Raw genomic sequence first — 144,179 nt, forward strand, 5'->3', positions numbered from 1 at the left:
CATATCAATAGTATTATTAATGATATTTCTACTGGGATATAGTTTTTCATTTGTAAAAATGTATGAGACCTCTTGGTAAAAAAAAAAGAAGAAAATGCAATCAATTAATTGACTTATTAATCAAATCAGTTTTAAAATACTATCACTTTATAACAAACTTATTAGGTAATTGTGCTTTATTACTTAATGCTACAAAAAAATATTTTATTCATTTCACTGTGACCTGTTCACTAGGAGCAAAAACATATTGTAACAGATTTTTTTAGAAAATAAGGCTGCATATATATGCTTTATAATGCTGAACATTTTGGTATCTAGAGAGATTCCTTCACTAGGAGAGAGATTTTGTCATTTTTTAGACAAAATCATTCATTTTAGGTCTTCTTAACACTAGAATCTTCTTAACACTGTTACTTTTCTCCCTTGAAACTGCCCCCAAATTTTACTGGGGGGGGGGGGGGGAGCGCTGATGTTATCCGAATACACAAGCTGCACAATGAAGACAACAAATATTGGTCTTGTCTTCTAAAACTTTAATCGAACCCAATTTAAACGTGAAATCATCACCAATTTCCATTGACTCGACTTTTTGAATTTCGTCGAATATGGTCCTCGGGCAAAGTTATATTCTGGGATCCCTATTTAGCTGAAAATACAGCGCCAGATGACGCTAATAACTTTTTTAGAGATTTTTAGAGACATATATACGGTACACAGTGTTCGCCTATGCGCATATACCTATATGCGTAAAAAAAAACACGCATAAAAATTCAGTTGTACTCTATATCCCGTTGAGGAATGAAACTACCCCTTCAAATTTTAGGGAAGAGTGAAATTACTCTTCAAAATTATACTTTCGAATAACACTGACGGCACATACAGTACTATATCAGTTCTTTCAATCATTTCCAGTGAAATTTTTTTTCGTTATGGCACTTTACTTGCTTACGGTGATTCCCAAACAATGGATTCCAGCCATGTTTACTCCTTTACAATGGTTTGTCAATTCTTCAATGCTTTCAGTTCAACTCTTTCGGACCCTCTCTCGTTACGTGCCCTCTATTCTTTCTTTCTTTCAAACCAAGCACAACTGAAGTCTATCGTCATGAGCAATTTACTACCAAGTGAGGTGTGCCGGAGGTGTAAGTATGTGCACCTAACAGTCTGAGTGCGCATCTAGTGTTGTGTCTGATTTTTCAATGCTGCCATCTATATTTCAGAAGTGAGTGAAGTGTAATGATTGAATATTTGTACTGTTTGTAGGCCTGTTGCTCTCTGTGGCGAGACTTTTTAACGGGGAGATCGGCTCTCATTCGTGCCTCAAAGTTGGGAATCACAGAAAACCAACTTCAGCCGACCACTACTGTGGCACCGGTGGAGACCTCGCGATGCGAGTCCGTCATTATGACCACTCGACCACCACAGTGGCGTGCTCTTTATTCACCAACATATCCTAAAAAAAAGGATTTGCCCAGGTAAAGTATGGAGAAAGATTTGATCGCTCAGGGCACACGACGATAGCCATCTTGGCCGCACAGGGCACAGGACATCCAGACCCTACTTGCACAAATGGGCGAGTTGCTTTTTCTCACTGTAGATTTTTTTTTTTTTCACTCAGGAAGTTAAGCCATGACTTGAAGGATTCTGTAAGTTTTCAGTTAGGAATATGGTGAATATGAACTTTAGGGGCTTTCATCAGAGGGCAGCACTTAAATTCTAACTTTCAAAGGTGCTTTCAAAGATGGCTTTCAGGAGAAAGGGTCTCTTGAAAAAGTGGGATTTATATTACATAAAATTAAGCAATAAAATTCTGGGAAAAAAACTATAATGAAAATGAATAAACCCTGCACATCATCTTGGCTGAAACAATTTGAACGAAGTGAATTATTTCTTAACCGAAAAAAAAAAGAAAAAAGAATATAGATTTGCCAAAATTTGTTAAAAAATGTTAGGCACGGTAGCCAAGGTCGTCTAGATACTCACCTAAAGTACCAATGATGTTTAGAGCTGTCACGAGTTCACTACCCGATTCGTCCTTTCTGACGCGGAGGTACAACAGTAGTGTGCGAGTCCCACATCGAGCCCATGAACTTCTCGGCGAACATAACAAAAACAGAAGAAAAGAGAAAACTGCCGTTTGTGGAATAGGCGATAAATTATAGGTCCCGGTCTAATTGCCTCTTGTGCGCAGAAATGACCCCCCCCCCTGCCCTCTTCTACTTGCGGCACCGCCTACAACTGCACAAGTATTCAAGCATTACACTTCGTCGTAATTCGAAACATAGATGGCAGCACTGGCTTCACACACAACACTAGAAACGCACGCAGACGGTTGGGTATATTATGCATCAGTTAGGTATACTCACACTTTCGGCACAAATAATTCACCTCTGAAAGGAGTGGGGGGGGGGGTTGTAAATTGCCGAATGATGGTAGACTGGAGTTGTGCTCCATTTAAGAGAAGAAGGATCGATGGTACCACTGTATCTTATTTTGTGAAATACGTGCAATTTGCAACAAAAAAACCCGATTTAATACGAGGCAATATTGCAATTCAGTTTCAGAAACAATCAACGAGAATGCAGAAACTAGACTTCTGGTAAGCCTATGTTCAAATATTGCACCATCTGGCAATTTTTTCGAATTTGTAGAACCTTTGGAAAGTAGTTTCTTCAAATTTTCCTTAGTATTCATTGTATCATTACGAAATTTTAATATGGTATTTTGCTGTATATTTTTGAGGTTATGAATGAAAATCTAAGGTCTATCACATATTTTCTTGAATTACTGTGTTTTATAGACAAAATGTAGGATGAAATTTTAAAAAATTCACACGTACATTAACGTATTTGGGTGTAACTTATGAGCATATCATCAGCGCCGTCTTAACGCATGGGCCAACCCAGGCACGGCCCGGAGCCTCACAAAAATGAGAAGTGGTTGAAAATTTCGAGAATTATACAGGTAGGGCCTCAGAAACATCACTTGGCTCGGGGGCCCATGATACTCTTAAGACGGCCCTGGCAGTCCTTCAAATTTCGGTCCATAACCTGCAACATCACTAACTGAATGAACTGAGAAAATCAGAAAACATTTCATTTAAAAATTTTTTTGCAATCGTGTTTCGAATATTACGTGAATTTTGCCTAAAATTTTACACAAAAATGACTTTTTCATAGAAAATGACATAGGTACACCAAATTTGTTACGGTTCTCACTATTTCGAGACACTTCATATCACAAAAAATACTATTAAAGTTCACTCCAGTACCATTTTATAGGAAAGTGCTCTCGAACGTAGCCGGATACCTTAATAAGATAAAAAGCAACATTGAATAAGAGATGAAATAATAAGATAATTATAAAGTCATATTCCAATGTTTTTAGGGCATAAATGCTTGCGTATTTTAAAGATATTTTTGGCTATAAAAATCGGAGCCTTAAATATAAACCGTTCAAAGAAGTTTCACGTTGGAAACCCCTGCTCAAGAACGTCGTATAAACGAGGTTCCACTGTATAACGCTTCTTCTCTATAATACGTCCAGTATATCCCATCTCTTCTCTTCTTATATATTTTCTTATTTTATTCATGTTTTTATTTCAACCCTTTCCATTTTCTTTTTCTAACTTCTTCGCCATTTTCTTTTTTATTATATTTTTGGTGTAGAGTAAAATGTAGAACACCTGCGGGTTTACCAGCTAACCTACAAGGCGACCTTCTGTCAAAGAATGAAAGGGCTTAGAAATAGGCGGGAAAATATGTGCTATAAAGTAAAAAAAAAAAAGTAAATAAACAAGAAAAGGACGTATAAATCGGAAGATCATCATTTGCACGTATTTATTTTTATTTCATTTCTTATAATGCGGTAATTATTCTTTTTTTTTGTGACATTTTTGAGTTCTTAAATTTTTCGAAAATCTACCTGGTTTTTCAGTTTTTGATTTTTGTGGAATTTTTTTACCAAATTTACTGAGTCGCCCTTAGGGGTATGTGACAGGTGCGGTCATACCGGGGCTCGGACTCATGGTAATGGAAGTGAAAAAATATATATCATTAAAAATCGCCGAATTAACCTGTTTCTATTTGAAATCATAGAGGGTTCATAAAAATAGATGTTCGCTATCAGGTGACGAAATGCAATTTTGTTTCTAGTTGTGAGCTGAAGGAATCCAGAGCCTTGATAAGAGGGAGCCCAAATTTTTGAAGGCATGTAACACAAATCTGCAACTATATTTCTTACATTAACTCTGAATTTCCATCGATTATAGAATTATTTCTTTCACGAATTTTGAATTTTTATCTCTCTTAGAACTATTTCTTTCATTAATTCCGAATTTCCATTAGTTCTGGAACTTTTTTCAATTCTGAATTTCCATTCATTCTGGAACTTTTTTCAATTCTGAATTTCCATCGATTATAGAATCATTCTATAATCGATTAAATTCTGAATTTTCATTCATTCAGGAAGTTTTTTTTCACGAATTCTGAATTTTCATCTCTCTTAGAACTATTTTTTTCATTGATTCTAAATTTTCATTAATTATTTCTTTCATTAGGTTGTAATTTTTATTAGTTTTGGAGAATTATCTCTTTCACAAATTTAAAATTTCTTTCAGTTCTGAATTTTGATCAATTCGAAATTTTCATTAACTTTTGGATCAACTCACATTAAATTGTGTGTTTTTTTTCATGTTATTTTCCAGTATTCCTGTATGCTCTGAAATAATAGACTAAATTGAGAATCATCAATTTATATATATATATATATATATAACTGGATTTTTTCGTAGCTGAATACCGTATTCTCACCATGACGAGTGGTCTTGAAATTTGCGGCATACTGGAAAAAATCGAAGCGAGCGAGAGAGAGAGAGAAGGTGGGGGAGGGGAATTAGTTGAACTTTTCTACTTTTTGAGAAATTTGAATTTTTTTTTGTTAACTAACTGTTGCAAATATTAAATTTCATGAATGTGGCTGATTGAAGACGTAGAAGCTTAGCAGTGATTTTTATTCTTCAAATGAATGGTTGTGTTGAAAAGTTTCTTAAAATTATCATGTAAATTGAGCTGCCAGCCAGCTCTCTGGGGCCGTTCAAGTATTACGTCAGCAAATGTTTTGCCATTTTTGACCCCCCCCCCCCTTGTCAGCAAAATTTCGTCAGCACTGTCCCCTACCTTCTAACACGTACTGGTACGATTAGAAACGTACTCTGGAGGGGGCATAGGGGGCTCGTGCTCCCCCCCCCCGCCAGAAAAAAAAATAATTTAATGTAAAAAAAATTAAACAAAAATTAAAATTTTTCGAAAGAAAATACCTTTATATGTTATTTTAATAAATTTCTGTTAATTTCAATGCTTGAATTTGAAGGGCAAGAATTTCTTTTTAAGAAATTCATTGCGAACCAACCCTTGACCCGCGGACCAAATGTGGTCCAGAAAGTTATCTGATATGGTTTGCCGCCTCCCAAACCCAATTTTGTAAAAATGAACCAAGCGGCACATTTACCGATCGCTTAAATGACTCGTGGCACAATTCCAGAGCATTTAAGTGGCCCGTGGCACATTCAAAGATGACTTAAGTAACCCATGACACAGTTCCAGAAACTTAAATGATCCGCGGCACATTTAGAGATCCCTTGAGTGACATGTGGCGCAATTTTAGAGCATTTCAACGGCCCTCAGTGCGGTTCTACATTACCCGCAGAACATTCCCTGATTGCCGTGGCACGTGCCATGGCACACAAATTTTCAGGGCCCCAAAATTGGCAGCATTTTGCATTTCAGTCATTTTTCGCTCCCTTTCCATACAGTACTGTCAAAAGTGGAATCGTAAGTACTTTTCTGTAATCCCACCGTAAAGATATCACCAAATTTGTTTAAATCTGTAGAGGTATAGCATACATGCTCCCCTCATGGTCCACGGCCAAATGTTGCTCACGGATTTATATGATGTGGCCCGTGACCTCAAACCTAATTTCAATAATTTTTGTCGCACCACGGTCATTTTTTGCACACGAGGGCTAATTAGACCAGGACCAACAATTTATTGCCGATTCCGAACGACAGGCTTGTTTTTTAATACTCATCGAGAGGTTGGTGCGCTAACCCCTCGATGGGGGACTCCCTGCTGTAGCAATTTTTTCTGCGGTCATGTCGTCGTTTCTGTTGTACCGCCTGGTATCGAACTTCTGACACCTCTAAACATTCTTTGGTACTTTAGGCGAGTATCTTATCGACCTGGGCTATCGCGCCCTAATTTTGTAAAAATGAACTAAATGCCACATCCAACCGCATCTAGTTGTGGCAATGACCCTTCCACTTTGGTTCCTGCATGTAGACATTGTAGAATGCAGAGCAGTGGTCCTGTGACACACTTGTAATGTTTTTGCTGGGCAGCGGTCATTATTATTCATATTTATTGCCCAAATTCAACCGCCGTAGCGGGAATCGAACCCACAGCCTCTCACTTGCCGGGCGAACACCCCCCCAGAGCCCATATGCGCTGAACGGGACCGAACATGGACGGTCGGACCTAACAAAGACCAGAGCTCACAATACTGACACTGCCACCAGATGGCGACTTATCCAATCACTTTTCGTAGTCAATATTGGGAGCTCTGGTCTGAGTAAGCTCCAACCGTCCATGTACAGTCCCGTTCAGTGCAGACGAGCTCTGAGTAAAGCTCGATGTTCGTTCCCATGTTGTAGTCTAGTGGTCTAGGGCGCTCACCCGGCAAGTGAGAAAGAGGGAAAATTCATCTTCGCACCAGCCAACTGTTGAAAAACCTTCACAAAAATGCTTGTTTAGGTGTCTTATATTACTTTTTAAAGTTTCTTCCATGTATTTAGAATCAACCTGTATAGCAGAGGTCTTCAACCTTTTTCCAAGTCGCGAGCACTTCTTGTACCCATCATCAAAAGAAGAGCACCCTTACGGCAAGTTCAACAAACGATTGCACGAAATCAGGATGATTTCAATCCTTGAATGTAGTTTTCACAAATTGGAATGTTCATCAAGTGCTCGCGAGCAAGAAATCGGACACGAGCATCGAGCAGTCTGGGGACTTGAGGGGAGCACCGTGGTGCTCGCGAGCAACAGGTTGAAGAAGCCTGCTGTATAGTCATTCTGCGGAGTACGCCAAAGGGCCCACGGGCGCTGGAGGAATGGGAAAACTATTTTTAGAGAGCCACAAAATACTTAGGCCCTTCCGTGATTTCATTCAATCATACAGTAAGGATCCCAGAGAATTACTGACCCATAGAAAAAACCCAAAACCCAAACCCTGTTATGATCACCCAAAAAAAGTGTTAACCCAATTCGTGGCAGTATATAACTACCGAAATTATTATTATTATCATCATCATCATCATTTTTTCTTAAAAAGAAAAAAACCCCCCATCCTTTTCCTTTTTCAGTTATAACGTATAAAAGTATTTTCTGCATACTACATCTTAACCATTTTCTTACTCTCTCGTATATACGTATATGTATGCATTTTCTTCTCTCAATGTTGACAGGCGAGTTCAGACAAATAACCCCGAGGGCCGAAATAGTGAAGGCTGAAGAAGGAGGGGTGGCATCCCACTTTCCCCCACGTGCGAAATTTTCTTAAGACGTCGGTCGTAAGAATGGGGCAAAGGAGGGCCCGAAGAAGGTTGTTATTTGAGGGGGAAAGAGAAGAAGAAGAAGAAAGAGATGGCCATACGCACGCAGGGCCCCGTCCTCGCTCGGCAACAAGAGAAGAGAGAGAGAGAGCTTTTAGCGTACGATCGCCAGCTATCAGTTAAACATGCGTACGGCTCGACACCGGTTCGCTACCAAATTTCGACAGTGCCGTAAAAGACAGTTATAGTTATCATTTTTTTGCGTGGTTTTTTTATTTTTGACGTGATCTGTGTTTATTTTTAGTTCATTTGTTTTTCCTTGTGAGAAATATTTTGATGCTGGGGAAGGTTTTTTTTTGTTTTTTGGAGGACACCATAGCATTGACTTTCCACCCGTGATGGTCAAGGTACATCGAATTCATCATTAGGAGAAATTTTTTGGTTTTTTTTTCCATGATGTGAAGTGTTTCGTGAGAGAGAACACGAGGAAAAGTAGAAAAAAGTGCGCACGCGGTTGTTATCGATCAACTTTTCTTTGTGAGTTATCAAATTCTGATGTCAGAAAAATAACAAAAAAATTGACTGATTATTCATCGATTATGAACAGCTGGACGAGGGTGAAAAAGGGATTGTCAATGAATAATTGATGATATTCAAATTCTGTTTGTCCTTGATATTATTATTATTATTATTATAATAACATCTGCTTCTTGGAGAAGAAAAGTGAAATTTTACTAATTTTACGGATTGTATTTATGACTATAATATTGAGGCGGTGACAAACGGCAATGGATTTTATTTGGTATTAATACTGTGACAGCTGATAATTAATCGAGTTATCAGTTATCGAACATCTGCGGGATCCAAAAAAAAAGTGACTTTCAGTTGGATTTGTTTCTTTTTCAGTTAAAGAAAGAGCAGCTTCGGCTAATCATTCGGACAAGTTCACTTGAGATTTTTATGAGTTCAGTTTGTGGTTTTTTAGAATTTTTATGAGTCAACGATCAACTTGCGAACTGGAGGATTTTTTCTCTCTTCGTACAGATTCTCACGGATGTTTTAAATAACCACAGCTGTCAAGTCAAGTAAGTTTATAATCAATATTTTGAATTATTTCTAAAGATTTGTAATTTGTATGAAATATTTTTGAATTCGGGATCATTTCATTTCTTGGTTTAAGGAAAAGGTATTGCAGTATGACAGTATTGCCTATAAAATCGATTATTATTATCATGAGTTTTTAAGAAAATTACACAAAATGTTGGTTTGAAAATTCAAGTACGAGTATTTTTTCCAGATGATGACAAGTTGAAAAGGTTTGTAATATAATTAATATTTTAGAAATTAGGTATTATTTATTTAAATTAATTAATTATTTGTTTCAGTATATTTTATTTACCATTATATCGTCGTGATATAAATTATAAAGTTAAGTAGTTCTACATCAGCTGAAAATCCCAGGTCGTGATTATTGAACATCATTCTAAAATATTCTAAATTAGATGTAGACGGATTAACTCATCATTATCAGATCATATTCACACTTTTTTCAATTAATGATATTCAGAAATGTATGAATTATAATTTGAAATATTCGTGAAAGAGATTTGAAATGAGTGTGAAATTATTATACCAATGAAAATTTAATACCAAATTAATATCAACGCGCGCGTTAAATTTTCTCGGGGAAATTTAATATTGATCGGAAACTTCACGTGCTCAAATGTCGATGAAAATTATTCTGATTATTATATCTTGTTATACATAATTAATGTCGTATCGTTCTAACATGAAATTATGAACTAGTGAAGTATATATTTTTTCGTATCTGCTTTTATGATATAAGTTTCTACACTTTAATAACATTTTAAAACTTATGTTTAGTATTTAAAAAAAATTGCAAAGCTTTTAAAACATTTATACTTTACTTTAAGTTTCAGGGCAAAAATTATGTCATATATACTATTTCTCCTCTGCCATTTTTAAACGTTGTACTGTATTGCATTACACACACACACCTTGGATCATAATAAAACCAGTGATCCGTGGGATTTAGTGAATCTAACAGAAAAAAGTTATATTCATTTATCTTTGGTGAAAAATTCACCAAGGTATCACACATTGAACCATTTAACATGCAAGGAATGTTAATATAAAAAAAGTAGTAAAATGATACAATAAAAATACCATATTTCTATTGTATCTCTGGCTCATTTGGATTCATTTTCCGCTGAAACATGTGCTAAAGATTTTCAAAATTGAATATCTCTGCGATTACTTAGTTTGGAAAAAGGAAACGTATTTTGATTGACTCATTAAAATGGTGAAAAAAAGTTTAGGCTATAACTTATAGTCGATAGGAACTGTATAAGATAAGATAAAATGCATATAACAGTCGCTTATAAAATAAATGTCATGTCTAAGATCTATATGCCTTGAAATATTATTTCTAAATGAAGTGATTTCTTTTATGATCAACGGATTAAAAGTTATAGCTAGTATAAAGACTTTAGTTTGCATTCTGTGTATTCAAATTACTGTACATAGAAAGTTATTAATGACCCATATTTTGAGTAGATAAATTCGTATATAATGGAAGAACATCAATTCATGCTTAGTGTAGAGATTTGATACATGACAGGGTATCACAATATTAGCCACAAATAACTTTTTAATGAAGAATTACAGACTTTAATTAATATGATTTTTTTGCCACCTCCCTCTTTAGCGAGAAATTTCTGACCACTTATTTTCGGTTATATACGGATGGGACGAATATTCGGCTACTATTCGGTATTCGGTTTGACCGAATAATGCTCAGGTATTCAGCCGAATATATGTGTGAATCAAAATACATCAAACTAATATTTAAAAAAATTACATTAATCCGAAGTTTTCCCATAAATTAAAAACTTGCTAATTATATTTTATTTTGTGGAGTATATTACTTTCTGTGAAAGAGGTTATGCCAGGGTGAATTTCTAGGATAAGGAAAACATGATACTGAAAATAGAGTCCTACTGCAATAAGGGTGAAGTGAGCAGGAATATATTTCACAAGTTCACTAACTGAAGGTTGAACCTAGACAATATATGTATTGAGCTACTGAAAGGGAGACAAAGAACATCTTAAGAGAAAAAACAAGAAAATAAGTCGTAAATTTTATGATGCATTGCTAGTTGGGATTAAACAATGGTTGAGACATTCTCTTAATTAGATGTAAAATTGTGACAAGTGTTGGAAAAAAAATAGTTTCTGTATATAAATAATATTAAAATACAATTATATCATGTTAGACAAACAAATTAATATTTTACAAGCCGAATTTGGATTTGAATTTGTTTTAGTAATTTTGTCCTTTTATTTTCCCTTCTGATCCTTTAGTTTGGAGATATCAATCATAAGATTCATAAAAAAACTTTCTCTTGTACGTTTTTTCTGGACTTACCCATGTCCATAGATGAAACATTAAAATTAAAAACAAAAAAAAATTAAATTTTATTCTTTCTCAAAAATAGGTGATGTGAACAAAATTAAATTTGTGGCATACGTGCTAAAATGAATGAAATTTTGCTTTTGTAAATTAAATTTTGAATCTCACCCTGTCAGGAACAAAAAAAAAAAGCAAGTGAAGATGAATGGAAAATATTTTTTACTAACTTATAAAACCGATGTTTCTCAATTGGGAACGATAACCATTAAAAATATGGCCAACGTTAAAGGGTTGAGCAACGTATTAATACATTTTCAAGATAAAATGCATTTCAATTGTAAAATGTATTATTTCAGGATCGTTGGTGCACGCAAATTTCCTAAAAAACACATTTTGGAATGTTTCAATTTTCAAATAGATTAAAATTTTCTGCGTCTAACTGCGTTAGATTTTTTGTTCTACCCTGTGTGCACTAGAAGTATTTTTAACATATTTTAATATAAACTGCTGGCAAGCATTATATATGCTAATGCTCACCATTATAAAATGCTGTTTTCTAAAAACTGAGTTTTTAGTCAGATAAGGAACATTTTTCTCAACACCACTTGTTCAAATGCCTTGAAACTTGGTGTGTCTCTCAACGTTAAAGTGATACATATTATGACGAGAGAATTTCTGATTAAAATGATTCAAATAAATTCTATTGCGCAAAGTAGGAGTAAATTTCAGTGATTTTTGAAAAAGCCGCATGTTGTCGAAGTTAAAATTCAAGAAAAAATAACCAAGAACTAAAATCATAAATGCTCTTGTTAAATTGTATAAAAATACGTAAGCATTCGAGAAAAAAATTGAATACCTAAAAGTAAATGGAAAATTTTCAAACGTTCCTTAAAGGAGATTTTTTCCCATAAGAAAGCATGGGAAGCCAAGATCGTGCACCAATCCCCTTGATTTCCGTATCTTATACGCTTATATTATCTATAACTCATTTCTAGAGCCGGTATTACATTATGAAAGTTTGGTAAAAGTCCTTTCATAAAACTTGAAAAATGCAACCAATAAGATCACCGGTTGCATTTTCTAGAATTTAACCAATAACCTTATCGGTTAGATTTTTCAAGTTTTATAAAAGGGATTTTATCAAACTTTTATAGTATAATCCCGGCCTAAGAGAGAGAAGCTGTTTTTTAATTCTTTCTCATGGTGGAATAAAAATCTTATCACACAATACAGGCTTTTAAAATAACGTAATATTTCAGGGACAATTTGCAACTAAACGACATCAGCGTCCTGTGGAATTTACGACCCCCTTGGATATATATATTACGTGTCCGCCATTGACATGCATTAAAGTGAAACCGGTAACCGATCACAAAACCAAGAATACACAAAAAAATTTAATAGTTGTAGGTCAAGGCAACCCTATAATACACTGTCAACGAGATGGCCCTCCTGCGGCGAATATGTATTTCTTCATCCCCCTACTAGCTTCTTTCTGCGTTCGGACAGCTTGTCCGAGAACTACTACAGGTCATCCAGTCAAAGACCCTGTCCAACGAGAATTCTCTCCTCAGACAATCTGATATTGGTCAAATACGAGAGAATCCCCCCCCCCAAAAAAGCCATTATTATATTTATATAACTGTAAATAATCTGGCATAACAATTAAAACAACAGAAATAGGAACGCGGAAGTACCGATTTTTAACATTTAATTTTTGACACCTTATTTTATAAGTGATTTAAAAATACTGTCGATGTTCTCGCTTTAACGACCCGTATCGTCCCACTAGAACGGACGTTATATCGAGCGTTTGGAAAAAAAATATTAATTTCTTAAGACAAATTCATATTTGCACGGGATAAAAACATTATATATACTTTTAATGTAAGCCAAGGGTGCTCAACCTTTTCACTTCATTGATTTGGAAAGTGTGGGTCACATCGTTGGTTTGGAAACGTGTCGTGGGCCACTCGAGTTAAATGAAAATGCGCCGCGATTCACTCAGAAGATCTGGAAGTGTGTCGTGGGGTGCTTGAGTGATCTGAAAGTGAGCCGCGGGCCATTTAGGTGATCTGAAAATGTGCTGCGGGTCACTAAGGTGATCTGACAGTGTGCCGCGGATAGTTTGAGCTGTGTGTAAATGTGTCGTGGGTAAATTAAGTGATCTGGAAATAGGCCAAGAACCACTCTGGTAATCTGAAAATGTGGCTAGAATCACTGAGGTGATCCGAAAAATGTGTCGCGGACCACTTGAGTCAACTAGAAATGTGCCGGGAATCACTTAGAAGATCTCAAAGTGTGTCGCTGGCTGCTTGAGTGATTAGGAAATTTGTCGTGGGAAATTTATGTAATCTGGAAATGTACCAAGAGCCATTTAAGGATTTATAAAAATGCAAGGGCTGCTTAAAAGATCTGCGCGTGTACTGCTAACCACTCAAATGTTCTCGAAGCATGCTTCTATCTACTCGAGTGATCTGGAAATGTGCCAGGCCAGCCACTTAAGTAATCCGCAAAAGTACCACAGGCCGCTAAGTGAACTAGAGGAGCACCGCGGGCCTCTCAAGTGATTTGGATGTGTGCTTGGGGTCTCTTAAGTGATCTGGATATGCGCTGTTGGCGGTTTAAATAATCTGCAAATATGCCGCGAGCCACTGAAGTAGTTTAGAAATGTGCCACAGGTCACTAAAGTGATTTATGTCCTTGGTGGCCCCTTGCGGGGGTAGTTTGGTTATCTGCCACTGAATACGTCAGATTACTCCGAGGGCCACATTTGGCTCGCGGTCCATGGGTTGAGCATATATGATGTAAGCTGTTGATTAATTTCATTTAATTTTCCAATGAAAACTGTATCCACTTGTAAAACAATAGTGAAAGTTGCCAGAATTGGCAATGTCCGCGCGTGTTTATGATTCTAATTTTCCATATTTTTCGTCGATAAAGTATGGTCACAATAACCACATTGAAATTTTGTGCGACATATATATGTGAGATGAATATATTTTTATGACTGTAATTAATTAATTATGACAATTATCAAAGTATTTAAAGGTTGTGAAAATAGTGTCAATCCTTGATTTCTCTCTCAGTAATGAATAAAAATTCAAGTAAGCCTCGCTATAAATACTGGGAAAAACGGGACATTTTAAAAAATAAATTAAGGACTGGCGACCAAAGTTTTCTATATGTTGTTCCTAAATTAGCCAGGACAATAGAAAATTTTTGGAATTCACTGCAGAAAAATTGATTGGAATTCACTGCAGAAGAATTGATTGGAATTCACTGCATAAGAATTGATTGGAATTCACTGCATAAGAATTGATTGGAATTCACTGCATAAGAATTGATTGGAATTCACTGCATAAGAATTGATTGGAATTCACTGCATAAGAATTGATTGGAATTCACTGCATAAGAATTGACTGGACCTCTTCTGCAGTGAAGATGTGAAGATAGATTGGGAATTGATATTCGCAATGCGTAATCAACACGGTAGGGCCACAACTAGAAATGATAACTTACTCTGTCACTCTTAACTACCCATTTAGGTGCCCCCATCCACCGCAATTTTGAACGGGAAAAGGAGTAAACGTAGTGCCTGGGGCATCAGACCTTCCCCCCCCCCCGATGGAAGAGGGTTGCTATGTCCTGGAAAAGTTGAAAGAAGTATTGTATTAATTTAGGACTTATTTCTCTTTGAATATTTGGCTCCTAAAAATTTTTTCCCCCGATGCCTAGATTTTTTTTGTGATTTGTTAAAGCCTGGATCTTGGATCCAATCAGCAGTTTTTGGTCTCAAATCAGCTATTTCTTGTTTGGCAATGGGAGGTGATTTGTCGTTTTTGATGATTGATTGTCGAAATGTCCTCCTTTGGTTTCACTGAAATATGATAATCTTTAGGGATGCATGATTTGTGAGGTCAATAACTAACAACCCTAGGGATGCATTTTCGTAGTACTCCCTTACAACTCACATCTCATTCTGCTTTTTAACTGCAAAATAACAAAAATTCGTTTTCTTAAGTTCAAAAGCAAAGTTTAAACTAAAGTGAAACCTCAATATAACGATACTCTGCGAACCAAGAAAAACCAAGTAGAGTGATTACCTTTTTATCGAGAGAGAGGCAACGTTATCACCAAATCTTATCAAATTCATGCTGTCTCTGTCAGCTTTTCTAAATCGGCATTATTAATACCACGAGAAAATGCGCTCTTATGTACGATTTATTCGCTGCAAAAAAAAAATTGTAATTGATTAGTTAGTTAACAAAATTCAGTTAGATGCATTGCCCCGTAAAGTTTTTTACTGCATTGCACTTTGTCTTGTCATACACAGGAAGTAGCGATACCAATTACTTAGCGTTTTCGGTGATCTTGTCAGTGCAAAATACCGATGTAATCAGGCGCATTCAGAAGAACGAAAGCAAGGGACGAGGTTAAAATCAATTTCGAAACGATTTTGAGCAAATGAAAAATATCGTTGCAGCGGTATTTAAATATCTCAAAAAATATCTTTATATAGATGGGGGTTCATAGTATAGCAAAAGATATAGTTGTATCGAGAGGAGTTTAACATTACACTACAGGCAATTCCAAACAAGGTTTTTAAAAAATATCGTTGTAGAGGGATTTATCGGTACATGGAGTATCGTTGTAGCGAGGTTTCCCTGTATAAAATTACCATTTTCTGCCTGTTTTAGTCTAAGGCCGGTATTACACCATAAAAGTATGATAAAATCCCTCTTATGAAACTTAAAAATCCAACGACTAAAGCTCATAGGTTACATTCAAGCAAATGCAACCAATAAGCTTATTGGTTGAATTTTTCATGTTTTATAAAAGGACTTTTATCAAATTTTTATAGTGTTATAGAGATCACCGTATAAATGTTTTGTAAAAGCCCTTTGATAAAACTTGAAAAATGCAACTAATAATCGTATCATTTACAATGAAGGAAATGTAACCAATAAGCTTGTTAGCTGTATTTTTTTCCAACTTTTGTAAAAACACTTTTATTAAACTTTTATAGTGTAATCCCGGTATCATTGGAAAATGAACTGGTTACCCAGGAACAAAAATCGTGTTACATGGTGTTATTGACGTTATAACGTTATAATCAACGCGTCGTTACAACTGAGGTAACTTTAATCAAGGTATCGTTACAATTGAGGTAACTATAATCCAGGTGTCGTTACAACTGAGGTCGTTATAACCAAGGTGTCGTTAAAACTGAGGTCGTTATAACCAAGGTGTCGTTATAACCAAGATGTTATAAACTGAGGTCGTTATAACCTAGTTCAATTTTGTAATTAAAGAAAATATGCTTCTATTCTATGGTTTATATATAACAAAAGATTTCCATCTAAATACCGCGAAACAAAAATAAATGGAACGCGATTTCATATTTTATTTATTTTTATTGCTTCAGACACAAGAGAAGTTCATGGGCACGTTCCAGAACAATATCTCTAGATACGTGCGTAAAACGTTTGACTGGACAAGGTTATGTTTTTTAGGGTGTGGTTTTGAATGGTTATGTCCAAGCTGTCAGTTGCCCGCTGGCTTATATTCTTCTCCTCTTATTTCATTTTTTATTTTTATTTTTTGAGTCACAATTCATCTCTTTTCGCTCTTTTTTTTTTCTTCTTCTTTTCTTATGATTTTTTCTCATCCTTTCCATTTTTTGCTGCTGTTGTTGCTTAATATTCGGTATTATTTGTGCGTGTTCTTCGATGGTGTTGAACTACATACATACATACGTGTGATGCACTTTGGGAGGGCAAAGTTTGATGAATTCGCTTTGAATGCGGATATGATGCGTTTAACCCTTTTTAGACGTCACGTGAACTGGATGAAATAAATATAATAAAAAATGAGTCTTTAAAGTAGAAAAGAGTAAAAATAATCCTTATATATACTCGCTCTTTTGTTGTTGTTGTTTTTAAATATTTATTGAATATAATATTCAGAGTATCTTATACAACTAGGGCGTTCAACGAATGGCCCGAGGGCCCAATATGGCTCTCGAAGCTCTTTTTTTCGTGGCCCGCCGACGAGCGTGCATAATTACGAAAATACTAAGAATTATCTTGATGGAATAAGTAATTTAAGAATTATAGAAAGAGAGAGAAATTGTTTCAAAAATTAATGAAAATTCATGTTTTTTAAAGAAAAAATAATAATTCAGGAATTCATAAAAGAAACCATTTCATCATTGATTTTAGGAAAAAAAGGAGAAAATTCATGGAGAATGTTCATGAATTCTAGAAAAAAAATCACAGTTGATGGGAGAAATAGTTTCAGAATTAATGAGAGAAATAGTTTCAGAATTAATGAGAGAAATAGTTTCAGAATTAATGAGAGAAATAGTTTCAGAATTAATGAGAGAAATAGTTTCAGAATTAATGAGAGAAATAGTTTCAGAATTAATGAGAGAAATAGTTTCAGAATTAATGAGAGAAATAGTTTCAGAATTAATGAGAGAAAGAATTTTCGAATTAATGAGAGAAAGAATTTTCGAATTAATGAGAGAAAGAATTTTCGAATTAATGAGAGAAAGAATTTTCGAATTAATGAGAGAAAGAATTTTCGAATTAACGAAAAATCATAATGAAAAAATTGCTCAAAGAATTGTTTAAAGAAATTTTCTAATTAATTTTAGAAAACATTTCAGAATCAAAGAAAAAAATAATTCCAGAAATAGTGAGAGAAATAATTTTAAAATTGATAAAAATTCATATTTCATGAAGAGAAAGTTATAGAAAATAAAATTAGTTAATAATTCGGGGAGGGGACCGTTTGACATCAAGTCCTTGTGAATCTATTGGTACCATCTTAAAATTCTAAATAGCGCAGCATAACTTGTTGACCCGTGGGCTTTATGGAGGAGAACTATTTCGCCCACAATGTCTGAAACGTTGATTATACAGTCAAACTCGGTTACACTTATTTTGGTTGTAACGAAACTTCGTCTATAACGTGAATGACTATCGACACTTTTAAAGACGATTTTGCTTCCGTTTTTCCACGAAATTTTCCCAACTAGACCTCATCATATTTTGGAAATATTCGTTTGTTGTCCTATTCTCAAATGTGTGCATGACGTTATCACTGTTGAATCTCGTCTTAACGAATACTGATATAGCGAAAATCTTGTTTTAACGAACATTTTTCTTGTCTCCCAGATAAGTTTACATAGGAACAATGCATATATCTGGAATTCCTTCACAACGAAATTTCGTTGTAACTAAGTGATTTCTCCGGTTTCTTGGAGTTCGTTGTAACGGGATTTGACTGTATATGTGTAAAAATGTCGTTGTCGTATGTAAGCTATTCCGGCCTCGTCTGCAATGGGCTGGAAATCTGCAAATGGGGATCGGCCCAAGGGCGATCCTTCTCTATCTCAACAATGAAGCGGCGTAACTTAACAATTTAAGCGGCAATTAGAAATCACTAAACCCCTTCTTCAAAATGTGATATATTTTTTTAATGAAAAGTAGGCTTTCTTACAATTATCAGCAGGTGCAAACTAAGGGGTAAAGAAAAAATTTTCCACTGAGGAATCGACTTTTTACAAAATATCTAGGCTTGTCAGTGCTAAAAAAAAGAAGCGTTGAAGACGAGATATTTCGTCAACGTCGCTTAGAGGGTTAAACTTAAGGGAAAAATTATTACCCGTTCGACTCTCTTATTGGTATAACCCGTATACGGGACATTCCTATATTTTGCCATTCGTGTTTTTTCCCCCATGAAAATGTTCCGTTTCTTAATGAAAACAATTTCAATTCAATCTTTACAAAAATTAGGGATGTCATTAAAAACATTAAGTGCCCTGCCCCTGAGGGCATTCGACGAGTTTCTGAATGTCTAAAATAAACTTACAAATGTTGCATTTTTGTGACTATTCACCTACCTGGTGATTTGAATAAAAACAACCCCCAACTCCTAAATAATCCCACTCGTTCTTCTATACCGTTGGGGATGTAGAAAATTTGCATAATTTATCAATTAGATTAATTTTTATTAAAATTTATCGTAATAAAAATATTCGTCTCACATATTTTTCCCAAGCAATACGTTTTATTCACTGCAGACTTACGGTATCACTTTATTTCCAGCCATAAGTTACTTATACGCAATTGACAATTTTAACGACAATTGGTTAAACGTTCAAAGCAAAATATTTCATATTTATGATCACAATTTCACCTTTTCTTGTCCATCATAGTGCATTGATAATGCTCATAACTTCGCATTTGATTGAATCTAATTACATCCCTCATACTTAGAAGGTATTAAAAACATCGACCTCGGTGTGGAAGGCACCGGTTTTGAGGACAAATTTTTGCGGAATCTTCAATGCCTCTCTTCATATTTTTGTCGAGTTTGGGAGTAGTTAATAGTCGTCTCAGTGCGATAGGGGAAGAGGCCGCAGACCCATTAATTTTTTGGAGCCTTCTTCAGCTTAATATAACGAACAAAAAAAAATCCTTTAGACATGCACACATTCAATGATGAAAAATATATCTTATATACGAGGTAGTTTCGTTTTCATCGACGTTATCAGTAAGGTTCATTAATATTATTGCCCATGGGAATCAGCTGAGGTCACAAATTATGGAAGTTTTAGCCGAAGTGTCGTTATAACCGAGTTCGACTGCAATTTGAATTAAGTATTTAAATTCAAATTATGTGTAGTATGTCTCTCAATTCAGTTACGTAAAAATTTCAATTGCAAATTAATTTACTGCTTAGTGTTACTCTCGGATCATCTTAAAAAGCGATGTGAGACTTATTTTTGATTGAGTTTTTGTGTTTCTCTTTTATCGAGAAAAGACGTTAATGAAGTTGGATACGTAATAAGTATCCTGTCTTGAAGAAGCGCTCGTTTTTAAAGCATTTGTGGGCGTTCGTGAACATCAATTTCTCTCAACATATCTTATAATCTCTTTTGTTGAATCCATTAATGAACTCGCAAATCTCAATTAATGTTTCATTCAACTCGAATATCTATAGATATAGACTTGAAACATTTTTTCTCTCTCCTTCGAATATCTTCTTTATATTTTCCTTAAAATGATTCATGACTTCACCACTTAGAGGTTTTTTCTTCATTTTCTAAGAATTTCCAACTTTTCGGTTTAGTTTCCGTATTTATATGAAATTTGGTTCATTTCAGCGTCATTTTTCTAGCTTTATTTTTGTCGTTCGTATTCCCGTGCTAGTTTATTTCTAGGAAAAAGAGATCGTTGCCCCCTTCTGGGAATAATTTATAAAGTAATTTTTTACGGCAGAAAAAGGATGCGCTTCCTTTCCCATGGCGTTGTTCTCGCTTGTCCACTATAGTAACAGACCTCGACTAGTTTCGTCATTTCGCCACAATTTCATATTAACTGAATGTAGGCTTCATATCAGCTTACAGGTTCTCTTTTTTCTTCATTTCCGAGTTACATCCTCCCATCAATGAATCGGATGACTGTGTCTGGAAATTTACCGTGAACGCACCTGCTGCTACCTTTTTTTTGCTCCTCCATCTAGTTCATGTCAACTTATTCAAGGTGACCATATGGCTATTCGAAGTAAAGAAGTTGCATGGCCTTTTTTTTTTCCGTGGATTAACATGATGTTGTGCAACCATGGAGAATCGAAGAGAATAAAATACAACTCGTATTCCGAAGCAAACTTTTCTATGTGAAATTATGATCTTTTTATTTTTCGTTCCCATTCCAAGCAAAAGTAGCACTCGTATAAAATTAAATTATCACGATATAGTATGATGTATTATTCTTTGTAGAATGAAAGTAATTTTGTTTATATGAAGCCAATGTAATATGGTCACAATATAATTCCGAAAAATTGTCAGTTTCGATTTACTCGAAACACCAGAGCTTCCGTACGTCGAATGAGATTTTTCTCCCACGTATTGTATATTTTAGTCGAATATTTTCTAACTAGCAATCATAAATTAGCTATTATAGATTTTTCTCGTACGTTTGTTAGTCGGATATTTGCTTGCGTTCTTGAAAATTTTTGCCTAATATTTTCAGCTGACGCGCTCTCTCATTGAGTAACTACCTATCCTAGATGAGTATTATGATAGTTTACAATATCCTAGATACAGTATATGTAATAAGTTCTGTTTAACACGAGGGCGATGAAATTTGTTTTAATTTTATACCAAGATATGAACCCTTTAACCCCTTAATTGGAAACCATTGAGGTACCCAGAGGAAAATTTTAAAGGGTTATATATTAAGCAAATGGGGTGCCCTGAGTGCTATTAAATGACAAAACAAATTATTGACAATATTGAACAAAATATAAGATGTTGCACTTTAGGGTTAACACGCTGTATTTATATGATTAATATAGATTTAAATAGTTTAGAAATGTCATTTATGTTGTTCGCGAACTCACTTTTCTATCATTGGTGAAGAATGCAAGAAATATGCCTCCCCCGCGCACATAGTATTTCCCTTCAAAATGCAAAGGTCAAAAATTGTTCTTGCTTGATTGCCAAGAAATAGGAGACGAAATCAGGCCACAGGAGTGCCTTCAGGTATTTAAAAATTTAATCGCATTCACAAGTGTGCCATAAACTTTGAAATTGGCAATCTCTGGTCTATAGGAATCAACAAGGAACATTAAAATAAAATGCATCGTTCATGAAATCATTTTTTGATCTGAAAAGATACTGTATCTCTCTCGGGTATCCTATACTCAACCCATGGCTCGAAAGCTAAATGTGGGCCCTCGGAGTCATCTGATGTGGCCCGCGATCTCATATCTAATTTTGTAAAAATAACCTATAAGCGACACATTGTCAGATACCTTGAATATCCCGCGGCATATTCCTAGATCACGTAAGTGACCTGCGGCACATTTCCCGATACCCGAAACTGTATTTACAGATCACCGTGGCACAGTTCCAGAGCGTTTAAGATATTTGCGGTGCATTTCCAAATCATTTCGCAGATGGGCCGTTCAAGTATTACGTCAGCAAATTTTTAGCCATTTTGACCCCCCCCCCTGTCAGCAAAACTCTGACGACCCCCCCCCCCCTGTTCCAATATCAATGAAATGGCCCGTATGCTCCCCTAACTCTCCGAAAGGAGAGTTCAATACTCTTTGCTTCAACGAAATTTTCGATGTTAATTCGATTACACACACAGCCTCATTAAGCAAATAATAATAAAAAATCGATGACATATGTTCGGGCTCTTTTAAAGCTATTTTATTCATTTCAAGAGAAAAAGATGTTTACTTATAGCAACATGTCGTAAATAAGCACATACAGTCGAATCCCGTTATAACGAACTCCAAGAGACCGGAAGAATGACTTCGTTAAAACGAAATTTCGTTATAAAGGAATTCCAGGTCTTTGCATTGTTCCTATGCAAATTATCTCGGTGATTAGAAAAGGGTTCGTTAAAACGAGATTTTCGCTATAACGGTATTCGTTAAAACGGGATTCGACTGTATTATTCTTGGAAAACACGATTAGAAATTGTCTTTGTATGAATTCACACAACAGAAATAATTTATAGTATAATACAAAAATAAATCTAGTTATTATAGAATAAATCTATCACGTAACACGATAAACCATTTCAAAAATAAATATATACGGTGCAACTATGAAACTAAAAACCATCAGCATGGATGAGAAATACATATCGAAATTCCGAACATGCGGAAATAGTTCTTAGAATGATAACCGGATCCAATCAATATCTCGGACTTATCCTAACCAGTCTAGAAATTGGATCCTCGTTTTCGCGGATATATTGCCAATAAGATATTCTATTAAAATAGCTGAAATACCTCGGACCATTCAATTATAGATCAATATTTAGAATTCCAAGAATTTTTGACGCATGGCTGTATTTAATATTGAAATAAAAAGAAATTGTGATCAAACTTTTATAAATTCCAAAAACTGCATATATTTATTGCACTATCGAAATTATTATTATTTTTTTTTTTCATTCATCAGATGTTTATGGTGTTGAGAAAGGTAGTTGCTAAAAATGTTAGGAAAACATGATACATAACGTTTCAGTAAAATCGTCATTGGGCTTGTCTGTTAACCGGATCTTTTATTAGCGATGGAATTTTTTAGAATTACTTGCAGTACTCCATATGCCAAGATCACTCAGCCTTTGGGAGAGCGCAGGCCACTTCATTGGTTTGAAAACGTGTCGCGGGCCACTTGAATGATCTGCAGCAACATCGCTAGTGGCTTACGTGAACTGTGAATGCGCCACAGAACACTTACGTAAATGGTCTGGAGTCGCTTAAATTATCTATAACAGTGTCGCGAGTTACTCAAATGATCTGCAAGTGTGTCGTCAGCTGCTTGAGTGATCTGTATTGTAAACAGTGTGAAGACAAGTGGTTTGTAAATATGCCGCTGGTCCCTTACGTCGGTATTTCTCAAAGTGTGCGCCGTGTTTCTTAGGGGAATCGCCTATTTTTGTCAAGAGCGTCACGGTGAGCTGGAGATATTGATTTGTGTGCTTATTTATGTTTTCAAGTGGTGTTTTCTTATTAATAAGTATGTGTGTGTGTGAATATATCTACTAAATTATTTTAGGGAGCCGCATATGAACCATGAATAGGGCAAGGGAACCACGGATGGCGAAAGTTTGACAACCACTGCCTTACGTGATCTGAAACTGCACCACGGGTCACTCAAAGCCATCTGTAGATGTGCCGCTCAAATTATTTTTACAGAATTAGGATTAAGGTCGCGGGCCACATCAGATTATTCCGAGGACCATGGGTTGAGAATGCGCGACAAATGCTGCATATGTCGTAGGCTAACTGGAAAATCCGGCTTTATATATTGCAAAGAGCTTTAACACATTTTGCAATTCCCCTAGTTAATGTGAAGATTATCTAGAACATTCTAATCACCCAGATCCTTTTCAGGGTTATTGTAATGATCCCATACAACTTTAGGCCAATAGAAAAGATTGCAATTTATGCTGAAAAGTATAGCTTAGTTTCATCTAGGCCAAATAATAATAATTAATTAATTATTGAACCAAATATCAATTTCTTAGAACTCAAGCATGATTCAGTTCTCGGGTAAAGCGATCCTAAATAATGGTTTTTCGACTTTATATCACCCTCCTATATCGGGGTGGACAAAACCTAGGTGCCAGGTTGTTGGCCATGGCGACTAGAAAATCGGCATAAAATCTTAACTAAATATGGTTGCTAAATTGGAGTCTAAGGGCGACACAATCATTTTCTGATTTCATTACGCTGCATTTTTTAATATAAAAAGTAAAAGAAAACATTATTTAGGACACCGTTCTACTTGAGCAAAGCACCATGATTGGCTCTTAACAAATCAGGCTGGTGCCTAAATATTTTTCCGATTTGTCAAGCCCTTCCTATGTTAAAAGACATGCTGCCATGAAATCAGAAAACTTTGTGTCATTCATAGATTTCGCAATGATAAGAAAATTTTGGGCTCATTATCGATTTTCTAGTCGCTTTGGCGAGCTGGGCACCAGGGATTTGCCAAGCCCTCATCTAGTCTTTTTTGCAATAAAAGCCGGATTTTCCAATATTTTCATGTGCAACATGAAGTTTCCAGGAGACTGAGTGGAAAATAAAAAAATTCTACTTTTGATATATATCCAAAGTTTAAGTAAAATACGGAAAACGATCAGTTGAAATAAGTTCCATCCGAGAAAGTTCCATTCCTATTTATTAAGGGAAATATAAAATTAAATATTCGGAAGAAATTGTGAATTGTGTCAAAATTCACGCCTCTTTCTATTTATACTGATAGCAATTCACTCCGTAACATTTGATGAAAAGTTACTTCGGATATCCATGAGTGAAATTTCCAATATTTTTCAACTACGAATCTTCGTATTTGTTAGACTAAGTAATTTTGATCTTAAGAAGCACCAGAAATAAAAAAAATAAATCGGCTCAAAACTGTTACTACAACTTAACCGCATACGCATTTCATAAACATTACTCTGGGAAATTTCTAACGGATTGGGACATGCTGGAACGCGTTGTGTGTGCATATGCGTGATTCTAACGCAATTTATGTTGCCAGAGTTATGCTTGTTTTGCGCTGTAGCTTGTTTTGCACTGCTTGCTTGTGCTTCTTTGTGCTGCTATTGGCATCTGTCTTCCATATCTTGAAGTTAAAATGGCAAATGTCTGAATTTTTTTCGTGTTATTTAAGTAACCTATCTAAATGTGTAAGTCCTGTCTGTGGAGAAATTCTTCCCAATGGGAAGAATTTCTCCACAGACAGGACCGACAGGTATTCACACCATAAAATAAGAAAATTTCTGAATTTATAGACAGGACTTATTTTCCAAAATTTTTTCTTTTGAAGGCGGTACAAAAATTTAATTTTTGTATATCCCCCATTATTATTTTATGAGGGTGAAAATATCACACAATCACAGCCTGATTGTACTTCTATATTTGCTGATCATTAAATTTTTTTTTAAATTACACTAATACAAAGATATGTACGTACATCAACATCTAAACAATATACAAACATATAATACACACACTATCGACCTCAAGGGACTTGAATGTTCTTCCAGCAGGTCTCTATAAGGTTTACTCAGTGATATTAGTTCAGCAACAGCCTTATTATTGTTGGTACGTGTACAGGTTGGTCATTGTTTGATATAAAATATATATATTTCTAAATTCTTGTATTACAGAAACAAAGAAAATATAAATGCAAATGAGTTGTTATATAATATTGTTAGATAAATTTAAATAAATTTTTCATGTTTTATAAATTTTTGAATCTTTTTGACTAACGACTGGTGCGATAAGACCCGAATGTTTTCCTATCTACCCTATGCTATTTTCCATCCGATATAAAAACGCACAAAAATCGTTCAGAGAACTCGGCTCTGGGCCACTTCTACTTTTGCAAATAAATGGACGAAAACTTTGTTTATGTAAATAAAGTTGGAGAATTCGGTTTTCGGTATAATCTGTTTGAAATAGTCAATGGAATGTCAATGGAATGATGGAATGTCTGATAAATACCTGTTATGTGACTACAGTGAAACCTCGCAATAAGGATAATTCCCGTTGGCAGACACCTTCCGTTATCGGACACTTTTTTTAAATTACGACAACGGGCTTCAATGTATTTTACCTATTAGCGGACATTTTTGGTCCCAAGGGTGTCCGTCATCGGAGAGAGAGGTTCTACTTTACTATTGCTATCTTCTACATTACCGCCCGCTAACTCTGGTCATATCGCAAACTTATCCTTGAAATTTTTGTTTTTAATCCTTTTATTATTACTAAATCCTGAAATTTTCAATTCCTAATTTTAATCCCTAAAATGTGTTGTGAATTTGTGGTAGCCTATGTTGGTCAGTGCGCTTGGCTGCGTGTGACTGTTGAATGACCTGACCCTAGGGGCGGTTCGAGAAAAAAATCTTTATCCTTGCGGAACCTATTTTGGCAAATCCTGATTACGTTTTATTATTTGGAAAAGCTTTTTTCGCCCGTTCAACTTGGATCTGTCCCCCTCCATCCCCCTTATTAGAGTGGCGTCCCGTGTGGCCAAGAGCCGCCCCCTCCATTTCATTCTAGTCTGGATTTTTCAGAATATTTATTGAGGACGAAGGAGGCAAAATGTTCTGGCAACGATATAAAATCATTCCATCCAAAAGCCATTCATTAGTACCGGTGGAATTCTCTTAACACGCAAATTTTCTTTCAAACTTCCGATGTAACGCCCTCTCAACATAACGTCAGTTTTCCGTGCAACGATGTGGGGGGGGGGGGGGTCGTTATAACCATCGTCGACTGTATTATTCGTTTCGGCCGATCTTCGTGAAACACTCTGTATAATGGGAAACAGATAAGAAGCAACCAGTAGGTTTCTTTCTAGACTGGTTTCTTTCAACAACGCATTCCAACAATTACATTAAATTTTTCTCTTATTTTCAGCCTAGTTTCGGGCAACACTTCATTCTATTTACCCGGATTATTGAACGATATGGTACCAAATAATTTTCTATTGACACTTGATATGGGAAGGTCGAACATATTTCCTTCCATTAACTTATAATTTAAATCTACAACTGTGTGACCACAATTATTATAATCTCGATCAACCAGTTTTTCTTTTCAAATCATCCTGGATCCAAGGTAAACGAATGTATAGAGTTTCCATCTCCATGTGGTTATTTGATAGGTATTTAATTTTTTTAAAGAAAAGAAAAGGCCTATTGATTTGCATTTTATGGGTTTTTAGGACAGAAATCTGAATATATATTTGTTTTTTTGTACATTTTTATAAATCAGTTAAACTTTTTTATTTGGTTTAATGGGTAGAAATTCAAAATCAAACGTAAGTAGTTCAACGTATTGAAATGCAAATCGTTTATAAATTATAGCCTTCTGGGATCACCTTTAAATTAATGTTTAGAAAGTTTTGAATTGTCGAATGTTAAATTGAAGTCTGAAAAAAAAAATCAGGACCATTTAAGATGAATGTAATCAATTTATATTAAGTTCATGAACACAATCAAATCAGTTTAAATACATCCACGGGGGACTCGTATTTAATATATCAGCTGTTAAATTCAAAGTATATTAAATCAGAGCTTGTGACAAATTCCAGGTACCAGGGATTATTACATATATTCGCGTCTTTGACAACCAAGGCCATCTTAATAGATATGCCCCAATTCCCCCCCCCCTCTTCTCGTAAATACTTATGTTGAAAAAAATTGTAGGCTCTTACTGCCTTTTCTACCTTTAAAATTGGCTCCGCCTGATTGAATAAAATTCTGATTCCGATTCCAACTGCCGGTTAAGAGTAGGGGAGCTCCCTAGAACATTTTTTCTGGCGGCGCATAATGTTGCTCCCTCTCTCTCTCTCAGACCCACACTATTTACCATTTCTACATATTGAATTGACTCTTGGAGTAAATTTATAGTAAACTAAAAATTTCACAAATAAGATCGATTTACAGACCCCGAGTTCAGTGAGCTTTCCTTTTGCGAGATTCTACGCAGGACCTTCTCAACGTCATGGATCATTCGGGAAAAATTATTTTATTATGAGTTTTTTTTTTTTTTAAATACTTGGCCGAAGTAATAGCTGACATATCTGCATACTTAATCTCGGAAACCATGGTAGAAAATCTCATCATGTAGATCATCTTAGGGCATCAGGCCCCAGGCCATGTAGTAAGACAGTGCAAGTTTTATGGACGGTTCCTCCTATTGAATTCTGAAAAATCCATCAGATTTCACACTTAAAGTTTTATTTCTCACACTAGAATGTTTTTTCCACCTATCTCGGTGGCCCTCTTAAACTCATGAACACAATCAAATCGGTTTAAATACATCCACGAGGGACTCGTATATTTTATACGAGCTGTTAAATTCATGGCTTCCCTAGCAAATCAATTTCCATGCATGATCTATGATTCCAGGTTGAAAACCTCCAGCTTAGACGAACCTATGAATAACATAATATTTCTGAAAGTTATTTCAGCGTGTTCACCAGCATAGAAAAGTCTTATTAGAATCAAATAAACATTTTTTTGGACCATTTGTGTGGAGCACCACCAGGGAGGGGGGTTGAAAATAATTGCCAGGATGGTTAAGTTATCAATGATAGGTGGTTAAGGGGTGCCACAGAGAGAAAGAGGTGGAAAAAAAATTCTGGTGCGACAAAATAAAACTTGAAGTGAAATGTGATGGGAAAAGGAACTATTTTCGAAATCTAGTAGACCTGTCCAAAAAACTAGGACTCTCTTAGTACATGCCCAGGGGCCATGTTCATGGGAGGCGTACATGACGGGATTCAGTGAAGTTGTAAAGTTATTTCTCTGGGTGATTGAAAGAGATGTGTTTCGTCCATCCGGTAATATCAATGGAAATTTTCCTGATTTTCTAATAGATCACATTTTGCTAACACATACCAAGCATATCACACGACATTAGCATTTTATTTTTTCATGAAAAAATATCAATGCCTTATCCCGAAGTAGAACACTCGAACATATTTTATGTAAAAGCTGTTCTCGATACCGTCTGACATCTCAATATCATTCGTTAGGTTCCAACTTATCGATAGAAAATGTCAAGAATTCGTCGTTGAGGCTTCAATCAAAATCAATTCCTGGTATGAGACTTTAAAACGCCTAACAAAAATAATACATGTGTATGCATATTTAATCAGGTTAGAAAGGCACTCCTTAGTGAATGTTGAAGCACATTTACATTCTTTTAAGTCGTTTCCTGTTGTTCGTATTTCACAATTTTGATTGGGCTTCGCGTGTGATTTCTCCATGAATAAAATTAACGAACAAGATGCCAATCATCTCTCACCACGTTGAGATCTGTCAGTACATTAAATTCTTATTTTAAAACGAATCATTTTGATGGCTTATTTTGAAGAAATCGATTTGATACTCGAAGTTTTTTAAAGAGAAGATGCAAATATTTTTCGGGTCAAAGAATCTAATCAAAATTTTTTAGATTTTCTTTCTCTCAAATCTTTTCTGAGAAACGTGCCATTAGACAACCTTCCTCTTCATATCGAATAGAAATGAATGAATTTTATTGCTATTATTATTATTATTGTACTCAAGTGCTTGTCATTAAGGTGACAGTGCAATGAAGTTTGTCCGCACCATTTACTTCGCCTTTAAACAAAGGAACCTTTTCCAAGAGATGGATGTCCCAGCCATTCATGTGTGGAAAAAAGAGAATGGGAAAAACCTCATGTTCTCTTACATATATTCCTCTCAATAAACATTCCTCGTCCTCCATTGATGAAATTCTGATCCTTATCGCTGAATCGACAAATAGTTGCCATGTGTGGAATGCGAAAATCGAGCACTCTAAATCGGAGTTATTAACATTCTTCGTAACGCGGTGCTCGATGATAATAACTTGGTCAAAAGTGTCTCAAATATTTTATTGTTGCTTTATTTATTTTCTTGGGCCAGTGAATCGTTAAGGAAGAGCAAATGAGGAAATAGCCGTTACGTGATGAATAAAAAATTAACCATTTCCCCCCCTAATCTTTATTACTTATACAGCGTCGATCCGAAATAACAAAACCACCTACCTAATATGTATGGTGTTAGTTCCCTTCTTAGTAGACTCAAATTAAACTGAGTATTGTAGATGAGAGTTTGTAGACCATGATGGGGAGGGGGGGGGGGTTCATTCAATCCCTCAGACATTGCTGGCTAAAATAAAATTCCATGAAGCCCGAGGGCCAAAAGTAATACTGCTGTATCTAGATTCACACATTGGTGTTTTAATAGGAGGGGTCTAACTGGGACAAAGAAGCTTCGAGTCAAAAAAAGGGGAGCATATTTAGGAATTTTCATCAATTTTGAGATTGAATAAAATTTTTCATTATTTTATTTATTTATTTATTTATGAAATATGTTGGCCTTTCAAAGGCATATGTAAAAGGATGCGGTGAATTTACACATAGATGTTTTGTAACATTTGACAAGAAATCGGAGATCGTGGGGGAATTAACAAGAGCGGAGTGGAGCTTGCTCCATTCAACTATGGTATTAGGAAAGAAACTGTATTTAAAACAGTCTGTAGAGGCAAAAATAGGTTTTACATTTTTTTGGGTAGTCAAGTCTATTGAAAACATAAGAAGGCTTTGTCAGAATACCGGATGTATAGAAATTTAAATGACCAATAATAGTCTTATGAAGCAGCGGTTCTCAACCGGTGCTCCGTGTGGACTCCCAGAGGTAATTTTGGAAAAATTATCCCTCTCAACAATTCTGAAATGGATTTCTTCATTGAGGTTTTTTTTCTTGTCACCTGTTTTAGAGGTAACTATATAACTAACTCTAACTATGTAAGAGTTTTTGTAGGCGTAATATTTGAAGTAATTCCACGTCATTCGAAAACTTTTTTGCAATTAAAAGTACAGTATGTTTCTAAACTCAACGGTCACCAAGAACGGTCTACTGTGCAAACAATTTGGGACAGCCTGTATGTTTGGAACGTGAAACGCGCATTCTTACATCGTACAAGTGATTTTAATTTCCAATGTACCTACAAAACCTCTATTTGGCATGGCTGAAAATTGCAGGCTTAAAATTTGTATTTATGTGGATATAGGACCCCCTAACTCTTCTCAACAGACCGAATAACCATAGCAATCGTAAAAAAAAAAAAACCACCCTAAATGATGGTCAATCATGCCAACCATGTGTGTCTGTGTGCAGGGGGTCAATCGCAGAGTGTTTACGCGTAATTTTCGGAAGCACTTCCCGTAACAGAGGAGCACCCACGAAGATCTCTTCCGATACCAGTAATATTTTCTTTTATTTAGGGTCATTGATTCCAGATTTCTAGGAAAAAGGAAGTGGTTGAAATGATAAATAAAATTCCAGCCTTTGGCATGTTTGTGCTCAAAACCACGTGGAAATGATTACCGTGGAAACAAAAAATAGAAAAGAAGAGCGACAGGGAAGAGGGAAAAAGATGGATGTGTCCATCATTAATAATTTAATTTAGTCCATCATTTCCATTTAATTCAGTTCGGTTTTATTTATTTCTTCAACATTTCTAACACGCAAATACGTATGAGTAAAGGGTTAGTAACCCTTTACGTTTAAGGATCTCTCCATTGAAGTTAATCAGTTGAGGTCAAAGCCGGATCGGTGACTTAATTTAATTAAGGTCGGATAATCGTCTTTTATGACGTTTTGAACTGTTCAAAAGAGGAGGAGGAGGATCGAGATGATGATGAAACTGTCTTAAGGGATAATGAAGGTTAATTTCCAATCTCTTCTTTCCTTCTTCTTATCAATAAAAAGAGAAGTTTATTAGAGGAAAGTAAGATAATTAATAACGGAGAAGGAAACGTTTCTTTTTTTCTGTCGAATTTATTGTACACTTGGTCAAACATGATAATAATAACGGCATCGAAGATTCCGCGGAGTTTTGTCGTTATAACCGAGGTGTCATTGGAACCGAAATTGATGTTTAAAACACCTTAAAAATATAATCAGATGCAATCAAATTCATCATGATTGGAGTGGACATATTTCATCGAGGAAAATATCGAAAAATGGGATTATATAAACAAGTGCATGCTTAATTCTAGCCAAAAGTGTTGTCAATTGTCAGCGAAATTGCTAATTATTGCTTACAAACAGCACTTGGCGGTACATAAACCACAGTGAATGTCTTCACGAAATGAAAAAAGTTAAACACACGGCACGTTGTGATGAATATTCATATTTATAAATAGTCATGTGTATTATAATATATACACATAATATAATTTCTAAACAGTGCAAATTATATTCGAATCAAATTCCGATAAAAATTATAAATAAAATTGATTACGTTTAATTATGAATAAAAATAAGCTTCGTTGAGATAAAACACAGAAAAATGGGACATTTTTACCAGTTTTGTAATAAAAGCCAGAAAAATTACAAAGTTCGGAAAGAAACAAAATTATGGGAAAATACGGGAATTTCCCGTTTACGTGACACATATGCTTGAATATCCATCGTCAGGTAACAATAGAATATAACAGACAAACATTCGCTGTTTCCGAACTCTCCAAAAATTAGCTCTCATCCTAACATTCTAATTTTTTTGGGAAAACGCTTTACACAATCTTGGCTTCTCAAGCGCTTTCCTATGGGAAAAATCTCCTTTCTTTAAGGAACATTAGAAAATTTTCTGTTTTACTTTAGACACTTAATTTTTTTTCTCAAATTCCATAAATATTTTTGTACAATTTAACGAGAGCATTTAGCATTTTAGTTCTTGGTTATTTTTTTCCTGGAATTTTAACTTCATCCTCAAGCAGCTTTTTCAAAAATCACTGAAAGTTGCTCTTACTTTGTGCCATAAAATTTCTTTGAATCATTTCAAGCAAGAAATCGTCTCTTTAAAGTATGGAACTCTTTAGCGTTGAGAGACGCGCAAAGTTTCAAGACAATTTGAACAATTTTCAATTTAAACAAGTGGTGTTTGAAATTTTTTTATATTTTTATGACAAGTAACTCAGTTTTGAGAAAAGAGCACTTCAATGAAAAACATTAGCATAAACAGGGTGTGAAGCAAACGAGGATATGACATTTCACTGGCGAACCGTTGATCCTAGAGGTATGCTTCCACTTTGGAAAAAGTTTCCAAATAACATGTAGCACTCAGACATTTCATTCATGTTTTAAGGCGTTGTATAGTTATTAAAACAAAAAAGTTAACTTTTTATACAGTTCCCGTGTGCCCCAAAACCCAGTTAGAAAGTTGTTGTCTCTCCTGATCCAAAAAAGAATTATGTTTTTAAGTGAAATATTCATTGAGATATTTGAATTCGAAAAATGGAGGAATTTCGGGGGACAGCTCTAAATGCGGGAAAACCGTTTTACCCACATTTAGAACTGTTTTTTTTCCAAAAATTCGCTCCGTTTTTGGAATTCGACTATCTCAGTGAATATTGCACTGAGAAAAAATATTTTTTTTTGTTTAGGCATCAAGAGAGATAGAGCAACAACTTTCTAACAGGGTTTTGATGCACACGAGAACTGTATAAGAAGTTAATTTTTTATTTTAATAGAGACCCCTTGAAATACGAATGACAAATCTGAATACTACACGTTAGGGGTCATTCAAGTATTACGTGAGCATCGAGGCGGGGTTTCGGATTTGTTGACTTTTGATGACAAGGGGGGGGGCGACGAGGGGACACCAATTATTACCGTTATAACCAAGATATCGTTTCAACGAAGATCGTTATTACTGAGTTTGATATTGTATGATATTGAATCAGATCTGTACGTGTTATTTCAGGTCATAGTACTGACAGTTGTCCTCAAAGTGTAGGTCGCGGCTGTCAGGAGTATCGCGCAGAGCAGCGGACACCGGTGTGTGTTTATACATTATTTAGAATCAAGCTTTACTCATCTATTTGCACAACTGCTATTGCTATAAGATTGTCGGAGACATATAATCGTTATTAAGATGAGGAAGATATAGATAAATGACCACTAAGGTGAAGGAACTCTGGTTAGATTATCACTAGGGCAAGGGACGAATGTATGACTGATTGCTAAGGCAAGGGAGCCTCGGATAAATGATCACATGGGGGGAAGGAATCTGTGAATAAGTGATCACATGGGGGGGGGGGAAGGAATCTGTGGGTAAGTGATCACATGGGGAAGGAAGCCTCGGATAAATGATGGAAGGGAAAGGATGCTTCGAATACGTAATCATAGAGGTAAGAATATTCCGGATAAGTGACCGCAAGGACAAGGAAGCCTTGGATAAATGATCCCCACAGGTAAGAGATTCCCGGAGAAGTGATCACAAAGGGTGGAAATAAGCTGCAAATAAGTTATCTCAAAAACAAAGAAGCCTCAGATAAGTAATTTCTAGGGCAAGAACGTTTCGGATACATTATCACAGGGGTAAGAATACCTCAGATAAATGATTGCAAGGACAAGGAAGCAAAGGACAAGGAATAAATGATCACCAGGGTAAAAGATTCTCGGATAAGTGATCAAAAGGGGGGAAAGGAAGCTTTGGATTAGTGATCGCAGGACAAAAAAGCTTCGGATAGGTTATCGCAACGACAAGGAAACCTCGGATAGGTGATCGCAAAGACAAGGGAACCTCGGATAGGTGATAACAGATCAAAGACGCCTCAGAGGTTTCAGATAATGTGATGGCTAAGGCGAGGAGTCTTTGAATAAGTGATACGGAGGCAATAAAGTTTCGAGTAAATGATTACTAAGACAAGTAATGATAATCGTATGAGTGATCATCGGGGCAAGGAAGGTACGAGTAAATGAGCGCTAGGGCAAGGAGGACGCGCATAAATGAAAGCTAGTTTAACGGAATGGCCTTTGACAGAAGTTTAAAAATCATTGTAAAGACGGAATTACACAATAAAAGTTTGATAAAAGATCTTTTACAAAACTTTAAAAAAAAAAACATCTAATAAGGTTATTGTGGTAGCATTAGTCCAAAAATAACTTTTCTGAAACTTTTATAGTGTAATCCCGGCCTTACACGTGTTATAGTAAAGTTATATTACAGTTATTACACTTTATAGTAAACTATAACATGTAAACTTGAAATATCATGGAATGAGTTTTCGGTCAAGATTTTTCCCCAAACAAGAAACGTGCTTAAATCCGGGTTTACAAGTCTGTCTATCAAACAAAAAAAAAGAAAAAAGGTAGAAGAGACGACAACGACGTGTCCGTCTTGCATTAGGACATGACGAATATGAGTTACTACTTTGCAAGGAAGATCTTAGCGCGTGGGTTTTCGGGTTCATGGGCAGATAGATGACGATGATGCTGTACGAAGCTAATGGTGGGTGGTGTCCGTGGGGCCCCTCATATTAAGATTCTTAAACAGGCGCCATCAAGCAGCACACACGCACACTTTTTTTTATAACCCACTCGTTCAACTTGTGTATACATAGTGAAATCCTATGGAGATTAATAGATGCTTTAAATGCTCCGGGTCCTCCTCCTATGTAATTATGCTGCTGCTGCTCTGACAGCGTTCGTTTTGGAAGCGTGGGTTTCGGCCGAGGTGAGGGCAGCGATGGGAATAACGTGCTGGCATTCGAGAAACACATCGTCCTTATACGTTTTTTTTAACCCTTCCTCCTCTTTTATCATTTCTTTATGGCTATCTGACGTCGTCAACTTTTTAATATAAATTTATTTAAAAAAATAATTTTGTGCGCAATATTTTGCATTTTCTACCCTGCTTTTACCCAATAAGGTACGATAGCAGCGTAAGATATTTTTTTAAATTCACGAATATACATTCGGAACGAATATACAACTCGGTTATAATGACAGCTCTGCTATAACGTCAATAATTGGTGGCTCCGACTTATTTCCCATAGAGCAGGGTTTCTCAACTTTTCTTAAAACAAAGGACCGGTAAAATACAAATACATTTGTATCGTTTTTTCAACGATAATTATTCGAATTTGAGATGTTTCAAGTCGTGTATACACAGCGTCTTCATAATATAAATTATATTATAAGTATGGTAAAAGTTATAAATATTCATCTCACATGTTTGAGCAATTTTTTCAGCATTTTTAATTATGATTGCCGATTGTTCCTGACAATGCTTTTGATGACAATTGCCGGCGTTCAGTACTTAACCGATTATAATTATTTGAGATCCCAGTTTACCGAATTCTATTATTCTCAGTGAAATATGTATGTGGTCATCAGATCACCTGAATATTTTCTTCGTGAAAAACATTTTTGTTTAGTGGGATTTGTGGCAGCCCTTTATTTCCACATTCTTCGGCAATTTTAGCAATAATTAGCAAAGTTGCACTTAAAGCAATAAATATCAATTTTTGGCAAAATTTAGTAATATTCCGTATTTAGGATCGCGATTTCCTGCATTCTCCTCGATGATGTATTGTGAACCTAAGCATGAGAAGGTATAATTTTATTGGAGCTCATATGGATGTTATCATCAGTTTCAGCGTGTGAATAATTTTATTAAGTCTGTCTCCGGACCACCTATGCCATCGTCACGGACTGCCTAGAGAATAATGTTTATCAACCATGCTTATAACGTCGATGGAAGAGCAACGACCTCGCATATAACGACATTTTTAGAATCTTTCGCTTCTGTTTTTATAGCGTTTTTCTAAAAATTTCTTAGAACTCATCACAATGAGGGAATGTTTGTCTAATATTCTATTATATCAAGATACCTGACAAAAAAAATTTATTAATTATTACATGTTTGACGCTATGATTTGCTTAATGACATTAACCATATACATTCCCGTATTTTCACGTAATTTTCAAATTTTTAATAAAAATCTCCTGATCTCTTCAATGAAACTTACTTCAATTCAAATCTTTGCACTAAAATCAGAGAGAGAGATAATTTACATAATTTACAAATTATATCATAAAGAATGTAATTGTAAATATTTATCTCACATATTTTTCATGATTTTTTTCATGAAATTTTTTTCATGAAATACATTTTTCTTCTCTAAAATCACGATGCAGCACTTTATTTTCCGCACAAGGCTATTTATGCACAATATTCAACGATTTCTATGCCAATTGGCAACATTTTTGGTGAAATGGCAATATCCCGAGATGATCCCGCTGTCCGTATTTTTCTCGCTAAAATATGGAGGGTGTTACTGTTTTCATGCATATTACTTGAGATTCAATCTCATTATATATTTCAAGTTTAAAAGGCCTTGAAAAGTCAGCCCCGGTAGTAACGACACCTCAAATATAACGACAAATTTTCGTAGAATTTACGATGTCGTTACCAAGTTTGTCGTATAATGACATTGATGATTCTGCGAAAATTTGTCTCCATCACCAAGGTTGACGTTAGTAAGACATCTTTTCGGCGGAAAATACAATCCGATGCAATCAAATATTACGTATGTTGTTGATTTTTTCCGATTAGGGGTGACCATGATTGATCGAGCAAAATACAGGAAATTGGATCATAAAAGCGGGACATTGATAATTATGACCAAAAAAATCGACAAAATTGTCTATTACTGCGTATTGTAAACCCTTGTGAACAATAAAGTGCTACATCAAGCCTGCAGTGATTTAAAATGTATTTTACGTTGAAAAAGGTGAACATTTCAAATATGTGAAATGAATATTTATCGTTATAACTATCATAATTCATAAATTATGCAAATTACACAGTAATACCTCGATCTAACGGTACTCTGCAGAGCCAGGAAAATATATCGTTGTAGAGGGATTATCGTTATTTCTAGAAGCAGCAGTTTAAACATTAGAGTATAGACAGTTTTGAACAAGACTTAGAAAAAATACCGTTGTAGAGGGATTTATCATTGTATCGTTGTGGTTTGGTTTCACTGTATCTTTTCATTCCTGATTTTAGTGAATTTTATGAATTGAAGTAGGCCTAAGCTCGGTTGGAAAGGAGGGATGTTTTTACAAAAAAAGTGAAAAGTTTAAAATGCTTAGCAAATATGGGAAGGTCCCGTACACGGGTAATTTTAATGAACAAGTTGAAACGTAAAAAAAGTAATAATATATATATTTTTTCAATGTCAGGTTTTAATACAACAACAAACGTTCATTCTCTTAATATTCTGGACTGGAATTTCCTGGGAGAACGCCACGAAATCGAAAGCAAAAGCGACCAACAAAATGTGTCGTTATATCCGAACTTTTTTTGTGGTATTTTCGTAGACGTTATAAACAAGATTCATCAAAATTATTCTCTATCGGAATCGTTCCAGACCACCAATTAATGACGCTATAGCCAAGGTGTCGTTATAACTGAGTTTGGCTGTATTTGCCTTCTTTTAAGTGTGCTTTATTCTCCACCGTTATTAATAGATTCTTGTTTTTGTTTACAGAAAATATTTTCTAATGGGATGAACTTAATCGCTTGGAGTGAATACTGATGTACGCCGTCTTTGAGGAAGTGGTTGGCCATCATGTTCCGTCCTACAGTGATGTCCGAGAATGTAGCCAAAAAGGGGACGGACCACTGGCAAAGATTCCGGTGACTCTGGAGGACAAACAGCGGGACAGTGAAGCGATATACTCTCACTATGCGCCTTGCGGAGCGTCGCCAGCATTCACGAGGAAAGGGTTGAAGCGGAGTAAATTATACTACCAGCGGAACCATTCTACTGAGAAACTGGACTCATCCTGTGGTGGAAAGACTGGGGATAGCAACATGTCCGCCGTCGATCATCCGACGAACCCGTTGCTGGAAACCATCAGCTCCCTTACGTACGATCCGTGTGATGATTCGGATGATTACTGTGACCTGGCTGGTCCCGGCGACGACAGTGTCTACGGTGAAAGTTGTGATTCTGCAGAGAAGAAAGATAGGAAGCCGGAGAATCCTGACCACCATCACCGGCATGGCGATGGGGAATCGATCGGTTACGCTGGCTCCAATTCGATCGACAGCGGATACAAAAGCTTCTGTCCGACTCCGGAGATGCCGGATCCATCAGTATACAGTCCGAATTCACCCAGCAGACAAACCGAATCTAGCAATTCGTACTCCAGCTACGAGCTTCAGACCTCCAATGCAGTTGATGGCGATGGCGAAAAAAGCAAAACTTCCACATCAGGTAAAAACTCTCCATCTTCCAGGCCAGCATCATCCACCCTCCCACGTAAACATAGTATTAGAAGGCAAGAGTCAAATCTATACGAGGTGAATTTAGATCACCTTATGTACTTGAGACAGTCGCTCTTGAGTGCTATACAGAAATGTGAGGCCTCCAGTTCGCTGACTTCCTCCGAGAAGGATATCGAAGGGTCAATGAAAGATTCGGCAAAGTTAAGCAGGAAAGGATCCTACCTCCAGCTGAAAAAATCGAAAGATTGCATGAGAGCAGGTTCAAGCGCAACGTTGGACAAGAACCACAAGTCATCTTCGCCGCAATCCCCGTCTTCCAATGTCTATACGTATCAGAAAACTGTCAGGTTCGATACGGACGTAAAGGTATCTAATTTGAACAGTGATAATGGCAAGAACAGAAGCGATTCAGAAAACGGTGCGAGTACGAACCTTCCGGCAAGCAATACTGCTTCCAAGAAAAAAGAGAAAGAGCCCCCTTCCCCGAGCGTTAGGTCGCAATCAAAGTCAATACTCAAGGATCCCCTGTGCGAGAACCTGAGGTCGAAACTACAATCTGGGAACGCCGATTGCACTCTCGAAGAAGAGATTGATTCTCTGTTGTATGGCAGGGCTGAATTCTATGACTTGGAGAGCGTCAACGACTTTCCGTGTAGTTACGTCACCATGATCGAAGAAAAGTACAGGAGTGGCAAGCCGAGTATCGCCAAAGTTCGGAAACTCAAAGGTCAGTTTCTATTGCTTCCCCCTATTTTCTGTGCATGAATTGAAATATATTTCACTGAAACACATAGACAAACTTGTATTGGACCCATAGGTTCAACTTCCCTAATATATTTGCCGTTATCTCCATAATACCTATGGCACCCTTTCCCAATAACCTTACGCCCTTGTTTTGAGCTGTAACTACATTCCCTAATACATTGACATTTCATGCTAATAAGTAATACTATCTTTGATAATGCCTATTAATTCAGGGTGTCCCAGGAATCGACCTCTAAAATGGAAAAAGTGATAATACACGTCAAGACAAACAATTTTTGCAAAAGAAGAGTCACAATCCACTTATTCGAGGAGTACGTGAGTCACCTCTCTTCGGAAGTTGCCAAAATATGGCAACCTTCCCCACTCTTAGGGTTACTATAGGACCTCTTTTAGGGACGATGTATATAGTACCTCTCTTCTATACTTATTTTACGTTTTTTTTCTCTCTCTCTTTTTGGAGGCAGTGGCTTAAATTTCATGTCAACGAACGATATAAAAAGGCATTTGTGGCTCCAAGTTCCATCGGAAAAATTGTACTATCTCACCTCATTTTAAGGGAAGGGTTCTAGGAGAACCTCTATATATATATATATCTCTCTACCGATTTCAAATAAAAAATGGGTAACTTTAAATGGTTATGAAATTATGAGGTACATACGTATAGGTATTTGACACAATACGTAAGACGGGCAATACAGACACACATAAATACTCCAAGAAAACTACTTTTACTGAATGTCCCATTTCTTGAACTGCAAGCTATGTGGAAAAGTTTTTTATCACCCATTCAAACTTATCAAGGGCTTAACAAAGTGAAAAACAGTTCAGGTGTGAACCAAATTTGTGTTAGAAGATAAGAACAGCCTTTTTCCGTCTTTTACGAGTGTTAGCGACCTTTTTTTTTCGGTGTTGGCATCTAACGTAGTTTTAAAAAAAATTATGTGTTTTTCCTCAGACCCTAATTTAATTACCACATGCGTAAAATTTGGGCGCTAATGCCAATGGTACAACTTCGAGGCGCAAATGCGAGCCGATCTCCCCGTTAAAAAGTCTCGCCACAGACAGCAACAAACCTACAACGGTGCAATTATTAAATCATTACACTTCACTCGTAGCTAGAAAAATTGATGGCAGATGGCAGCACTACACATAAAAAGCATTAAGCAGAAACAAACCTCTCGTTAGGATCACAACACGTGCACGCACATTCAGGGATGTACAAATTCGTTGAAAATTCTGTAGAGGAATTTGTACAAAGTGTATGTACGGTTAAGAAGTAGTCTCTATGATACCTAGGAAATCATTGAGCATTGAAAAAATCCTCTTCTTCAGGTCATACCAGAGGATACCGGCCAGAGCTGTTAAATATGAAAAGAGGAATGCTCAAGTGAAGTCACCACATGATTAATGCAGTACCTTCTATACGCACACTCATTTCGACTGGGTTGCCAACTCAAATTAGTAAAGCTATGCAAATGATCCTATCTAACAACATCCTCCTAACCCGAACACGGTCGGCCGCTCTGTGTCAACGAAGAGACATAAGCGCAAGGCAGTAGCGGGGAGGGGGGGAGGGGACTTCGGGGTGTGGTTCGCCCCCCCCCTCAAAATGACCGAAAAAGGGAAAAATATGGCCAAATCTATTGCTTTATCACTTTGGTCCCCCCCGCCCCGAACGAAATTTGTGGCAACGGACCTGTATAAGCGGGTGTTTCAATAGCACGAAAAAGCAGGTAAATTTTGCCCAATAATACTCAGAAAAATCCCCAATTAAAAAGGCAAATACAAGGGAAATATAAAATTTTTCCTGCATTTTCCTTGGATTTGCCTTTTTTGTTGGTGTTTTTCTAGGTGTTACAATAACACTCGGAAATATTCTGAAAAAAATTACGCGGTAGGAATTGATAACTATATGCGACATATTTGTGCTTGAAATAACATCCCATGCTACGAAGTTTATCTCCACTATAATGGATTTTTGCGTTTTTCCATTTGTTATGTGTGAAAAAATAAAAATTATTTTTATTATCTTTACTTATCTTTAAAAAACAACACATTACACACACATACACAGTTATATGAAAAACACCATAAACCACGTTGGTGTTGGGCTAATCCTATCGTTGATGTTCATTTTTTTGGGGACCAAATATTTTTCAGTGGAATTATTATCCAGGTTCATTTGGTTCCGAGTAAAAACATCATTAAAATGAATTTTTGTTATTTTTGGTTTAAAACTTCTCGTTTACTTTCTTGTTCATACTTACACACACACGGCTCTCTTCTTTCAAGTATACGGTTCGATAGCCTTTGGCCCTAACTTCCCTTAACCAGAACTAGCACTCAGTGGGGTAATTCTATGCCATTAGAACAGCAGTCTGTCTGATATGGACTAGGTACTTTTTTGTGGGGTGGAGGAAAGGAAAAGACACATACTCTATATCTCTCTCTTACAGGCTAAATTTTTTTTTTTTTAGTTTTTCCTTTTTTAGTCTCTGGCCGAGCTCGGTATTGTTTACAGACGTTCAGCAAATATTTACTTTGGAGGAGTCATCGGCCTCAGTCAGAATTTCGAAGGCCCTATTTAGACAGACCAGAATGTTATGCTAAAAACTAGGCACGCAGAGATAAATACAGACGAATTCCTCGATTCCTTGAACTTGGAAAGTGTTGTCATTGCCATGATCAATTTTTTTATATCTTTCTATCTCTCGTAAGGTTGAAGAATTGTGTTGATTATTATTTTGAACTTTAAAATTTTACTTACATACGGGAAACTGCTCTACTCTCTCTTTAAGCAGGTGAGGGTGGTCAATGATTATCGAATGTTTGGGCTCGCAAGTCCCATGGAGAGGTTTTTGTGACTAAACATCCTCCACAGTGAAGGTCGTGGCCGGCATTGTTCTCAGACACAGATCTGCAACAATTGCGAACACATAAACACAGGAATCGCCTTCAATAGACCCGGGGCCTGGTATAAAATTAATAGCGGAGGCTCCCGTCGGGGGAGTTTTCATGTTTTATCGTGGTGTCTGTCAATGGGGCCCAGAATTAAACAGGCGCACTCAAATTATTGAAGGCTTTCACTGCTTTTGAAATTCTTTCAAAAATCCTGAATAGTCATCAATTCCAGAATGATTTCTCTCATTAATTTTGGGATTATTTCTCTCATTCAATTATTTTTTTGTCAATTTCTGAATTTTCATTAGTGTTCAAATTATTTCTTCTATTAATCGAAATTTTCATTATTTTTCTGGAATTATTTCATTAATTTCTAGTGTTCACTACTTCTGGAATTATTTTATTTCATTTCAAATTTTCATTACTTCTGGAATTATTTTCTTACGTTAGTTAAAAAAAATTTCATCCATTTGAGATTTTAATTGATTTTTGTGACATTTTCATCTAGTTGTGAGTTAATTTTTTGGTACGGACATTTTTCAGCGTTTCTTTTCACCATTCTATAATAATGGAGGTGCGGGGGGGGGGGGTACTCCCTTCACATACTTAGCAGTGTTTACGTATTTGATTACTTACTCGCGAAGAACATAGCACCAGATCTCATCACGTAAGCCTCCTATGGACACGAGACTCATATGTCATTAATATTTTGGCCTATTCGTTAAGATGGTCCGGGTTATGTAGGCAGCTGTGCTGGATTCTGAAAGTACTAGTCTCATTCCTTCTCACCACACTTCACTTGGAAACTATTTTTTTCAGATCTTTCTGTGTACTCCCTTAATCACCAGTCGTGGCTACCCTTAATCACCAGTCGTGGCTACCCTTGCACATGATTTTCGCCTGTGCTTTCCCCCCACCCCCCGGGACTCCAAGACAACTCTGGTTTTGAAAACAATTAATTTATAGGACCCGAGAAACCCAGGAAAATGTAAATTCTATAAAAATATAGGAGGGGGAGAGAGAGCCTTTTTTTTTCTCACTTGAACAGCGTCTAGGATGATGGATGACGGTATTCAAAACTAATTTTTTAATTGGAAGTAACCTCTTCTGAAGTACATAGAAATCTGCCAGGGTACCGCAAAATTTAAAAAATTCTAATCTCGTTTCCAAGAATGCCTAAAAACGTAAAAATGTTCAAGAATTTCCGGTGTAAAGATTCAACCAAAGGGAGAATAAAACGTTTCATGCAGCAGCTCGTACACAAATACAAACAAACGCAACTCCCGCGTCTCTAGCACGTCGAAAGAATCAGTAATTATTGTTTGTGCATTTTCTATCTTAATATTTTAATGACCATTATCATTATTATTGCGATAATTATAATAATAAGCTTGAAACCTCTCGCTTCTGTTTAAAAGGGGGAAGGATATACAAAAGAAAAAAAAAACTGCTCTAGTAATTTCTATTCACTGCCAGGGGTTGCGCGAGACGTGTTACGCCGCTGCATCGGAATGCGTTCGCTCCATTGTATGTTGTGCCAATGAAAACCAATGCTTTAATTAGAGTGGAATGCGTTTGTTCGTCGAAAATGTAAAGAGGGAGGGCGCCCTCTTATTTATTTTGACCTTCGAGGGATGGTTGAGAAGACGCATTCCTACCACGAATGAACTATAACGACAATTAACAAACATCATTAATAATTACGTTCGGGGTCACACTGAATAACTTTGGTGTCCGGATGTCAATGAAATGCATGAACACCGACCGACACTCTCCCTCTCGCACGATGGATATCGACATGTTATAACTTAGATGTCCTCGGGGTTAGATAAGGAAACGCGAAGCCATTTAATGCCATCTCCATGCCCTCGAGTTCTTTTTTATCCCCACTGAATACTTACTTGACCATCGTGTATCGTGACGGATGGACACGTTAATTTTTTGGAGCAGAAGGTGACGGACACTGACTCGTTTCAGTAGCTCCAAATCTGGTATACGAAGCATTTAAAGAATTTCACCTTCCTCGAGCATTCGTGTTATGGTTATTCATGACATAATATTTCTTTTTAATGCTGTGAAATCTCGATAGAAACTATATTCAGTGGACCAATGAAAAAATATTGTGGAGGGGTTATCGTTATATCGAGATCGAGAGGTTTCCTCATCATTACGCAACACGAGAACGACACCCTTTGGAGGACTGAGGCTTCTTAATTAATAATTTCAGGGCTCCTCAACTCCCGTTTTATATATTTTATGGGGAGAGGAATCGGCGCATCCATAGATTCATATATTGTTTCAGAATGTATAGGAATGTTGAGAAATATCCACTTAAAAAAAAATGAAAGAAAAGATTCTAGAATTGATGAAAGAAAAAATTCTATAACTGAGAAAATTCAGAATTAATGAAAAAAAATCCATATTAGTGGTAATTTATAATTCATGCAAGAAAAATCCCAGAATTGATGAAAACAAAAATTCAGAATTGATTCAGAATTGAAAGAAAAGATTCCAGAACTTATGAAAGAAAAGATTCCAGAACTTATGAAAGAAAAGATTCCAGAACTTATGAAAGAAAAGATTCCAGAATTGATGAAAATTTTCAAAATTCCAGAGTTGGCAAAAAATTTATGATCAATAAATGAAGAAATAAAATTGCCCTACAAAGGAGTTTATCATACTACACATTTTGTGTAATATACAGAAATTAACCGTAGTATATTATCCATTCATATCAAGGGCCTGCAACCTTTCCGACATTGTGGGCCGAATTGAAACTTCACGAAGCCAGTGGGCCAGCAGCTTATACTGAGATATTTAGAATCGTGAAATGGAACCCAGATTTATACAAGGGCAGTAAATCCTGCCATGTGCAGTAAAATATCGAGAGAAGGATCGAAAACATGTAATTTTCTAATGCGGATCATATGCCGCTGCGTTTTATATGTATAATTTTTTTTTTACTGTGAACCTGCTGGAAAAAGGAATAAATAAACACATAGATGTGAAGGAAAAAAGACATTTTTACTTTAATCTTTAACCACCAGAAATCATTAAACCCCCGTATTTTTTAAGCAAAACCCGTAAGTGGTATAGGGAAAAGTCCACTGAGAAATCGGCTTTACAAAATATCTGGGATTGTTATTGCTAAAATAAAAGACTTTTAAAAAGGCGAAATATCTCGTCAATGCTGCTGAGAGTGTTGAAAAAACTGGACAAAGAACCGAATCCTCAAGATTTCATTATTTATGAATGAAGTTTCGCATACGGATGGAAACGCTACTGTGGACTAAACGATGATATTTTTTGCCGAGTAGGAAAATATGCATATATGAGTATACACAGAAAATTATGATACCTAATAATAACCCATACTTTTCTAACCTTATGGTAGTGTCTTATTATGTACATCCGTTTCCTGTGTGAAAGGATGCCGAAACAGGAAACTATAACAAGCACAGACCACTTAAAATTTTTCCTTTGACTAGAAAAATCCGACTTGTGTTTCTTTTTTCGGGGAGGACATGCATCGGTTGTACCTTTAATGACACAGCTCCTCACGAGAACTCTAATTGAAGGAATGGCTTACATAGCCACAGTACATATCGAATTTCTCGGTGGCGAGGGGGCTCTAAAAGAGATTTTATTTTTAACATGAACCAAAATATACTGCACACAACTCCTATACTCTTTCCCATTCGATGCGACTAGGTGATGTTCAGTTTTGTCGGTGCGTACGAAAATTCTCACTCGGAGTGTTAAATTGGCGTTTCATTTGCGTAGAACTTGGTTTAAATTTTTTTTAAATTAGTTTTTATTCAAATTTTGGTATGAAATTCATATTGCTAAAATGAAAGACTTTTAAAAAGGCGATATATCTCGTCAGTGCCGCCGAGAGGGTTGAAGAACCAAATTTTCAAGATTTTATTATTTCTGAATGAAATTTCACATCGGGATGGAAATACTACATGGCGATGTTTTTTGCCTAGTAGGAAAATATTAGAATTTTTTTGGAAATTAAAAGGCTTAATGAGTGGCGCTATTTTTTGAAATTTGTTCACAAAGAAATTTAATTTTTTTATGGCTTTTCAAAAATGAGATTTTTGGAAACTTTATTCTGATTTTTGATCTTGAACTTTTTCTTTTCATGACCATGAACAGAAATAAATTTTTTAAAAATAAAAAAAATATTTTTTTCTCAAATTGCTTTTGTCACATGAATGCCATGATACATGAGGTTTCCCAATATCATAAACACTATTTATTTTAATTAAATCAAGTTAATTCATTTATATTAATTAAAAGTTTATTGATTGTAAATGTAGATTAATTACAAAGAAAAACATGCTAAATTGATATCCAATTCTTTTAAACTTCTCAAATATGTTATTTAAGTAACCAGTTATCATATGTAAAAAAAGTGGGCAATTCGGTCATGAATTTGAGAAGCTGTCAAGAATGGGTTAAGAACATACGAAGGTGCATGGAGAAAACCTCTCATTTGTTAGCCCTGGGGTTCTTTACCTGAGAGGAGGGGGCTGCTTGGAGAGAGATTTCAAGGGCCCGTGAGCATTGATGAGAAAATGAGAAAACAATGAATTATACCATACATGCTCAACCCATAGCAGGCGGCCTCAAACATAATTTTGTAAAAATGCGGCACATTACAACGTCACTTAAGTCAGTGATGGCAAACTACGGCCCGTGGTCCAGGTGTGGCTCAATTAATGGTTCTATCCGGCCGGCCGCAGATTTTAAAATAATATCATGGAAATGTTTTATAATAAATAGGGGTTGTTTAATAATTATATTGGAACGCCAATTTTTAATTTTTTTGGCGATATCCTAAAAAAATCTGCGCATTGCTGACTTAAGTCACCCGCGATGCATTTCCAGATACTTACTTCAGTGAACCGGGGCACATTCTTACTTTAATTAAGTAGTCCTTGTCACATTTGCATATCACTTAAATGGCCGCGACACTTTACATATTCCCAGTGCACTGGGAATCCAAAATTATAAATTTAGTGATTTTTGTTGAGCCGGTAAAAAGTTTAAAGCGAATTTGGATTTTATAGGCGATATAATATTGACGGCATGTAAGATGTATTATTTTCAATGTGCGGTGTGTTCTTCAAATTTTTTACATCTGTGACCAGGAGGAAATGGGAGAAATAATTCGAGAACCGGAAAAAAATAAATAAATATATAGTAGAAATAATTAAAATGTGTAGGAGAAATAATTAATAAGTAGGAGGGTAGAATAAGGTAAATTGAAAAATGGAAGAAATAATTTGTTGACCGGGAAAAAATAAAAATAAAATAAATAGAAGAAATAATATTTTCGGGCTTGCGAAAATTGAATAAATAGAATAAATAATAAATAAGTAGAAGAAAAAATTTGTGAGCCCGCAAAAAATTTGAAAAATGTGGGAAAGTAATTTCAGGTTTGGCAAAAAGTAAATAAATGAAGCCAGTAATAAATGGAAGAAACAATTTACAGATCGGTAAAAAATGAATAGGTTAAACAATTTGTGGGCTAGCAAAAAATTAATAAGTGAGAGAAATAACATGCGCATAGGCAAAAAAAATATAAAATAGGAGAAGTAATTTGAGTACGTACTAGCAAAAAAGATAAATATGAGAAATAATTCATTCGCCTGCTGACGGCTGAGATAAAAATAAAAAGGAATGCATAGAGACGGTATGATATTTGAATAAATCTAAAATTATATAGCGGCTCTATGAATTGGTCAAAATGTTTTGCGGACTGGCAGAAAATTCTCACGGACGGGCACCGGTCCGTGGACCAGCGGACTTGTAGAACACTGCGGTAGAGGTAAAAGGAACAGTTTCCAAGCCAAGAAAAAATATGTAACCACACGTATCCTTTCACAAACCTATACTTTATGAAGGACCAAGGAGATCAGGTCAAACTTACAGGTCATTCCTCGTCGAAAATGCACGGAAAAAAAAAAGTGCAATTATACAAAAGCCTAATGTAATAATGAAGTCAGAGAACATTATTAAGGTCACAAGGAACCATTGATTTTTTTTTTTTTTTACCTGTAATCAGATCAGAGCTTGAGAAGATACGTAAGAATAATGAAAAGTAGTAGTAATAATAATGATGATGAATAAGAGGAAGACCAGTTGCGATGGACAGTGAGAAGGGCGTAAAAATATGGGGTGATGGAGCCGGTTTAAAGGTAGCAAGGGAGCAAAAAAAAAAGTAAAAAGACAAAAAAATAATCACAAATAAAAATGAAGAACTGTTTAGTACATCTTCTGTGAAACGGCATTCCCTCCTAATTGAGGAGTACGTGCCCTGTCGAAGGTCGCCTCAATATGGCTAGAGGAACGTACAGCGTACCACAAGAAATGACCTTTTTTTTGACTCATCATATACTATTTACTAGCAGTATAAAAACAAAAATGGGAGAGAGAGAGAGAACATCTTTTCTTTAACGTCATTTCCACAAGAAGAACGCATATATATATATATATATATATATACTACCTGGATATTTTTCGCCCCATTATTTGGTCCACTTCATCATCATCTTGCCATGAATCGCAAAACAATTCGGAAGCCAAGAAGGAGGCGGTACCAAACCCTAACGAAAACTGATAGTCAGTTATATGGCATGGGTATATTATTCGCACTTTGTGTTTCCTTTTTCCTCTCCGGACGTGGTTCGAATTCCTCCACGAACACATTCCTTTCAAAATAGGACGTTTCGCAAGTTTTCATTTATTTATTTTTTTTCTACAATTATTGCGTGACATTTCCCGAGATTTTTGTTTTTTTCTTTTTAAACGACGGAACTAAAGAAATGTATACATGCATATGTGTTCGGGGTATATACGTACAAGGAGAAATCTTTTCTGAAAGAGAGTTCAAGAAAAATGAGAAAAATTAACTGTACATTTATGGAGAAGATACTTGAGAGAACAGGTTGTATACATGCATTCTTATGGGAATAACGCTAAAGAAAATATGTTCCCATTTATATACAGTGTGTCGGCCTCGCTCAAACGCATATCAGCGGTTAAATCACATAATACCCGAATAAACGGAATATTCGAATTATGAGGGGGAAACAATTCAATTGCCGTTTCACACCGTCAGTATAATTTGTGAAATGGCTTGTATAGTTTGTAGTATCTAAAACTGAAAAAAAATTAGAGGGTTCCTTTGCTGCCATTGTGTAACTATTCTCTTGAAACAGAAAAATTTCCATAGTTTTGGAAAATCTTTGTCGATTTCCTCTGCTTTGATTTGTGCCTAATCATAGCGCCATTGATTAATATACATTTATTTATTTTTATTTATCTATTTATTTATTTTTTATTTATTTTTTTATTTTTTTGCTTTTTCAGCATGAAACTATTGTAATACAGATTGGTCGACAGTGTGTAAATTAGATTTTTCTCTTCCGTTTTTATGATCATGCTTTGAAATTTCATCCAAATTTTTCTTAATTCTCAGCACCTAAGCTTGAGAAATGCTCACACTCCATACTTTTTTGGGAATTTCAATTTCAGAGGTTTTATAATTGCACCCAAAACTTTCAATTTGTAGCAGAAACTCAAATTTAGTCTTTTCACTAGCTTTCTTTCACGTAATTTATATTATATATAAATTAAATTAAATATTACATATATGCATAGTGGTTAACATAAATATATTTACATTTGTCGTTTGATTTGGAAAATTGTGGGGAAAAGTTTTTTTTTTAATTATTCCATATTAAACCACCGGGGAGTCTAACATTGTCTCCATGGGAGGAATTTCAGTTCCAGAGGATTTAATCCGTATAAAAGTGGGATATCCGTGTTTATCTGTTACCCGATCAAGTGGGTCTGACTGCATTTATTTTCTCGGATTATGAGGTCTTTAGTCGCTCTCAACAGAATCTTCCTCTCACAGTTCCAGTTCAGGATTTCCCTTTAACTGACATAGAAAAAATCACTAAACCCCTTCTATTAAGTGTCTTATCTTTTTTTGTGAAGTAGGCGTTCTTCGCGCCTTTTATAAAAAAACAACTTTTATATAACTTTTCACAACTTTTTATAAAAGTGAAAATCAAAGTTTTTCTGTAGAAAATAGAAGGCTTTTAAGTAGGCGAAGTAACTCATCAATGTCAGTGAGAGGTTTATGCATTTATCCAGTGTGACTTTGAGGATAATATGGACTCGACGTGATTACTGTTACTAAACCGTGCATACATCTCGTATACATTCCTCTGCATAGTTTCTAATGAATCGATACGTGTCATAAGGATAGTCCACTTGTGAGGAATGTAAGGGGACCAGAGTTCGATTCCCGCAAGAGACAGTTGACGTTTAAGACCAGTGGTTGTCTGTGTTTCTTTCGTCTCTCTTCACCAACGTGTAGCTTTATAGTGACCCTATTATCTGCAGAAGTTGATTTTTCATTCCCTCCTTTCTACACTCCTGTTAATTATTTTTCCCCCATACATGTAATGTATCTTTCCACTATATACATGTAAGAGCGAAAAAGAATACGTAGGGTGAGAGTGAAAAGAGGACTAAAAAAGAAACTGTTATATATTAGACTTTTTTAATTTAAATTTGTTTCTTTCCCCCTCTTCCTTTTTCTAACGTGCAATCAGGTTAGGACAAGGTTACTAGATTTACCGCCGATTCATCAAACAGAATTAATCTAAATTTCTTGCCAAAACCTTGTACGTGAAGTGGTTAAAAAAAAATTAACAAGATATGATAGAAACGAATAGATGATATGTATCACGAAGCTTATTTTTCTATATGTTACAGGAACGAAAAGCTCGGACACCTCGAAAACGACAACGACTAACGAAATCGAGGAGACGACACGTGAAGGGGAAGCTATCGATGACCAAGGTACTCAGGGATCCTGCCCAGCCCCAACCACTGCCAAAGACACTTCGGCGATGAGATCTTTGGCTTCGGCAAAGTGCAGGTTCACAGAAGTCGCCAGATGCATGATAGAGATTATAGAAGACATCCAGCTGAAGAAGATGCAGTCTGACTCCGTCGTCAAACCTACCAAAGAAGCTACTACGCAACTGTGCCAACGGACTCATAGTCACTCCGACGATAAAAACAAATCCGAACTCGAAGCAGCGACGACGACGACAACGACGTACAGAGGAGCGACAAACAATTCGAAAGAACGAAGCGGTCGATTCGCAGAAAGCAACTGCCCGTACACGTCGGCCGCCGACTACCACGTCTACGAAGAAATCGCGTACGATTTCGTCAAGAACAAAAAAGGTGGAAGTGATCCAGGTAGTTGTTGTGCCGTCGAAATTCCACCTCCTCTGCCAGCTAGGCCGACGTGTATGTTCCACCACCACAAGATGGATGACTATCATCAACAGCAGCAGCAACAATGCAGCAGTAGCAGCAGCAGGTCGAGCAGCCTGTCAGACTCTTCCCTCGCCAGTCAGCCTTCGGACAGTACAGAAAACAGCAGCAATAACGCTATCATCAAGAGAGGCAGGTGTCTAAGGAAATTCCGCGAGGACAGGTCGGTCAGAAACAGGCCGAAGCAGAGAAGTAATCTGTATTCGTTGTTTTCTGACCAGAGAGAAAGGCGTAATATATCTCGGTCGCTCGAGAGGGAATGGCGTGTCTCAGGCCGCGAAGAGCCTGATGACGAATACGGGTTCAGGAAAACATTCCCTTCGATTTAGACTCTGTATGTATTTGCTTGCCGAATCACAACAAATTATTTCAGGAAGAAGCCCTACGTTCTTCTGAACGGATTACCATCGAATCAAAGCTTTCGGGAAATGTGACAGATTCTAAAAGAGAAGGTTCCATACATGATTATAATAAAGTAGAAAGTTTAAGACAGGGAATGCAACATACCCTCTGGCTGATTGGCCAAATGCGTTCTGTCAAGGGGTTCCATCCGGCCCTAGAAAGTTGCTCCAGTAGAAAAGTATCTATGAACACAATACGCTAAATACCTGGACTCAGGGCCGTAATTAGGATTTTTGCTGCCGGGCCAAACATGATTTTGCCGCCGCCTCCCCCCCACAACTTTTAAATTCGACAATTTTATGGCTGTTTTCTTTGTAAAATTTCCGCCCCCCCCTAAATTTTGCCACCCGGGGCAGTCACCTTTGCCCCTCCTCCCTAGTTACGGCCCTGCTTTGAATGACCATATTTGTTTCATAAAAATACGTGATATCGGCAGAAAAGTTTACAAGGCATGTAAAGTTGTCAATTACAGCCAAAAAAAAATTTCGAGCGTGAGACAAGTAAAGTTGACACTTAGAGCCAAAACAATTTTCGTCAAAGACAAGTAAAGTTGCCAATTATCGTAAAATTGCTAAAAAATTGCCAATTGTTGAAAATGATGGGTGCTGCAAGTGAAAATGTAATAGACCGTACGTGTTTGAGAAATATGGGAGATGGATTCGTTTTTATATGATTTAAATTAATTATGAGATAATTTTAGAGTCATGATTTATGAGTCATGAAAATAATCTTAATTCTTAATTTATAAAATTAAACTTGTTGAAAATGGGGCGGTGGGGGGGGGGGAAAGAAACGGGACGTTTTATTAAGAAGAAGTGGGGTGGTCAAAATTACTGGTATATCCCGTAAAACACGAGCCATTTGGCTATTCTGTATCAAGTTTATGGGCACAGCGAGCGATAGAAACACCGCATTTTTGACCCGCGAACTGAAAAGATTGTGCACCCCTGGTTTAAGAGATATGGATACAGGGTATATCAAATGAATTGAGTTGATATTTATACAGAAATTTTCCGACACAGTTTTCACGGCCATTTTGACGCATGTCATGATCGACTGTTTTGCCATATTGGAAGAAGTCTTGTTCGTACTACTGCATTAATATAGTGACAGCTAGAATCACCTGGAATTGATTAGAATAGAATCAGGTGCCAGATAAATTTGAGGAGAAACAAAACAAATTCTAGGAGCCGAATCCATACTTAGATGACGTTACATGCCCACTTGAATCATTGGATAAATTGCTGTGCGCAAGAAACAGCAAATCCTCACTCCAGTCTGAGATCACTTTTTTAACCTCCTATGGCTCATCCGCATATAAACGTATCGAATTTTTTTGCATTTTCATTTATTCTCAAATAACTTCCTTTCATAATTAATTAATTCATGAATTGATTATTTTTAATTAATTATTTCTTTTATTGAATCTGAAAATTTCCCTATAATTCTGAAATTACGTTTTCGTTAATTTTAAATTTTTATAATTATGAAATTATTTCTTTCAAAAATTCTTAATTTTTTCATGAATTATTACTCTCAACAATTCTGAAATTACTCTCAATAGTTCTGAAATTATTTCTTTCAGTAATTCTGTAGTTAATTTTTCATTAATTATAGATTTCCGTCAATTATGAAATAATTACTTTTTCCAATAAATATGAAATAATTACTTTTTCCAATAAATATGAAATAATTACTTTTTCCAATAAATATGAAATAATTACTTTTTCCAATAAATATGAAATAATTACTTTTTCCAATAAATATGAAATAATTACTTTTTCCAATAAATATGAAATAATTACTTTTTCCAATAAATATGAAATAATTACTTTTTCCAATAAATATGAAATTATTTCTTTCATTAAGGCGTTTTTCAGCATTTCTGTAAATTCTGTAATTATGTTTACCTTTTGGATGCCGAATTCGGTCTTTCGAAATTTGTAACCTATATGAAAGCATCGGCCTCAAAAACTGTTTTGCCTCCGTGCCCTGGAATTCATTATGACGGCCCATGCGCGACATTACCATTGAATTTGGAAAGCAACTCACAGTTTTAAATACAGCAGTACAGATTCCACCGACGCCGCAGTGGTGGTCGGCTGAAGTTGGTTTTCTGGGGTTCCCAACTTCGAGGCGCGAATGCGAACGATCTCCCCGTTAAAAAGTCTCACCGGAGAGAGCAACAGGCCTACAACGTTACAACTATTCATTCATTACACTTCACTCACTAAGAGTTGAGAAAAAACCCGTAGTTTAAAAAATTCATTGCAGATGGCAGCACATAACAAACATTACATAGAAACAAACTTCATGGGAGGTTCGCTATGCATACACACACACACATTCCAACATGTGCCAATTCGTTAGAAGTTCCGCAGAGGAATATGGACGAGGTGCATGTCTGGTTTAGTAGTACAGATTTCAATGGCCAGAGCTCTTAAACGATTTTTTTTCTAATTTAATCGTTTTTCTATGCAATGTAGCCATTTTCTGGAAATGGTTGGCTGGCCACTGCAAAAAGTTCGGAGAACCATGGATTGAAGAACCCTGCTCTACTTGCATAAATGATTACCGTATTTTTAATCAGTACTCTGGAAATATAGCCGAATATATAAGCTTCATGTACGTTTACCCAATCAAATGTTATGTTTAAGAAAACAAGTTTATAAAATTCTTATGTAAATGTTATCTTTGTATTTAATTATCGAGTGCATGAAAACAACCCATCAAATAGTTTTTCTTATTTGAAAATCAAGGGCAGGGTTTCGTCCCAGTGGTTATCAGCCGATAGAATTATTTCAAACTGCTGAGACCAGCAGATCCGTTTCCATAAGCACTGCTGACGTTTCTAAGTTGGCATATGCTGAGTCAGCATTGTTAGAAACGTTATCTCAGGACGTGGTAAACTAAATGATTCTTATCTAAAATAAAAAATAAAAATCTTTATCGAATATAAACCCATTAATTTAGTCTCGCGGTAGTCATTAATTAAATCGTGAGCCTGATGATCGAAGATCCGGAACGAATTCCCAAAAACATACTCTTCCTTCAACTAATATTTGAATGAATGATAGCACATGCAACTTACGAGAATTTCGGAATTCGTCGTCAATTGAAAAAAAAATAAAACCACCGAGTTATATTTTCTTCTTAACGATTCCTCAACCCTAGTTGTCAGCATCATCAGGTGTCCAACAGTAATGCGAACTCCCCTCCACCTGTGTGATGATGATGCCAACCATTACCGTTGAGCCAGTTGATGGAAAAAATTGACTCGGTCCGGCGACAGCCCTCTCGAGAAACTTCTCTTCCAATGTTTGACTATGAGTAATTTTCTTACAGTATAGCCTCACCTTATCTGACATAAAATGGACGAAATTCATTTCGAATACGACTGGATATCCCCGTAGAGCAGGGGTTCTTAACCTGGGTTACAACAAAAATTTAGGTCGCAGGAGCTTCCGAGATATGCCGTTCAAATCCACTGACAGCCAGGGATCTATGGGTCACGATCCAAACTTGATTCGCAGGGGCTTCCTAGATGAGCTGTACAAATTCACTTACAGTAGCAGGTGTAAAGGCACTCATTGCGTCATTGGTTTAACTAAATATGGAAAAACATTCAGTCCTATGGGCCGTCAAATTGATCTTGTTATTCATTTTGGGTCGCAACTAAAAAAGTTAAGAACACCTGTATAGAGCATGCCCCCCCCCAAAGGGGGGGGGGAATGACAGGGCCTCCAGTCAAGCCGGAACGATTCTTTTCATTTTTTATTTTTTTATTTTTTTTTTGTACTTTTGCTCTATAAGTTCACTATAGACGGGAACGGGGATCCGTGAAAAATCTGGTCAAAGGGACCCGCCAATGATCCCATCTTAGGGGCCCCACTGAAAGATGTGGGATCCATGCCATAGAGTGCTAAAATAAGACAAGATACGTAATAAAGGAGTAAACACACTGAAGAAATTAACACAACTTTACATACATCTAACAACATCAGTTAATGAATTTTTTGCATTATTTCTTTTTTCACTGACCATACGTATACCCCTAAAGTGAACATTACAAATGAAAATATTTTTGTTGTTTTTAATATATGAATTTTTTAGTGAATATCGATTACTTTCGATCCAATTGACAAAACCAGAAATCTGTTCGTAATGATTGATACCCGTAGATATAGAAGAATTAAAATGAAAGAAAAGTGTTTGTGTTAGAACGGGCCATATAAAATAAAGAGACGGAAAATTTAAGTACATCTACAGAATTTCTTACAGAAAATTCAGATAGCATGTGCTCACTGGAAAGATAGAAACGCTTTGAAAAAAATTATGAAAAGCTCCAAGAAGACTAAAATATAACATATGCGTCTTTTCGAAAGGAAAGGTAAAGACACGATATTGAATAGCTTTCAATACAGCGTTTCATCGACACTCGCGTCTATGAACACTTGTCACGTCAGCAATGTTATAGGACAAGTAGAGTGTTTAGCGTAACGTAGGTGCACAATTTCTTGCCCATGCGAGATAATATGGTCCGTAAAGCAATGTTTAACGAAACATTTATTTTGAAATACGATAACAGGACGTAAAGTACGTAAATTCATTCGTCAATTATGCATAAAACTATGCAAATTCAAAAAAGTTCGTTTAAATTGATTTCATTATTGTTTTTTTATCCATATTTGCTACTTGACTAACTAATTTAGCGTGTGTTTTTATGTTAAAAGCAATCGAATATGAAAGTAATTAAGTAAGAAGAAAATTGTCCCGCAAGTTCGATAGTTGCGCACCCATAATCTATAGCAGCGTTTCTCAATCTTCCTGGACTCGAGAACAAATGAAATATCTGAAATAGTTTAACGTACTCACGTCTAACTCATAGATTCCCAAAGTTTTAGTTTGTTTGGAATCTTCGAAGGTTACGAGAGGTCCTGGAACCAAAAAAGAACATGGATATTTCTACAATGTAGATATTTTTATTAAACCGCCAAGAGAGAGAGAGAGAGAGAGAAATTGCGGTTGTATAAAATTTAACTTTGATACTGTGGGATTCAAAAAAATAAAAAAAATCCCACGGAACCCCAAAGTTCTTCGGGAAGTATATGAATTTGAAATTCTATGCTCTAAGTCAGTGTTCTTTAACTTATTTTACTCCTGCGGAACGGTGAAAACAATAAAACAATCTCGGCGGACCGATGGAAATGAGAGGAAACAATTTGCAGACAGGCAAAAAATAAATAAATAAGAAAAATAATTTGGAGGCCTTCTAATAATAAGTGAATATGAAAAATAATTTGCGGACACAAGCAAAAGATAAATAAATAGGAGAAACAGTTTAGGACAGGCAAATGATAAATAAAGGAAGATGAATAATTTGAGGACCAGCAAAATAGATAAATGAATAAGAATAATTTGATTACCGGCAAACATAAATAAAGATGAGGAATAATTTGCGGACCATCCAAAAGATAAGTAAATGGGAGGAATAAGTTGTGGACCGGCTGATAATAAGTGAATAGGAAAAATAATTTGCGGACCAGCAAACGATAAATAGAAGGAACAATTTAGGACAGGTAAAAGATAAATATAGGGTGAGGAGTAATTTTTGAGGAACGGCGCGAGATAAATAAATAGGAGGAAACTTGGACCGCCAAAAAATAAGCAAATACGAAAAATAATTTGCGGATCACCAAAAATAAATAGGATATATGAATGGGAAGAATAATGTCTCTCTTTCTTTTGAGGACTACCATAAGATAAATACTGTAAATATGAGAATGGTTCGGACTGGCAAAATGATAAGTAAATAGAAAAAAAAATAATTTGTGAACCCGTAAATATATAAATGAGTGGAATAATTTGTGGACTGACAAAAAGATAAATAGCAGGAATTATCTGCTGACTGGTTATAAACTGATTATACTGGTTATAAGATAAATAGGAGGAACAAAAAGCGGACTCATTGGGCAAAACATTTTGCAGACCGATGGTTGAAGAATACTGCTCCAACGAGTATGAGAATATGTGAGTGTAATCTTTTATTTTGAACATATGTGAATGTTCCTAATATTTGCGACAAAAAATCCTTTCATTTGATTTCATTTCAGTCAGGATTAAGCTTTCCAGTCTGCCGGCGGACCATAGGTTGAGAAACGCTGTTATATAGCTTCTGCGATTTTCATTAGTTGGATCATTTTTGTGGTAATTGAAAGGCGGTCTCAATGTGCCGTCGGAACCAAGGATTCCGAAACAGTGTGACGAAATATTTTGTTGCAGAGATAAAATCAACGGGATCGGGATTTCGTGTTCTGGTTTGGTAGAGATAAAATCAAATTAAACAATGTGATAAGTATGCGATGTATATTCAGCGTGTCACAGCAATTCAGGGGTTCTATTGAACAACCTTAAGATCGGGCAGGGATGCCGCTAGATATCCCAAAGGGTGCCGTTGGTATAGAATGTATGGCAATCCTTTGCATAGATTTCTACGTGCGTTTTCGAAAGCATCGAATTACCTCATTTGTTTCCCCCCCTCAGAGATATAATTACAAATACACAAAGAAAATCCTTCATGTATTAATTAATACGAAAATTTTTATTGTCCTTTGAATATATAATATGAACTCTCGTAACTAATATGTTATATACATCAGGAAATTATATGTATCAAATGATGACTATTTAATAATATTCCAAGAATTACTTCTACGATACACACAATATGTATTTTATCCAAAATTACATTTATGGACGTTAAAAAAATGTGATTTAAACTCGTGGAAAATTTTATAAACGCTACTTATATGTATTGTATATACTTATTGGAATGCCCCTTTATATACCTCTACGTGATGTACACGATGTACATATAAACACGATAAGAATTGTAAATATAGTTTTCTTTTTACCTCGAGCCTAATACATGTATTTACTCTTTAGATGTAGGTGTTATATTCCGAGAGAAAAACAAACATTTTTCATAATTTTTTTTTTCGTATATAGTATATAAATGTATTTAGTCTAGAGGTCATCGTAAAAAGTTATTGATACCGGTTGGTAATGACCGACACATGATAGATTTTTTTTTGTAAATTGAACCTAAATTGATTTCTTTTTCTCCCACCCGTAAAGGAAATAATAAGTTCCGTGAGTGTTATAAGCGAGTAAATGCGTTATATTCGAGTATATATTTTTTTATTTTTTTTGTATGCGCTTTGTTCATATATTATCTGCGAAAAAATAAATTTCTTTTATCCGAATGGCTCTATATTCATTATTATTGTTGCTGTGTTATATTTATCGTTGATATGTAGTATTAAAATACAGGGTGTCCGAAAAATTCGTAAATAGTTCAAAAATTCATAAAACTTGTAGGAATTGGTATATTTGAATGCGGTTTGTGGAAAAAGTTATTCTAATGAATGGGAATTTTTTTTTCTTTTTTGTATAGAAAAAAAATTAATAGACGTTTTGTCGATAAAGGGGGCTGTATGCTAGTCCGGCAGGAAGGATTGGTCCTGAACCTTTCTACAATCTCTTCTTCGTCCGAAACATTCGTAAAGCTTCGGATGCGATTCGTGACTGAGGTAAAACCACTTCATCAATAGTGAAGACATCACGATGAGAATCAAAATAAAATAAGCGCCAGTAACAGGAAAATTCAGAAATAAGCTATTAATATTATCCTGCATTTTATGGAGCTATGATTTGCATATTTCCGGTGAATTACTTTAGCATAGCGCCTTCTATCGACAAAAGCTGATGAATTTCAACCTGTATCAGGAAAAATTTATTTTCGTGAGAATAACTTTTCAAGGAGACTACATATATCAATTCAATTGATCTCTATAAATTTTTGAACTATTTACGAATTTATTTGACACCCTGGATTTTAGAAGAGACATACTGTTAAGGTACAAAAATATTATATATAAGGTGTTCGATATTTTGTATAACAAGCACCAAGCTGAAATAATTTGCAAGAATTTCGTGTTCAAGTCTGGACGTATATGATAATGTGGGATTAAGTTTGTTCAATGATGCTCTCTTGAGAGTTAATGTACTTCAATTAACTACTGCCCTTCAATGCCCTCTTTTAAAGATTTCTTTTTTTTCAACTGGCTGTGAGTTCGTAATACAATTGATAAAGCCAATAGAAGTAGGCACGGGTCTGATTAGAGAAATCCGTAAGGTTCGATTTGCCCGCCCCCACAGTAACATGGAGAAAAAAAAAAGTGTAACTCTCCTAATATTCCTACTTTACTTAAAGAAATATCGTAATTATATAAAATGACAAGAAACTAAAAACTTGACCCCGAAGTATCGATACTAGGACAATTTGCACTTTTAGAAATAGTTGAAATGCAAAAAGCAAAACAAGTAGGGCAATGCGATCACAAACCTACCCCCTCCCCCAACCCTTCAAATGAAATCGCCTTTACAACTTCTAAGAGCGGCTGGCGCACCAAGCACATTTTTACTGAAATATAAAGGGTTAGCACAAACATGTATAAAACGGTTTTAGTGATTCATATTTTTCGAAATTTATTATTAATTCATACAGTCGGACCCGCTTATAACGAAGTTAGAAAAAAAACAGCGAAACTATTCGTTATACGCAAACTTCGTCATATCCATACTGGCTTGAAAAATGAAGAGTTGAATCAGAATAAAACATTTCACATGCACGACACTCATTTTTCAGTAGTCTGAATATTCTTAAAAATGAGTAGATTAAAATAAAGTAGTTTCACAAAGATTAAAAAATATATAATTAAAATCTTACGTAAGTAATAAATAAAAATATTTGTCAATCATTGTTTTTTTTCCTCGATGTTTTTATGGACTTTGAAATTTTTGCGTTTTAGTCATTTTTGCAAAGCCGATTTTTTTTTTTGATACTTCACTTTTTTCTTCGCATTTTTATCTTCCAACCACAATTTCTCTTTATCCATTGCCACAATTTTTGAAGTAATGAGTAGCGTTTTGCCCATGTACATTTTAAAAATCATTTGCACACGATGAAACCATTACAACCAACGTCCGAATCTGGCTTTAGAATAGTAAATGTGGTGTGAAAGTTCGATTCTTGGGAACAAATAACCTCAATCCTTTTTCCTTCGACTTTTTCTCAAAATTCTTTTTCCTGGCTTTTTTTTTAAAATTCAAATCAATTTTCTTCAATTTTGAAAAAATATGTGAATAGAACATTCTGTATCAAACTAGCAGTAATACCTTCTCACTGCCCGGATTTTCTTCTTTGGGAGCTTTTAAAAAGGTGACAAAACATTGTTTGGGCATTTGCCCAACTTCGAACTTTTCAAGTAACCTATCGTTCAAATTGGGGGTCTGTTTGGTACACATACAAAATATGGCAAAGATTGTTATGAAATTGATGAGGATAATCTCATCATGTTTTGATGATTTTTACACACACACACACCCGCACTTTTTTTCATGTCAGTTGGTTGATTTGTTATTAATTTTATATTTATTCTTGGTTTGATGTTAATTCTTTGGAGATGCGGTCTTTTCGTGACGTCATTTTGTACTCGATAGGATAATAGAATTCGAAGCAATCCCTGAACAATATAAGTTGCTAAAAAAGAAACCAAATTTCCGTAGTTTCCCACGATTCGCCGTAGTTCCGTATTTTTATTAGGAATTAAGATAGGAATTTCTTACAACATAATATCAGAAAAACTTTCGATTCCATTATCACGAATCCATGATGATTGAAGATGATAATAATAACTGAATCGATCAAAGAGGAAACAATTTATCCTCTTTACAGTATGTAATAATCTGTTTTAAAACTACGTACATATCAAAAAAAAAAAAAAATCACGTCATCTTCAAATACAATTTAAAAGGAAAGTGTATTTATTGTTGCTGGTGATATGGGTCACGGGGGTGTTGTTGCTGCTGCTGTTGCTTTATAGTGGCAGTAACTACTGTTTGTGGGTCCACCCTTCTAAACTGTAATTGCCGTTGAAAAACGATAGAAAAGAAAAAGGCACGAACAAGGGCCCCCGCCGAGGTTGGCTCCTGCAACAGATCCGGCATCCATTATAAATGTATAACCGAGTACGGTAGCACAATACCAGTTATTGTTGTGTTCAGTGGTTAGATTTTTTTAGCTGATACCTTTTTTACCTTATTAATCTTTTTTTCTTTCGTGTTGAAGGTGGGCTTATATATGTATAAGGTGCACCCTCACTTGTGTTACTTGGTGCGGACCGACCCTCCTTCCACCGAGTCACGTTTTCTTTGCTTGGAACAGGTTGATGATATATGGCTGAAGATCTTCAGCAAAACGTGTAGTCATTTTTTTCATTATTATTTCGGGAGGTAGCAATTTGTAATGACTGGTGTTTTTTTTTAGTTCTTCCGGTGTTTAGAAAAATATTTAGAAGTACATCCGGTACAAATAACTAATGATTTTTTTTCTTGTTATGTTGTTAGAAGAATTATCCTTTACTTACAAAGATGGTAACGACTCATTTCTAGGAATTCCGACACATCTGACGTATACTGTACTACCTGGAAGGGAAAAACATTGCCCTAAAAGAATGCTTGAAATACCACGAAATTTAAAACAAAGATTTAAACGTGTTTTGATCATGCGATATTTATTTTGAAATCTCACGCGCTGAATATACAAGGTGGTGGTGGTACACTCGGAATTATTGCGAGCAATAACAAGTCGAGCGTATGAGCAAGACTGCTATAGTACTATTGGGCATACACGGGACTTGTTCCGTGATTTGTTATCGCTCTTGGTAGATTCCAATGGACGACCAGCTAAGACAGAAGAAACTTCGTATTAACTGACATTTCACTGTGTCCGATTATTTTATAAGTGAGCCCCACTTATCAAAATAATCAAGTATTTTGTAAGTTATTGAGAAATTGCTTTTTCGGATTAAAAACAAGACGATAGAAAGTGATAAAATGTGAGCAAAATTGATGTTTGTAAATTGAGCTGGGACAAAATTTCTTTAATAAAAAAAATAAAATAAAATTATGTTAACCGATACAGTTATCTACCTCAAATTTCTCTATAATTGAACTTAATTGTAATAAATTTCAGTAGAATAATAGTAATAGTAAAAATAATTTAGTGTAGAAAATAATATACAGTTTTACACCAAATTTATCCAAAAGAACAGACAAGTTGCTAGCAAATGCATCAGTTCAGAAATTGGTGTTTCTAATTAACAGCAGATGACGCTAGCAATTTTTTTTGTATCCCATTGATCGAAACCGAAAAGGGTTTAAGCTGGGAGAGTCCATTGTGTATGCATTTGGGGGTTACAGGCAGTGCCGTCATAACAGCACCATGGGCCCTCGGGTAAAGTAACGTTCTAGGGCCCCTAGCATAAAGTACCTCCTTATACATTTCTATTCTTTCTATCGAAAATCATAGCACCAAATCTCATTATCACTAGGCCCCTTATGCAGTCGAGATCTCCGGTAGGGCCTATGTAATAAGACGGTGCCGGGTACAGGTCTGTCCCGCAAGGGTAAAAGGCTTATATCCCGGGAGGGACAGAGCCTGGGTCGTGACTGGTCTGTCGGGTACAGGTCTGTCAATAAGAGACATATACGGTACACTATACACACGTATGCGGAATTTCCTTTCGTTGTGGTACTTCGCTCGCTGGATTAGTCGAAAAAGTTTAAAAAATAATTTTCTTTTTCCTATTATTTTCAAAGGAATACTGTACGAATAAGCAAAAAGTTAATGTTCTGCCAATTTTATTTCTCCAAGCGATTGAAAATGTGATTTTGAAATTCATTTGTTTCCTCTTTAAATATGATTGCAATAGTTTTTTTATAACAGCAAGTGGGGATATAATTATCTTTTACCGGACGAATTCCGATTTAGATTGATTTTTATAATTTTTTCCCTTTATTTCAGCTTTTGATCCTTCAGTTTTAGACAATCGAAAAATTCATGAAAGAAAATTTCCCTGCATGTTAGTATGACTTGCTCATGTCCATAGAAACACAATTAAAATTAAAAACAAAAAAAATTAAATTTTATTCTTCCTTAAAAATACGTGATTTAAATTATATATATTTTAATGTGCTGAAATTATTATTATTATTATTGTTATTACTTTGCTTTGTAAATTAAGTTTGGAATCTCACACGTTCAGGGGAAAAAAACCAAATGCTGTTATGGACAAAATTTATTATTTTTTTTTCTGATTAATAAAGCCGATATGTTCCGAATTGGGAACATTGGCTGTTAAAAGGTCACATTGAATTTCATTATATTTTGTATGTCTGTTGGGGATGGGGGGGGGGGGGAGGGGTAATTTTTTTTTTTTAAATGGAGCCAGTTGTGCGATATTCGCATTGCCACGACGTTTTGACTCGGCTTCTTGAAAGTCGTTTGAACGGGGTGTAGCCTACTATATGTTTGGAAGAAAATCTGGGATCAAACCCCATTGCAAGATGTGTATTTGCCACAAAATTTACTTAGTGGTTCGGGGTTGCAGTTCATAAAATTAACGGACATAAAATTGTGTGTGCGTGCAAGAAAATACTTTACCCAAGTACACCGATCGTAAAAGACAGTATAGCACACAGTGTCTCTCTCTCTCTCTCTCCATTTAAGAACATTTTCTGATATTATTGATGATAGAACGACTTCTCCTGCACTGTTAAAAACATGTGTAAAGCAATACATAAAGGAATCGTTTGTAACTAAATTATTGTTCAGAGAGTGGGTGGCCTACCTTTGGTACTGGTATGCGTTATTTCATAGCCCACGGATACAAGTACTTTGCAGTGCAACTTTGAATAGGACTCGCTCTCACCTCTCATTCAGACATATATTTCAAACAAAGAACATACTCTGGTGGGTACTATTCAAAAGAGTCACTATGGGAGGTCTGTTTGGTATGAGTGCTTTTTTCTGTCGCCCCTTTCTTTCCGCACCTGAAGGGGCAGATCACTTCGGTGGTCCCTTGAATGAAAGAAATGTTGATGAGTTATAGGCATTTGCACTGCTATTTCCATTCACAAAGTTCTTAGCATGTATAATGAAAGAAACAGACATGTTCTCACTTGTTTCCCATATTTTGGATCACCTGAAGCTACGGTTTCTCGGCCGTGGGACAAAAAAAAATCACAAGTTTCAAATCATGAATGCTCTAAAATGAGCAATTTTTGCACATGATTAATGTTCGTTTGAACTCAGGAAATCTAGCTTTCATGGCATTATACAGAAATTTATAATACTGAAAAAAAAATTGATATTTTTCCGTGAAAAAATTTAAATATCGAAAGCAAATGTGTGTGTGTATATGCCTTTTATATAGTATTTTAACCAATTTCTGCTAATTTAAATGCTTTTATAGGGTGGTAATTCCAAATTTCTCGGGAAGGTAATTTTTGTGCCCCCCCCCCCCCGAAGCCTTTATGCTCTCACCCAAGGTCAATCCGGTTCACGGACAGCCACTGATCACGCCACTGACCAAAGGGCAGTGGCGCAAACAGAGCAGATGTTTCTGTAGGCCCGTGCAATCCATGCTGCCGCACGGGGTGCCTATATGGTCCCCACAAGGGTGGGGAGGCTGACAGGGCTCAACCACGGAATGACTCAGCATTTTTTTTTTGCACACTATAAATTCACTATAGAGAGGCCCGTTAAAAATGTGTCCTGGAGTTTGACAAAGATCGCTCACTGGAGGCGGTGGGCGCCGAATCTGGTTTTTAAAAATAATTGCGGAAAAGTTTGAAAAAAAAAAATTGTCTTTAAAGTTCAGATTATAAATTGGACCGAAAAAAATTTAAGACATGTCTGTATATTTAGAGGGTGGATATCTACGGCATCCCCCCATCAGGTTTTTTCAGGTGAGATTTATACGCCAAAAGGGCATCGGAAAGATGTTGTGCACTGATGAAAACTTACTCTCGGGCCGTCCCAGCCAAGAGGCATGGCTTTGAGAAGGGCTTCCAGTCCAAGAATTTAGTGTGAAAGGGCATAAACAAAAATTTAGGTGAGATCTCTGAGCACCTAGAAAAGAGTCTCTTTTTGTAAGAACATGATATTGGGTTCGTGGTTATCTCAGTGTTTCACCAAGCGTTCTTCTGGGAAGTTCAAATTGAAGCACATTGTTTAAGTAAATTAATATAATAATATAAAAATTTGTAATTTTGATACCTTTTTCGTAACTTTTTTCAGTGTATAAATTAATCCTTAAATGCTTAGCTTTGCATGTATGCAAAGTGGTTTTTTAAACGTTCATTACTGCAGTCAGTTTGAAGATAAAAATTCAGAATAGCTTTCGCACATATTGCAAGGTCATATTCTTTCCATTTTATGTTTCGAATTTGCTGGTTTCAATTAACAAAAATTTTTATTTTTGCAGGGCATGTGTGGCAGTGATTTCGCTAATTTGTTAAAGCGTTTGTTTACATTTCTTTTCTTTATCTTGAAGTTTGCTATCCAAATTTTTTTCTTACTATAGTTTGAATCGCAAAAAAGGTAGTTTCGTATTTGGAAAGCAATATGGATTATTTCAATACATTAATTTTATGTGCGATTTTTGAGGTTTGGCACGTCTTCAATTAGGCTATGTATAAGCAGTGCAATTCGAAATAGATTTTTTGAATGATTTTTCTGGCTTTAAATACGTGCCATTCATTATAAAAAATAATAAAAGCTTCAAAAGCAATTGAGCATTTAAAAAATTAATCCGTAAGTTTTAAGTTCGCATAAAAATTACGAACTCAGAAACAAAGAAAAATTTATAACTTGGTTTTTATTTTTATAGACTTTATACTAAAAAACTTTCATCAAAAATTTTTCTTAAGAAACATCATCTCCGAATTTACACTGCATCTGTATCAATTTACACCCCTGTAACATAAACGTCTTGAATTCATTCTCATTCTTTTCGTAAAAACTCTCAAAATATTCATAATTGATAAAACATACAAAAAAAATTTCTTTTCAAAATATTTAGCAACAAATCAATAGCAGAAAAAGAAATCTTCAACACGGAATAATTCCATTCGAAAAATTTATTTAAACCCGATCTTTTTCAAATCAATTTCACTAATACAGTCAAAAAACTAACAAATCATCCATCACACACACGTCATTCTCGCATCTACACTCATTATCGAAAATTAATCATGTTTGTCAGTATAAAACCTCCTTAATCGAAGCTAATAATCACACTACTAGACGTCAATAATCGTTGTTATCCATCAAGATTTTACATTTCGATTCCAAACGAAGATAATGTCAATAAAAATAAACGTACGTACGTACGTACGTACAACATAGAAAACGAGAAGCAAAAGAACGTTAGGATAGGTCAACCAACTCTTCTCCAGATATTTAGCCCCATGTTTACAGAATCCAATAGTTGTTTAATGAGACGAAATATTGCATTAATAAGGGTTAGAAGTAAAAGAGAGGAAAACTAAAACCAGGTAGATATAGACATAGGAAAAAGACCCAAACCGGAAGGAGACTGGTGTCTACCAGAACCGGGAGGAACTTCAAATACTAAAACAGTCTTTTCTTGCAGTAAAAGAAAAAGGGCCACCATCGGAAGAACGCTAAGAATGTGCACACAAAACTACTACTACCACTACTACTACTACGTCCACCAGCAGCAAAAAGCAGTAAGTACTGTATATCCGTGGTCTGCATCTAGTCCATTTTTCAACTACACGGCAAACCTCTAATCAACATTTTCTTCAAACCTCCTCACGCTACGATGATGATAACGCTTTCCTTATGATATATACGTGTAAGAACCTCTCTCTGTAGTTGAGAGAGGGTAGAGGGACAGCAATTAAGGAACCTCCGGGGGGGACAAGCAATGAAGACAAGATTAGGTGGGACCCCTCCTTCTTCCCCCCCCCCCGGGTCGCTTATTATTATTATTATTAATAACCCCGGGCTAGATTTTTGGTTGTTTTTTGTCATTGCGCGTGCATCACCCGTAAAAAAAGACTCTTGCTAAGGTAGGTAGCAAAAAAAAAAAAAAAGCGCTAATGTTCCATTTTTAAGACCATTAAAAGCATGATCTTTTCTTGAGTGATGAGCCTCCAAGATGAATATTATAGCTTGACTTTTTTTTCCTTTTTCAAGATTACTTCGTTTTTTATGATAGTGAACACGTGATTTTTTTAGTGCCGTTGTGTGAGAGATCACTCACTCTCAACTTTTTACTGAACCCTCGATTTCATATACAGGTATACCTCGGTTTACGCGATTTCACTATAACGTGATTTTGAAAAGTTAATTTTAGAAATTGCGACCCGCAAAATTTGGTCTGTAGATGAAAATGAGCACGCAAATTAGAGGTATGACGTAATTAAAATGACAAAATTCATTTTATTCCTTTATGTAGATAAGACAAATAAAAAGAAAAACCCCGCTCAAATCTATCGCACTAGATCTCACTAACGAGCATCTTTTGGTAACACGTCGACAATACCATCAGAATTGCAATCAAGAAAACGATTCTAATGAATTGTTATATTTGTGAGGGATATGCAGAATTCTCTGGAATTGCTCCTAATGTTTCTATAAAAAGATGAAGAATACTTATTGTAAGCTGAATCTCGCTGTTTTCATTAAAAAGAAAATGATCAGCCTCTCCCTATCCAGGCTCTTCAAGGAACAAAACATCCACACTCACACTAGAATCAATCAGAAGTAACGAACACAGAAGTAAAACGTAATAATTAAATTTATTCACATAGCTAAAATTGTTGGATTGTATTAAAAATTTTAATAATTAATTCGTTGGAAAAACAATCATTTTGCAGATGGAAGTTTGGGTTAATTTTAGAGTAGCTATAGTGGTTGAGTGGTCATATTGACTGACCCGCATCGCGAGAACCCGGCTTTTAACCCCCACTGTTGCCACAGTGGTCGGCTGAAGTTGGTTTTCAGTGGGTTTTCAACTTCAAGGTAAGAATGCCAGCCGATCTTCACATTGAAAAGTCTCGCAACAGAGAGCCACAGACTTTTTCAACGATAACTATTCACTCATTGCGCTTCACTCATAGTTAGAAAAATTGATGGCAGACGGCAGCACTGTAACAAGCGTTACACAGAATCAGACCACGTTTTAGATTCACAACACATACGTGTACATTTTACAGCCTGGCCCAGGTCTTCTTCGACCATCTCTCTTCATTGAAACAGAGCGGCGGGACATGATCAGGTTAAGAGGAGGTGGTTTAATTCCTGTCATCCTTGTGATGAAACCCCCTATCCCTATCTGAACCATGTTAAATTCAACTCAATTTGCGCGATTATTTCATGAAACCAATTAATTGCGTAAAGCGAGGTACACCTTTATAGTGAAAAACCTCGATATAACAATACTCTGCAGATAAAAACAATGTTCTAGAGGGGCTATCTTAATATCAGGAGGTTGCATTATATCATCACGTGCCACCAAATTTATGCTGCTGTTGGCATCTCTTCTCGATTGCCATTGTTAGTGGCATCACCATAAAATGCATTTATAAGTATACACATATTTGATGTGAACTTTGTGGTCTCCGCCGGATCTGATGACTTTTCTTTCCGAATTCACCTCAGTATAATATCCAGCAAATATCTGTTTCCTTGATATCTTGGGCTGAGAAAGAAAAGCCGTCTACTCTTTATAAGTATTTATTCGCAGCAAAAACTCTTGATCGAAAAAAAAAAAATTGATCAGTTTATGAATAAAAGTTTCAATTGTTACAATTTGTAAAAAAATGGCTCATTGCGTAATATTTTTGCTTACTACACAAAAAATAGCTTCATTGACACTTGCGGAGGGTAAAGAATGCAAAATGCTTGATACCGGTACTAGTGAACATATGCGGAGAAACAAAAACTACGGAGAGACCGATTGATACACGTGGCGGGATATATGCGGAAGGAAGAGGATTTTCTTCTCTCTAAGGAAAAAACAAACGAAGACTCGAAGTGAAATAATTCCACACGAAGAGACAGTTCTAGTTTATAAAAATGAAATCCATCATATAATAATGATAAGTGAAGGCAAAAAGAAATGAATCTCCAGCGAGCACGAGTCGCTCTTTAACGTCAAAAAATGCTGTCTTCATTTGATTGATCGCTTCCATTTTTAATTTTATTTCTTTTGGCTCTCACTTTGGTATGAACTAATGAAAATCTTATTAGAAGAACGCAATAACTACTTTTAATGTTGATCAAGAAGGATGTGTGTGTGTGTTTGTATTTGTTTTCTTCACTTCTTTATATAGATTATTGTTATTATAGAAAAAAAATGAAACTACCCATGACAAATCGGAAATCTGTTCAAATATTAATCACCGTGGTTATGAATATATTAACATCATGTTAGGTCTAAAAAAATAAAAATGGTAAGTAAAACCGCATTCCTTGAATTCCTCTGCTATACTTAGTTTTTCTCTCTCTCCATTATATTTTATTTTGATTTCTGAATGCAGATCCTGAAAGAATAAAATTTTTCGCGTATTTAGGGTGTGGCGGTCATTCAACAATTTTGTGAACGAAATCGGTGAGTGAAATTGTGTCGGTATGATTGAGTTTGACTGTTATTGATAATTATAACCGAACATATATTTTTGAATTTTACGCAGTTTCTATCTGGAGATAATTCAATATTATTTTTGTTTAAGTTAATTCCTCTATTCTTTACTTCACGAACCGGAAACAACCGGCGATGTCCGGTGAAACACGAGTCGCATGTAGGTCAGGCCGTATTTTAAGGAGGAAAAATACGGGAATAAAAATTCTAAAAAGCAAGGTTAGCATAAATGGATGACACGGTTTTGAAAATTCATGTTTTCAAAACTATTACACATAATACAGGGTGTCCTGTAAGTGTAATGCGGCCTTTATCTCATCAACCGCCCGTCGTAGAGGTATGGTTTTAATTTGAAAATGCTCAAAAGGCATTCAAAATTTACCTTGCACCAGTTTTCAGAGTGAAAATAAGAAACCTACAATTTTTATACAGTCCCCCCCCCCCCTGTTCTCTAACTTCCAATTAGAAAGAGTTGTTGCCCTGTGTCTCTTGATGCTAACCAAAAAATGAACCATGGCTGAAGCTTTACGAACGTTTCGGACACAGAAGAGAAGGAAGAAAGACTCATGTCCAGAATTCTGTGATTTGCTTTCGTGCATCGCTCTCTACCGACAAAAATTTCAACTTTTTTTTTGCACCAAAAAAAAAAAAAAAATCTCCCTTTGTGAGAATTTTTTCGCAAGCGTACCGATTTCTCCAATTTTAATGAATTTTAAAACTATTTAAGAATTTATGGACACAACCTATTTTGTATTTTACTGGACTTTGCCCGCAATCTTTGTCCACCCGACTTTTTTACGGTTGTTTTCGGTGCTGTTGGGTGTTTGACATCTTCCCGTCATCGAGAGACATCTGCCAATCAAGTATTTGACAAATGGTATATAGATACATTATAGTCCTTTATCTATTGGGTATCAGTGTTCACGTGATTTTTTTTTACACACTAACAATCTGTCAATTTTTCTAAATGAGGTACGAATGTTACGTGTGGGTTGCCGATAGCCCACTCCATCAACTAGTGAACTTAATCTTCATCACCAGATCGATCAGAAATAATTTATCAGATTGAGATTTCAGTTCGACGTCCTTCTCTGGAGGAGAGAAGGTCATTTTGCTTTTCCTCCTCCTCTACCATTTCGGCATATCGTTCCGATCTGAGTCGCACCATCATTTCGAGATTCATAATCACATTCAGGAGAGGATTGACTCTACTTCTACCTGTGTAGAATGAAATCCTGTATCGATGCCTGTAATCATGTGGCTATTTCCGCACCCGCCTTTATAAAATAAATATTAGGAAGTTGAACAGTTTTTTCCAAAGTCTAGACAGCTTAATGAGTTACTTGTGTTTTTATATTGTTACTATTATTATATATTTATGTATATATGTATTTCTTGTCTCAAACTCTGTATGCGAGAAACGCGAATTCTAATAGACTTCTTTCTTTTTAAATTAAGAATATGTTCGAAATGACTGAATCGAATGCAGTGCGATCGACGACAACAACAGCAGCAGCAACGTGAGGTGCATCGAAGAAAAGGGTTTAGAACATTAGGGTGTAAAAACTCGAGGAAGAGACACAAGGCAATGAACGCTCACAAACACCTCTTATATAATTACTGTGTTCTTTTACGTTGACCCTGTCCATTAGTTTTTAAGCTGTAAACAAACTTGATCTCGGCTTTTTTTTTTACCTTATCTGTGATGTTGATGATGAAAAGCCATGATATACTGTATATGTACTTACTGAAGACATGAAGTCAACACTTTCAGAGCACATCTATCTTTAAACATTCAGCTATAATTATTGTTGCAACGCATGAGAATAATTAATGACTAATGCGAATGCTGCGCTTAAATGTTGGAAATCTATTTTAATCACGAGGAGTATAGTAAAGCTAGTTTAAGTACCCCAAATACTGGACAAAAAAGTGGCATATCACTCACAAAAGTATGGAATATTTCCACCAAAAATAACCACCACAAGACGGTCATGCCATTTGCTACACGAGGTCATGCAAATTGACATTAACTAGATGTATGTCTTTATAAACGCAAGAACAAAATCGTAGTTTTATTCCCTGGTTTTTCGCTAGGAAGTACCTGAAATCAAAGAACTGAGTGAAAAAAGTAGACAATTAATTGTAAAAGCAATATTATGTTTTTTTTTGAGGAAAGCAAAATGAAATTGATTTAATGGATGAGTTCCATATTTTTCAAGAAAATTGATCATAAATAATGATTGCGTATCTCATTATGGTAATGTATAAAATTTGCATTAATTAAGAATGCATGCAGTATCCTACCTTTTTCCCATTTTCCCCTGCGTTTAATCCGGGGATTATAGATTAAAAATCATCAGAGTTTCTCAGTGCACATTATATGTTTGTGCATCCTATCTGCAGATCATTTTTTTTCTCTTCTTTTGAGAGGTTGGATAGAAATAAATCTGTGAATCTGTATATATTTTTAAAAATTCCTATGTAGAAAATTTTTGATAGTAAGTGTCTTGAAATGGTGAAAACAATGATAAATTTTGGTCTACGTATGTCATTTTTAATGGAATCATTTTTATGTCACATCTTGAGCAAAATTCCTGTAATATTTGAAATACGATTATAAAAAAATTCTATGAATCGGCTTTGTTTGTATGCTTTGTTTCATACATTTTCACAATACATTCAGTTAGTAATGATACAGGTTATGTGAATAAAAATTTAAAGGATTGTATGGTATGCTCAAAAGTTACACCAAAATCTGTTGAATTAAACAACTGATTACCAACACACCCAGATACGTGCATTTTTTAAAACAATTTTTTTTAGACAAATACATGTGATAGATTTTTATATTTTTGTTCATAATCTTATTGAAATATGACAAAATATTATATTGAAATTTTGTAATGATACAATCAATAGATTTTTATAAATCCTGTTTGAAACTCAAGTACGATTTTAAAATAATTTCTCGTGAAATACGTTTAAAGTTTTTATTCGCATATTACTTAGTTTGTAAAAATGCAATGCTAAAACGTGGGTGAAGCATTGGCTCCAAGTGCGATATGAACAAAACAAAGTCTGTTTTGAAATCTCAAGAAATGTGGCTTTCATGAAAAAAAAGAAAAAAAAACACCTATATTTTCTTTCAAAATGACATTTTAAATGTAGGCGAATACCATGAAGAGAGAGAATAATTTATCGCTATTGAGATAAATAATATCGAAATGCCCCAGCGAGATCGAAATTGCTTCGTAGAAATCGAGCAAAACTAATTTGTTCATAACCTTAATAACATTTGACAAAATATATATATAAATCATATAATTCAAATATAATATCATATTTAAATTTTGTTATTTCAGCAGTTATGAAATATAAGCAGTTATATCTGCAGTTATGAAATCATTTTCATATCCATTGATTTAGTTTGAGAAATAATTCTCATCAATTCATTCATAAGCTTTCGTCAAATGAAATTTTTCCCGACAGTAATTCAGTATAACATCATCTCTTCATAAACAAAATTTAAATCCCCATTAAACATAAATTTTCGTTAATTCATTTTCATAGCCACTTAGTTATTCATATTTTTATGTAACAGTAATGCGCTCAAATAAATTTTATTTCGCTCAATACCAACTGAATTTTTTGCAGTGGTACCGAGTTATATACGCGAAGTATAATTAACTTCAGATAAAATTTTGGAGAACTTCAAAATTAGCCAAAAAAATAACAATTTCCCAGTATTTTCTATTCCACTCAACACATAACAGTAATACGTCCACAACTAAAAAAAAAACAAGTATCAGATAATAGTGATAATAATGAACCACACTCACATAATATATATATTTCCGACCGAAGTGATAACAGAAAACTTCATCAGGATGAGCAATAAAATAAATTCACATATGTAAATACGTAGCCGTAATAAATTCTAAATGCCGACAAATTCCGAGCTCCTTGAATGTAAATAACCCATTTTTAATGCGTTGACCCCGTAAATTACGGGTGTGAAAGCCTCGATAAAGCGATTAAAGAGGGAGAACACGCGTTGGAAATTATCTGCGATTTTCATTTCAATAAGTTCTCGTCGTATCGAATGTTTTCATCTCGAATCTGAACAGGAATCAGGAAAAATAATAAAAAAAAACATTCTGTATATGTATAAATTTTCCGATAATCCTGCGCAAACAAGACATTCTTTTTCTTATTATAATTTCCATCGGTTTAGACAAGTCAAGATCCTGGATAAGGGTTGATGGGTGGCATTTTATAGAGCCTTGCCTTAACAATTATCTTGACCACGATAGAGGCTATTTCATACGTACACCTGTGCCCAGTAATCTAGTCACTTTTCCACACAATGCGCTAGAAATATAGTGAATTCAAATTTTGGATAATTCGAATTTTTACGCACTCTCCTTGAGTTTTTCTTTCTAATTTAATGTTAAAATTTCTGGTATAATTAGAATTTTTTTTCGAACTTTCTGGATAATTCGAAGTTGGAGGGAAGAAATCATGATTTTTGTACGAGCGAAAAGTTAGTTTATAAAAATTCTCCCTGGAGCAAGACTTTAAGCGACGATTAAGCTGCTAAACAAAAAATTTTTAAAGACTAATAAAAGCTTAAAAAAATTCTGTTTTTGGCTATTATTTTTTATTTTATAGTTTAATGCCCATTATAACATTGTTCAGCTGGAGTGCATTAAAAAATGTGTACCACTTAATACATTATGCTTCTCAACGTATAGATCAAGGTTTAACATTCAAAATGTGAATCTTTTTGTCGTCATTAAGAGTATGAAAGTATAGGAAAGTTCAGATTGTAATACGTTCATGAAAGCATGTTTCGTCGATAGCATAAGAATGGTGAGTAAAGTTTCATAACGGACGATCATGAACTGTTTCCGTAAATCAGGCTTTGAACATGGTCAAGAAATTCTGCAGTGATGCTGGGGTTCTTGAACAGTGGAATGATGTAGCAGCTAAAATCAATTATTATAATTATAAATTATTAAAATTTGGGAAAAAGGTTCGTAACCGATGGTAAAATTTTAATGAATGGTAATTATTCATAATAATAATAATCATCATCATCAACCATTTTCAATTCACTGCTGGATGAGGAGGTCTCTAAATTTTTCCATTTTGCTAAGTCTGATGCTTAAGCCGTCCACTTGACTCCAGCCACTTTTCTGATCTCGTCGATCCATCTCTCGTGAAGACACCTTCTTGGACGTTTAACACCACGGGGGTACCACCAATCTAGAATACTTGTGGTTCATCTGTTGTCCTGTCTTCTTGCAATATGTCCAGCCTATTTCCATTTCAAACGTTTAATTCTTTCCATGATATCATATAACTTTGTGTGGTTCCTTATCCAAGTGATCGTTTTCAGTCTCTCCTTGTGATGCCTAGCATACATCTTTCCACGCTCCTTTGTGTTGTCTGTAGCATTTGTATCGTCTTGCTTGTGAGTGTCCATGTTTCAGCTCCATAAGTCAGTGCTGGTAGCACACACTGGTTAAACACTTTTATTTTCAGTCATATTGGCATGTGACTCTTCAGAATTACAGTTTTTGCCAAAATTGCTCCATCTAATCCTGATCCTTCTGTTTATTTCATTAATGATTCCCTCGTTCATGGTAAGTTCTTGTCCCAGGTATACATAACTTTCTACTTCTTCTATCTCTGTGTCGTTGAGCAAGATCGTCTTCTTCAACGCAAAGGGGTTGAACATAACATTTGTCTCTCGCAGATTCATTTTCAAACCCACCTGAATACTTGATTTCGCAAGTTCTGGTATCATTTCTGCTAGTTCGTCTGGATTACTACTGATAATAACAATGTCGTCGGCAAAACGCAAATGGTTGAGAAATTCTGAATTTATTTTAATTCCTTTCTCATCCAAATCCAGTTTTAGTAATTATTATCCTATGTGGATGTTGATGATTAAGTTGCAATTCGTAGTCATTTCACAGATCCAGGATAGATAGATTGGATAATTCGAACTTTTTCCTGTGACTTTGGACGGACTTGCATCGTGAGGATGCGGATTCGAACCTCCCCGTCGCTGCAGTGGTGGTCGACTGAAGTTAGGTTTTCTGTAGTTCCCAACTTTGAGGCGGCAATGCGTGCCGAACTTCCCGTCGAAAAGTCTCGCCACAGAAAGCAACAGGCCTGCAACGATACGATTATTCAATCATTACACTTCACTCATAGTTCGGAAGATTGATGGCAGATGGCAGTACAGTCGAATCCCATTTTAACGAATACCGTTATAGCGAAAATCTCGTTTTAACGTACACTTTTCAAATCCCCCAAATAAGTTTACATAGAAACAATGCAAAGACCTGGAATTCCTTTATAACGAAATTTCATTTTAGCGAAGGAATTTCTCCGGTCTCTTGGAGTTCGTTATAACGGGATTCGACTGTACTATAACAAGCATTACACAAAAACAAACCACGTTAGGTCCACGACACGGGGACACTCACATTCCCACATGTACCAATTCGTTAAACGTTGCGCAAAGAAATATGGATGAGGTGCAAGTATAGTTTAGTAGTCGTAGTGACTTTGGACTTCGAATTAACCAAGTTCGACTGTAGTATGATACGTATCAAAATTAACAGAATTTTGTACGAATCGGAAAACAAAAAGTACTGTATTAAAAAGCCAATAACTCTTCTGTACACGGGTGGTTGTAACACGCTAGATTTTTTGTATTTGAAATTCCTGTAGGGGACATTTTATAGAAAATTCGAATTTGTGGGCCACTTTGGAGCCACATTACTGTGGAAGTCATACTCCCTGACTACTGCTACTACTACTACTACTTTGGAATTTGTGCAAAGTAATAGTAGTAACGTATTTATGCTGTCAGAGTTGAGCTTGTTTTGTGTCTTTGCTGGTGCTGTCATTCGTTTTCCAATTTTAGTTTTTGATTCACCGGTTATAAAAATCAGTCACTCAATAAAATCAAAATCGTTCGGATAAAAGTGAATTTAATAAGCAATGGGCACTATAATCACGAATTACTTGAATTTCAGAACCAACCACAGAATTTTTAATCCTTTCGGACGCTGTGTTCGTGGAACGTCTAGAATTTGTTTGCGTACAGAAAATAGAAAGTGAAACGTTATCACGGTAACCACGTGAACTCGATCCAAGATTATGCAATGGAGAGAAGAAAAAAAAAACCGCATCAAGGCTATAATCATATGCAAAAGAGAGCGAGAGAGAAAACTCAGCTATCACAGCATCATACCACATTACGGCAGAAGCTAACTCAACTATCTAGCTCTTGTGTGTGAGAGAGAGAGCTATTTCAGAGCTAGAACCTGTTGTTGAAGTGTGATAAGACCGTATAACTCAGTTTAGTTGTTCGACCATCAAACTATTGAAGATCAGCAGCAGCGTGATCTAAAAAAGGAAGTCCAGGATAGGCTTTTAATGGCTCTAAATGGTGGTTAGCTATTATTCGCCCATAACATGTCGATAGCAATCTGATGATGATGATGTGTGTGTGCAAGAAGTTGCTTACATTATAAGGTCAAACGGGTTACCGTGTAAAGAAAGTCGTGACACTTCGTAGACTTTGCGTTATAATCTGAAAATGAAAGGCTTCTTCTCTTTTCGTAGTTTTTCAAGGGCGAAATGGCCATTTTTTTTTTTTTCAGTTCGTTATCCTTATTGTTCGCATGATGAGTCTCTACATTGATGAGTTCAAGTCGAGCAAACCATCTGCTCCGGTAATGTCTTTTTTTTTTTCTGTTCATGGCTCAATTCCGTGATTTGGCGATATAAATCCAGTTGAAAATGACTTATTGGATCACCGTGTGGATGTTGATAACATGACTGATCAATAGTATCTTCAGCTCCATCTATAGCTTTTGGAATACGCTGTATTTTGGAAAATGCTGTTTCTAAACCAAATAAAATTGTTTAAAAATATGATGTCTATTTTCAGATGCAATGAACATTTTTTAGAATTTAAAATTTCATTTATTTGATTTGATTACCTTGATTTCCAGTAGTGAAGCCGAGGCTTTCCTAGCGTCCACAGTTAATTTTTAACTCTTTTGGCTAATTTAAAAACCCGCGGTCCATCCAAAAATTATTTTTTCTTGACATTCTGACTTTGAAAGATTCTAGTTAGATCTTGTATAAATTTTTTTATAGTGTATTTTTTTTAATCTACCACCACAAGTTAAGGCGACTGCCCTCCTTCAAATGATAAATTTCGTCGAAATTTTCGAAATTGTTTTTATCTGTTCATTCGAAAAGAGAAGTTATTCTAAATTCCAAAACTGTTTCATTTTCTGATCTCCACAATAACACAATAACTAGAAACAAAGTTATTGCCAATTAAGTGAAACGAATTCTGTGCTCTTAGTCTGAAAATAATATCTTTAATTGTGTTATTCAGCTTGTATATCTTCAATTGTGTTATTCAGCTTGCATATCTTTAATTGTGTTATTCAGCTTGTATATCTTTAATTGTGTTATTCAGCTTGTATATCTTTAATTGTGTTATTCAGCTTGTATATCTTCAATTGTGTTATTCAGCTTGTATATCTTTAATTGTGTTATTCAGCTTGTATATCTTTAATTGTGTTATTCAGCTTGCATATCTTTAATTGTGTTATTCAGCTTTTATATCTTTAATTGTGTTATTCAGCTTGTATATCTTTAATTGTGTTATTCAGCTTTTATATCTTTAATTGTGTTATTCAGCTTGTATATCTTTAATTGTGTTATTCAGCTTTTATATCTTTAATTGTGTTATTCAGCTTGTATATCTTTAATTGTGTTATTCAGCTAAAATTTGTGGGGGTTTTTTTTTTGCTTTTTCGCTTCACGAAAAACCATTTCTCAAGTATTTTTCACAGTATCTCTATGAAACTTTCCCACTTCTTTTTAAATAGCTCTGCCTGTGTAACGAACTAAAAACTACGCAATGGGTTCAAAAACTTTTGATTTACATGATTTTTCAAGTATTTTTTACGAGACATGTATTTTTTTCGCATATACAATCATATCTCCAAAAGTTTTCATACTATTCTAAAATTTTCAGTTCGTTGTTTAACAAAATGCCATAGCAATAATGTGTGCGACGAACATATTCATACAAGCAGTATTTTTTAGTGTAAAACGTCTAGCAGAAGTCTGAAAAATATGGTAATTTTATTTATTTTTACTTATTAGAAAAACATCATACACAAGACAGAATGACAAAAAAAAAAACGACAAAACAACGCTATTATACATTTTAACATATATAATTAGCAATATAATTTTTTTGCTCAAAAATTCATGAAATGACATTTATTTTCTTAATTTTATACTATATCCAAAATGACGTTTTTTTGGAAAAAAGTAATGCAACCTACCGAAGGAGAGTGGTCACCATAAAAAATAATAATAATGAAAAACACTTACACAACATGAAGATTCAAGAATTTACGAGAAGTCAGATGGCAGCACCAATAGTACACGAAACAAGCATAACTCTAACAACACAAATCGTAGAGGCTCACTGACAATCAGAACAAACGTTCCGGCACTTACTAATTTGTTAAAAATTCCCAAGAAGACTATTTACGAAGCGCATATACGGTTGAGTAGTAGTTAAAAAATGAAATTGCCACTCTAGAATAGTAATTAATGTCTAATGCCGCGTAATATTGTGAAATTCTTGAAGAAAACTTAAACACACACAAAAAATGCACAACATTTGATTTTATTTCGATCTTAATGGTTTTTTTTTAGTTCTTGAATGAAAATGACGTGCGGCTCTCAAGAAGCTTTTCTAATAAAACTATTTTCCTTTCGGTCATATTTTATAGTTTATACGTACATCCCAGTGGCATATTTACTAGAAATAACGATACGCTGTATATATTAATGAAATTTAAACACCTTAATTTAAAATAATAATAAATGAAAAAAAAATCAGAATTTAAAATTTGCCATGTTCAAATTAACTATGGATTTCAACGAATTAGAACACGCAAAATTAATTTAAATTTTTCTTCTGATGTGGGACTATGAGCACCCACAACATATTCAGCTTTGAAACCAACACTTATGTCCATACTTATTTGAATTTGCATTCAAATGAATCAAACTTTTAACGTGCTAAAAGTATACTAGAATCAAAAAGGATTCGAAAAAAAATCAAGTATTTCAATCATCGATACGTCGGTGAAATTTTTATAAAAAAATACAATCGACGCTCGTTACAACGGCCATGCGTTATTGGGAGTGATCTATTATGTCGGTAGATAAGTCCAGAAATTTTTTCGTATTCATCCTATCTTATTTTTCACCTAAATATAACAACTTACAATGACAATTTAATCCAATACAACGTCCGAACTCAGCTCTACTGTTTCTTTTCTTTGCAAAGAAATTTACAAAATCCGTGTTTTTCGTGCTTTACTGCAAATTATTTCTTCTATTTCAGCCGATCCGCGAAATTGTTCAACTGCTTTTTTCACTGGTTCCAGCTATAAAAAGGTTGAAGAACATTGATATAAAACAAAGCTGGAAACCAAAACCACAAGAATATCTAGTTAAATTTTTTCGTCCGGATAGTTTTTGAGTTCAGAGATGTTTTGAGTTTTAAAGCTAATAAAACTTTGGTTTTTAGGGATAATAGTATCCTAAGCGATAAGTGAACTCGTGAAAATGATAAACAGGAAATTCCAACAAGTATAATGTACATAAAAAGTGGGAAACATTGGATGTGAATGTAAAAATATTTTCATATCTACGGATAAACATAAGCAACAAAAACGAAGCATGTTTCTCTTCCCCAACGTGCTTCTGTTATCTTTATATAACTCTTTTCTCTTCAGAGAGATTGTTATGATGCTTCTTGTGAACTTGGTTTACATAGCTTCTGGCCTTGAAAATTCCTCACGTGATTAGAGGAAACTCATGGCATAACCTTTTCTTATTTTCTTTTCTACATCAGCAGGTCCCCTTCGTCATTGCATGCCATGTATAACATCTCGTTGGAGCAGGGAATAAGTATTTATAGGAACGTCCAGAGCGTCAAAAAAAAAAAAAAGAAAAAAAGTGGCCGCTATAGGCAAGTTGTTCGAAGAAGGGAATGAAGGGGAGGTCGAAGGGAGTTTTGCTGGTAGGCAGGGAGGATCCGATCACATAACCTATAATTAAGGTCCATTATTAACTTGGGATCACTGAATCGCAAGAAAACAATTTGTCATTCGTTGTCAGCGAGCGCAGAGCCGAGAGGGTCAACCTCCGGTATTCATGTGATTTTTCCAAAAGGAGTATCGAGAGAGTAAAAAAAAAAAAAAACAAGAAGACGTTAAAAACCAACAACTCACGTGATGTTTTGACTAAAACTTATGTCCACTCTTGTAAGACTATTATAATCTACTTTTTCATTTTTTATATCGCAAACTAGTCAATAAATTCCGTGAAAAAACACATCATTTCACAATAACCCCACTTCCTTTTTGTTGCAGTAAAGCGCAGTTTGGACGGGATATCAACAATATGAAAAAGTGAATTCCAAGCAAATGCATATTTTCATGATCATGAAAAAACACGCATAATGCAGAAAGATCGATAGAAATTAAATAATCGGAGACACACAAATAGTTACACGCCGGTACAACGACACCCCTGGGAACCAAATAAAAATTAACTGAAATTTTAGTAACATCGCTTAAAACGGAAGTTCTTTCTAGTGCTCTAACGCGCTTGTTGAAAATTGACGTTATAGATGATGACTGACTGCGCTTGGAACTCAGCTGTCAAGGAACAAAATCAGTTCGGCATGATTGGCTTCTGAAGCTCATAGTAGAAATGAAAGCAACTTCTGAACAATCTCAAACCCATGTTCAAATACAGTGTGAATCTAAATTCATGGGACAAACTTTAAGATGTGATGTAAGACACATAAACAAGTGTTTTTCATCATAGAATGTGTGGTCGAATGGCAATAACAAAGGCATTAGAGATGCTTTTAGAGTGTACAACAGCGCTTCAAAAGTGTCAAATATTATGTTTTCCAGTGGATTTATAGTGATATGTGCTTCAACCATACAAGGGTTCAGATGGTTATAATGTGGTAAGCTTCCTTGTAGTTCACCGTGGGGAAAGCGAAATCTACCACAAGTCATTGTACCGCTTGTCACTGTTTGACACAGCATAACCTTGATGGTCCTCGAGCCAATATCATATCTGAGGTGAGATGTGGTTCCAACATAATGAAATAGGCTCATTTTTGCAGGGAAACTCTAAATTACTCAAACACTGCATTCTTGCTATAATGGATTAGATACGGTGAGCCCATGACTTTTACTCATCTCTCACGGTCTCTCTTCTCTCTCGATTTCTTATTGTTGGCCCATCTCCTGAGCATTGTATATGCGATTCCCATTGAAACCTTTGGGATGTGTCATCGCCAAAGTTAGTGTCATTAATGTGTCACCAATCTGTTTTATTACAGGGTTTGTACCTCAACCTTTCATATTCAACCGCATAATCCAGGACGAAAAATGTTTGTTTAGGAATGTTGTAAACCCCAAAGTTTGGCCCAGAACCTTTCCTTCCCCCCGTTTGGAGAATGGCTTCCAAGTCAGGCTAACTCACGAGACTAGTAAATTTATAGTGTAAAAACAAGGGCTGGGTAAATCGAATTTGAATTCACAAACCTAGTAACTACATAATATTACAGTAAAAACCCTCTTAACGAGACACCCCTCAGATGCGGTCACCCGCTTTTACGGCGAAATAATAATTTTGTTTTGTATAATAAAAGTATGCATTTCAAACCCATGATTAACGGTCAGCCCTCTTTTTACGGACGAATTTTTTTGTCCGACCGGTGTCCGCAAAAGAGAGGTTTTATTTAACTGATGTGATAAAAATATATTCTATTCATTTCACGAACCCATTCATTCATTAGCTGTAAACGAATGCAGGAATAGATTAAGAAATTAAGGCCGTCATTTCATATGTTGAATATGTTTGTTAAGGCCGGGATTACACTATAAAAGTGTTGTAAAAGTGCATTTATAAAACGGAAAACACAGCCAATAAGCTGATCGATTGCATTTGCTCGAATACAACCGATCAGTTTATTGGTTGTGTTTTTCAAGTTTTATGAAAGCACTTTTACCAAACTTTTATAGTGTAATGCCGGTCTAAGTCCTATAATTTGAACTTGTTTTCTTCAGAAATCAGACAATAAATTGAAACAATAAATTTGGGTTTTGTCTTACAAAACTCACATCAAATAGTCTTTGGAACTGAAATCACCATTTTTTGTTGAATCGACTCGTATCTCTCAATATCGAAATATTTGATCAAAATATTGATTCAAATATATTTAAATTCAGTAACTTATTTATGCGAAATATTATGAATAGGGACATAATTGAAGACACCTCTATAATTAGTTCTTTTTTATAGACACACGCGCATAAGACAAAAGTAAAAAAAAAACACCGTGAATAACAATATACAAAACAAAAGAAAATAGAATAGACTGGAAATTGAATTTTCTGGGCGTTATGCCGAAACTAATATTTGGAAAGAAAAACGATTTGTCTCCTCCGGGAATCAATTCAGCACCTCCTAGAGATAGAAGGTCTCTGCACTGTTTGTCATAAACGTCATTCAGACTGCCTAGTAGCAAGTTTGCCACATTTTTGAACACAGCATCCTATTTCGTTTCTTCTTATTTTGGCGTAGAATCTTCCTGATTGGCTCACGAATACCGCATAGTGATTGGATGTAGGGCATAGAAGTCGCCAATTCTGAGCCCGATCATATCTTTTCCTCACAACGATGATACTGGCACGAGCAGGGGAATTTTCTTTCCCTGAATATTCTGGGGGAAAATGAACTAATTACTGACGTCACACGCAGACTGCGGAGGCCTTCTATCTCTAGGAGGTGCTGATCGATTCCGGTCCCCTTGCATACCGGGCACGTGCACTAACCAATACACCAGAGACGCACTTTCCCGGAGAAGATAAATAACTTTTCTTTCCAAATATTAGTTTCGGCATAACATCCAGAAAATTCAGTTTCTCAGTATATTTCGGGCCAAAAAAACAGTAAATACGAAAAACCGAATCTAGAATATCTACACGAAAAACAGAAATAAAGAAAAATAAACATAAAATTTTGTAACCAGTAGAGATTTTACAAAATCTTTTCGTCAAATAAATCAAATTGATTTAGGCCGGTATTACACTATAAAAGTTTGATAAAATTCCCTTTCATAAAACTTGAAAAATCTAACCAATAAGGTTATCGGTTACGTTCTAGAAAATGCAACCGGCCACCTTATTGGCTGCATTTTTCAAGTTTTCGAAAAGGACTTTTACCATACTTTTATAGTGTAATACCGGCCTTAGAAACTTTTAGTTCAAATGGAAATTCTAATGGAATTGTGGGATGCATCCTAACCAGTGATTTACAAGAAGTCTGGCGCGGGGTGCTCTAACCGTATATGCACCTCGCAAACATTCCTCTGAGGAATTTTTAACGATCCCAGTGCAAGAAGGAACGTATTGTGTGTGTGTATATTGTCAGAATTACGAGTTTTAAATGAGTTCTAATTCTGCCATCTGTCTTGAATAGAAGTGAAAGTGGCAGATGCTTGTAGTCGTATATAGTGTTGAAGGCCTGCATGTTATCATTTTTCTGGAAAACCGCAGAAAAAACAAATTTAGCAGTTCGTCAATATCAGTTTTGAATTACGCAAATTTCTCTTAAAAATAGATCTGAAATTATTTCACATGCTGTGATAGTAAATCAAAAGTGAATACAGTAGACTCTAGACCAGTGTTTCTCAAAGTGGGCAATATCACCCCCTGATGGGAGATGGAATTGTCAGGGGGGGGGGCGATGGAAGCTACGGGTATAACATAGGATTCTATGGGTTAAATCGCGTTGGGGGCGATGGGAGGGAAAATATTTCTGAAGAAGGGGCCGATGGAACAAAAAGTGGGAAACTATGCTCTATAGAGTCTAGAGTTCTAGATCAAAGTTTCCCAACCTTTTTGTCCCGTCGCCCCCTTCTTCAGGAAATTTTTCTCCCAACGCGATCTAACCCATAGAATCCTATGTTAAATCCGAGCTTCTACCGCCTCCAGGGGGCGTTAACTCCCAAGTTGAGAATCACTGCTCTGGACCAATGTTTAGCAACCTTTTTGTCCCATCGCTATGGTCTATATATATATAATCACGGAGAATTATTATTATTTAACTTGACCGGATAGTCGAGAGTGTACTGTAATTTAAATTTTAAAAGCACAGAAAACACAAATTTTTTCTGAAATGTAATACAATATATAGTCAGAAGCGGATTTATGGTTTCATCTCCTATGGGCTACACGAATTTTGCCGACCCTCTCCCACCCTAGTCTAATTCACATGACTACTCATTCTTCAAATTCGTCGCCTTGGGTCTATGGCTCCTCTAAATAGGGTCCCCTCCTGTTTCGAAATCACTCATTGGGTCACTCATCTCATGCTTCCACACTTTCATGGTCACACGGTCACTCTTTTGGTTATCACTGATCTCGTTTCTCGCTTTGTATGTCACTCTTCCGGTCACACTTCCCTCTCTGCATAGGTGTACGCAGGATTTTCTCAAAGGATGGAGGTTCGATTTTTACTGCAAAAAAAAAAAAAAAATCTGTAAAATCTCCAACCTTGATAATTCCTTCCCGATTCTCCTCCATATTTACACGCTCCCCAGGTCACTCTTTTGGTCATCCACATGCTTGCACACGCTCTAAGTAACTCTTCACTCTTTTGGTCTCCCAACGTCCTGGTCCCTTTCATTTTAGGTCACTATTCTTGTTCACTTATGTACTTTCAAATTATCTAGGTCATCCTTTTAGTCACTCACTGACTTAATCTCTTGCTCTCTGGGTATGGGCCCCTACAAGGTGGGGGGGGGGTGACATGGCTCCAGCCACGGGCCCCTTATTAACAAAATTATTTTCTTACTGTCCAGAGGTCCGTGAAAAATCTGAGCTGGGGTGGGTCATGCCTTAAAGTCCATCTTTTGGTCACTCACAGACGTAGTTCTTCGATCTTTAGACTGGCAAATCTTGGATCTTTTGCAGTGGCAGATCTATGGTTTCGTCACCCTTCTCTCATTCTAGTCTAATATTTGTCCACTTCATTTTCAAAACTACCACCCCCCTCAAAAATTCCCAACCTTGGGCTGTAGCACGCTACGCCCCCTGTAAATACGCCACCGTATATAGCCTCAAAATAATTGAGGAATTGAGTTCTTTCTCGAAGAGGAATAATATCGTGTGTGTCATCACACATATCTGATCAGAAAAAACATACACGTCCATGTCCCACATACTTTTCCCATGGCCAAGTGGAGTTAAATAAGTGAGAAAAATTGTGATTTATCGAGTAAAAAACATCGAAGTCGAGAAAGACACTAATTTGAAGGATAACCTCGTAGCAAAGACAAGACCATTGATTAGTTAATTACATCTAGGTTATTATGAGGGGAGGAATCACATCTTCGATCATTTTTACCGTACTCGAGGAAAAGTTGCGCAAGATAATCAATCGAGTGCATGGATACATTAGGGCCCCCCCCCCCCAACGTTATCCTTGCACAAGAGGCAAAATGAATTGATCTTCAAACACCAAAAGAAGAGAGAGAGAGAGGGGTCTTGGGTTTCGTGTCATCGATCAACTAATCTCTCGATTGATTAGATATCTGAAATAAACACCTTTATATTTGTAAATAGACTCATTTCGCGGCTAGAAAATAGACTATTAGATCCAATTCAGTATTAAATTCAGTGATTGTTTATATTCGATCATCTTTTAACGTCTCTTTCTTGCGGGAAAAAGTTATTTCTGATTATTTTTGATTTATTTTCGTACGAGATTATTTTTGAGTCAAAAAATTTATTTTATAAACCATGATTTTGAAAAATTTTTAACGCATTTTTGAAGAATATATAGATATGATACATCGGCGTTTCGCAATGTATGGTCCGCAGGCGGACTTGATAATTCGATTCTAACTCTGAATGAGAAATTATTCAATTTTTTTTAAATTGATGTCAATAGTATCCACATGGGTTTGAATAAAAATTATGCTTTCTTAGGTTCACCATACCTCATCAAGGAAAATGTGAGACATTGCGATCCTAAATATATCCCAGGATAGGGATAATATATAAATATATACCAATATATAAGCCTAAATATATACCAATATATAAGCCTAAATATATACCAATATATAAGCCTAAATATATACCAATATATAAGCCTAAATATATACCAATATATAAGCCTAAATATATACCAATATATAAGCCTAAATATATACCAATTGTAGCCGAAAAATGCATTTACGGAAAAATTTGCTGATTACTGCTAAAATGGTTGAAAGGTGGGGAGGGAGGATTAAATGACTGATACAAACTGCAGTTCACAGAAATGTAATTGTCGAAAAAATGCATTCAGATGTCAGAATGACCATATTTCATTGAGAAAAATCAGGGGAACTGGGATCTTAGGGGCCGTTCAAGTATTACGTCAGTGAACTTTCAGCCATTTTTCACCCCCCCCCTCCCTCTCCCTGTCAGGAAAATTTCGTCACTTCTGCTCTCTATCTCCTAACGCATATTGGTGAGATCAGAACCGTACGCGGGGGAGGGGGGAGGTTCGTGGGCTCCCCCACCCCCTCCCTTGACAGACGATCAAAAATTTATTTTTTAATGCAAAAAATATTTTTCAAAAAATTAAAATTTCGAAAGAAGATAACTTTACATGTTATTATTATCAATTTCAGTTCACTTCAATGCTATTCGAAGGCTAAGAACTCAAAATTTCTTTCTAAGAAATTCATTGCGACCCGCTCTCTAAGCCATATATGGTAAACTCTTGGCCCGCGGACCAAATTTTGCCCTGGGGGGTTACGATACGGCCTGTTCCCCCTCAAACCTAATTTCGTAAAAATGAACTAAGCTGCATATTTTTTACAGATCACTTAAGTCACACGTGGCATAATTCCAGATCATTTACACGGCGCGTGGAGTATTTTCAGATCAATCAAGTAGGCACGTGGCACATTCACAGATCAGTTAAGTGACCCGCAACACAGTTCTAGATCATTTAAGCGATCCGTGACACATTTAGAGATGCCTTGAGTAACATGTGGCACGGTTTTAGAGCACTGGTGCGGTCCCAGTGCGGTTCTACATCACTAAAGTTACCCCACGGCACATTCTCAGATTACTTTAAGTGATCCGCGACATAATCACGGATCACTTGAGTGATGCGTTGCACAGTTCTAGTTCACTTAAGCGGCCCGGACACATTTCCAGGTCACTTGGATCCACGAAACATTTAGAGTTCACTAAAGTGGCTGTGTAGGAGACTTATCAATAGGGAGAATGTTAGTTCAGAGATGCCCACCTACTAGTGAAAGGTTTTTCGAGTTTTTGGCGCACCTAGTAAGATGCCGTTAAGAATATTTCATTTTTGTAAAGGGTGGTTGATGACGTAAGCATCATCTAAACCCCACCTTTCCCTTGTCATCATCGGCAAATCGGAAACCTTCTCCCCCATCGACGCTGACGGAATACTTGAATGGCCCCTTAAATACTGTGAAATACGGGACTTCGCCATAAGTCAGCAAAATCCCCAGTTGTAGTAAAAATCACTGAAAAATTGAAAGAAAAAAAACAAGAAACTAATGAATAATGTGTACGTATTTGTATCTATAGCTACAATTATCATAATAAGTTATGAAAATTACAGCTATAAATACAATACAGTCGAATCCCGTTTTAACGAATACAGTTACAGCGAAAATCTCGCTTTAACAAACAATTTTCTAATTCATCAGATAAGTTTACATAGGAACAATGGAAAACCTTGGAATTCCTTTATAACGAAATTTCGTTGTAACGAAGCGATTTCTCCGGTCTATTGGAGTTCGCTATAACGGGATTCGACTGTATACAGTATTTAGTTTATTCGTGATATTTCAGTAAACATTGCAAATTCAAATAATCATCGTTGGAAAAATGAGACAAACGTATAAAACAATTCGGGACAACTAAAAATACAGGAATCCCCTGGGGCAAGCCGCTGTGGTGGTCGAGTGGTTATAGTGACAGACTCGCGATGCGAGGATCCGGGTTCGAACCCCACAGTGGTGGTCGGCTGAAGTTGGTTTTCTGTGGTTCCCAACTTCAAGGCGCAAATGCGAGCCGATCTCCCCGTTAAAAAGTCTCGCCACAGAGAGCAACAGTCCTACAACGATAAATCATTCAATCATAACACTTCACTCATAGTTAGAATAACTGGTGGCAGATGGCAGCACTACACATAACAAGCATTACAGAGAAACAAAAAACTTCACGTCAACTTTCACTACACGTACACGCACATTCCCGCATGTACCGATTCGTTGGGGGTTCCGCGGGAGGTTCCATGTGTGGTGTAGCAGCAGTAGGTTGGGCCTCCAAAAAATGGCTCGGGGATCCATGATGTTCTTAAGTCAGCCACCTCGTTGGGCGGTTTACCTGTTGGGGCGTTGTATTTGTATTTGTAATACGGGATACAAGAGGTCCGTCGAATCGTTTCAGACATTTCACTCGTCCTTGGATTCAGAAAGGTTGAGAAACTCTGCAATATATTATAGTGAGAATTTTTTTGTAAAAATTCAAGGCTTTTTTTCTGAACGTGATAGTAGACATCCATGCCCGAACCGGAATTTGAACCCAGGCCCACATGGTCAGAGGCTTGTTCCCTAACCATTTGAGATCATAAAATATATTAATGTGACCCGTGGGGAAGCACAACCTCCATCCAGCTGATCAAATGCGGCCCGCTTAGGAATTTCATCGGGTCCGCGAAAGTTGTCTAGGTAGAAACGTATCAATACACACAAAAAATACGGTAAATATACAGTCGAATCCCGTTTTACCGAATACCGTTACATCGAAAATATCGCTTTAACAAACACTTTCCTAATCTCCCAGATAAGTTCACATAGGAACAATGTAAAAACCAGAAATTGCTTTATAACCAAATTCCGTTGTAACGAAGCGATTTCTCCGGTCTGTTGGAGTTCGTTATAACGGGATTCGACTGTATAGTGTATATACCTAGGACCACCGTATTTCTTTAACAAAAATATGGGATATCGTCAAGAAAGTTGTCAAGGCAAGTAAAGTTTCAATTTACAGGCTAAAAAATTGTCAAAAGCAAACAAAGTTGCCAGTTACAATCAAAATAATTGTCAAACGCGAATAAAATTCCCATTTAAAGCCGAAAAAATTGTCAAAGCCGGGTAAAGTTTTGAATTACAGCCGAAATAATTGGCAAAGATAAGCAAAGTTGCAATTTACAGCATAAAAAAATTGTCAAAGGCCAGTAATGTCAATACCAGCTAAAAAAAAAATTCAAAGGCAAGTGAAGTTGCCACCTATCCCCGAAATTAATGAAAAATCGCCAATCGGGAAAAAAGACAGGGTACTGCGAGTCAAAATTTAATACTAATGTTTTTTGAAATTAAGGGTAATGAAGGAACATTTTATTTTATGAAAAATTTGGGACAGCCAAACTTATGAGAATATCCCTTAAACTACGGTCAAATGACCACTTTTTATATACACAGTCGAATCCCGTTTTAATGATTACCGCTATAGCAAAAATCTCGTTTTAACGAACACTTTTCTAACCCCCCAGATAAGTTTACATAGGAATATTACCAGATAAGTTACAATATGAATGGGAATGCTAAAAATTTTAATGTGATATATGCGGAAAATATGAATGTAATATATGCGGAAAATATGAATGTGATATATGCGGAAAATATGAATGTAATATATGCGGAAAATATGAATGTGATATATGCGGAAAATATGAATGTGATATATGCGGAAAATATGAATGTGATATATGCGGAAAATATGAATGTGATATATGCGGAAAATATGAATGTGATATATGCGGAAAATATGAATGTGATATATGCGGAAAATATGAATGTGATATATGCGGAAAATATGAATGTGATATATGCGGAAAATATGAATGTGATATATGCGGAAAATATGAATGTGATATATGCGGAAAATATGAATGTGATACGCTCCGTAAATGCTCGTAGAACAAATCACATTTCATTTGTATTACAAATGCAATGTTTTACACTAGTGAAATAAATTAAGAGAATTTGCATATTTCATCGAATTTCATGAAAAGAACTGAACTGAATGTAAAACCACTGCTTCTAGACAAAAATGCAAATCTTGTACGTCAAATACGTAAGCGTACACGTGTGTGTAGGCGGAGCCAGTAGAAAAACCAGGCTTTATAAGCGCGCGTAAGTTAAGACGCATTTCGTTCGCTAGCACACCTCGGCGAATTTCTTGGTGTTATTTTGCAGCAATCGGTTAATTTCAAATTGTAACAGTAAAAATGAGTAACCACCAACGTTTAGATGATGGAATGAGGTGGCGAATTGTAGGGAGGCTAGAAGCAGGCCAATCTCAAGTCCAGATTTGTAGAGAGTTCAATTTAACGCCCAGCGTCGTGTGTAACTTATGGAAACAGTTCCAGGATACCGGATCCATTGAAAGAAAGCCTGGGCAAGGTCGTCCAAGAGCCACGACGGCCAGAGAAGATCGCCATTTGTCGATTATAGCGAGGCGTAACAGGAGTGCTACAGCTTCTCAGCTCTCTCGTGATTTGTATGCAGCCACAGGAACTCGTGTATCAAGGGTAACTGTTTCCAAAAGACTTCATGAGAGAGGGTTGTTTGCAAGAAGGCCTGCTGTTTGCGTCCCGCTCACTTCTACGGACAGGAGAATCAGTTTATCATGGTGCAGAGAGCATAGAGATTGGAGTATGGATCAATGGGTGACCGTTCTCTTCACTGATGAGTCCCGGTTCAGCCTAAGCATCGATTTTCGCCGTACGTTCATATGGGGAGAACCAGGGACCCACTACCTACCCTCCAATGTCCGCGAAATCGACCATTATGGCGGAGGAGGTTTAATGGACTTTGCAGGCTTCATGTTGGATGGCCGCACACCTCTCCATGTCGTTGAAAGAGGCACTGTGACTGGTGTGAGGTATAGGGATGAGGTCTTGGAGCCCTATGTTCGCCTTTTCAGGGGTGCAGTTGGCCGAGTTCATTTTAATGGACGATAACGCGAGGCCACATAGAGCTCTTCTGCTCGGCGATTTTCTAGAGAGTGAGGATATTCGCCGGATGGATTGACCAGCCAGATTTCCAGACCTTAACCCTATAGAGCATGTCTGGGACGCTCTGGGGAGGGCAATTGCAACTCGCAACCCCCCTCCGGGAACCATCGGGTTAATGAAAACAGCGTTGCTGAACGAGTGGGGCCAATTGCCACCGGAAATGATAAACTGCCTTATTTCAAGTACGAAATCACGCTGCGAGACCTGTATATCTGTAAGAGGGGAACCATACCCTCCTATTAACCCATTTTTTTTGTTTATTCTGCAACCGCTGTTTCATACCTTCCAACTCCAACGAGTGTTACTCACGATCATGCGTGTGTATTACACAATTATTGAATGGTTATTTGTTTTGTATTGCATCAATGTATGTACATATCAAATTTCATTAAAATCGATACAGTAGTTCTAGAGATAATCGACCAAGTCTGCAAATTCTCTTAATTTCTTACACCAGTGTATAAGGTTTCCCGTTTTATGATACGAGCAGTACAAATGTGTAAGTTTTATACTGTACGAATAATAATCTATATGCTTCATAGTCGTATCTTGCTTTTATATTCACGTAGGAATTCATGTCTGCGAATTAAAGTTTGAATTCATATGCTTCCGCATCACTAAAGGAAAAAAAAATCTTAAATTGTTCCACAGATTTTTCATAACTAGTTCAGAAATAATACGTTACACATTGACGTCTTCCGCGAATTCTTTAGAAGATTAGTGAAATCGATGTACAAAATTTCTCTTCAACTTTTCTTTGAAATTTACTTTTCTTTGTAGATGCGATATAAACTTCTTTTGGATGCTAGAAATATCTTTTTCTTACCACCTGCACCATGGTGGCATGGAAGTCACGTTCGACTCATCCCATATGTTGTCGTCTTACGAAACTGTACGAACCTTGAAAACTCATTGATATATTATTCCATCTCATGACCTTGTACGCTCTATATATTTTGTCGTTGTCCGAAAAAAAATCCGAACCAAGGGGATGAAAATAAAATATCATTCCAACTTCTATTCCCGTGACGCATGTTGCCTATGGGGGATCACGAAATAATGCGTAATAAATATCCATATACTTGTAATTATATACTCGTAAAAGTGTCACGAAGATCTAGGGCGAGGCATCTAAATAATATTATGGTCCATTCGATGTGCGGGGACCCCAATAATGTACAAGTGTTAGGAAGAGTCTTAATGGCGATAAATGCATCGTTAAACTTTTTATCGATGTACAGTTCTAAGATATTTTTACAAATGGACTTTAGCTTTAGAAATAAACAGAAGAAAATAAGATGATTTTGGAAATTAGATTGAGAAGGCCGTTTGAACTAGTTCTAGAGGACGGGGTTGAAACATTTTCCAGTGCCCCCCCCCCCTTTTAGCAACGATTTTATATTGTGGGAGGGAATAGAGGGGTCCCGTCCTTTCCCCCAGAATGTTCGAAAATGACTGATTTTTATGGAATTTCGTAGATAAATCTATTTTTCTATTATTTTGGTTCCCTTTTCCCGAAAATACGAATATTTCTCTTCCGAAATAAATTTCTGGCTACAGCCAGAGGCATACGCAGGGGGGGGGGGGAGGTGATGCTCAGAGGACCCGTGCCCCCGCCCCCAAGCCGACCAAAACTTAGAAGAAAAATGAATATTTCGGTGAAAAAATTGAAATATCGAAAGAAAATATACCCTTTATATGCTATATTAACCACCTTCTGTAATTTAAATGTTTATTGAAGGTTAAAAACATTATATAAAATGTTGTTTGCGGGTAAAACGGTTTACTCGCATTTAATGCTGTTTTTTCCCAACCTTCTTTCGTTTTTCGAATTCGAATATATCAGTGAATATTTCACTTAGAAACGTGGAATTTTTGTTGTTGTTGTTGGCATCAGGAAAGACCGGACAACAACTTCCTAATTGGGTTTTTGAGCACAGGGTGCCCGTATAAAAAGTTAACATTTTTATTTTAATGTCTATACAGAGCCTCCTTGCAATATATGCCTCTATGCACCCTGTATGTTATTCAAAAATATCGATGTGATGTTTTACTACATTGACCTCCTTTTTGATGAAAATTCACGGTATTCCCCAATTTCATTTTCGAAAACCTTAATTAGTGTGTGCTGTGTACACTTTTACCAATAACGACCCATCTTCTTTGAATTACTCTAATACAACGTACACATGTACCTCGTAAACATTCTTCTAAGGAATTTCTGACGGATTGGTGCATTGTGTTAACCGCTAACATGCAGAAATCAGTTATCCTACAGATTACCTAGGTATCAAATTATTTAGGTTTTCTGTGGTTTCCAACTTCAAGGTGCGAATGCGAGTCGATCTCCCCTTTAAAAAAGTCTCGCCACAGAGAGTAACAGACCTACAAACAGTACAAATGTAATTCAATCATAACACATTACTCACTTCACTTCTGAAATATAGATGGCGGCACTGAAAAATCAAACACAACACAACATATGCGCTCAGACTGTTAGGTACGCACACAGTTACATTTCCGGCACAACTCACTAGGTAGTAAATCGCCCATAGATGGTGATAGATCTGATTTGTGCTCGGTTTGAAAGAAAGGCATCAAATCAGTTAATCTGCAGATTAGCTAGGTAATGTGCACATTAATGGCTTTCGAGCTTTAGCGGTATCATATGCATCAACAAATCATATGCGGGACACTAACGTATATTTATGTTGTCAGAGTTATATGCATTTTTCGTGTTACACCGATGTTGCCATCTGGCTTCCATATTTTGACAAAAACTTACAGGTTTTTTTTCAAATATATATATATCGGTGTAAATTACTATATATATATGTACCGGTTAATTAAACATCAGTTTAATTACTCAGCTGATTTCATTGTACTGGAGCAAGCACCTTCAATCCGTTGCTCGCGAAGAAGAACCCGCAGTGCTCGATGCTTGTGTCTGATTCTAGGCGAAGATAGACTTGAAAGTCTGGGAGGGGGCATGAGATGATGCCAATTCAGTAGGCATTGCCCGTACCTCCACCCATGGACTGATTTGGTGCCCACGAGCAACTGTTCAACGTTTAACTTATTATGCGAACACGGTTGTATAATATTTAAATACAACATTTAATAGTAATTAATAATTACTTCAATTTATTAATTATAATTGCCATATATAAATAAAAAAAATATATATAGCAATTCAACCTACAGATTTTTTAGTTTTATTTCATAAATGAAATGATTTATACTTTTAATGTATGGCTGTTCAAAAAACAGTAATAACCAATATAGTTTTAAATTTTGGTGATAGATGGCGACACTACAGTGACTATGTAATATTTGTGATTCAGTTATTTATGACGTCATATTTCCTCGTTGAATATATTTTTCCCAATTTCCATATTTTCCCCCAAATGTCAGAAATGTCAATCGATGCAGGGGCAGCTTAAGCGGGGTGCAAGGTGTGCGGTGCACCCGGGTGGCAGGTTGTAAGGGGCGGCGGCTGGGGCTTTAGTTAGAAACTAAAGATTTTTAAACATTCCCAAAATATTAAAAACCCACATGCAGGGCCGCAAATAAGGGGTAGCATAGCAGGCGGGCCGAAGGGGCGCAAATTTTATTCTGAAACCTCTCGTTCAACTTACAAGACGGCGTCAAAATGCGCGCTTACCCCGGGTGACCAAGCATCTAGTGCGGCCCTGCGCGCATGACATAACGCTTTTCAACCATAGTTTGTTGATGAAGATATTGAGAAACTTGAGGGACAGAGAGGAACTGGGATCAGCGCCGTCTTAACGTATGGGCCAACGCAGGCATGGTCCCGTTTCCTCGCAAAAATGAGATCTGGTTGAAATTGTAAGAACTTGACAAGTAAATTTGTCTGGTACAGTCTTAGAAAAATCAAACATCAGATGAAACACATCAGAAACAATGATGTACTCTTTCAAGGGGGCAAGTGTGAATTTTTATGTGTGTGTGCGCCCCCCCCCCTTCCCGAGTAATTTTGCTGGAACGGTCAAATAAAGGAAAAGGATCTCTTTACGGGATAAGTGTAAGTAATGATTACGACACTCACCAGATCGGGGCTAACAGGGCTCCAGCCCGGGAGGGTTCTCGTCATTTTTTGCTTTTTTTTTCACGCTATGAATTCACTATGGAGGCCCGCCAAAAGTCATCGCTAAGGGGCAAGGCCGCAAGTGGGGGGGGAGGCAGGTGGGTCTCGTGCCCCGGGCGCTGGACCAAAGTGGGCGCAAATTTCATTCTCAAACCTCACCTTCAACATTACCAGGGGGCACCAAAATGCGCACTTGCCCCGGATGACCAAGAATCTAGTTGCGGCACTGCTTAGGGGGGCTGTTGCTGGTTGTGAGAGGCCTCCCACAACCTGAATTAATGGTAACCCCGCATTATAGTAATAATGACATATTAGTAAGAGGTGCAATGTGTATCATGTGATCTGGCGTAATCGAGAAGCAGTAAAATAATGTTAGACCAGAACGCGAATCTCTTTAAAAGCGGGACGTATGGTAACAAGCATTTTGTTCGTTTAATAATGATATATGACTTTGTACTTGAAAAAAAAAACCAATTTGGCCAGGGTCACCTAGGCTGAAGCCCTGTCAGCGTCCCGCCAGAGTCATCTTTAGTGGTGGCACATGAGGCTTTGCACTCGAACGGCCGGTAAGCTTGAGCCGCCACTGATACAAACATGTTACAAACACATAGCACGCACAATAACACAATACACACAAACACACAAGGGCGTAGCGGGCGGGGGGGGGGGGACTTGGGGGGTCTGGTCGTCGTCGTCCCCCGAAATGTGAAAAAATGACCGAAAAAAGGGAAAAAGATGGCCAAATCCATTGTTCTGGCACTTTGCCCCCCCCCCCCGAACGAAATTTCTGGCTACGCCCCTGCAAACACAAAATACAAATTTACGTTATTCACCCACGTGATTGCCCAAGAGATTATCGTACAGGGAAAACTGAAATTTATACATATTCATACACTAAAAATAAATAGGATTGCAGTTAATCAAACGGCACTTGATGCTGATTCCTACGAAGAAATCGCCTCTGGCAAACATGCAAGGCTCCCGAAAAAAAATATCCTTCTGAGGGTAGGGCCGTCTTAAGAACATCATAGGACCCCGAGCAAAGTGATTTTTCTGAGAACTTTAACCTGGCTAGAAATACCTTATTACCAATTTATTACCCAACTTACTCGAAAATTGTAACCGAATTCCATTATCAAGGATTTGAGACTTCTGGATTTGAGACTTCCGAGGTGTGTCCGGATGTACTTATGCGTTAAGACATGACATTGTCTGAGGGCAGGAAAAAAACCTTGGCCTCACATCCGGCAAAGTAATAAAACTGATCATATACTGTGTACAATTCACTGTATGTGTGTGAGGAGAGACGTATCAATATCATTTCTTTTATTTGTTTCTTTTTTTTAAATTTAGAAAGGCAGCCTGGTCACATTTTCTGGAGTGAAATTTAGATTCAAAATACAGGAAAATACGGGACATCGCCAAAAAATGATGCCAAAGATAGACAAAGTTGCCAAATACTGCATAAATCACTGCAAAAATCGTCGTGGTGGGAAATGAAGCATTACTGCCAATCACTGAGCTGTAAGGGAAGTTTAAGAACAAATTTACTTATTGCTCAGTGCTGCCAATTGCAATGGATTAAAATGAATTTCGCGAAATAAAACGTTTTCCATGACTAGTTTGACCATATTTGCTCGACAAAAATACTGGAAATTCAGCTTCGAAATACGGTAAAATACGGGACATTGCCAATTATTGCCAAAAGTAAGCAAAAGTTGCCAGCTGAGAGAAAAGTTGCCAATCACAGGAAATGAAGCAACACTTCAAATTGCAGTGCATTAAAAAGAAAGATAAATGTCTGAGATGAATTTTCTCTTTTGTGTGTTCGTTATTTATACAATTTTCAACTTTTTTCGTTTCTTTCACGATATAAATTCAATATCAAACTGCCCATGAAAAATCTGGTGTGGGGGGGCCACCAAAGATCCTAGCCTAGGGGGCACCCTGCTTTTTTTCAACTCTTTCGAATCGGGTAATCTTACTGTATATCAGCAATCTAAATTTTGTTAAAATTTGAATTCGTGTCATATAATTAGTGTTGAAATTTCCAACAAAAATTTCTCAGAGATTTCCCCCCCCCCCCCCGATTTTTCTTTTCATAAATTTATTTGTTTTAATTCAGGATACAATCAATACAATCATTTACAAAAATTATTTTTATCCATTTATTTATAAGATTTTTATTAATACAGGATCATTGCTAGCAGAGACGGATTTAACGGCGGGAGCACCCCGGGGCCACGACTTCTAAAGGGCCCCGAAAAACCCGAACTTCGCAGTTTCAAATTTTAAATCATCAATTCAGTGCTGCCATCTACTGGATAAAGTATAAAATATAAGAAAAATTATTACTTTTTTTCATATGGTTTTCATCATTTCTAGTATAAATGAGCGAGATTTTACACGTGAGCAATATGTAATTATGTATAGAATCGACAAAAATTTAATCTTTGTTAAAATGTGTTTCAAGTTATCTATCACCGTGTGTTGTACTTTTTTTTAATCATAAATATCTTATTTCTTATTTTGCAAGGTAAACAACATCTACAGTAACATCTACACACATCATCATCTACAGTTCGTGTCATTTCCATCGATTGACGCCATATCATTCAAGAATAGGGTGAAACGAAGTATTTCTCGGGTGCATGGTTGGGAAAGGAGCATGTGAACGTATGCATCTTGATTTGTTGGATGATGGATTTGTAGAATATTGGTGCAGTTAGTTTACTTGTGTTTTTGGTCTTTGAAGCCTTTGATCAGAAACTTTTTAGTCTTTAAATGAGTGCACGATGGCGACCCGTGATAGCAAAAAAAGGAAAGTTGAAGAAAAAGTGGGATTTTTTCACGGAAAGTGGTCATCCCTTTATTTTTTCGTCGAACACAAGGCTAAAGCAGTTTGTCTCATTTGCAATGAGAGCATAGCCATGATGAAAGAATACAATATTACGATATCAAGCATATCGGATTGGAGGGACATTTTCAAAAAATTCAATCAACTGAAATTGAAGCTGAACTGTCAACGGTCATTATTCTTCGGCAGATTTGAACATTGTGAAAATTGTGTGCGTGTTAGTTATATAATAGCAGAAAAAAAAATTGCGAAACGTGGGAAGCCCTTCGTTGATGGAGAATTCGTTAAAGAATGCCTTCAGTCTGCAGTTGATGTGCTTTGCCCATCACAGGCTCAAGCTATTTCGAGCATTAGTTTGTCTGGTGTGACAGTAGCAAGACGCGTGAAGAATCTGTCAGCAGATGTATTCAAGACCTTCAAATCCAAATGTGAGGAATTTTTGTTTTACTCAGTAGCTATGGATGAATCGACGGATGCAACACAAGCAGCCATTTTCATTTGTAGTATAGACAAAATCTTCAAAATTGTTGAGTTGGCTAGTGTCGTTGCACTAACGGATACCATACGAAGTTTGACTTATATTCAAATTTGGCAGAAACATTGGCCAAATGTGAGTTAGACTTTTGTCTTATGGGAGTTGAGCAACATATCTGCCATGACTACAGATGGTGATCCAAAGGACTTAACCATAGACAGTGTCAAAAATTCTTAGAGGATTTGTTAGCTGAGCATGGTGAAGTTATTTATTAAACCGAAGTACGCTGGTTGAGCCGGGGAAAGATGCTTCGGCGCCTGTTTTTCTTGAATGAGGAAGTTTGATGAATTCATGAAATCCAACGGAAAACTTATTTGGAGAGTTTCAAGATAAAAAGTGGGTGAGAGATTTCGCATTTCTTGTCGATATCACTAGTCATCTGAATGATCTAAACTACCGCTTACTGGGAAAAGATCTACTTGTCCATAATCTTTATGACAACGTGAAAGCGTTCAAAACTCCTTTGGAAACGTCAATAATTCACGTTTACAATGAATAATTCCAACAATTGACGTTCGAAATTATTGCAAATAAAAACTGCCTACATTTTCCTAAATTATTGGAGATGGTAAATAGATCTACAACTTGGAAATCGGACGATTATGTACAGTGCATTCCAAATCTGAGAATGGAATTCAGAAGCAGATTTTCCGACTTCCGCGAGAACGAAACTTCTATGAAAATGTTTTCCTCACCATTTTCGGTCGATATTGAAAGTGCTCCACCAGAGCTACAATTAGAATTTGCAGATTTGCAATGTGACTGCAGTTAAATGCAAGTTTTTTGTCCTTCATTCCATTGATTCAATTCCTTCATTAATTGATTTTTATTCTAAGTATGTGTCCTAAGAAAAGTATCCAGAAATACGCAAATATGCATTGTTTATGTCTTCCATATTTGGCAGCACTTACATATGTGAACAGTTGTTTAGTCGAATGAAGAATACGAAATCAATAACTAGAACACGTCTGACTCATCGACATTTGGAGGATACTTCACGAATAGCAACAACACAAATTTTACCTAACATTGAAGCTTTAGTCAAGCAAGTTTCGCATTAATTTAGAAATTACATTCACTCACATTCGTAATGTGCATAAGTAACGAAATACTTTTCTTTTTATTTGGAATGTAATTAATTCAACATTATACATGTATAAACAAAAATCATCCATTTTTCATTCTGTTCCCATACAATATAAAAAAATACCTAAAATAATTGTTTTTTTACCCCAATTCAGCTCAATTTTCTAAAACGAAAATGTTACATGATGGAGTCATGAAATACGTAGTATGCGTCGCATTTTAATTTGTGGGATCTGAGCGTACGTAGGATTAACCTTTGGTGGGTGGGTGGGACACACTGAGAGATTGATTGGAGGTGCAAGGAATCTCAGAAAAATTTAGATTTGCCAACTTTCAAAAGTATTTTCAAGTAACAGAAATGTATTAATATAGCAAAAAAGGCATTTTTGACACAATAATTTGAAATATATTTTTTGAAATCATTAAAAATTAATATTTGTTAAAATTATGTTTAAATGTTTTTAAATATTTTGAAAAATATTTAGTTTGTGATTGTCTTTTTTTTTGGAGGGGGGGGGGCGCTGTTAATGAGTGGCCCGCGGAAAGCGACACATTTTTTATGTGGCCCTCGAGCGTAAAACGTTGAAGCCCCCTAATCTAGAGCCTGTGTTTCCCAAAGTGGGCAATACCGGTGCCGTCTTAACACATAGGTGCGGCCCGGGGGACCCTCAAGAGAAGAGGGGCCTCACAAAAATGAGATCTGGTTGAAATATTTATACATTTTACCAGGTAGGGCTTTAGAAAAAACAAGTTGGCCCGGGGCCCATGATGTTCTTAAGACGGCTCTGGGCAATATGGAATGGCCCGGGGGGAGAGGGTTGATAGAAATCAAGCGTATAAACATAGGATCCTGTGAGTTCACTTGAATCGGGGCGATGGAACAAAAAGTTTGGGAAACTGTTCCAGAACAGTGGTTCTCAACCGATGCTCCGCGGAGCCTTTGGGGCTCCGTGTGTACTCTGAGGGGCTCCACTGCCGCTCGAGGAAAATAAAAAAAACAGTAAATTTGAAAAAATAAATAAATATTTTGAATAATATAAATAAATCTCAGTAACTTTGATGAATAAATAAAAAAAGTGGATTACAGAGCTCCGCTATAGAAATTATTGACCAGAAAGGGCTCCGCGAGTGAAAAAAGGGTTGAGAACCGCTGTTCTAGACTGTTATTACTCATGGGCTTTGGAGCCCGAGTGTACTCTTATCACTTATTGTTTTTTCACGCTATAAATTCACTATACGGGGGCCGCCATCAAATATTCCAGTTTCGAGCAGTAGCGTATTTACGGGGCGGGGATTTAGCGGATGATAGCCCAAGGCGCAATCTCAGGGGGCGGCAAATTTGACGAATGAGTGGCCAAGAAAATTAGTAGAATGGGAGAAAAGTGGCAAAATTGTACAAATATGTGAGTGACCAAAATAGTGTACAAGCATGTGAGTGACCAAAATAGTGTACAAGCATGTGAGTGACCAAAATAGTGTACAAGCATGTGAGTGACCAAAATAGTTTACAAGCATGTGAGTGACCAAAATAGTGTACAAGCATGTGAGTGACCAAAATAGTGTACAAGCATGTGAGTGACCAAAATAGTGTACAAGCATGTGAGTGACCAAAGCAGTATGAGACGAAAAGACTGACTGAGAGACACAGCTGTACCTGGACGAGTTGGGGTTGGGGGGGGGGGAAGGGGCCCAAACAGGTTACAGAAGGGTGGCGAATTCGAGGAAAGAGTAGTCAAGAAAATTAAAATGGGACAAGGACAGCAAAATTCGTGTAGCCTACAGGGGTGGCAAAACAATAAATGTGTCTGGTTTCAACGCCCGGCTACAGGATGTCATGATAATAACATTTGGTACAGTAAAACTCCTCTTATAATGGACAACCCTCAGATGCGGTCACCCCTCTTTTTTTAAGGCCAAATAATATAATTTACCCTTTTACAATAAAAGTATGCATTTCAACTCTTGATTTACGGCCCCTTTTCTCTTTTACGGACGAATTTTTTTATTGTTTAGAATCTAGACCAGACATTAGCACGAAAGAGCCCGATGGGCGTGGTGATAAGATGCTCGTCTACCACCGCGAAGGTTGCCGTCAGGTCCCAGGTTCGAGCAGGGGGGGGGGGAAATATGAAACAAGATATTTTTTCCCCTAACGATCTTGACCACCGATAGATGGCGTCTTCATTTCCAACCCAACTCGTTAATGGCAGTAAATTGCGATGGCCAGAGTTGGTGTGCGTGGTACATCAGCACTGTATGCTGGTCATCGAAGAATCCGAAAGCGCCCAATGATTATTATAGATCTAGATTATGTCTCATCGAATTGACATTAAAATTTCAAACCAGTGACCCAAGTACGATTTTCACTTATAGGATCCTTGGACAAAGCAAACATTAGTGGATATCCCAAAAGTGTTAAATTCTTATCTTCTTCTTCATCTGTCCGAATCAAGCACAACTCGAGTCTATCTCCATGACAATTAACTTTTTAAATTCAAAGCTAAGGTGTTAATCAGATACTTTTGTACGTTGTTTGAATGCCAGGCTTTCCTAAACAAATAATCAAATTGCGTGCGGAAATCAGGCAAAACCAATGGCCTTGGAGCGTTACGGGATTACGCAAGATCTAAATTCAAGGGGCTACACAGGGTTTAGGGAAGGACAAGGAATATCTTCTAGAGCAGCGGTTCTCAACCTTTTTTGACTCGCGGAGCCCTTTTTAGTAAAAAAATTCTATTGCGGAGCCCCATAGTCCCATTTCTTAATTATTCATCAAAAGATTTCTTTTTACTATTTAAAAATATTTATATTGGAGAATGCACAAGTAACGGTTGAGAACCGCTGTTCAAGAGAAATTTTTTGAGTTAACAATCTTCAAAAAGCATTTTAAATTAACAGAAATTTATTAAAATAGAATATAGTATTTTTATACTTTTGTACAAAAAAAATTAATATTTTTAATTTTTGATCCTCTTGTGGGGGATGGGCCTTCTATCCACTTAAGTCTCTCGGCTAATAGTTATAATTTCAACGTGAAATCGCAATCGTTAACTATTGCAGCAAATTAATTTTTCCCAGCATTATAATTACTCTGGACATACTTTCAGTAACGATATAAAAAATCTTGGGCTGGGAATATATATATAGATTAAAATTTTTAACTGGTTAATCAGAAAATTTTAATAGATTAATCGAATATTTTCAACTGCTATTCATTCATAGCAAACGTAGTGTTGTTAGCTACCATATATATAATATTAATTTATTCTTTAAAAATATATTCTCTGTTCATTTCACGCATCTATCTCCCAAATGGATGTAAACAAATAAGAAATAAAGGCCATCCGCTTGAAGCTATTTTAATATCTTCCCCCTTGATAGAAACATGAATGTGAAAATCTCTAGAACTTAGAAAACGACTTTTTAATGTTACTCTATGAAAGTAGTTCTAAAACGTTTTGTAAAATGTGTTTCAATAGGGGATACACATTTACGTTTCTGTGAAAACTTAGATAGCAAAATAAGTGATCCAACCAGTTGATAAACTTAAAAGTGAAAATTTGCACATTCGTGTCTCTGGCATAAGGGAAACGATATGCTGGACATGCATGCTAAAACCTGGAATTTCTTAACTTGGATCTTGTGGGTTTTTTTAATCGGTAAATTTTAGAAATTATCATTAGTTATTCGTTGAATCGACTCTTGTGTTTCCTCAATGTCTAAAAATTTGATCAAAATGTTGATTTTAATATCTTTAAATATAGTCACTTATCTGAAATGTTATGTATAGGAACATAATTTAAGACATTTAATCAGTTTAGTCAAATGAATAAAGTTAAATTATAAACTTTTAATAAAAATTTTAATCGAATTGATCGAGTCGATTAACTTAACTAAAAATTTTTAACTGCGATTGACACAATCGATCGAATAACCGACCCGATAAATAGATTAATCGGACCAGCCCTAAAAAAACAATAAAAAAAATCACCGCAAACACTCCTCTTTTTTACAATAATTACTGCATACAGTATTGGGAATTGAAATTTTCGAAAAATTAACCCTATTTCATAATTGTTTTTTAAAACTCTATCCCGTGTTTTGCGAATAATAGCGAATGATTGATCATCGTGGAATTACTTATTTCATCACTGAACGAAGTATAATTTTTCTCTTTCAATTTTTCCATCGTTTATTGTTATGAAAAACGCATTGGATGCAAGAAAAGTTAAAAACTCTCTTAAAGAAAGAGCACTTGTCATCGTCGAATCGAGGACTGGCTCAAAAATGAAAAAATAATAAAACATCATTGAATAGTGATTGCTTTTATTTTTTCAGGCCAAGGATATTCACATGCAGTAGCGAGACGACTGGTGCTATTACTCTTTCCTTTTTCCACTTTTTTTTTTCTACTACATCCATGTGTATCATGGATATTGTGAAAAATTTTTGTTTCGATTTTTACGCCAAAAGCGTTTTTTTAGCGCTCCGTCTCACAAGAAAAACGACCCCCAAGGAAATGACTTTTTCAAGCATCACAGAATTTATAAGAAAAGGAGCTTACGCAAGGGGATTTCGCCTTTTTTTCCCCCCTTACCCATGAAGTTTCTTAAAGGTGAAAATTACGAAAAGATCCTCTCACTTTTTTTTTTTTTTTGTGTGCGTTGTCTTGTCCCAAAAGCTAATGTACTATGCAGATAGCGAGTAAATAACACCAGCAATCAGAGCTGAGTGTGCCCTGAACTGGAACTGTTCCCCATTGAACAGAATGGCTGGATTTGTTGGAAGCATTCGGATAAATCGCGTCATATACAGTAAAACCTCGTTAAGTCGTTACCCTAATAAGTCGTCACTCCGGTTAAGTCGTCGTTTTTCTTCAAGCCCTTCCAGCTTTCATACACAACAATGTTATTAACCCTCGTTTACTCGTCGCTAATTTCATTTACTCGTCAACACGAAAAAGTTCGATAGAGAGGAACAGATCATTTTTATAGCACCCAACTAAAAAAAGGGCTTGTTAACAGCATTGCCATAGGGTTAAAAGTCACCACATAAAAGCCTATGTACCAAAACGGGACAGTTTAAGTAACGAAAGTTACGCTGGGGAAGTTCATTTGTAGACTAAGGTTTTTGAAACGTTAGGGGTCTGACTGTTCGAGCTAGACCCGATTTCTGCATGGACCCCCACTAATTTAGGGCTTCAAATTTGAATAAAATATCTTTGTTGAAAAACCAGACATTCTTTCCAAAGTTGAGGTCTTCCAATGTTTACTTTTCCCTGCCCCCCAAGTCAAAAGTGGATCCTGTGTTCGAGATTACCTTGTAGTTGTATCATGAACAACTGACGAAGAACTAAAACACTAAAATTAAATTTCATGTATGTGTGAAATTAATGTGCAATATGCAGTTCTGTTGTGAAGAAAAGCTAACTATTCTAACAGTTGCTCTGATTAGTCTAAAATAAATATTTCTAGTATAAATCAAAGTGCACCGTCGTTTCGTTTGGCGATGCAAATTAATTTTATCGGATGCCAAAACAGCGCTGAAGACGCTAAAGCCGAAATTTCTGCTAGGCATTAGCTAAACAGGTTTTTAAAGACCTTTTTTCACTTTCGATATAGCGCTCTTTGACATCCTAGGCTGATTTATCCGCCATCATTGAGCGAAGTGTAACGTCAGTATGATCGCTTTTGCCAATCGCTGTTCCCCATCCTGCATTTTTTTAATGATTAGACGTCACTTTGAACAAAAAACTGGTTTTGCCGCTCCCAGATAGAGGACGATGAGTTTGTCTGATTATATAGACAGCTTTTCCGGGGTTACGCACGATCAAACGTCACGAAACCCTTAAAAATCCCGGAACGCGGAGAACTTCCATAGAAGAAAACTTTCTTGTCACTCGCAAAGCTGTTCTTTGTTTTGAATTTTAACGAGACAGTGGCGTTTAAATAAATCCAGACCACTTCGATGACTAATCTAGAAAGGCTGCAAATATTTTAGTCACCAAAATACGTTATTGCCCTTGTGGATGAGGAACGAAAACAGTGACCTAGAGGGTGTGAAAGCATTTGAACGACCGAAAGAGTAACTTAGACCCAGAGGCATATTTACGGTGGGGGAGGGGGTGGGAAGGGAATGAACTATGGGCTATAGTCCAAGGCAGCTAATTTGGAGGAATGAGTGGTTACGAAAACTAGACTAAAATAGGTGAAGGGTGGCAAGATTTCCATAGCCCACAGGCGACAAAACTAAATCCGCCTCAGGAAGAGATGAGCAAAGGAGGGGTTTAAAATTATATAAAACTTGTCAATTGCGCGAATTTCCGCCTGGAAAATGAGGCATTTGCCCAAGTGGCACCTGCTATTTATCATAGCATCTGATCCCATTACCGTGGAGTGACCTCATGCATCAGAGGACCACCTCCGGAAGTGCTTGGAGGGCTCATGCGTTAAGACAGCCCTGGGACAACCTTCCTCAATTCAGAAACAAACAAAATGAGTGAAACAGTACTCAATGCTTGATAAATAATAAATACCCTCCATCGTGTGAAAAGGATGAAGGTGCGGTTATGTTTTGGTTGGAAAACAATTATTATTCATTATTGGTGTAGTGGCGCCATCTCTTGCAAACATATTCAAGGAAGAACATAGCTATAGACGCGTCCTCATTTCCAAGTTCAGGAATTTCTAATAACCCTAATTCAACACTTTCTCTCGCATATTGAATACGTAAATAACTGGGTCCGTGCCTGACCCAGGGTGACAGACATCGATCTTATTTGTGAAAAATTTTCATTCATTATAAATTTAGTTTTGACTAAATTCAATTTGGTAAGTAGAATGGGTCTGGTTCCTTCGTGAGGGTGGGGGGGCCACGAGAAGCAAATATGGTCCAAAGGGGGCCATGGGCTAAAAAAAGTATTAAGCCACAAAATAGTCTTTCACACCGGGCCGTAAAATGGCCCGACCCCACTAAAAAAACTTTAACAGCATCTAAAAAGCACAAAAAACAAGCTTCGAAAAGTTCTCTAATGAGAATATGAACGAGACAAGAAAGCTAATTATAAAATGTGAACGCCCTCTAATGAGATATTTTGTTTACGCCTAATGAAACCGCATAGTCTATGGTACTATTATATGCATAAAATGTAGCATAAAAAAAATAAAATAAATGCTGTATTCAAAAAGGCAAAGCATAAAGTAAATCCTACGTTTAGTGCAAAGCTTTGAGGAAACATATTAAAAAATTATGAAAATCCCCTCCATAAACTTATTATTGTATTTCTTTTTAGAGAGATAGTATGAGAGAGAGAGCTTTTATGCGAGTTCATTACAGCATGGAACGGAATCACGGCGCAGAGCCCGGGCTCATGTTTGGCCCCGCTGTTAATGTAGGGCAACTGACCTCTCACAAAAGGATTTATTAACAAAAGGACCAACTGCAAAATAGGAGCGGAAAAGGAATTAACAAAATAATAACAATAATAATAGAACAGGAAGGCTTGTGTGAACTCAAAAACTCGCACGACTTTTTACTTGAACCAAAGAATAACTTTAATTATCTTGATTATATTCTCTTTTATATTCTTAGGCGTGACATGGGCCTTTAATTATTACTATTTATTATAGAGATTTAGTATCTTGGTACTGGCAGTCACCTGACATGATGTGTAAATGACCCAAAATAATAATGTGTTGAATGGTTTGAGTTTTTTGGATGATAAATTTTCATTAAATTTATATAATTATGTAATTTTTTAAAATTTATACAACCATGTAATTTTTTTAAATTTATACAACCATGTAATTTTTTGAAATTTATACAATTATGTAATTTTTTAAAATTTATACAATCATGTAATTTTTTGAAATTTATACAATTATGTAATTTTTTAAAATTTATACAATCATGCAATTTTTTTAAAATTTACACAATTATGTAATTTTTTTGAAATTTATATAATTATGTTTTTTTTTAAATTTAAAATCTTTCTTTTTTTTGCGGATACCGGTGGGACAAAAAAATTCGACCGCAAAAGAGGGGTGACCGTTTATCAGGGGTTTGAAATGCATACTTTTATTACAGGGTGTTTCAAAAGAATCATCCGATTAAAAAGGAAAAATCATAACTATTCAGCTTTTAATCCGTTTTGATCGAATAATACATAGGTAGAAGGAGGGAAATCTCGAGTTTCACGCAGTTGCTGACAGGTAGCGCTAACGCTCTTCCTTTGGCCGCCATTTCGGTGTTTGTCAAGATAGCGACTGCACAACAGAAATCGTTTTGTGTTCTAAGCTTCCGTAACAGTTCGTCGTGCTTTTCGTCGACGATACATTGGTGTTGAATTTCCTACCGCTCGGAGCATTACGCGATAGCATAAATAATTCCGAGACACGGATTGTCTGCATAAAGGGAAATAACCTGACCGTCCCCCCATGTCAAACGAAAATGTGGAGCGCATCTGACAGAGTTTCGCACGTAGTCCACAGAAATCCACTCGCAGTGGATGCAAACAGGCTCGCAAAAGTTTTGGACGAATTTGACTACGGTATAGACATATGCCGTGCATCCCAAGGTGGACATATTGAGCACCTTTAATTTGGTTTGTAAAAAACTTTATGATTACCCCCGTAATATACACCTATAACTAATCTTAAGTGTCTATGTTCAATATTTTTCGTAATATACGCATTTCAAATTGGGTGATTCTTTCTGAAACACCCTGTATACAAATGGGAAATTAATTAATTTATTTGGCCGTAAAAGAGGGGTGACCGTTATGGAGGGGGGGGGGTATTGTATAATAGGGTTGTGATTCCTCGAGTGATTTGCCGCTGCCCTTTATAGTGTATTTGAAACTTAAATTAGTACATTAATTGAAATAAAATTTTTATATTTTGAAAATACTGTATTAGACTAATGTATAAGTAAATGATTTCCATATCAATTGTGCTGCGGAACTTTACGGTGTTACTTAAATACTTCGAGATCGAACAGATAGATATACAGCTGGATATTTAAGGGGGGTTTTCTACCTTTTTTAACATGGTGAAAAACTTCCTGATGTAGTTCTTTTTTCGTCATTTTATGAACTGAACAGTTTACTTTATTTTGAATTAATTTTTATTCAGTTTCATTGATGTCATGTTATTTTATCATATGCGGAAGCTGTTTTTAATGTGTTATTTCTTTTTTTGAAAATTTGTAAAAAATCAAGTATTGAAGATACGTAAAATTTTGTACTGGCATAGAATAGCATATACAATCAAACATGTGGTAAAATTTGAAGTGAATCAATGGATAAATAATATTTTTAATAATATTTATACATAAGAAAATTTTTACCATGTTAAAAGGTTAGAGACTCCTTTGAATTCTAAGTATGTGAGGCAACACACACATCTATTTTTAAATCTATAAGTGTTTGCAAAATTTGTATAGTTTTGAATATTATTATGTTTATTTTTAAATATAAAAAAATAAAGAAAAAAACAAATTTAAAATTTAAAAAAATTAAAAACTTTTATCCTCTAATTTGTTTTTTCAAATTCAAAAAATATACTATTTTAAAAATAACCTTTTTAAATTTAACAAGTCAAATAAGTATTATTCATCTATTATTTATCATTTACAAATCATATTTATGTTTTGTGGAAAAAAATATTGGTCGAAGAAAAAAAATTAAATTCATTTGATTTTTTTGCAAATAAATCGATTTAAATTTGAATTGAAAGTAATGAAATAAAAAATGGTACCATAAAATATGTTTCAAAAAATATATTGAAAAATTGGCAAATGACATAAAGTAAAAGAAAAATTCAGAAAAAATAATCACAAAATTTTAGAAAAAAATTAATAAAAATATTTACAAAAATTGAATGAATAAAAATATTTAAAAAATTAAGCCAGATGAAAAATTTCACAAAAAATTAAATAAAAAAATTCCCAAATAAATTAAATAAAAAAAATCAAATGAAATATTTAACAAACGGAAAGTAAATAAATAAAAGAAACCCAAGGAAAAAATAAATAAAAATGCTAAAAAACTTTTAAGGAAAAAAATTGAATGAAATGTTTTAAGAAAATGAATAAAAAGGTTTTTTTAAGAAGAAAATTAATATAAAAATTTCCAGAAAAATCAAACTAAATTTAAAAAATGAATGAAAAAAAATATATATCAAAGATTTATTGAAAATACAGTACTGCTGTTACAAAAATGTATTAATATACTTCATTCAGAGTTTATATTAAAAAGAAACCACTCTGTTGTATATAGACTAGATAAATTTTATAAAACTTCACTTATGGTCAATCTATTATTAATATTTACGTGTGGTAAGTGCCCTGTCTAAACTACAAATCAAAAACGAAAAAATCAAAAAGATAAGTGACTTTGATGGCCTATAGATTATCTTCGGAAGATGAACAAAAATTGACGTAAGCGAGAACTTCTATTAGATCGGAATTTATGAGAAGCTCTTTCACTTACGTGGTGTTACTGTCGTCACTGATAGAAGTTATTTTATTTTGCGAGACCGCAATATTCAATATCGCTTAAAGGGGGACTAACGGAGCACTCACTGAAAACAAATACAAAAGTGATCCAGAAATAGAAGCAGCTCGTGATACGAACACATCCATATAGACATGAAAGTATGACATTTATTTCCTCTTACAAACTTCTCAATTTCTTCTTTTCAATGAATTGTGTCACAAAAGTTATTGAATTTCGATTGCACATGAGATCGTAACTCGTGTGTATATGAAGACCAACTTAATATTTCTAATCATTTTTTTGCTCCCAGTATGAATATCCTTCCATAAAAATCAATAGTTATATGTTTGTACATGAAACTCGTGAAGAGTATTCGGTGTGGATGCTATTCAATTGGGATAGTCCCACTAAAAAAAAAAAATTAACGCCCCCCTAGAAATGAAAAGACACTGAATATCATATATTTAGAAAATGTAAAATGTGGAGTAATTTGAAAAATATACAAACATCAATTTAAAAATTCGAAGGAAATTATTGTGGAAGAAAAAAAATGTTTTAATTTAAATGATGATTAAAATAATTTATTTACAGTGGATCCCGCTTATAACGTCTTCCTGCTCAGTACGACTGAGTACGACTGATTTTCGTGGTCCCAATTCTTACTAAAACTCATCGAGATTTTCGTTTAAAGCTCTTTTCCGCTCACAACATTTTTCCATGACGGTTTTCTGAGAAATGGTAAAAGTGTGCGGGAACCCACTGTATTACCAACACAAAAATGTAATAGTTCATACAGGGATAATGTAGGAAAAAACATTCCGTTTAGACAAGACAAATTTTATGAAACTTCACTTATGGTCAACCAATTATTACAGTGAAACCTCCCTTTTGCAAACATTGGCGGGACAAAAAAATTCATCCTTGAAAAAAGGATGATCGTTAATCATGGGGTTTGACATGCACACTTTTATTATACAAGGGGAAATTATATTATTTGGCTGTAAGAAAGGGGTTGGCCGAATCTGAGGGGGTGTCCGTTAAGCGGGATTTTACTGTATTTATATTTACGTGTGGTAAGTGCCCTGTCTAAACTGGCATACGAAAAAAAAAACCAAAATACAAAAAATATGCGACTTTTATAGCCAATAGTGACCAACAAAAATGACCAACAAATACCTAAGTTTCGATTAGATGCAATTTATGAGAAGCTTTGATTTAAGTTGTTTTACGCTCGTAACTGATACAGAAGTCACTTTATTTTGCGGTACTTCAGTTCAGTTAAAATGACTAACGGAGTTTTAAATGACTGAATCACTGAAAACAAATCACTACAAAAGTGATGCAGATATAGGCGCCGCTCGTGATTCGAACATCGACATGAAATACCATATTTGTTTCTTCTCACAGACTTCTAAATTTATTCTTTTCAATGAATTGCGTCATAAAAATTATCGAATTTCGATGACATGATCATTACTCATGTGCATATGAATCCGTACTTGATATTTCTAATGGGTTTTTTTTTTTGCTTCTAATATGAATATCCTTCCATAAAAATCAATAGTTATATGTTTGTATACCAAACTCGTCAAGGATATTCTCTGTGGAGGCTATTCACAATGTAGGATAGTCCCACCGAGAAACACAAACGCACCCTTGATTATGCTGTATCCTTTAAGAATATATGAATGGCAATGAGTTTTCTTGGGAAGGCTTTTGTGTGTTAACGGCAGCCTTTGGATCTTTCTATATGATGATTAGCACTAGCAACCGGCTTCCATGAAATAAAACTCTACAATAAGAACTTGTTCATCCGCCTGTTAGCAATACTATAAGCTTTATAAATGAACGATGCAATTGCCATAAAAGGAAGGAAATGGAATCAGCAGTAAAGTGTAATTAGTTGCTCCTGCAAGAGATAGGCCTACAACCAACAACACTACATGCGGCATCGTTAATATTATCATCATCATACTCTGTGGGAAGAAGCCTCGTTGGATTATTTTAACAGCCATTATTTTTTTTCTTAATGTTGTTGTTGGTTGGCACCCCGAGGCAGTGGCCCCTAGAGGCCTTAAAAGAAATTGGCCTCACTCACTGAAAGCAAATAGCGTGTTTTATTGCTTTTTGAACTTCTTCTGGAACGGGCTCTTATAAATGATTCAAAATCTCTTATTATCCAGATCTCTTTCGCCTTCGGGAGAAGAGAGCGAGAGATTGTGGGTATTATTATTGTTATGCATGATATGCAAGAAAAAATAAGAATAAAAAGATGTATAGGAAAAAGTTGATGGTACGATATCTCTTGTTTGGTTCAAATACAGGCGAACTTAAATTAATCGAATTTTCGGATAGTTAGAATTTTTTAGTGTAATTCTTGAGTTTTCCATTTCATTTAATGTTGAAATTTCCTGTTTAATTCTATTGTTTTCTCTGATGATTTAGATCAGTATTTCTCAACCTTTCTGGATCTAAGAGCAATAAAATGTCTGAAACAAGGGCCCATTGCTGTCCTGTATAAAGGGACATTACTTTATTTTTAATTGTTTTGAATTTTTTTTATATACATTTGTCCCGCTTTTTCAACGATGCTTATTTAAATATGTCACGTTTGCTGAAATCGTAAATAAAAACAGCGTTTTCATAACGTATTATGATAATATTGGCTGTATATACAAATATTCATGCTACATATTTGTCACAGGTTTAATGTTTTTCCCCCGCAATTTTTTCAGCGATTTTAACCACATTTTTGGATTTTGCTGACTTATGGCAACGTTTTTGATGAAAATTGGAAACGGCTGGTATTTTACCGTATTTAAGATCCCAGTCCCCCTCCCCCCTTATTTTTCTCAATGAAATATGGTCATCCTGTCATTTGAATGTTTTTCCCGACAAATACATTTTTGTTAACTGTAATTTGTATCAGCCATTTATTATCCCCCCCCCCCCTTCGCCCATTTTAACAGTAATTAGCAAATTTGCCGTAAATGAATTTTTTTGGCGACAATTAGTGATATCCGGTATTTTCGATCACAATTTTCAGCATTTTAAGATATTAAATATACATTGATATAGAATTTTTATTTTTGAACCAATATGAGTCTTACCAGCATCAATTAAAACAGTTGAATAATTTTTCATTCAGTTAGGATTGAGTTATCGAGTCTACCTGCGGACCACCTCTGGTCCGTGAACCATAGGTTGAGGGACGCTGATTTAGATAATTCATAGTTTGATTCAGATATATTATTTGCAAAATGTCTCTTTTCTCTGAATACCTGGCTAACTTTTAGTCATCCTTTTTTTCCATTGTTTACTGATCTTTCCCAGAATATAATACGTAGCCTGCAATGAAACATTGAAAAAATTACAATCGACAAAACCAGAATTTTATTTTGACTCTATGCAAGAAGTAGTGATTTCGTTACTAGTTCCACATATTGCCTTTTGTCTTTCTGTTGGCAGCTAGAGTTTCGTCGAATCTTAGATGAAGGCCATTGCCTTAGATCAGTGGTTCTCAACATTTGGGACATTGGGAAAGAAGTAGAAAATAAAGTCACATTGAATCTTCCCATGAAGATGACGAATACATATCTAAGAAAGCAACAGAGGTCCATATTTTAGAACTTGCAAGAGACTACTAGCACGTTAGAAAAATTAAGGCTTTCGAAGTTTAAAACTCGTAGCTTTTTCATTCTCTAAAAATCAATTTGAAAATTTTGCACTTATGTTTAAGAGCATCCAAAAAAAAAAAAAAAAATTCAGTTTTACAAATGAAATATTTTTCGTGATCATTTTTACGTTTTATACAAACAGTGAAAAATATATGTAGGTAAAACATAATGCGTACGCCATCTATACGTCATTTTAAGAACTTCAAAACATTTCAAATCATCAGAGGATGATTGAGCAAGCTACTATGCTCATTATCCATAGATAAGAGCTTTAAGGGTTAATCATCAAGGATTTCATGTAACAGCCATTCAGTCATCAAGGATTCCGTATTACAATGTCTTGTAATAGAGGCGCCCGCCCGGCGTCCCAACTTCTAAATGCCCCCGAAAAACAAACTTCACACTTTTTTCTATTCTAAGGGGCCCAATATTTGCGTTTGCGTCCGGGGACTCGACCAACTTTAATCCGCCACTGTCTTGTAATCGTCCAGAGACCAGTGTAACGGCCGAAACATATTACACTGGTCAAAGGTTCTGTGTAACAGGCTCGTAATCGTCCAGGGATCCCTGTAACAACTTCGTAAACATCTAGGTGTTCCGTGTAAACATCCTCGTAGTCATCTGTGGTTCCGTGCAACAGTGTCGTTACTATCAGGGGTTCCGTGTGAACTAAAACGTTGGAAACCACTGTAATAAGCTTCGTTGAAAATACGAGAAACAACGAGACAGCTGTGTGGACATTTTTATTTGAAAATGTTCAAACAGCAAAATTACTTGAAAATACGGGTCATATGGTCACTCTGATGATAGTGGATAATCAATTGCCAGATGACGACGAAAAGAGTGGCCCGCATCCTATAAATGATGTAGGCTGAGTTCCCATCCATCTCACTACCGATTTTATTATTATTATTATCTTTTTTTGTTATCCTCTCCCTCACGCGATAACAATATAACAAAAGGCTCTGGATATAACACTACAATAACTCCTCAGTTCGTGATCTAAAAAAATAATAATAAAATAGTGAGTGGGCTTATTTCCGCCCGCAGCTTGGGCTACAGAACAATAGGATATAAACGTGAACACTAAAAATCCTCAATCCTATATAAAAACTCTGTACATAAAAATACATTTACGGTGCTCTCTGCTATTCTTTCGTCTCGAGTTCTTTGACACCACACAAACAATAATTTCACCAAAAAAAAACAAAGTAAAACGAAAAGGAAGTATCGATACAATATCGATCGGATTTAGTTTATTTGCCTGATAACGCTAGTCTACAGGGTTTTCCTAACATGGAAAAATTTAGCTGTTCTTAATTTTTTCGGGTGCTGATTCCAGATCTGACCTTAAAAAATGGCCGACGTATAGTTTTTTTGTTATGTGGTATTTAATTTTAAATAAGTTTCAAAATTTACATACTTAGGTTATACGTGTAAAATGACGCTAGAAATCATATTTCTATTTTTGCCATCTAAAACTTGGGGAATGGCACAAAAAACCTTCATACTTAGGTTCCCCTTGGAATCATCATCGTTACATCATCGTGGAATTAAGATCTTGAAATCGCGATCTTAAGTGCGCGATATCACCAAACTTATCCAAAGAATTAATTTACCGCCTTAAATGCAATTTGCTAATTAATGCTAAAATGGCTGAAGGGTGTGTAAATTGCTGAAAGTAAACATTTATAATTTTTGCCGTAATTATCGTAGTATAATTTATATTATGAAAACTCTGTGTGTATGTGTGTGTGTGTGTATTCACGATTCCAGCGTAAATATCACAAATTCAAATAAGAACATATCGTTGAAATAACAGGACAAATGTGTAAAAAAATCAGAACAACGAAAATTACAAGAATGTCCCGTAATGAGGGATACAAGTATTCCGTCAAATTCTTTCAGACGTTTTACTGGTCCTTGTTTTCAGCATGGTTTATAATCACGGTATAAGCAACTTGCAATCGAACACTACTTTTGTTGCCGTCTATCCTGGAAAGCCAAAGGACCAATACGGGAAATTACCAGTTTTCACATTGGAACGCCTCATGTTCATTGGGAACCTATAGGGTGAAATCTGATACTATAATTTTCGAGTGAGTGTAAGTATGAAAATATGTTAGCTGTTGCAGTTATTTTCAAATATATATATACAGGGCCCCAAAACATCACTTTACTCGAGGGACCCATGATAATGAGAGGGCCATGTTTAAAACCCCCACACACTGAACACCAGCAAAGGATAGGTGTGAACCCATAGTGATGTGTCGGGAGGAGTGAGTTTTTGTTTAGGTTCGTAAGGATCGTCCCGTATTTTACGCAGACCAATTTTTCCTATGTAATTCGGCTCTTGGGAAGAATAATTGCCCTTCTTCTGAATCCGTGCCTAGCCAACAGGCCTCCGCACAAAGCTCGTCACGTCACTGAAGAAGGCCATTTGACTTATTGCCATTGGATATAGCAGGTCGACGCATGCGATATCTTTACCTTTTTTTGCAGTATATCCAATGGCAATAGGAGAAATGGCCTTCTTCATTGACGTCACAATCTTCGTGCGGAGGCCTTGTTCTATAGTTGGTGTTGACCTAGCACAGGGTTCCCGAGAACGATCTTATTTATGAACGTTTTTATTCATTTCTGATTTAGTTTTGAATAAATTTAATTTAATGAGTAGAAAGGTCTCAATCAGGGATGAGGGTAGGAGACCCTGGATAAAAAAGGGGGGCACCAGAAAAAAGTATGGCTCAAAGGAGGGGGGGGGCATGGACTAAAAAGGTTGGAAACTGCTGGCTTTGACGAACGGATTATATTTGTTGATTAATTCGTTAAAGCTATCCAACCCTTTTCATAGCTTTATGAAGGAGTTGTACATAAACCCATAAAAACATATCTGATTAGGCCTATATTCTAGGCTACTATTAGGTGGCTCCCGTTATACACATTTTTCAGTTTTAATACTATAATGACTTTATAGTCGGAAATCCTGTCGAATATGCAACAGTGCATATTTCCTTTCTACAAGAAAACATCGCCCAAAAAATGTATGGATTTCATTTTTTTTCCCTACTTCCTAGGGATATTTCACTAAGCGTAACGGACCTATAACTGGGTTAAAAAAAATTCGATCCACATACAGGCTGTGTACAGTGTACAGCTGAGCTGGAAAGTCTCTTTTGGGTTCTCCCCTTAGCAACAGCAACACACAAAGAACATCAACAGATCTCGTTTTACTTTTTTTTTTTTTTGGTCTGGACGACATCAGAAACGACAACAAAAACCAGCTGGAATATCTGGGGGGAGAGAGAAATGCACTACAGACAAATAGTAACAGCTGACTGAACTGAACCCCACTGAATAATAATAATAATAATCGTAATAACAGCCTTTCCTTCGACCTCCCTTTAAATGTCGAGAGAGAAGAGGGTCTTTCTATCCGAGGCGTGGGAACTGCCAAACCATCCAATAGCAGTGGGGGCCCTTGACACCACTGATAAATCCCTTCCCCGCATGCAGGTGATATGGGATCGACAACAAAATTACTTTCCATTAATTCAAGGTTCGAACTTGTGAATAAGGTTGTTTTTTAAAGGACGAATTCCGCAGAGATCTTGGGAATTTTAGTGCGTGGTAAGTCTAAACGCATGTACAGGGTGGTTATAAATAAACTGACACACACACACACACACTCAAACGCATGTAGCGCCCATTCTGATGGAAGTATTTTAATGAAACTTGGTATTATAGGATATATGGATCATGGAGGGAAAGGAAAGATTCAATAAAAAATATTTCAATTTTTGATCACCAGGTGAAAAAAGTGGCGCTTTTTTATCACAGTTATCTTTTTCCCATGGTTTAAATAACGTGTATACCAAGTTCCAATGAAATACGTCCAAAGGGAACTACATATTATGTAGTATATAGGTACATGGTCATATACAGTAGACGTGAAGTCTTAGCTTGATGAGATTTTGATCTGGTACTGTGCTGTAGGTCAATGAGATATGTTACTGTGGGCCTGAGAATATCGTTTTGCTTTTGAGGTCCATGATACTGATGAGGTTGTTCCTGGTCCGGAATGGGGGGGGGGGGTGAGAAGGAGGGTCCGCACTTGATGAAGGAAAGATGGTGATCTGTTACTATGGGCTCAAAAAGATCATTTGCTTTGGGGTGGGGAGCCCTAAAAAAGTATGTAGTGCGCCCATTCTGATGGAAGTATTTTCATTTACAAGAAACAGCTTTGAATGTTTGTCCAGGATCGGATAATTGGCAAGCAGTCAATTTACCCACCCGGCGTTTCAAACATTTTGTGTGTATGTGTGTGTGTGTGTAGGGGGTGGGGGGACTACTCCGGGCGGAAAAATTTAGGGAGCGGCAATTTTAATTGGAACAAAGAACACAGTAATGAAATTATCGAGTTTTAAAGTTGTGGAGGCGGCACAATAATGTTTGCCCCGGGCGGAAAAAATCCTAGTTACGGCCAGAGGTTGATGGCCTGGCCCACTCATATTCAAGGAGGGTCCTTGGCAGAGCAGTCAATGAGAGATATACTCATCAAAAGTCAAATATATCGTGTAAATTGACAAAGATTATGCTAGCGGCCGTCAGATTTAAGGTAGGCCCTGGGGCAGACAGTGCCATCTTAACGCATGGGCCCACCATGGCCCTCAAGAGAAGAGGGGCCTCAGAAAACGAGAAGTGGCTGAATTTTCCAGGTAGGGCCCCAAGGAAAATCACTTTACCCGGGAGGCCCATGATGCAATTCAGACGATCCTGGGGGCAAAGCAAGCATTGAGAGGTATGACAAGAGTCAAATATGTCCTGGTGATCGGCAAAAATCCGGCTAGATCAGCGCTGTTGACTTTCCTATTGTGTGTGTGGTGGTGGTGAGAGGAAAGAGATGCAGATCCTGTGAAGAGCCCAAGTTTGTTTTTTCCGAGAACTTTTCTATGTTTGGGGTCCCTAATTAATGAGAACCCTGAGCAAATGCCCCTCAATCTCTTCTGGATGTTATGCTAAAAAGACGCTGTTATTGAGGTTTCATAACGTAATTTTTACTGAAGCCCCCTGTATAACTAAGTTATTTCCCGGTGGAGTAAAAAGGCAAAAAAAAAAAATACCCTCCTAATGAGGATCCGTTCTGCAAAAAAAAGAGGAGGGGGGTGCGTGCATATCATATTTTGACCTTCTTTTGCTAGTACGTGCCTACTTCACTCTCTCTCTGTCCTCATACCTTTGCCCCGCTTTGCCCTTACGATCGACACGCTTTTTTTATTAATGCCCCTGCAGCATGACAGGGTGCCCAAGAAGCCCAAGAAAAGCTCCCCATAACAAGAAAAAAATGCCGACAAGCTCTTTTTCCTCTAGAAGGAGAAGTCACGCAAGCATGGAACCTTCTTTGAAATCTACGTGCGTATTTTTACCACCGTCTCTTTCTACATCTTAAGATAGAGGTGATCTCTTACAAGACCAGGTGGTTCTTACGAGAGCTTTGTTATTTATTTGCCTGTGTGCATGGTAGTCGCAGGATATGCAGTCCGAGCATATTTCAAATCAAAGTCCAGCTGCGTCCATAAACAACTCCAATAGGCGGATCTCGTGTCTCACTTATTTAGCCTATTTACAGGCGCGATCGGCATCTCACCTAGCTGAGATTTAGATGTCTTATAAGGCATCATCTTCATGTCTACGGCAGGTATCTTCAAGCTGTTGATCGCTGCGAGCAACTGCTGGTGCCTGAATAAGTATGAATATTCCAGTCGATAAACCTATTCAAATTGCATTCAAGGATTAACATTATGTTGATTTTAATTTGTGCGTATGCAGCAGGCGTGGATCTAGGGAGATGTGTTGGGAGGGGGATTTATTGTTTAGGTTCGTTGAATTGTCCTGTATTTTATGGGACAGATAAATCCCTCCCCCTTTTTTTGGCTCTTGGGAGGGACGATTGCTTCTATCGCCTCTCTCTTGGACTCCGCACATAATTCGAGGCATTCATCTTCGGCTGCGAATAACGCCTAGGAAGATATTTCTAGCTACGGATGGAGCCAAAGCAAATAAAGCCAAGGCGATATCTTCAGCTACGAATGAAGCAGAGGCAGCCATCTTCAGCAGTGAATGGAGTAGAGGCAGAAATGTTCAGCCCAGAATGAAACGGAGGCAGGCGTCTTCAGCTGCGAATGACATCGAGCAGTCACTATCAACTGCGAATGAAATGAATGCAGACATCTTCGGCTGCTAATGGAAATGGAGGTAGATATCTCCAGCTCTGAATAAAGCCAAGGCGGACACCATCATCTGTGAATGTAGTGGAGGCATACTACATTGTGTTCGTTGAATCGTCCCGTATTTTACGAGACATAAGTTTCTCCCCCCCCCCAATTTTCGGTTCTTGGGAGGGTGTCGTGCCCTGTGCGACCCGTGCCCTGAGCGGCCAAGATGTATATCGTCGTGCCCTGAGCGACCAAATCCTTCTCCATTCTTTACTTGGACAAATCCTTTCTTTTGTGATATCTTGGTGAATAGAGTAATCTTTCGATTAGATTTCCTTTCTTCCTTTGTATTAAAACTTCCCTCATATCACCAATATAGGTGGAACTATAGGAATACAGTAGATGCTGTTTATACGACCTTCTTTATCTCCTTTGGGATTTTCACATTTATACGACGCATAATGAGGTATTTTACCCAAAAACCTGGCTAAAATTATTTTTACATTTTCAGTGCACTATTTTGTCGACTAATTTATCGCTAAAATACTGAAAAAAGTAATTTTGCGTTATAAATGATAAAATATGAGCATATGGAAATATATTTTGACATAAATTATATAATTCCCCCAATGATGAGGGAAGTTCCTCAATAAAGAAGAAAATCTAATTGATGTAAAATTGTTATAAAATGCTAATAATAAATTGGGGGGAAGATATATATATAGTCATATCTAATTTATTTTTTATTTTAATAAAAAATGCATGTCTGATACAAACAATGATCACGAACACAGGTGTGAAAAGCCTGGCAGAGACGATGATCAGAATGAATTTAAAAAAAAAGTTCTGCCATCATGGACAGTAGTCATGAGCAACAAATTAAAAATGTCTAAGACGCTGATTTCGAGCAAAGGGATCGGGATGCCTGCCATAGACGCATTGTATTAACATGTTAGCAACGAGCCACGGCCTTTCCAATGATAAAAGTGATCCTGAATTATTCAGAGGCGTTCACCAATTCTGAAATTATTATTTTTTCCATAAATTCTGAATTTTCATCGATTCCGGAATAATTTCTTTCACTAACTTGGAATTTTCGGTTCGGAGTTCATCGATTCGAAGGGTTCGGATTTGTTCAGAGGGTTCATCTTTTGGAATATATATTTTTCAGCTTTCTTGTATATTTTTTGTATTAATGTGTGCAATTTGTGGATGCCGTCCAGGTCTGGTAGCAGGAAGGGCACTGAATTTATTCTTCTGTTCAAAACCACGGGGAATAGACCGGCAAAATATATACTGCCCCGGGTGCTAGAATATATTTTCGTTTCTAGTTGTAACCCTGCTCCTTCTCCAAGAAAATTTAAAATCTGGAATCAAGAAGGCCCTCAAAAATGTTTTGCTCCGGGTAAAGGTACACCTTGCAAACACGGTGCTCATGACTCGGAAAGGGATCGGACTTCAGTTTCTGCAGCAGAAGGCCACGCGAAGCTCGTAACGAAACTGAAGAAGGTCATCTCACCTATAGATATTGGATATACTACAAGAAAAGGGTAAAGATAGAACATGCGTCGGGCCTACTGTATACAATGGATATAGATGAGGCGACCTTCTTCGGTGACATCACGAGCATCGCGCGGAGGCCTTATGCTAAACATTGTGCTAGCAGTACGTAATGATGTGTCCGAGTGGCATGGTGGTACGATGCTTGTCTACCATCGTGAAGGTTGTTGTCAGGGTCCTGGGTTCGAACCCAAGGGAGGATATAGATATTTTCCCTAACGAACTCTAGGCGACTACCTATAGACAGCGCCTTCGCTCCCAATCCATCTCACTAATGGCAGTAAATTGCGATATGGCCAGAGTTGGTGTTTGGTGAAATAGCAGTACATAATGTATAATATTTTTTTTCCTGCATAAATGGAAGATAAAAGTATAGTTTGTCTTTTTGCTAAATCGCCATGAAGAGGGGGGGGGGGATTCTGTTAACTGCATAGGAGGCTCTGGTATCTCTAATGCTCTGAATATCATCCGACTAATTTAGAAGTTATCATTAAATGTAGTCGTTTTTGAGACTTAAAGTATATTTGCAACCCAAGTCATACAGCGAGACCAAAATACACTTATACAAGCTTCTTTTTTAGAGCATTTCTTTCACCCACGAGTCCTATCAACGTTAAGTCTGGAAACATAATAAACAAATGAATCGAAATGGAAACTTGCACGTGCTGGCACAACCTAAAATATGAATACATACATGTGCGTGCGTTCACATCAATATCGCCCCACGACAGCATTCGAGCGATATGAGGCGATATGCGTTCGGGCACAAACACTCTTTTTCTTTCTTTTTTTTTTTGAAATGCGGCCCCATCAGAGAAGTGCCAGGGCCCGCTTGAGCACACACGCACACGCACAAATTTTATTTCCTGGCCATGTGCCATTCCTATTATAGAGTGACATTCAAAATCGATGGTTTGGAAGAGGAGTAAAAAAAAAATAGGAGGCTTTTATAGCGTTTGGTGGGGGACAGCTATTGTTCTGCAGATTGACACCAGGAATGGTAGCATTTCGTAATAATAATATGATGTCCAGTGCCCGTCATCATTATTAGCCAGAAGGGCGAGAAACTGCAAGAGTAGGGAGAATAATCGAGCTTATCCACCGCGAGATTGAGAGAGAGAGGGAGCCCGTGGATACAAAAGGCCTCCCGCAGACTCCATGTCGATGATTGAAAAGATGGCATGAACCAAACAGCCAACGTGATGTGGGAAAGAGCGTGACTCAGCTTCAAGATAGCCCTCGAATAATGCTAAAAAAAAATACGTACATTATTTGCTAAGTTCAGCGAAAAATCCCTCGGTGATTTCCCGTCCTCGAAAAAGCTCTTTTCGTTTAGATAAAACCTTATTTGCCCTATAGGCCCTAAAATACGGGATTATTCAGGATGGGAAGCTGCATCGGATGAGCTCTGGAGAGTGTTCGGTTTGTCACATGTGTGTAAGATTTTATGAATGAGTGGATAGTCACCCCGATTCAGCTATCTTTGGAGAAAATCAGAAACAGAAATTTCAATGGAAATAAATTTCATTATCAAGTCCGCTCGAATGAATATTTACATCCTGAAGCAGACTTTCTTAACAGCACCATAGGTCCCGGGCAAATGTTCTAGTGGGGCCTCTACCTAGATCAGTGGTTCTCATACTTTTGTCACCCTGTGGCTCCTTTACAATAGTCAACAATTTTCCTCGGCTCCCCAGAATACTTTGTATTCAGACCCACAGAACAAGACAGAACAGACCAAGCATGACCAAGTTCATTGCCTCGAAAAGTGTGGTGTGCCGGAGAAAAGTCTGAGTTACAAGGGGAAAAGAATGGGGGGGGGGGTCCGTATTGTGGGATATACAGGAACCCCTGCCATATATGAATATGACAGGGGTCCTTTAAGCATTCGGATACAATTTCAAAAGCATGTGTGAGGTCAAGCAGAGGTTTGCGCCCCCCCCCCATAGCCGACCAAAAATTGGGAAGAAAATAATATTTCGTTAAAAAAATTAAAATATCCAAAGAAAATACCCTCTATAGGCTATATCAACCAATTTCTGTCATTTGATTTAACTGTGTTTTGAAGAGTGGTAACTCAAAATTTCTCTGGAAGAACATTTTTGTGCCTCCTCAAGCCTTTTGTGCCTTATCTCTCCCCCCCCCCCATACAGGTCGATCCTGCGTACGCCCCTGAGGTCAGGCATTTACGAAAAGTTTATATCATGTATCTACGCTTGTGTGTATACGTATATGTTACCGCCAAAGCTCGAACGCGAACTGGCTAATTTAGTTGAAAACTGACCCGGCCAATGTATGGGCTTCGGTCAGCTAGTTCACGAAGTGGCCGGAGATCCCTGGCCAAAGACCGGTAACAAAAGCCGTGATTCGGGATCATCACTGAGTTGGCGTGTTTCTCTGTGATAATTATGTCCACGTTAGAGTTATGGAAACCCATCAAACCGCTAGCACATGAGCAGTAATCTTTTTTTTTGTTTTCCAAAAATTGGAAAGAAAAAATATGTCTATATTATATTATATAGAAATAGTTTTTTTTTCTCTCGTCACATGGAGCTAATACAATACAGCCATGCATCACACATTGGGGATGAAAAAAAAAAGGATTTTTCTCCTACCGGACCGTCTTGTACCAGCACATCAAATTTCGGCCAGGGATCTCCGGTCAAAGTTTGCGGCCACATCGTGAAATGACCAGCCGAAGCCCGAATCATCCCTGAAAATTGGACTTCTGCCAAAACTCTCGGCCAATTCGCGAAGTGGCCGCACTTCTGTCTTTGGCAATAACATATGTTAGTTATTATTAAGGTATACACAAAAGTACGAGAGACTGTATAATAAAATTGATTCCCCACAAACATCTAAGGCCGACTTAAGAGCACCATGGACTCCGAGCAAAGTGATTTTTCTGAGGCCCTATCTGGCAAATTCTCAAAGATTTCAACCAGCTCTCATTTTTATGAGGCCCCGGGGCGTGCTCGGGTGGGCCCATGCATTAAGACGGCACTTCCCACAGCGCTACGCAACTTCAACCTGCGAAAAACCCGGTTTTGAGGGGCGAAAAAGTTGAAACTTTCAAGTTGAAACGATATCTTAACGAAAGGATGGAAAACAAATTGAAAGCAGTTCTCAATGGTAAATATGAACACTTTTGGGGCGGGGGGGGGGGTATGTATTCTGTCCCCCAAACTGTTTGCACAGTGACTCCAGGGACGGGCTCAAGTATTTTGCGGCCCCTCTGAACAGGGGTTTCCCAATACCCGAGGGTGTCTATGGGTACTCTTGTGCCCACCAGGTTCACATGGGCGCCTGAGAATGACTGTTAAAGCCACTACTACTTTATGGTGATAAAAAGTCATCTAAGTCATCCGGTAATAAATATGGACAAAGTGTCTGCTGTCCAGTGAAAAAATGGTGAGTGCGCACTCAGTTCAGGTGCTTAAATTTTTAGTTCGGTCAGGGCTGAAAAACCGATTATCTACCCAGGCCCTCAACCTTAGAGGTTCTTTATCTTGGACTGCATTTTAAGCTATTGCTTTATTAGGAAGTTGAAGTCAAAATGTAATCAAAAAATCTTTCTCCTCTTTTGCGGCCCCAAAAATTTAGCGGTCCGGTGTGGCCGCACCCTTCGCACCTGCCTAAGTCCGGCCCTGAGTGACTCTCTGCAACCGTTGACTTTAGAAATATACTTTCAGTTGAAAAATGTTGATGTCAAATGACGTGCTGTTACTCAAAATGTTTTGAATTTCCTAAGGGGTCGTATACATGAAAAACTTAACTAAATTAACTTAAAATTAACTTTTTATTTATACCCTGTGAGATATAATGTTAAATAAGTAAAATGCGAATGCGGCTCTGAGAAGTCATTTGCAAAAAACTGCATATTTTAAATGAAATATTAACGGAGATATTTGACTGAAGTTTTCAATTATTATCGCCAATGATTGAGGGTGGGGATTCACAAACTGGAAAACGTAAATTAAATTCAAAATTGCAAAAATTCTTCAATTGCCAAAATAATTTTTAAAAAAAATGTAGTTGTTATTTACTGTGCTTAAAAAAAATAAAATGGGTGAGTTCATTTTCTATTTGTGTACAGTTCCTAACAGAGCCGCAACTGGTGGGGGGGGGGAGCAGGTGGGTCTCGTGCCCCAGGCGCTAGACCCGTGGGGGTACAAATTTCATTCTGAAACCTCTCCTTCGACATTACAAGGGGGAGCCAAAATGCGCGCTTGCCCCGGGTGACCAAGCATCTAGTTGCTGCCCTTGTTCCTAAAAATGGCAACTTTTGAGCCAATGAAAACTCGCAAACACAATATGATAAGGTCCAACACGTACATTTAATATTGCGATAAATATTACATTCAAAAAAAATATGGTTCTTTTCAGACTGAGATTTACATTTCAATAATTGGAAGTATCGGCACACGGGGACTGTATAAAAAGTTAATTTCTTAATTTTTTAATGTATATGGCCCTTCAAACAAATTATAAGATTTTAAGTAACTGCCCGCTGCACGTCATTTGAAAACCTTTTGCTATTGAAAGTACGTTTCTAAATTCAACTGTTACAAAGATATCTGCTGTGCAAACAATTTGAGACATTTTCTTATTAAAGATGTTTTGGTTAGAAAGACATTTTATATTAAATATTTCAACTTAGGGTCCGTGTGTCAAAGGTGGCCCTCGAAGTCTTCTGATGTGGCCTGTGACCTCGAACCTACGTTTGTAAAAATCAACTAAGCGGTACCTTAACAGATCAGTTAAGTGACCCGCAATGCAGATCCACATTCACTACAGTGGCACATATGCAGATCAGTTAAGTGACCCGCAATGCAGATCCACATTCACTACAGTGGCACATATACAGATCAGTTAAGTGACCCGCAATGCAGATCCACATTCACTACAGTGACACATTTACAGATCACTTCAGTGGCCCACAGTACATTTACAGATCACTTAAGTTAGCTGGGGCGATGTTGCAGATCACTCAAGTGACCGGCAGAGCATTCTCACTCCAATTAAGGGGTCCGCAGTATATTGAATGAGATATCCAGATCACTTGAATGGCCTGGGGCATATTTCCAGATCATTTAAGTGATCATATATTTTCTGATCACTTAAGCAGACCGTGGCACATGTAATGCTTAGCCCCGCAATGTAAACGCGACCAGCCTTTAGCGAATGAAAATAAATAAAATTCCAGATAATATTAAATGGCCCGCGACACACGTTTTCAACCCAGTAAAGTAGCCCGCACTCTCTAAAAGGTTCAGCACCCCTTGTTTTATGTTCTTTCCTCTACTGAAGAAGAAATTCCACATAATTCCGAAATGTGTTTAGCTTTTCTCTACGTTATACGTTTCGGGGGAAAAACCTACAGATCTCTTTTCAATCACTTCAACATTTTGAAAGGTGTTTTCCCTTCAAATTGTAAGGGCTCGAACAAATTTTTTTCCAAACATGCACCCAAATGTTTCAAGTTTCGTGGCATACACACATACACAGGTGAAAAAAGTAAGGGAATTTAAATATATATATCGCCAATTCATCATTTTAAATTCGATTAATGCGCATTCCAAATAAAAAAAAAGTTTTTTTAGCGTCACCTGCTGTTGACTTTGAACACTAATTTCTGAATCGATGCATACTCTGGCTGGACTTTTTCCTTGAAAAAAAATTATGATGTTAGTTATTATTTTGATACAATTCAGTTCAATTAAAGTGAAATTCGGTGTAATGTCAAATATCGGTTAAAATAATTTCTTTTTATTTCGTTCTAGTGGAGTTCGTTTCAGTTCAGTTACAGTTTCGATATCAACGCGTTTCAATCAAAATTAGTTTCAGTTTCACTAGAGGCATCTATTGATAATCGTAGATAATGTTTTCTGATTATGAACGACTTTGAACAATACTTTTTTTTTACATTCTCTTCTAAAACCAATTTATTTTTTTGCGTAAAATATACACTAAAATCTATCATTTGAACAATATTTAAATAAGCTGAACCCACTTACAACGAAATAGAATATACAGTCGAATCTCGTTATAACGAACTCCAAGAGACCGAAGAAATCTCTTCGTTAAAACGAAATTCCGTTATACTGAAATTTCAGGTCTATGCATTATATATATATATATATATCTGGGGGACAAACTTATGAAAAGTGTTCGTTAAAACGAGATTTTCGATACTACGGTATTCGTTAAAACGGGATTCGACTGTATTTAAATATCGGTATATATGATTTTTTCTTCCGTATTCCTGAATCTCCAACCAAAAAAAAAAGATGCTAAAAATTTATATAGAAAATTTTTTTAGAGTTTTTATAGCGTCTTTGACTTTGAATGATGTGTTTTATGATTTAACACGTATTAACTTCTGAACATATTTCTTCACTTTATATCGTTTTTTCTTCTATCCAATATCAATATTTCAATAACTTTCAAAATACTTAATCATTTTTCAATGAAATATCGGTTAATACGATGTTTCGTCTGTTTCCATAAGCCTGAACTACTGTAATGAAATACAGTTAAAAAAGTAAAAGCCAAAAAAATCTGGGATTTCCCATGAGTCCCGTTAGTAAACGTAAAGTGTAAAAAAAAATTGCTCTCCCTCCTTTTAGTCCCCGTTTGCCATAGCCCTGTTTCCCATTAGAGCTGGGGGTTCTTAACCTTTTTCAGCAACGACCCAAAATCTAACGACATGATCAACTTTTCGAACCATAGGTATAGTGTATTTTTCATTGAAAAATTCTTATTAAATATTTCTGATCAATAAAATGTTCAATTTCGAAACAAGTTAAGCCGGTTTATCAGCTTTAAGCCCGTCAACAGGTGGCCCAGCAAGGCCTGAATCCAGGATCCGTATAGAACAAGGAGGCCACAAAAATTACTGAAATCTGTCACTAATCCTGAAGAGTTATTTCTTTCATAAATTCTAAAATTTTTCTTCTCTCTGATCTCCAATTATTTTTCATCAATTTGATAATTATGTTTATATTAATTTGATAATTATGTTTATATTAATTTGATAATTATGTTTATATTAATTTGATAATTATGTTTATATTAATTTGATAATTATGTTTATATTAATTTGATAATTATGTTTATATTAATTTCATAATTATGTTTCATAAATTTCATAATTATTTTTCATGAATTTGGTTATTTTTCATTAATTTTATAATTATTTTTTATAAATTCTTTATTAATTTTACAATTATTTTTCAATAATTCTGAATTCTCGCCATGCCTGTATTTCCATCAATGTTCAATTTGTTCATAATTTCATACGGATAATTTTCAGCATTCCTGGAATAATGTCACGATTCTATGTCAGATACCGATCTTTGCCCCCCCCCCCAAAAAAAAAATACTGTACATGAAATCATGGCTCATAGAGCCCGAAAATATCTGCGTCCAAGACCAGGTAACACTGCTTCTCATGGGCGGAGATACGCCCATGAGAAGCATCAAAGATGAAGTCGACTGATCTAATGCATATATGTATAGATGAACTGACATCATCATCGTCGTGCCCCCCCCCCCTGCAGTAATGACCGTGCCCCCCAGTCTTCCAAGTCTATCTCCGCCTATGCTGCTTCTACTCAAGCTGGTGTTGATCCAGGCCATCGAAACCAATGGTGCAAAAGAGGGATTTATAACCGGATTGTAAGTGGATTTATGCGACCTATCTCATTAGCCATGTGACATGAGCCAAGTGTGGGTCGTGACCCATAGGTTGAGAACCCCTGTATGAGAGAGTATCATTGCAACACAAGCAAAGAAGCCGAGATAATGACATCATTGAAAAAAGCTGGAAGTTGCCAGTTGTCCTGTATATACGGGACTAAAGCCTGTTCTCGAGAGACGGAGGGATGCATTGCATTGCACATTTGTTACGATAAATTTAATAAATCGGTTATTATGCATACTTACCAATCGTTTTGTTAAATTTTATGTTTATCACTTTTAACGGCGAATATGCATAACTCCCAAGCGTTGTTGGTGAATTAGATAAATAATTGAAATTTATCGCCTTTATCTCTGATTATGCATAAAACCCTAGCTTATTTGGTGAATTTGATAAATATATATAAAAAAATTGCAAATGAGTCTAGCATGTGCGATGAATTCAGTCGGACCCCGGTGTATGAATAATGACCGCAAAAGTGATAATTTTATAGTGCTTATTAAATTTGCCAACGTTGCCCTGGTACCGTGCATAATTACTAGTAAAAGCGATAAATTTAGGGACATTTTTCAAATTCATCAACGACGCTTCGGTACTTATGCGCAATCACCGGTAAAAGCGATGAACTTAGAGAAATTTATCAAACTTACCACCGATACTTGGGTACCATGTATAATCACTGGTAAGAGTGATTAATTTATGGAAATTTATCAAACTTACCACCGATGCTTGGGTACCATGCATAATCGCCAATAAAAAGTAATTAATTTAGGGAAATTTAACAAATGTACCAACGACGCTTTATTACTATCCATAATCACCGGTAAAAGTGATAAACTTATAAAAAAAATTATCAAATTTACCAACGACGCTTGAGTACTATGCATAATCACCGGTAAAAGTGATAAATTTAGAGAAATTTATCAAACTTACCAAAATGCTTGGTAAGTATGCATAATAACCGGTTATTATGTAGCTTATATCCCCAAGTGGGACAGAGCGGGGGGTCACGGTTGGTCTGGTGGTGGTTGTTATGTATAATATCCCCCATTTATCACATTTACGGTAACATATTCGTTAATTGATGGGAGGAAGGTAACTCTCTCTCTCTCTCTCTCTCTCTCTCACACACACACACACACACTCCCATCACAAAATTTTTGAGGGGGCGAAATATCCTCATCACCCCCCCCCCCCTCCCAGATCAGATTCCGGCGAACTATGACCACAAGCCCCAAAATATTTCACTTTCAATTTTCAACTTCATTGATATTTTTCGATTTGAAACTTTGAATTTCGTCATGAAAGAATGATTTCTACACTTGATGCGTCGATTGCGTGCTTCTATGGAAAAGAAAAATGATTCATTATTTAAGTGAGCAACATTCAGTAGTCCCAATTCACGGATTTAATGGAAAAGAAACAACTCGGACTCAGCAGAAATCCCATTAAGAATGATTCAACAATCCCTCGGACACGAATTTTTCGGTTCTCGAACCATTCATTAGTATAGTGTATATACAACTTCGGTCATACACAATACACTCAATATTGTTTCTTAACATTAAGTCTAGGGTCACGCTTGTTTGGCCAGGACATAAAAAGAACAATAAGCATTGGGTCAGTGACTGGCATTGGCACAGTTCCCCTCGGGGCCCCAAGACAAAAAAATACACATATTGGGAAACGGTTTTTTTCTTCAATATTTTCACTTTATGGCTTCATTGATGCAATTTACTGATTTTTTTTTTAACTGCTGTAACCCATTCGTGTTAGTTGATATTCAGAGCCGCCTTTAGGGGTGTGCAACAGGTGAGGTCGCGTCAGGCCCCACATTTTTTGGGGCCCCCGCAATCCCGGTAATAGAACGGAAAAAATACATTTGAACTCAGTTATAACACGCCGCGGTGTAGGCTTAACCCCATAGAGCAGCGGTTCTCAACCTTTTTAGACTCGCGGAGCCCTTTTAAGAATATAATTTCTATGGCGGACCCTGTTTGATTCGAGGAGCCCTTTCTTGTACGCAACTTTTATGGCAGAACCTTGTAGACCTCTCTTATTTATTTATCTATCAAATTCACTGATTCATTTTATTTTCCTCGAGCCGCCGCGGAGCCCCTGGGAGGTGCACACGTAGCCCCTCGGGATCCGCGGAGTACCGGTTGAGAACCGCATTATTCTATATGGGAATAATATTAATGAACCTTGATTACAGGGCAGGAAATAGAAGGGGGACAGATGCCCCTGGCCGCAAAATTTAGGGGGGGGGGAGTGGCAGTTTCAGGTGGGAACAAAGAACACCGTTACAAAATTATCAAATTTTATAGTTAAGGGATCGTCACAATAATGTTTGCCCGGACCGCAAAAATCTAAGTTACGGCCCTGCTTGCATATAATATAAATGAAGATGCCACGAACTCGAATATCACGGCACAACTTTTGTCGTTTTATGGCGTTTTTAATACTAAACGATGGGAAAAAATCCCTTACAAAAATGTTCCCTTTTTTTGGGCAATTTTTTACTCCGTGAAATAAATTTTAAATTACTGCATATTTTCTAATTAGTGCAGTATTTCTCCAAGGGTTATTCGTTAGCCATATTTGGCAATTTCTCTGAATTTTGGTAACATTTTTGGCGAGAATTTGTAATATCTCGTGTTTATGACTCCAATTTCTCATTTTCTCTCGATCAACTCGATTGTATCTGATTACATTTTTCGAAAAAAGAAAAGTTCTAGTAACGGCACCCTTGATTGTAGTGACACCTCGGTTATAATAACTAAAATTCACGGAATCTTCGATGCTGTTATAACCGAGTTTGACTGTATATTCATTAAACATGGTGGCTGAGCTCTATAAATATATTGTGGTAAGACGATATTTATTCGTCTTGCAAAGAGGACTCTACAGTAAACTAATGAAAGTCAGGTGTATTTGATGCCTCGGGTGCCAAATGCACCTTTTTTCCATCTTAAGTCATAGGAAGGAAGGCATAAAAGTAGATGTTTGCTCCGGGTAACTAAAAGCAGTTTTGTTTCTAGTTTGGGCCAAAAGGACCCAGAGCTTCGAACCAAACAGAGAGCCTCGAATTATTGAAGGCTTTCCCAATTCTTAAAATTATTTCTTCCATTAATTCTACATTTTCATGGGTAGGCCTACTGGAATTTATTCTTTCATCCATTTTGAATTTTTGAAAGCATGGAATTATTCCTTTCATTAATTCTGAATTTTCATAGATGATGGAATCATTTTTCTCATTAATTCTGAATTTTCATAGAATTGTTTCTTTCAGTGACTCTGAATTTTTTTAGGTGCATTTTTTCTTTTATCAATTCTGAATTTCATAGGAACCGGAATTTTTTCCTTCATTAATTCTGAATTTTAAAGGTGCCGAAATTATTTCTTTCAGCAATTCTGAATTTTCGTATTTGATGGAATTATATCTTTCATTAATTCAGAATTTTAAAGGTGCCGAAATTATTTCTTTCAGCAATTCTGAATTTTCGTATTTGATGGAATTATTTCTTTCATTAATTCTGAATTTTCTTTGGAATTATTTCTTTCATTAATTCTGAATTTTCTTTGGAATTATTTCTTTCATTAATTCTGAATTTTCTTTGGAATTATTTCTTTCATTAATTCTGAATTTTCTTTGGAATTATTTCTTTCATTAATTCTGAATTTTCTTTGGAATTATTTCTTTCATTAATTCTGAATTTTCTTTGGAATTATTTCTCATTAATTTAAAATTATCTTCAGTGCTAAATTTCCATCAATTCGAAATTTTCATTAATTTTTTGAATGCACCGTATATTTTGCAACATTCCTACCTATTGTACAATAACCTTTGAATTTTTGAAGTTCAATTCCACCCCCCTCAAATATATAAAATCGGGGCAAAAGGTTCCCCCACACATTTTTGACGGCCCTGAAACTCTCAGCCCCTCCCCTCCGACAATACCATTATTTTCGCACCGTGCCCCGTGTCTGGTAAGGGCAGACCTGTCGATACTAAATATTCCAATTATATAAACCGTTGATTACTGTGGTATATTAGGCTGTGGTTAAGCTCGCAAAATGATGATAATCATGATGATGATATACAACCGCGTTTATCCGCAATTCGCTTCCAAATTAATCCTCTGGGATTGCAAAACCGGGACTAAAACGACGATTGTTTGTTTATATACGTATATATACGCGAGCACGCCATTCCGAAATACCTGAATAACATTGAAATCGAAATGGACGGACAAACACACACATAACGACACGATAGCCGTTGCCCAAGAGTGTTTATATTCGACTCTCATACCGCGAACCGTGAATGTCCGAAAGGATAGAATAACACGCGTTTCACGGCGAAAAATCAATAAATAATGCAACAGCAGTCGCGTAAACACCTGAGCGTTGGACGTCTGTTACGCAAATATGAGTGTGTGTGTGTCCGTTAATAATTATCATATTGTAGTGAAACCTCCATGTAACGATACTCTGCGTATCAAGAAAAATGATCGTTGCGGAGAGATTACCGTTATATCGAGAGGCAGCAGTTTAAAATTAGAGTATAGATTTTTCCACAAACAAATGTTGAGAAAAAGTATCGTTGGAGAGGGATTTATCGTTATATCAGGTATCATCAAAAGTGATCCATCCCAAGATCCTCCCCCCCCCCCCCACACACTATCGATTCTCGAATAATACCTTAATTAACCCTAAAGGAGTCCCTATATCCCGGACAAGTAAAAATTATACTATTAGAGCGATTCTTCGGGAAACAAATGCTTGACGCTATGAAATTTTGCTGTTGCTTAATATATATTTTTTTTTGATTTGTCAAGATTTTTTGTATAGGGTCACAAATTCTGTATTTACGCCGGGCTGCGAAACATCCCTAGTAAAATTTAAAAAAAGAATAAATCCATTGTTCACAGTTACAACCATTGTTGAACATAAAATACTGTTGGCTTTTTTTCTCGAATCTCTATTATCACCACATCATCAGCTCAAAATTTATTGCTCGGTGGATTCAGAAGAACACCCTATCCCCATTATTACAGTCATGTGCGGTAGTTTCTCCGAATCGTATCCATACTTACGATACATGGTAACGGGAAAAAAACTATGGTATCTCCTCAATGGCCATAACATTATTCTCCATCCGCAGTATAACAATAAAAAACCCCCCACCTGTACGACGTATTTTCGCTGCTGATAATAGAGCGTTTTCTCGAAGTGATCATGATGTAACTACTACGTATACGTACAACAATATCATTGCCTTCCATCTTCCCAGAAATAAATCAGTACGCGAGCAGCATTTAGACTCGCGGATATTACAGTTGGATATAACGACGGTTCGTCATCAGCAACAACAATCTTGGAAGGTGCTGCTTTTGAGCCTATAGGATATACGTTCGAGGATACAGTGTTGTTTCTCAAGCTGGAGCATTACGGTGTGATTTCCCAGTGCACTCTTCATTGGGGGGGTTCCCTTCGGGCATATCGTATACGCTTCCAGCCCATAATGGAAATCGGATGAGTTCTTAACTGCCGTAAATGGCTCGGAAGGATTGCACTAAGCTATTAGGGAATGTTTTCTCTCTTTCGTGTATATATATATATGAAAAAGCTCCTTCTCTTTTCATTGAAGCGGCTTCGATGTCTGAGATTTTTTTTCTTCTGAATCCTTTTCCCATGAGTTGAAAGAGCCCCCATGAATGAGGCTTCTTCGTGGAACATCATCACCACCTTGACAGACACATATTAGCAATTTCCAACAGCCGTGTTGATGGGCATTAAGGCTCTAATCGCGAATCAATCAGACGAAATCGTTTCAGGTGAAACAATTATTTAAAGCTGTTTCTTTTTTACATCTCTATCATATTTAACGTCTGACGGCCTTGACTCTTCGTGCTTTTTCGGCAGTCATTCAAGTCTTCTTTTTTGCTTTTCTCATCTTGAAGAAACAAAGTTTCAATTAAGTTAGTGGTTCCCGATCGGTGAGTCGTGAAGTTCGATAGGGATAAGAAGACGAAGCTACCCTTGAGGCTCCTTTACACGTGTGCAACAGGTGCGGTCACACAGGGTCCCGCACTTGCGGTAATAAAAACTTTTAAACGTATTTTACGAAGAATGATATTTTACTTGCGTTTGGGATAGGATTTCTAAAAATCTATTCATTGCATTATTGCGAAACTTTAATATGACATTTTGCTATGTATTGTTGAGATTATAAACCAAAATCTAAGGTCTCTCTCTCTCTCTCTCTCTATATCACATACATTTTTTTGAATTTCAGTGTTTTATAGACAAAATACAGGATGAAATTTCAAAAAATTCAAATGTACATTAACGTATTTGGGTGTAACTTATGAGAATATCATGCAATCCTTTAAATTTTGGTTCATAACCTGCAACATCACTAGCTAAATGAACTCACAATACATTTTATTAACAAAATTTTTTGCAATCATGTTTCGAATATTACATGAATTTTGTCTAAAATTTGACATATAAACGACTTTTTCATAGAAAATGACATAGGTAGACCAAAATTTGTAACTGTTTTCACCGTTTCGAGGCACTTTTTACCAAAAAATGCTATTAAAGTTCACTTTAGTACCATTTTATACAAAAGTGTCTCTCGAAAGAAGTCAGATACCTCAATAAGGGGAGTGATTTTTCTTCAGAACCGTTTGATGTTGGATATGTTATCAATGATGATTCAATGCTGGCCCAAAATTTGGAAACGTCTCTTCTAAACCTCCAGCGTTATTTCACATTTGTGACATTGCGTCGACAACCCGAACCAGGGATGAAAATTGTTGCATTTCGTCTGAAAAAGTATTTGGAAGATCAGATGCACTTTTGGAAGATCAAGTTTTACATTGCAAATATACAGAATATTACCCGAGGATGATGTCACTCTCCGCTATATCTTCGTATCAGCCAGCTGTTAAAAAACCTTCGTACAGAATCTTGATGAATAGTTGATGATTTCATGTTGATCAAACTTTTTTGCCACCGTTTCATTAATCATTTTACGATTAAAAAGATGTGAAATTGAGGAATCGAACAAAAGACTGCGACACATTGAAACATATTTTTGTTGTAGAGTTAATATTGCAATAGGTGGATTTCACATGCAGGTCTATTACTGATTGGTATAATATTATAATATTAAAATTGATATTTAATAGGGTTTGCTAATAATGGGCACTATGGAAATAGTATGATGTGATTTAGAGAAAATTCTTTGATTTTCCAAAATTTTATCAAATAAAATTTATAAAATTTGAGTAAAATATATTATATTTATTTTATAAATTTGGAGGTCCTCTTAAAATATTTTTCTGTGTATAAGCTGGAATTCACACTAACGTGATTCCACTGTGTTTGTAATCATTACGAAATTTAACAAGTTTCCAACACATAGTTGAGTAGCCAAAAAGAATTGAAATAATAATAACAATGTCTTTCTCTCTCTCTCTTGGTAATGAGCAATTTCGAAATCATTATTCGTACCTAATAATAAAAACAAAAATAAATAAATGATTATTTATACGGAAGAAGAGCGTAAAATAACAGGAAACGCTGGGAAATGGAACATCTCGAATTGATTCTCAATTGTGGATAAAGAATGGATTCATGGCAGACACATCCGACCCCAAACTGCTGGAGGAAAACAAAAAAAAGCAGAACCAGATATTGTAAAGTAAGTATGTATGTGAATGATCTTCTCTTTTCTTACTTCTTATCTGTGTTTCTGGCACCAAATTCATTTCTTTTTTGGAAGTAAAGAAAACAAGTCATGATCCTCTTCTTATATATACAAGTGAGGACGAGTTAAATCAGCACACGGGCACATCAATAATACAGTCAGGACTTCATGATGATGACGACGACCCAATTGCCAAAAGCTCGTAAACAACACCCTCTTTTCTCTTCATCATCATTTTCTTGAAGACGCCAAGTTTCTTCTTGGCTCTAAAATCTCAGTCAAGGTGTCAACTATATTGTCCTTGAAAACAAGATTATTGCCCCTTCGATTTTTTTTTTTTTTTTTTGCAAAGGACTTGCCACAACGAGGGTTTTCAATTTCTTATACAGTATAACCATGGGCGGAGATACGGGGGGGGGCGTGGGGAGGAGGGCCCAGCGTCAAAGGTGGAGTCGACTGATCTAATGTATGTATGCATATGTGAATTGACATCATCATCATCGTGCCCCCCCAGCAATAATGAGCGTGCCCCCCCCCCAGACTTCCAAGTCTATCTCCGCCTATGAGTATAACCTATCTATAGGAATTTCACCAGGACCAAAGAAAATACCGTTGTATGTAAGAAGGTTTATCGTTATAGACAGTATCGCTATACACAGGTTTCAGTGTATTATTATTATTTTAATTTTTTTTTTTGGAAGAAAGCAAGTCATGATCCTCTTCTTAGGGGCTGTTCAAGTATTACATAAGCAAATTTTCAGCCACTTTTGTGTTAAGCAGCCACTATGTTACTAAAATGTTACTCAGTAACTGAACTACTATTGTAGTACTATTGTCATGGGACCCGGAATGGTTCTCACCGTTGTTTTTTTTTTTTCACCCTATATATTTACTGTAGAGGGAGCCCTACAAAAGTCTGGTCCGGGGACCCACCAAAGACTCCAACCCCAGGGAAGAGGTCTTCAACCTTTTTCTAGCCCCGAGCACTGCCTATACATATCATCAAAAGAAGAGCACTTTTACGGCAGGTTTGACACACAAATGCATGAAAAATCGAAATTGATTTTTATCCATGAATGCAATTTGTACAAGGTATTTAATCGGGACATTGATCAAGAGTGTTAGTGAGCATAAAATCGGGCACGAGCATAGAGCACTATGGGTGCTCACGAGCAACACGTTGAAGATACCTGCCCTAGGAGTTCTTCACCAGGATAGTGGGGGGGGGGGGGGCATGACTATTGTCCGAGTGAACAACTCTATCAGAGGTTCCCAAAGTTTTTGTTCCATTGCTCCCTCCCCCCTTGAGAATATTTTTCTAATCATCGCCCCCAACTCCAACCAACCCATAGCGTCCTATGTCATACCCGTAGCTTCTACCACCCCTTGGAGCTTTCTATCGCCCCCATCGGGCGATATTGCCCACTTTGGGAAGCACTGCTCTAGATAGATTATCTAGATTATCAATAACTTTGACAAAAAACCAGTTTTTGTTTTAACCATAAACCTCTTGGGGATAAGTTCTGTCATTCATGGGAAGGTAGCTCCCTTCACTATGAAACTGTAATTCTTACTCTTTGGAGGGGGGGGGGGAGGCTACAGTCAATATGGGATGGTTTTGTTACAAAGGCAAAAGTGACAATAAATAGTCCTCCAAATAACCTTGTGAAATATAATAATCAAAAATATTCCACAAGTTCCCGCTACTGAGATGAGCAGTGGCAGTTTTTGAACCCCAAGGACTCCGCGGAGAACCTCAGTTCAGAACCGCTGATATATAGGAAGCGATATATATATAAGGGCTGGCCAAAGCTCGAATTTCAGACATGGGTCGTGTCAACTGGGCATGCCAGTTCGTGATCTGGCCAACTTCAGGCTTTCGTAGTAACGTGTACAAGTGAGGACGAGTTAAATCAACACACGGGCACATCAATAATGCAATCATTACTTCATGATGATACCGACAATTCAATCGCCAAAACTCGTGAGCAAAACCCTCTTCATCATTTCTTGAAGACGAACAATTTCTTCTCGGCTCTGAAATCTCAGTCAAGGTGTTAACTCTATTGCCCTTGAAAACAAGATTGTTGCCCCTTCGGTTTTTTTTTTTTTGGGTTTTTTTTGAAGGACTTGCCAACGAGAGTTTACAATTTCTTATATTATATTATTGTTATTATTATTTTAATTTCGTTACTAAGATGTCCACCTCACAACCTACATAGGTAGGGAAGTATAACCTTAATCTTACTAATTGGGGGATTTAGGCTTTTAGAACTGCGTACAAGGAAACGTCTTACACCCATCATTTTCGGTTGTGATAGACATCTCGAGACTTGAATTTGGCAATGAGTAAGTATAAGAGTAAATACTTCCTTGATTAAAAACCGAGAACTGCCTGTAGTCGTTTCTATAAATTATTGCCAAGGTACTGATAAGCCAAAAATGTCTTTTTCTTTCCTAGCTTTTGAGTATGGCACGAAAGTTTTTCGTGTGAATTTTCACGGATGAGCTCGAAGAAATAGACAATATAATGTGTGGCCTCCAATTTGACACTTTCTGCTTTGGAGGACGACATCTTTATAAACTGGACGTCTTCCTGTAAACTATTCCTAAAAGTAATTCTTGTTGTCAAGGCTAACTGCTGTTGTTACCAATTGCAAGTCTATGATAAAAACAACTTCGTCAGCTGTAAAGAATTGGATTTGAATTGAAAATGTGATTTGACTTCTTTTGCACGCAAAAATGAATCATGTTGTATGAAAATTCTAAGGAGGAATAGAGAAGTGATTCTCCCAAACTGTTCATTGTGTGTGGGCATAAACTTACAATCATTTCAGACCAGAGCATTCATTTTTTTTTTGGCATTTTCAAAATGTTTTTGCATTTTTGATACACAAAAAAAAAGTCTTTACTTTTTCAAATTTTAAATTTTTTTGTGAATAAATAATTAACTTCATTTAAATTTTTTCAGTCGAGAAGATGAATTCGTCTTCACGTACAATTTTTTCAGAATTTTATTGCTAAATTTTATGTAATAAATCACACTTTTCTCGGAAGCACTTTCTCCTGGAAACCATCTTAAAACCCCCCGAAAGTTCAACTTCAAGTGCTACTCTCTGATGAAAGCCCCCAACGTTCATATTCACCATATTTATAACTGAAAACCTACAAAATCCTTCAAGTTAGAGCTTAACTCCCTGAAATCAAAAAAAAAAATAAATTCTATAGGGAGAAAAAGCAACCCACACATCTCGCTGTGGCACCAGGGTCTGAGAGGGATATACACGGATGTTCAAATGTAAAAGAATAAATAATTTTTGTTCTAATTTCTCAAAAAAAATTCTTCCAAAACCGGAAAATACAGGCTGAATAAAACGTCAGGAAACTTGAAAACTAAATATTTTAGTCAACAATAGACATGCTGCGATGAAATAAGCACAGATAAGCTTAGTATTACGTCGCATATTTTCATATTTCGGTCCAAAAGAAATTTAATTTTTTTTTGGAAATTTTCTGATATGCTCTTTGCAAGTTTGCTTTCATTAGGAGTGCAGTGCCCGTCTGTTGGGCGTAATAGATATGGAATATCGAATCGCCAGCTATCTCCGAGAACCATCCCACTACTAAGCAGGGCCGCTCTTAACATACGCGGGGCCTGTTAAGCACCTCCTCTAGAGATAGAAGGTCTCCGCGCGGGTTGCTACGTTAATCTGTAATGGCACAAAGCCTACCTATAAAAGCTTTTCACATTTTGAACCACGGCATCCTATTTCGTTTCTTCTAATTTTAGCGTAGAATCTTCCTGGTTGGCTCACAAATACCGCATAGTGATTGGATGTGGGTTATTGAAATCGCCAATTATGAATTCGGTCATTTCTTTTCCCCCACAACGATGATACTGGCACGAGCAGGGAATTTTTTTCCCTGAATATTCTGAGGGGAAATAGACTACTTGCTGACGTCATGAGCATTGTGTGGAGGCCTTCTTTCTCTAGGAGGTGCTGGCCCGGTGCGAAAATAATAGCGGAGAAAGTGCATCTCAACAATTTCGGGGCACCAGTAATTTTCAAGATCCCCATTGCCCTATTTTTATTCATTTTTGGAGGGGGGGATCAGCATCCGTTATATTAAGATTGGACAGGAATTCTGAGAGATATATCCATACAATAAACTTTAAAACACACAATTAAATGCAAACTAGCACAAAAATCGATAAAAATTTAACACTGAAGGTAATTTCAAACTAATGTGAGGAAAAAATTCCCGAAACTAATTTAAATTTTACAATTGATGAATTAAAAATTATTGAAAATAGTAATTCCAGCTCAGATGAAAATTCAGAACTAATGAAAGAAATAATTCAGAATTAGCTTAAAAAAAAATTCTAGAATTGGACAAAATTTAGAATTTACGGAAGAAAAAATTCCAGAATTGATGAAAATTCTGAATTAATGGAAGCGATAATTCCAGAATTGATGATAATACAGAATTAAGGTAGGAAAAAAAATCTCAGAATTAATGAAAATTCAGATTTAATGCAGAAAATAATTTCAGAATTGGTGAAAAAACGTTCAGTAATTTACCGTGAGTGCGGGCCACCCACAAAGCGTGTTGCCTTCGCGACCGCACCTTTCGCACATCCTTCTGCTACTAAGAACGGTTTTGGTGCATCTGCGACTCTCGGTTCACCTCAGTAACTACTTCACCAACTC

General features: G+C 36.4%; 1 protein-coding gene across 1 annotated transcript; it reads left to right on the forward strand.

Annotated features, from left to right (window-relative positions):
• Positions 1-7,707: 7,707 nt before the first annotated feature.
• On the forward strand, positions 7,708-54,312 carry LOC149078779 (uncharacterized). Its single transcript, XM_089240886.1, has 3 exons — positions 7,708-8,692; positions 38,459-39,928; positions 51,670-54,312. Exons 2-3 carry the CDS (start codon positions 38,506-38,508, stop codon positions 52,569-52,571), a joined length of 2,325 nt encoding a protein of 774 aa, XP_089097012.1. The 5' UTR covers positions 7,708-8,692; positions 38,459-38,505; the 3' UTR covers positions 52,572-54,312.
• The last annotated feature ends 89,867 nt before the right edge of the window (positions 54,313-144,179 follow it).

Source organism: Pholcus phalangioides, unplaced genomic scaffold (genome assembly GCF_987345545.1).
Source record: "Pholcus phalangioides strain wild (caught in Gottingen) unplaced genomic scaffold, Ppha-v1.0 ptg000013l_1, whole genome shotgun sequence".
Taxonomy (NCBI): Eukaryota; Metazoa; Arthropoda; class Arachnida; order Araneae; family Pholcidae; genus Pholcus; species Pholcus phalangioides.

What these genes read in the sequence shown, in the direction of transcription:
- LOC149078779 (XM_089240886.1), top strand. Translation starts at nt 38,506, where the DNA reads ATGTACGCCGTCTTTGAGGAAGTGGTTGGCCATCATGTTCCGTCCTAC. An exon ending in CAAAGTTCGGAAACTCAAAG is followed by an intron (nt 39,929 to 51,669) that starts GTCAGTTTCTAT and finishes TATATGTTACAG; the next exon opens with GAACGAAAAGCTCGGACACC.